At 43.2% G+C, this 143,551-nt stretch overlaps 4 protein-coding genes and 1 non-coding gene across 29 annotated transcripts in view; 3 read left to right on the top strand and 2 right to left on the bottom strand.

Annotated features, from left to right (window-relative positions):
- Vmp1 (vacuole membrane protein 1) overlaps positions 1-18,001 on the top strand; it is a 99,115-nt gene extending 81,114 nt beyond the window's left edge. For all 3 annotated transcript variants that reach the window (XM_006247079.5, NM_138839.2, XM_006247078.5), the window contains 3 exons: positions 186-247; positions 16,078-16,180; positions 17,214-18,001. In XM_006247079.5, coding sequence (XP_006247141.1) covers positions 186-247; positions 16,078-16,180; positions 17,214-17,357 — 309 coding nt within the window. In that variant the 3' untranslated portion in view covers positions 17,358-18,001. The remainder of the gene's footprint in view (positions 1-185; positions 248-16,077; positions 16,181-17,213) is intronic.
- Positions 18,002-18,532: 531 nt separating this feature from the next.
- Positions 18,533-18,624, top strand: Mir21 (microRNA 21). The gene has a single exon (NR_031823.1). It is a non-coding gene; the product is annotated as a microRNA 21 (primary transcript).
- Positions 18,625-32,492: 13,868 nt separating this feature from the next.
- On the bottom strand, positions 32,493-55,778 carry Tubd1 (tubulin, delta 1). 9 transcript variants are annotated; one of them, XM_039085560.2, is made up of 10 exons: positions 55,611-55,778; positions 52,263-52,482; positions 51,821-51,968; positions 48,897-49,113; positions 46,174-46,405; positions 44,794-44,883; positions 43,759-43,923; positions 38,970-39,110; positions 35,365-35,548; positions 32,493-34,267 (listed from the first exon to the last, which is right to left on the bottom strand). In XM_039085560.2, the coding sequence occupies exons 2-10, from the start codon at positions 52,432-52,434 to the stop codon at positions 34,165-34,167; spliced, it is 1,452 nt and encodes a 483-aa protein (XP_038941488.1). In that variant the 5' UTR covers positions 52,435-52,482; positions 55,611-55,778; the 3' UTR covers positions 32,493-34,164.
- A 234-nt stretch (positions 55,779-56,012) lies between these two features.
- Positions 56,013-103,430, top strand: Rps6kb1 (ribosomal protein S6 kinase B1). 12 transcript variants are annotated; one of them, NM_031985.1, is given in 15 exon segments: positions 56,013-56,174; positions 64,294-64,343; positions 65,586-65,706; positions 67,093-67,161; positions 79,440-79,587; positions 81,764-81,821; positions 83,210-83,310; positions 85,886-85,976; positions 86,132-86,222; positions 86,993-87,100; positions 87,921-87,983; positions 88,249-88,326; positions 92,014-92,121; positions 94,839-94,951; positions 96,154-97,075. In NM_031985.1, coding segments are annotated over 15 exon segments (1,578 nt in total). In that variant the 5' UTR covers positions 56,013-56,033; the 3' UTR covers positions 96,392-97,075.
- Positions 100,092-113,821, bottom strand: Rnft1 (ring finger protein, transmembrane 1). 4 transcript variants are annotated; one of them, XM_063269402.1, is made up of 10 exons: positions 113,642-113,818; positions 113,234-113,466; positions 111,709-112,159; positions 111,477-111,553; positions 109,698-109,798; positions 107,965-108,118; positions 106,988-107,146; positions 105,727-105,792; positions 103,897-103,998; positions 100,092-103,427 (listed from the first exon to the last, which is right to left on the bottom strand). In XM_063269402.1, the coding sequence occupies exons 3-10, from the start codon at positions 112,106-112,108 to the stop codon at positions 103,293-103,295; spliced, it is 1,194 nt and encodes a 397-aa protein (XP_063125472.1). In that variant the 5' UTR covers positions 112,109-112,159; positions 113,234-113,466; positions 113,642-113,818; the 3' UTR covers positions 100,092-103,292. The 4 variants fall into 4 exon arrangements, with proteins under 4 accessions (XP_063125472.1, XP_006247182.1, NP_001385733.1 ...); NM_001398804.1 differs by lacking the exon at positions 113,234-113,466 and having other exon boundaries at positions 102,684-103,427; positions 113,642-113,800; XM_006247120.5 differs by lacking the exons at positions 106,988-107,146; positions 113,234-113,466 and having other exon boundaries at positions 113,642-113,820.
- Between the last annotated feature and the right edge of the window lie 29,730 nt (positions 113,822-143,551).

Below are 143,551 nucleotides of genomic sequence, written 5' to 3'. Positions count from 1 at the left end.
TAAGGAAAAGCATCTTTAAAATACCAGCTACCATTTGAATTAAATGGTCTCTTATTTAAAAATATATATATAAATTAAAATTATAGTTAAGGGCAGTACATCACCTTCTTTTAGACAGTTATACTTTGGAATTTACATGTAGTCTTTTAAATGATTGATTATTTTAACTGGTGTTTTCTTTACAGAAAATCTTTGTTATAGTAACTTTCAGCAAACACATCGTGGAGCAGATGGTGGCTTTCATTGGGTAAGTAATTCCTTAAAGACTAATATTAATACTGTGTTTTGAATTGAATAAGTGTGTATGGAAGAATACATTGGGATAAAAAAAAAATCTAAAACAGCTGTCTTTGAGGAAAAAAGAGTTTGCCCTATTGTTATTAAAAAGACATTTTTATCCAACTAAAGGGGAAAATAAAGCTGACTTTTTCCATTTCTTTGGAAACTGAATGTATCAGTTCACATAATTCTTGATTGTAAAGAGCCTTGGGGTTAGAGTATGTGAACCCTGTTTGTAGGAAAGGCGTATGTGTGTCGTCATAGTTCAGCATAGCTTTAACTGCACAGCTGCATGTAAGTTAGGTATAGACTGTACATGATGTTTTAGCATTTTGTTAAAGGTTGTGCAGTGGTATATTAAAATATCCTCAAAATTTGTCAGATAGGAAGCTGTTGCTTTACTAGAGAAAAATCAAGCCAACTGAAAGGCTGAACTGTTGGTGCATTATTTATTTCTGCAGTTTTCAGAAGTAAGACCATTTGAACATACAATTCAAATGATAATGTCACAAAACAGTTTAAAAAAAAAAAGCCACCCATTTTGATTACCTGTCACCTGGAATATGAACAGAGTCAGATGGTAGGAATTAAATCGGGAGTTCTTGGGTTTTTACTTCATCTTTCATGTGGTTTGGTTTTTTCTTTGTTTGTTTGCTTTTTGTTTTTTACAAGAGAGAATTTTCTTTCATTTAGTAATAGAGTGGTGTATAATGGGAAAGGGTTAAATTGAAGTGCACTTTTCTTACTTTTAATGTAAATTTCCATCTTAAAAGTCACTGATGGGCTGGAGAGATGGCTCAGTGGTTAAGAGCACCGACTGCTCTTCCAGAGGTCCTGAGTTCAAATCCCAGCAACCACATGGTGGCTCACAACCATCTGTAATGGAATCCGATGCCCTCTTCTGGTGTGTCAGAAGACAGTGACTGTGTACTTATATATATAATAAATAAATAAATCTTTAAAAGTCACTGATACAACCAAATTATTTGTGAAAATTTGTTACTGTTTAAAATGAATTGCTACTTGGTGGTTATTTTGTGTTGGTTTACTACTCTTCAAACCATGCACTATATAGCATAGAATACTCTTGTATATGTTTTATAATAAAATAGATTTTATAATATTTACATCTCTAATGAAATAATTAAGGAAAAATACATTCTTGAGAAAATACTTAATAGAACCAAGTACTGATTTATTAATAACTAAACTTTTGATTATTTGTGTGGAATATAATTTATACATTAAAGGCTCATGCCTTTAACCCCATCCCAGCACTCTGGAGACAGTGTCTGGGGGAATCTCTATAAATTCAAAGTCAACCTGGTCTACAAATTCAGTTCCAGGAAGAAAGGAAGGGAGGGAGGGAGGGAGTGAGGGACAGAAACTAACTGCTCTGGTTTTTATGCTGCCTGAATTTGTATAAACAAAATGCTTTGTGTGTCATCATATATCACTTTCAAAGCAAAAAAAGGGAGGTGGGCCTGCTGCAGAAGCCTGTCATTTCAGCACTCGGGGAGGCGGAGGCAGGGTCCAGAGTTTGAGGCCATCCTGAGCTACGTGTTGCATGGGGATTTGGGAATTGGGTGTTTTTGTCTCCTATTTTTGAAGGAAATTTCCTCCTATTTATGAAGAAAATATTCATCAAACCTTAGAGACTACTCCACCTCCCTTGAGAAAATTCTGAAAGGACAAATACACTGTTACCTGTCATAGGTGCCCACTGGAGAGTGACGATGGGTCGTGTGGCGCCTTCTTTCTTCAGTTCCCTTTCCTCAGACTAAACGTTTGTAGCAGGAATAGTTTCAGCTACTTCACTCCCCACCATCATCTGTTTCTCCAGCCTCTGGAGTTTCTAGAAGCTCGTATGGCAGAGCTGCCTGTCTCACATATCCAGACTATTCCTGTCCTTTCAGATCTGTCACCACCATCAGAAACCTTTTAATCTGGCATGTTACCAACAATACACCTCAGTCCTCTGCTCTCTTCCTTTACTTACTTCTTTCTTCCCTTCCTTCCTTCCTTCCTTCCTTCCTTCCTTCCTTCCTTCCTTAAAATAAAACCAAAAGTTCTTAAGGTTTGTAGGAACTCTGAGTGTCCTTTTCCTGTTCAGTGTCACAGATACTTGGATCCTAGCATTCGTGTCTGAGCCTGCTGTTTCCTTTGCTACCTCAGGATATCTTGACCTTTACAGTGGTGATGTTTTGGGTAAATAGTCCTTCGCTATGAGGCTGTCCCATGTGTTCTTAAGATGCCTAGCCTTCTATACATTATATGCTCTTAGCAACTCCCAGTCTGTCAATCAAGTTATGTCAGGTGCTAACGCGATTGCTTAGCAGAGTATCATTTTGGCAGCATGCTTGAGGCCCTGAGTTCAACCTATGGCAGTGTGAATAACAATTATCATCTCATAACCACAGATAGCTTAGTTGTAGAGCATAGGCCTCTCATGTAGAATGTCCTAGGTATATTCCCCAGCACCACAAAAGTGTGTGTATTCCACATGGGCGCCAACTGTATGGAGGGCAAGTCCATCATCCACAGTCAGGATGTCCAGTAGATTTCAGCTTTTATCCTCAGAAAACTTCTTGTCAAATATTCCTGAGCCACGGACCTCTCTGCATAGCAACATACACTTACAGTTTTATTTTCATGTTTATGAATATATGATTACTTCTGTGGCCCCCCCTTTACTCCTATTTTTATTTTTCTGGTAGTCTTATGTAGCCCAAGCTGACTTCAAACATTCTTATGTAATTGAGGCTGGTCTTAAACTTCGTAAGTTTGCCTCCACCCCCTGAGCTGGAATTAGAGATGTGCCCCCACTAGGCTCAATTTGTGTGGCTTTGGGGATCGAATCCAAGACTTCATGCATGCTGGACCAACTCAGCTGCCTCCCTACCCCTGGTGACCATCTTGTTCCTACCCACCCAGAAAAGTTCACCTGCTTCTGCTGACCCATGCCCAGCGTCTGTGAGCTTCTTAATTTTAGTTACTATGTGAATTGTTTACTGTTCTGAGCACCTGACCGCCTGACTCACACAGAGCAGATACTCAGGAAATGACCACATGCTGGTCAAATAAAGGTCCACCCTATAAAATCAGCAGATCTTTTGTATGAGCCATAGTCTTCTGTTTGTATCCTTAGATTTTGGAGTTTCTAGGAAATTTTGCCATTTCTCTACACTATATAGAAGTTGAAGTGCCTGTAATAGTTGAACAGCTTAGTTAGTTTGTAGTATATTCTGTCCCCTATCCCTCTCTTTTAAATTGCACTGGCCTAGTCCCTGAAAGAATCCCAGGGAGGACTGGAGAGCGGGCTCTGGCTTAAACTCCCACACAGATGACTCATAACCACCTGCGACTCCAGCTCCAAGGGATTCTCTGGTCCTCTGACCTCCGAGGGCACCTTCCTAGTGCACATACCTACATGCTGGCACATATGCATATGCATTATTATATGTAAGCCCGCTGATAGTGGCATATACCATTAATCCTAGCACTTGGGAGGTAGTCAGGCAGGTCCTCCGTGAGTTCGAGGATAGCTTAGTCTCAGAGTGAGTTGTAGAACAGCCAGGGCTACATAGAGAAATGTTGTCTCAAATATACAAACAAATCTTTAAATATCTTTAATATAAGTTAATTAGATTTGGCTTCAGCATCAGATGCCAAAAGAATTTTTAGTATTTTGTCAGTAATTAAATTATAATCACAGTCTCATGACAAGAGTTGTTGTTCCACACTTTGAAACAGGACACTGTTGCTTTGTTTTGTCTTTTGAGACAGCATCTCTATACATAGCTCTGGATGTCTTCAAGGTCACAGATTAGCCTGCCTCGACATCTGCTAATATTAAAAGCATGTACCTCCATGCCTGGCTCAAGTAGGAGACATTCCTGGGTTTGTTTTTGTTTTGTTTTGTTTTGTTTTAATTTTTTGAGACAAGGTTTCTTTGTATAGCCTTGGCTGTCCTGAACCAGCTCCGTAGACCAGGTTGACCTCAAACTCACAGAGTTCTGCCTGCTTTTGCCTCCCAAGTGCTAGGATTAAAGAGGCCTGCCTAGATGTTTTGAAATATAAGTCTTCAAAATGAAAATTACCAATATGGCTAGAGCTGGAGCTCTGTGGTAGTGTTTACAGGGGATACTTAGCACTGTAGCAAAAATAATAACTGTAACACTGAGTATTTTTTTGTTATTTTCTCAACTATATATTGTGGCTGCTTAGAACTCACAATATACACCAGGCTGACCTCAATATTTCTACTTAGGTGTGTGTGTGTATCTTCGTGAGTAAACACTACATGTGTTCCAGTGGAGACTAGAAGGGGGTTTCAGAGTTCTTGGAGCTAGAGTTACTGGTGATCATTTGCCTGTGTGCTGGGAACGCATCTCAGATCCTCTGGAAGAATAGCCAGTCCTCCTAACCACTGAGCTGCCTCTCTAGCCCCTACGGACTGCTATTCTTAATATAAGTGTGGAGTAGCCTAGCTAAAAATGATACCCTGATTTAAATAATACCTATTCCCCATTCTAGAAAATAGTTGCCAGGATCAATAGGTTTAAGGGGAAATGTCCTTATTATCTAAGTCAATAGGTTGACCTAAGTTATACACTATAAATAATGAGATATACTGTACTGGATCAATTACATATTCTGAGACATGAGAATGTAAATAACAGCTTTCTAGTTTATGGTGTGTTTAGTAGGTGGGCAGGGACAGAATTCTGTTGTTTTTAAAGATGTTGCTTGTATATTGGTTTGCACTCTTTGAGTCAGAGGGAAAGTCAGAGCCAAAGCATCAGCAAACCTGAGAGCTTGGAGGGCATTGTTACATTTCTCGTTGCCGATTTCTGTGATGACATAAAACTGATTTTTATTTCATTGTGTACTTACATTGTAAGGAATACTTGAGACCTGAACATGTTTCTTAAAGTATAGAACCAAATGATAAAAAATTGTAATTATAAAATGACATGTTCCGGAATTCTCACCAAATAGATACTAAGAATTCCCAGAAAATAGCATTAAGCCTATGACTTGCAGTAAGCCATAAGCAGAACATTGGCTTGTTGTCAGCTTGCCAGGGTCTTATTGGAAGACAAAGTCCCCAGTTTTACCACACAAGAGAAGTTTCCATAGCTCAGTCATTGAACTCGAGGGCTGGGGACAGACTTGGCTGGGACAGGGACTTTTACCAGATACAGAATGTTCTATGCTCTTCTTTCTGTCTCCTATTTTTGAGTTAACTTGATGTTTGACCTCAGAGTCAGGCTTGCCTGTGGCAAGAGAGATCATTTGAACCAGTTAGTAATTAAGTTCTGAAATCAGAATGTTGTTTCTTGTTCTTCGCTCTATGGAAAGTAGTTAGAATGAGCTATGTCAGCCTGGACCACAGGAGGAAAACCCAACTCTTTCTTTTTGTTATTTTTCTGTTTGGGTTTTTTGTTTGTTTGTTTGTTTGTTTGTTTGTTTGTTGATGGCTTCTTCTGTTGTTGCTGCTGCTGAAAGAGGGTCTTACTCTGTAGCCCTGGCTGGCCTGCAACTCACTTTGAATGAACCCTGCTGGCCTTGAAGTCACAGAGATTAAAGGGATGAGCTACTTGCCTGGCTCTCTCTTTATTATAAAATGCAATCTAGCTCATGTCTCTGCTTCTGTTTTACATTGGTCATTATGAAAATAATTTTCTGAAAAGGTTATAGAAGTCTGGACCACAAACATTCATTTCTGTGATCTGGGAAAGGATCGCTCGATAGCTTAGGACCCAGCCGTGGTGACCCAGTTCCACACTCTGATTTTAACACTACCTCCCTCTGCAATAGATGAGAGCTTCTGGTCTTGTGTCTGTGGTAATCTATAGAAACTCTTCCATGTTCCTGTCATAGATGCTTGGATGCAGCATATTAGGCTGTGGATGAGAAATGGGTATTTTATTAGGAAGTTACTGGTGACCGTTATCAGACATTTCAGTGGAATAGTAAAGCTAAAAGCCAGTTACATTAGACGATGTAGAGTGACAGGGTAAAGGAAAGGCAGTCAGGCATTCCTGACACATTTTATTTACCCTATAATACTTCCTGGATACATAAGCCATTCTTTCATTAATAGAAGAAATGACTATGTAGTTTTGGAAATATTAACCAAAAAAAACCCAAAAAAAAACAAAAACTAGAGAAAAAATACAAACAAAGGGCTGGAGGGATGGCTCAGCAATTAACAGCACTTGCTACTTTTCGGGCAGACCCAGGTTTTGTTCCAGCACCTGTTTAGGAAGGACAGACCTGCCTCTATCTCCATGGGATCCAGCACCCTTTTCTGGTCTTCATAGGCACCTGTACCTACATATATTTATTTGGGCACGCACACGCTCACACGCACACTTCAAGGAAAAGAAAATACAAATTACTACTGAGCATGGTGCTGTGCACCATGTCCGAGTGTGGGGAGAGAAGAGGAAAGTAAAAGCGGGGTGGGGAGGGGGGCAGTAAAAATCTAAAGGTTAGCTAGGCATGATGTCATACAGGCCTTTAATTCCAATCATCTGTGAGTTAGAGGCCAGCCTGCTCTCCATAGCAGGTTCTAGGATAGCCAGAGCAACATAAAGAGAAAGTACCAATGGAAATCGATGAGAAGAATTCTTGCCTGGTAGCTCACTACTGTCATCTTCGCAGGTAGGAAGCTGAAGCAGGAGAATTACCATGATTTCCAGTCCAGTCTGTGAGCTACAGAGTATTTCTCTGTCTCAAACACAACATGGTGTGTTTATTAGCCTCTGTTCTTTACCACAGAAGGCAGTTTGTCCCTCAGTTTTGGAAGTTGGAGGTGTGCATTGGAGAGCCAGTCTCAGTCAGCTGTTTGAATAGAGCCAGCACGATCGTTTTTTTAATCCCATTACAACAGACCATTCCTTAACCTCCTGCTTTACCATTGACAGAAGTGCCTGTCTGTCCTTCGTGCTCAGGTCTGCATTCTGAAGAAACAATCCCAAACACTGAAAAGCAAGGGCGTTGCAAAACCTTGCATGCTTGACATCCTTGTGATGCGGTAGCACCCATATGCCTGAAGTTTCTGGAAAAAGCAATGTGGTCTGTCTCCCACCAAGCCTAAAAAAAAGGGATGCTATCATGTGTATAAATGATACCACTGGATTCACAGTGAGCTAAGTTGAATACAAAAGAATTTTTAACTATTTCAGAGGGGCACAGATGCAAATGAAATTCAAGATGTTCTCATCCCAAGCCCTGAGGTAGAATCACAGCAAATTTTAGAAGGTGCCAGAGACTATCAGTGCAAACAAGCCCATATAAGAGGCCTAGAGGGGGCTGGAGAGATGGCTCAGTGGTTAAGAGCACTGACTGTTCTTCCAGAGGTCCTGAGTTCAATTCCCAGCAACCACATGGTGGCTCACAACCATCTGTAATGAGAGCTGATGCCCTCTTCTGGTGTGTCTGAAGACAGCTACAGTGTACTTATATAATATAATAAATAAATAAATTTTTTTAAAAAAGCATTAAGTTTAAAAAAAAAATAAGAGGCCTAGGATTTGCAGTGCAGTAAAATTCTCACTTTGAATTCATTGTATGTTGGAATATTCTTCCAAAACCCTGGTGTATAAAATCCACATTTCCAATCTAAATTTTATCTTTTTTTTTTAAATATTTTATTTATTATATATTTGAGTACACTGTAGCTGTCTTCAGACACACCAGAAGAGGGCATCAGATCTCATTACAGATGGTTGTGAGCCACCATGTGGTTGCTGGGATTTGAACTCGGGACCTCGGGAAGAGCAGTCGGTGCTCTTAACCACTGAGCCATCTCTCCAGCCCCTCTAAATTTTATCTTAAAGATAAAATATTCAAGTCAGTTTGCCATATTTCCCTGGCAACATCGGCTTGGTAGATTGTGTTCTGTGTTCGGTGAAACGGTTACAATAGTAACACTTTCATCCCGGGTACCCAGAATTCCTAGATCTTACTTTCACCAAGTTAAAGATGCTGGTTTTCTGTAAGTGCCAGTCCACTCACTCTCTCCTGCTTTAGTGTCTTCTTGTTTCTCTGAGGGCAAGACAGGGTTAATTAATATAATGAAGGCCCTATGAGATGGCCTTTGCTTCTTCAGAAGATTTCTTGAAAAATTTCCCTGCCCTTTCTAAGGAGTCCACCTTAAGTGGAGGGTTTCGTGTAATCTGTCATTGTTGAATCAGGCTAGGAGTCTGAGGTCGGCTCTGAGTCACTGTGAATAGAGCTTTAGTATTGGTTGGTCCTCAGGGAAACTGGTGGTTAAACTCTGTGAGAATCTTTATCAGACAGGAAATGACAACTCATTAAAATACTAACCGTTAAGCCTGTTTAGATCACTCACTGTCTGGGGGTGGGGAGGAAATTTTAACCCTACAATGTTTAACTAGAGTCTTTCTTTCTTTCTTTCTTTTCTTTTCTTTCTTTCCTCCCTCCCTCCCTTTCTCTTGCACATATTTCTAAAAACAGAATTATTTATGTGTCTTACCAAGAAAGATAATTATCCCCTCTTTTTTTTTTTTTAAATAGAAGACAGGTCTGCATGTGACGGAAGTAGAATGGGAGAGGGCTTTTATTTTATCCCCAAAGTATATCTACCCCACTGTTTGTCCCACTGTTGCCCTAAGAGTCCAGTTCATTGTCTTCAGAGGACTCTGCTGGCTTCAGTCGAAAGATGAATGTTAGTGTGTGCTTGCTTGAGATGCCAGCACTCTGAGGACAGAGCCAGAACACTTCAGAGTCCCAGCCCAGCCTGGGCTCCATAAGGAGGCCCTTCCCACCACCCACCAGTCCTGTGAAAGAGGACGATAGTATTCCCCAGCACATGAGAAGCCCAGGCAGGAGGATGTGAGTTCAGAGCCACTGGATTTCACTTACTATCGAAATTTACTAATTTAAAAATAAAAGTTTTTTCTCTCAGCACAGGTTTTTAGTACAGGATTGGCTGTCCAGATTCATAAAAGATCCTTCATAGCCGTCCATTATAAAGTCAAGAGACTGCTGGGTACCACAGTGCACATCTATGACCCCAGCACTCTGGAGGCAGTGGCCAGTAGATCTCTGAATCCAACAGAACAGCCTGGGCTGTGTAGAAAGGAGAGGGGGGAGGAGGGGAGATTATTTTTATAGAAATAGCTTGCCTTCCTCCTTGACATTTAATTAGACTGCTAACCAAGCCTTAAGATGGGGTTTGAAAGGGTTGGGGATTTAGCTCAGCGGTAAAGCGCTTGCCTAGCAAGTGCAAGGCCCTGGGTTCGGTCCCCAGCTCTGAAAAAAAAAAAAAAAAAAAAAAAAAAAGATGGGGTTTGAAGGCAGATGTGCACATGCTTCTAGTTGTAGCACTAGATGTAGAAGCAGGAGGATCAGGAGTTCAAGATCATCCTTGGGTATATAAAAAGTTTCAGGCCAGCCTGGGCTCCATGAAACCATATCTCAATAAACAAAACAGGCCAGTAAGATGGCTCAGTGTGTGGAAGGGCACTTGCTGTCAAGTGTGATGCCCTGAGCCGGTTCCTAAGACCACATGGTGGGGTGAAAGAACCATCCTACATTTTGTCCTGCAGTGCTCCTATGTGTGTGCACACAGACAGGAATAAGTTAAGTGGGGTTTTGTGTGTGTATATATATAACCAAAGCAATAAAGTATGATTAGTAGTGTGATGATGACCTGACTCTTGTAAAAGCATTCTTCCCTTTGTGAGTTTTCAGTGGTCCCTGTGTTAGCCCCTGAGGTTAGTACTCTGATAATCACCAGAAGATGCAATAACTTAGCCTCGAAGTGTCACACAATGAAGTAAAGGGGAAAACTACCTCTGCCATAGCTTCCTTGTTTAGGGCCCACAGAAATATGTTTTTACATGTTCCTGTTAGTGCTGAGATCCTAGGGAAGTAGTCAAGAAAGAAGCATAGCTTGGATTAAGTTTAAAATGTACTTCAGTCATGCCCCTGCACTAGGCAGATGAGTTTCAACCACTTAACAAAACAGTACATTTTTATTGGTTTGGTTTGGGGTGATTTTTTTAGGGGGTGGGAGAGTCTCTGTTTGTAGCTCTGGCTGTCCTGGAGTACACTATATAGACTAGGCTGGCCTCTGCCTCCCAGGTGCCGAGATTAAAGGCATACACTACTATGCCTGGCATTGGGATGTGTGTGTGTGTGTGTGTGTGTGTGTGTGTCCGTCCCCTTAGGAGTACCCATCAAGCCTCACCCACTGAGCTGCCTGAATGATCTCGTTTTGACTTTCAGACAGTTTTCACTGCAAACTTGCTATCCTTCTGCCTCAGTTTACACACTTCAGGGATTATAGACATGACCTCCCATTTTTAGCAAAACAGTGAACTTTTTCAGATCACATTTCTGTTAAGTATAGTGCTATAACAGTACACTAACCAAAACCACATCTGACTAGAAAAATCCAAACAGAATCATAACAAGTACAAGGAAAAGTTAAGATATTTCATAGCAAGATCTAGTTAAGTTACTATCTCCATGATGGAAAAGTCATCCAGTTAATCAGATGTGGTTTATATGTGGTGAGCCAACCTGTTTGAGACACAGTTTGAAAGAATTCCCATGAAAAGTAGGAGTGGGGGAGGAAAAGGGGGGGGAGGAGGAGGAGGAGGGGGAAGAGGAGGAGGAGGAGGAGGAGGAGGAGGAGGAGGAGGAGGAGGAGGAGGAGGGGGAGGAGGGGGAGGAGGAGGAGGAGGAGGAGGGGGAGGAGGGGGAGGAGGAGGAGGAGGAGGAGGAGGAGGAGGGGGAGGAGGAGGGGGAGGAGGAGGAGGAGGAGGAGGAGGAGGAGGAGGAGGAGGTGATGGTGATGGTAGTTGTCGTGTACTTGGATTGGGTATGGGTTCTGTATTGGGCAATGAGTAAAAATGTGTGCATTGTGGAATATTTCTCCCACCCACTCTTCAACAAGCTCTGCCAGCTCTGCAGCTTCCTCGGGACAGATGGTTCCTGGCTTATCTGAGAAGAGAAAATAATGCAAGCCTTTATGAGTTAAGTTGAGGAGAGTTCAGACTGTACATTCTTGTTAGATACATGAGTTAGACGAAGAGAGTTAAATGTTTCTACAACTATTGCAAAAATAAAAGAGTTTACTTACAAAGTGGTCAGGACTCTTATTTTTCTCAAATGTTATTTTGAGTGTGTTTATTTGGGTGTTGCTTAGTGTGGTCTGTTTGCTTTGTCCCTGCTGGACTCCTCCCTGCACTGCTGTCCGGGCTGTAGCCCATTAGCATTCCTCCTGCTCCCTCATCTCGGCTACCGAGGTTGTAGGTGTGAGCCACTACGTGCTACAGCTGGAGTTTTCTCTTTCTTTCTTTCTTTCTTTCTTTCTTTCTTTCTTTCTTTCTTTTTTTTAAAACAGTAATTACTGTTTTGTCAAAAAGTCTGTCTTCTGTCTATGCTAACATATACTTAGGTTCAAAACCATGGGAAACAGTCAAACACATGAAATCAGTTTTGAGTTCTGAACTTTTGGGGTTTTTCTTTTAAGAATTCAGAATTGATTTTTGTTGTTTTGTCACACACACACACACACACACACACACACACACACACACACACACACACAGAGTCAGAAACAAAAAGCCTACTACCCACAAAATTTGTTTGTTTGGGGCTTAAGTATTTGTCTGCTTTCCAAAACAGGATTTTCCTGTGGAGCCCTGGCTATCTTGGAACTCACTCTGTAGTACAGGCTGGCCTCAAACTCAGATTTACCTGACTCTGCCTCCCAATTTATCTACAGAATTCTTTCTCCCTATTGTTTTAAAGGAAAAGGAAAATCAGACAACCTTCCCTCTTCAATCCTTTCTTACAGAAGCAAGTAGCTATTTATAAAGCTGGCTTGTGGGGACTGGAGAGATGGCTCAGCAGTTAAGAGCTCTGGCTGCCCTTCCAGAGGGCCTAAGTTCAATTCCCAGCAACCACATGGTTGCTCACAACCATCTGTAATGAGAGCTGATGGCCTCTTCTGGTGTCTTTGAAGACAATGACAGTGTACTACTATACATTAAATAAATAAATAAATCTTTTAAAAGAAATAAAAGATAAAGCTGGCTTGCATCCATTTTAGACTAATAAAGGTGCTACAAAAGATTTCAGTGCTAAGTCATAGCTCGTCTGCTCGCCCTTCCCTGGCATTGTGTGCTTCTGTGTCACAAAACCAGTTCCCTGAGCTCACTCAGCACTAGTGGTAGGGGAGGGCTGCACTATTGAGGGTTAGGTAAGAGTTAGCTGTGGGCACATGGTGGCTCTGAACTTAATGCTTTCAGAATGTCAGCTGTAAACCAACACTGAACTGTAATGTATGTATACATGCACACACTCTGTCCCTCCCCTCCCCCTCTCTCTCGCACGCGCACCAGCAAGCACACTGTTCCTAGTGTGTCAGAATAGACTCTTACCTCTGGTCTACTTCTCAAACATAGCTTGAGAGGTGAGTTTATGAGCTGTCGGTTTGTATGTTAAGAATGCCAGCTGTGGCTGAGGATGGCAGCGTGTTCTCTAGCAGTGTGATGACGCTATGGATGAACTGGGTATGATGGCACAGGCCTGTAATCCCAGCACTCTGGAGGGAGAGGCAGGAAGATCAGGAGTCTTGGCGAGTGTGGATTGTATAACAAGTTCTAGCCCAGCCTGAGCTGCTTGAGCCCCTGTCTGCGAAGTGGGGGTGGGCAGTGGACAGTAGAAAGCTGGCTCGGTGGTTAAAAGCACTTGTTGTAGTAACTTCCTTTTTTTTTTTTTTTTTTTCATTCAAAAATCTCTGTGGGGACCGTAAGGTGGCCCAGCAGGTAAAGACGCCTGACACCTGAGTTAGGGCCTAAGACCTGACAACCTGAGTTAGGGAAGTTGTTCTCTGGGCATGGTGGTGCGCACCTGTTTGATCCCAGCACCCAGAAGGCAGAAGCAGGCAGGTCTCTGCGTTCCAGGCTATCCATGCTACTTAGTGAAACCCCGTCTTAACAGGGGAGGGAGAAGGGGCAGTGAGACTGCCCAGGGGTTAGGAGCCCTGTTGGTCCTGCAGAGGACTCAGTTCCCGACATATACATGGTGGCTAGCGACCATCTGTAACCCCAGTTCTAGGGCATCCAACTCTCTCTTCCAGCCTCCTTGGGCACTGCACACACATGCACATATAGTCATGCAGATAAAACATTCATCTACAATAAATAAATCTAAAACAACAACACACTGGTGCACATACACAGTGGATAAATTCAATAAAAATGTTGAGAATGCTTTGTGTCACACACAGTGGTGCATGTCTATAGTCACTCAGAAGGTAGAAAGGGTTATAAATTTGAAGCCAGCCTGGGCTACATAGAAAGACCTGTCTGAAAAGAAAAGAAAAGAAAAGAAAAGAAAAGAAAAGGGGAGGAAAGGAAAGAAAAGAAAAGAAACAAAAGTTAAACACATAGGAAGAGGCCAGGCTGGAGTGGTGACCCATACATATAGTTCCTCCCTGGAGGTGGTGGAAGGATCTTTGAGTCCATGCTCAGTTCAAGACCAGCCTGAAGTGCTGTCTCCAAAGTAAGGGAGCTTAACAGGCTACAAGACTACAGCAAACAATTGGCTTTAGAACTATACCTAGATTTCAAATGTGTTATATTTTAGATTTATTCAGATCATTTATTTGTTCATCATAGTTTGGGTTACAATATTAATAATATATGAAACATTTATTTTCATCTTTGTCTGCATCTTTAATGGGAACTTGGAGGAAGATCCCCCACACCATACAGCTCTCTGGAGCCTAAATTAGAGAGCTGCTCAGCAAATTCATCCCCCCCAACCCCTCCACCCCCTCTCCCAAAATTACTCCTTGAAAATCTGCAGGTCGGCCGACCTTAAAGGACTTAAGATGAGTGGCAAATGTTCATCTTTTCACGCTGTTGTAAAGAGATTCTGGAATGGTTCTGACAGACACTTAAGCCCTTTACCGTTGTAACTCTCGCAGCCCTTGGTAGTTTGAGGTGACCGTGGGGAGGCTGGTGTCAAGGCTGTGTGAACTGACCAAGGAAGAGGGAAGCTCTTGTGCACCTGCTGCGTTCAAGGCCAGCGTATCTGTCCACACGTTTTGCTGGAATTGCTTTGACATAGATAATTTATTCCTCGGGTAACTGGAGAGACTATTTGCCTTCCTGCTCGTACCATAAGGAAGTCGCCTAAGCTGCTAAGGGGATGTGCATCCACTCAGAGAGAGTCCCACCTGGGACCACACTACCTCACTGTTTGCCATTGTAGGTCTGAGGTCAGTCGTCTGCACTGCCTCACCCTCAAGCTTGTCTGCTGAGGCTATAATTACTGTCCCTCAGTCATCTCTCCTTTCTCCTTCCAGTTCCCTTAGCATTTATTTTCTACACTGAGCATTTGGGACTGTACTTTCTCTAGTTTCTCTGTCCCAATGAAAGACCAGGCCTCTTAACTCTCAGGTCACTTGCCTCTGCCTCATGAGTGCTGGGCCTACTTGAGTGTGCTAATATGCCCGGCTGCATTTTGTTTGGGGGTGTCTTGTTTTTCTCTTTTTTATAGCATTGACACAAGGTAGAGACTCCTTTAAGTGTTAAGAGATTACTAGGTAAAAGATTGATAGGTAGTAATTGTAAAAAGAAAAGAATGGCCAACAATTGCGAAGTTGCTATGGCTGGAAAATATAGTAGCAAAAAAGAGTCTTCTCTTATTATTCTGCTTTTGTAAGCAACAATTTAATCGCCCCGGGGAAAAAAGATAGAGTTCACTGGCGAACTTTGCGCAGTAGCGCTGGGCACTGCACACATACGCCTGCTATACTTTCCCTGGCCCTAGAAAAAGTTCAGGCTTGTTTGCCTTATAGCACATGAGACAGATGAGAGAATAAGGGTACAGGAAGGAGGGAAGGGTGTTTACTTTTTCAGAGTTGCCCCACGGTTCCACTTTACACAACCTGTTAGCTATCAAAAGAAAAGGGGAGGGAAAACGGAGCCTGGTAGCTTCAGTTGCCGGACCGGTTTTACGGCCCTGGCTGTACAAACTGGGGAGCTTGGTTGGTCCAGAGCCTTATCAGTGATAGCTATCCAGACATCTTGGAACAAGCTGTTATAATGTACAGGAGTTTCTGTGCAAACATCCATCATAAGCCATGAAATGATTCAGGGTCCGTAGTTCTCTTTGTTCCTTTGTTAATCACTGACTCCTGGCTGGGGGAGGTGCCTCCCGAATGTGCTAATGCATTCTTTTTGGATAAGGATGACGCAGGGGTTGTCCTAATAAGGACTTAGATTGAGAAAGCACCTCCCACCCACCCCATCCCCCTGAGAAGACGGGACAGTCAGAAAGAGGGAGGGCAGTTTCTTTTTTAACTAGAGATGACACAAGCATAAGTCATTTCCTTATTAATCGGTTTAAACCAGTTCTTACAGGAACTAGTGGTGATAAATGTGGGACTTCTCAGAAGTCATTCATTTTCTTCTTTGTGCCACAGCAGTGTGCAGTCTCAGCTGCGCTGGCCTCACCCTCCTGAGATAGCAGTGGCTCTGGGCTCACTCTCCTACTTTCTCCCAAATGCATTAATGTTGGCGTTGCCTCTACTCTAAAGAGCTCAGGAGGGATTTTATCACTAACCAAGTGTCACAGGATTGCTGCATCTCTGATTGTTGAATTTTGCCCTTTTTATGCAGTCTTTGCTCCCCCCCCCCTTTTTTTTTAAATCTGAAGGGTAAGTAGATTTCCTTTAACGTTTATTTCTCTTGGTTTTCTTCCCAAATGTGTCTTTCCTTTGGTACCTGCTTCCAGGGCTGTACCCGGCATAGGTCCGTCTCTGCAGAAGCCTTTTCAGGAATACCTGGAGGCCCAGCGGCAGAAGCTCCACCATAGAAGCGAAGCAGGCACAGCGCAGGTGAGGATCCATCCCTCTGGCGTCTCCCCCATGGCAGGCAGTGGCAGGCAGTGGCAGGCAGCCGCAGGCTCAAATTAGATTTGGAGTTCTCCCGATTTCTAGATGGGGCGGCTGAGGTAGTTTACCAGTCTGTCTGTCTGTCTGGTAGAATCTCAGGATCAAGGATGGGGTAATAGAAGACAGGATTCTGTTATGTGCAGTGTGGTCTTGATCTCAGATGAGTTATATATACAATTCCAGACTGGGTTAAAAAGTTAAAACTTGGGTTGGGGATTTAGCTCAGTGGTAGAGCGCTTGCCTAGGAAGCGCAAGGCCCTGGGTTCGGTCCCCAGCTCCGGAAAAAAACTTACACCATCACCAAGTATTAGGTAACGTGGTTATCCTTTTTCATTTCTGCTGTTGGAAAGCAACTGCTTGCTTGCTTTTTCTTTTTCCTCGTTTTTAAATAAAGCAAGGCTCCTAGCACAGCTGAACTTTTAACTTGAATAAACGGCTTGGCGGTTTGCCTTCAGTTCCTGGGGCAGAGAGGAAAGAACCCGCAGATGTGTGGGCAGCACCCTGAACCAGCCTGGAGGAGAGTAGTTGTTTCCCCTTGGCTTTAGACTTCCAGTATCGCTTTACTTTACTGCTGTTGGCCTCCAAAGATGGCTCACATTTACATTCTAAAAGCAGCTCTAACACTAAAACAAAGTTTAAATTCTCTTCCCTTCTGAGCAAGATCTGCAAGGCAGCTGAGAGAGTAGCCGCTAACCAGACCACTTGAGCACAGTATAAAAGATCAGCCCTCCTCCATCCCTCCCTGATGATACAAGTTAGCTATCCACCCAGCAGCCTGAACTCCCACAGACAGCGGGGTGAAAAAGCTTGGCTTAAATGTAGATTTCAGGGTGCCGAGGGACCGGTTCTTAATTGTTTGGGTTTTATAGGCAAGCCTCAAGCTCTCAACATTTGTTTCCCTTGAGGTTGAAGTAATCTTCTTGGTGTTGCACTTAGGAAACCGTTTTCCTTGAATTGTTCTGCTTGTTCCCTCCAGGGAGAAAACTGGTTATCCTGGACGTTTGAGAAGCTGGTCGTTGCCATGGTGTGTTACTTTATCCTGTCTATCATTAACTCCATGGCACAAAGCTATGCCAAACGAATCCAGCAGCGCTTGAACTCAGAGGAGAAGACTAAATAAGCAGAGAGTTTTTATCTGCAGAAGTTAGCGTGGTGGAGCCTGCCTTACATCGGGAGGGCTCTCACCAGGAAGGAAGATCCCCATTTCCAACCTGTACTGATTTTTAAAACATTTCTCCCTGAAAGCAGTTTAGTCCACATTTTACACTGACATACTTTTGCTTTCTTTGTTAAGGTAAGGTCTCCACCCTCGATTCAATCCACATTGTATTCCTTAGGGTGGATATGATGTTCTGCTGCAAACTTAACAAAACTGGCCTTCTGACACTTTCACAGGGCCACATGGTCCAACTGGAGAACCTCGGCCACACAGAACCTTCTGACGTATGTTAAATATGCCAGGCTTTTCAGGCTTGTCACAAATGATTGGTTTTTCTAAGTCACCAAATGTATATAAGTTATATATGTTGGATAGCAGTCTTGCATGCCTATCATGGAACAATGTAATATGCCTTCCTTTCCCACCCTCAAAAAGGCCATTTTATGATGCATTGCACACCCTCTGGGGAAATTGATCTTTAAATTTTGAGACAGTATAAGGAAAATCTGGTTGGTGTCTCACAAATGAGTACGCCATTTTTTATTCTGTATATTTAGAATGAAGTCGTGAAAAACTTTATAAAGACATCTTTGATCATTCCAAAATTGTGTCCGTTTTCTTTAGTGCGATGGTTTTTTGTCTCTTTTTCACTTCTACAAAGTGAGGGGCAGCCTGGCCAATTAGACTTAAACCAGAGTTGGCTGGGCTTTTTATTTATGGCCTGAGAGAGCCAGCCCCGAGGTTTGTTATGTTGGACCTGGAGAGCTAAGCGAGCTGTGGTGTGAGGTTCACCTAGAACAGGACTCTCTTACTTCCTATAAACAGAAGTGATGATGTATAAATCAAAGGACACTAGCAAGAAAGGCTCTCGTGTGTGTTAGTTTTGCTGTTTGTACTCCGGCTTCATCAGGCGGAAGTTTACTTCTCTGTGTTTCTGTATTTTATTTCATTGTGATTTTCCTTTGACATTTTTCTGATTGACCCTGTTCATTTTGTTTTGCTTGGTAGGAAAATAAACCGCTTTCTTTCCTAGAATTGGCATTAAGCCCCGGCAAGCCAGAGACGTTTGCTTTGCTTTAAACCCCGCCTGAGCATCTCGTGCTTGCCCCCTGTCCTGGTCGTGACATCTGCATGGCTGTACCACCTTGTCGGGTAGCTTATCAGACTGATGTTGACTGTTGAATCTCATGGCAACAGCAGTCGATGGGCTGTCTGACATTTTGGTATCTTTCATCTGACCATCCATATCAAATGTTTTCATTCAAACATTACCCAGCATCATGGTTTGCAGTCAGAAATTGTGGTCCTTATGTCTCATGAGACTTGCAGCCCTTATACTGTGTTACATCAGCAACATCGAGAGGAAACTTCCTAGGAAGTTGGGGTAGTCGTCAGAGTCCTAACTGAATAAATAAAATGAAAAGTCACCTCGCCTTGTGAATTTTGGAAAGGTTGTCCTTCGTTGGTTTTTGGTTGGCTGGTTGGTTTATGTTTTTTTCTTTACAGGGACTAACATTTGTTACCTGACCATACTTGAAAAGCAATGCACAAATTAACTAATGGGATTTTTAATTTTTTTTTCTTGTTTAGTTATTTACTTATTTATTTTGAGATAAGGCTTCACTATGGAGACCAGGCTAGTCTCGAACTCATAGAGATCAACACACCCTTGCCTCTCAGGTGCTAGGATTAACTTCATATGCACCATGCTGCTAGCTTAGACCAGTATAATTCATACATTAGCTGATAGCAGAACTCCCACCCTGCTTTGCAATAGTTTCATCTCTTTGCTTCACCTATTTTTTGTGTTTATTTCAAGAAAGATGTTGTGTGAATTATATTTATGTATAAGCTTGCTTCAGTGTAGAATATTTAAGGAAATAAAAAAAAAAAAAGATTTCCTAAGCTAAAAGTCTAAGAGACTAAGCAAGTCCTAAACCCTGTTCATTTGTCCTGGAGCAGTGTGGTGACTCTTCTGTCAGTGGCTGCCTGGTTCCATTAAGCACTGACATAAGTACATGGTGACGCGTCTCCAAAGATACTACTACCTAAGTCCAGCTAGTAGGAGCCCAGAACATTTGCAAGTGGTTGCTTTTCTATTCCTGAAATGTGAGAGGGCTCTGGCGTCCCACCCCTGCCTCCTCATTAGTTCCTCTCCACTGAGCTGCACACCCCACCACCAGTTCATTCACTCTGGCACTGCTGTGAGAGTGAGAGCCTGCTTCCGGCGTCTTAAGTGTGCATAATCTGGATGGCAGGCTCTGAAGAGGGATGCTTCGTTATTTGGATAATGAGTATAGTTCTGTCCTCTATCAGACACCATCGACAGGGTTGTTTTATTTTTCATTATGTGTATTTGCGTGGGGAGTGTGCACATGTATTGCGGTGTCAGAACAGGGTATTGTTGCATGTGGAGCTGGAGTTACAGGTGGTTGTGAGCCACTCGATGTGAGTGTTAGGAGCTAAGCCATCTGAATTCAATCCCTGGGGTCCACAGGGTAGGAGGAGAGAATCCATAACCACAGATTGTCCTTGTTCCTCCACATACACACTACACACATACTTGTTAAATGTTTAAAAAAGTTTGAAAGGGGAAACAACAGCTTTCAGAACTTACACTGACTCCAGATGATCTAGTATAGGTGACTATGATTAAACCACTTTTTTAAAAAAGAGATTGATGGCATGCTCAATCTTTTTGGTTTGAGACAGGGTTTCTCTATGTCGCCCTGGTTCTGCAACTGTATCCCAAGCTGACCTCGAACTCAGAGACTCACCTGCCTCTGCCTGTGAATAAGAAGCCTGCGCCACTACACCCGGCCCAACCTTTTTTAATAGAAAAGCTGATGCATTTTCTTCATGAGTAGCTCAGTCTTGTGTGCGTGCACTAGTGACAGTGTAGCCTAGGAGGAGAGTGTCCTGCCTCGGTCTGCAGAGTGTTGGGATTATGGACAGGTAACTACCTCAGGCCTGACTTGCTACCTAAGAATTAATTAGTAAGGTTATTAAGATAATTACTGGGGTTGGGGATTTAGCTCAGTGGTAGAGCACTTGCCTAGGAAGCGCAAGGCCCTGGGTTCGGTCCCCAGCTCTGAAAAAAAAAGAACCAAAAAAAAAGATAATTACTTAGGAGTACTTTTACAAGACAACATCCTATCATACTAGCCAGCCTTCTCACAGTATGCCTTGCAGCCATCTTAGGAGTCCTCTGTGGTTGACAGGGGCTTGGGTTCCAGTGCCTTCCTTCCCCACAGGATCAAAAGTTCACCTGAGGTAATATGTTTGCCTTGAAGGTGAGGCCTTGCTTTGCAGGAAATAACTAACCTACCTGTATACATTTGCATATTTAGCCTGTTCCCGGAAGAGATCTTACAGAGCCCGAGATAGGCAGCTGCCTACTCAGGCCTTTAGAATTGCTTGGCGCCGTGATGGGCAGGTGCCAGCTGGTCTTGTTCTTTGTCCCACTGGCCCTGCACAGATCTGTGTGGGCGTTAAGTGAAAGCCAAAAGGAGATCAACTGTTTGGGATGGCCCCCACTCCCCGCCAGGATTCATTTCAGATCTGGGTTCGTGTAAATTCTCCCACCCAGTGAGAACGAGTCTACTGCAGGTGGCCGGCGGGGTCTGGGGACAGAAATGCAACTTTTGACGGTTTGTCAGCCAGATCCACCAGCCAGCGACGCCAGAAACGCATGTCCCTCCCAGGGGAGCCTTTTACACGCAGCCTCCTCCTGTCTGCAGCAGTTGCTCTAACTTAGCCAGTTTGGGACTTTGGAGTCATTAGGGTGCACTTCAGTCCTGGTCTGAATGGCTTCGGGAAAAAAGAGTTTTACATGGAAATTCCCTTCTCCCGTTTGGAGCCAGGTGTCCAACCTATTTGTTAACCATTTCCAAATGACTCAAAGGACAGACAGGAAGTGCTTGGACACACTCCAGCACAGTTCTACTAATTACCCTTTATTTGCATTGGAAAGCATGTTTCAGAATTCAGAAAGGACGACAGCCTCCTGGGTCCCCAGAGCCACCTATGCCATCTCTCCCTTTGGGGGACAGAAAATAAGCAGTCTTTTTCTTGGAGTCTCTTTGGACTGACCCAGCTGGACAACATTGCTTACTTGTGTTCTAGGCTGTTAAGATGAGAAAGAAAAAATGTTTTGGGGTAGTGAGCGTTTGTGAAAGGTGATGGCCGAGCCTTCCCCTGGAGTTTAGCACTGTTGCCTTCCTCCTGCTTCTCACTGAGTGCTGCAGACAACAGCACGGTTACTTCTCAAGCCTGAGCCTGGCTCACTGGCCATGGCCAAAAGGAATGGTGTGCTCAATGCAGCCACCTTCCAGGAAAGGAGGAAGCCTCTTTCTGCAGCCCATCCCCCACATGCCCGAGATCGGGTCCTGGGCCTCCGGTTAGTGCACCTAGGTCGCTTGTGGGAAGACTGCTCAACCCCACATGGGGCCAAGCCTCAGAGCCTGCACAGTTTGGCCATGCTCTCCAAGCACCTCTACTCTACCCATTGCACCTTCCCCTTCCCACAGGGATATGCCCTGAACCTGGAGGCACCATGGGTTTATCTTCAGGGTCAAGTGTATTGTACTTAACGTTTGATCCTTACTGCCACCCCAGGAGAGCATTAGGACTGGGAGGTTCAGCTGTTTTTGCATAGTGGGGCACAAACAAGGAAGTGAACTGAACGTCAAGGCCTTGGTGTTGCAGCTCTTATGAACTCTTGTGTGGAAATCAGTGCAAAAGTTCAAGTTGTGTCTTGTGACCAACTGAGTTGGCAGAGAGCGGAAGACAGCAGAAAACAAAGCACTGCCTGAGAAGTCGGGCAGCTTCCACCTTCCTCTGTCACGGGGCTGAAGAGCTGGTGCGTCTGTCTCATCCTCCCTCCCCCACCCAGCCATCCTGCCTGGCCAGGTTCCCAGAATCCCAGAGTGCTCTTGGTGGTAACAATGATTACTAAACAATTCATATTTGTATAGGCCTCTTTTCTTTTCAATTTTGGGCCAAGGTCTCACTTTGTAGTCCCGGCTGACCTGAAATTGGCCAAGATCTGCCTGCCTCTGCCTCTCAGGGATTAAAGACATGCACCGTTCTTCATTTTCGGAGTCCTTTCCCCTCTTGAGTTGAAATCATCAGTGTCAGGAATGGCATTAGGCACGCTTTAAAAAAAAAAAAGAAAAGAAAAGAAAAAAGCAGAATATGGTGATACTCCACGATCTCAGCGCTTACTTTGGAAGCAGAGGCAGGGGAATTTCAAATTTGAGGTCAATCTGAGTTATGTGACCTTGTCCAAAAAAAATTTTTTTAAGGTAAAGGAATTTAAAAGAAGAAACTTTGTAATGGAGAAGTAAAAGCTGTTTCCCTAGACTGGCATTAGAGCCAAAAGGCAGCTAAGAGTAAAGAGAAGGCATTGCTAATCGGAGGAAACCTGGCAGAAGATGACGAGCCAGGTGTGGTGGCTCAGGCTGTAATCCTAGCACTTGGGAGGAGAAGGCAGGAGGAAGAGCTGTTGAGGCCAGCCTAGGCTGTTGAGACCCCGCCTTGAGAGAGAACACTAGGGCTGAGCATGTGGTGTGTAGAAGAGGCCACGTCAGTGGATGCACCCGCTGGGTCAGTCTCTTCCTTGCTGTAGTCTGTTCGTTTTCTTGAGGAAGCTGTAGATTGGACCTCTGGCCCCACCGACATAAAGCAGAGTACTTAATTGACAACTCATTTGTCCTTTTCTCGTGTTTAATCTGTTTCACCACTAGAATATTATCTCTGTGAGGACTCACTGTGTGCACAGCCCACAGCACGTGCTGAATGAGAACTACAGCAGTTTGGTTAGGGGCTACTCAACATAGAGAGGCCAGGGGATGGGCCAAGGCAAGAGAGGTGAGGAGAGAGTCTGGGGAGACGGCTCAGTGTGTAAAATGCTTGCCACACAGGCATGAGGCCCTGAGTGGATTCCCCAGCATCCACATCTATACCCTACCACTAGGGGAGCAGAGGCCACAGGGTCCCCAGAGCTCAATGGCCAGCCTAAGTCAGTGAGTTCTATGAGAGACCTTAAAAAAATTAAAGTTGTCAATGGCAGACCATCCGACACCCACAGGCATGTGCCACTCAAAGATAGTAAGGAGAGAACGAATATGGCTAACCTCTAGAAAAGATTTGTAAAAGAAGTAGTGTGGAGAGGCACCCACTCAGGATTCTGGCTCCTAGAGACGTTATCCCCACACTGTTCTGCTGGCACAGACACTGGACTTTGCAGGATGCCGAGCAAATTATCCCCCCACCCCCAAGCCTTCACTTGTGTGATCATTTGCTGAAATGTGACTAGTGCTTTGAGTCACAGGAAACTCTAAAACTTCCTCTCTCCTGTTGTGTCCTGCTGGCTGAGACAGTGACTCCTCCTAGTCAGACTGCAGCGTGGTGATTCCTGCATAGATGGTCTTTCTATATAAGGAGAAAAGTTGGGTACTGGGTGTTGCTTGTTCCCTGGATGACAGAAGCAGCAGCTGTAGCCAGGAGCCCAGATGTGTATTCAAGACAGAATGAGGGCTTTTCCCAGCCACCCTTGCCAACAGAAAGGCAGCAGCAGGATTCTGCCACACTTTCCGGAGTATGTGTTGAAGACGGCCTTCCACTTGGCTGCTTTGGTGCTGAGGCCGTGTACATGTTACTTAGTGGAAGAGTTGTTGCTTATTGACGTTGACTGAATGGGTATCTAGAATAAATGGCGGGTGATCACAATGATACCACCCTGCAGGAGAGTTCAGCATGACAGGCTTAACTTGTATATACTCCTGTGGTGGAGAATGGGGAAAGCAAGTCCCACTTGTAGGTTCCCACATTTGTTTCAAAGACCACGAGGATGGATTGGGATGTCACTGTTCTAGGGTTCCCATGAAATCTGACATAATCAGATGCCCATCCTATAAAGATATAAACAGGAGTTTCAGGAAGAGGAATGCTGTCGGGCCCCTTAAGAGTGTAGCAGTCAGGGCTGGAGAGATGGCTCAGCGGTTAAGAGCACTGACTGCTCTTTCAGAGGTCCTGAGTTCAAATCCCAGCAACCTCATGGTGGCTCACAACCATCTGTAATGGAATCCAATGACCTGTTCTGGTGTATGTGAAGACAGCTACAGTGTAACTCATATACATAGAATAAAATAAAATAAAAAGTGTAGCAATCAATTCAATTCTCTGCGTTTGAGTGCTTCAAAGAGATGATGAGACGGCTCTGATGCTAAGAGTACCTGCTGTTCTTCCAAAGGACCCAATGCCCTCAGGCTTCTGCGGACACTGGGCACTTACGTGGCGCACATAGTACATACACGCAAGCAAAACACTTGTACAAAGAACCCATAGAGGGGATGTAGCTTACGTGGCAGAGAGCTTGCCTGACATGAAGCCCTGGGCCTGTTGCCCTGCACTGCATAAGCAGGGCATGGTGGTGCGAGCCAATGATCCCAACAGAGGAGATGATCACAGACTCCAGGCCACAACTAGGGAGGGGTGGCTCAGCAGTTACTTGCTGCTCTTTCAGAGCACCCAGATTTGGGGTGACAGCATCCCAGTTCCAGGGGATCCCATATACTCTTCTGGTCTCCACATGTGTCTGTGCACTTATCAGGTGCCTCAACACCCCTCACCTGGGTAAATAAGTTCAAGGTTGTCTTTAGCTGCATAGGAAGTCAAGGACGACCCTGGAATGCATGAGACCTTGTGTGTGTGTGGGAGCCAAGGGGAGGGATTTCCTAGTCCCTGCAGAAGGAAATAAAAAATTTCCCTATTAACTCCTTCTACCTTTTGTTACAGCGCCTGACTCACTAGACTTCAGTCCCCATTCTTTAGACTGTTTCCATGTGGGTGTTAACATCCTTAAGTAAATTATTTCCCTTAGCCACAGCCTTGAGTGTCTGAAGTCTCGGTCCCTTGAGAAGCTGAGACAGAAAAGGGCCTGTCTTGAGCTAGGAGTTCAAGGCCAGTCTGGGCAATAGAGCAGAAGATGTCAGGCATGGCGGTGGTACACACACGTCTCTGATTCCAGCACAAGGGGCAGAAGTAGGTGGATCATTGTGAGTTTGAAGCCAGCCTGGTTTACATAGCAGTTCAGAGCTACACAGTAGGACTTCGTCTCAAGAACAAACAAGGGGACGGGGTAGGGATAGAGCTCAATTGTTAAAGAGTGTTTGCCTAACAAGCAGGAAGCCCTGGTTTCCCTAACAGCACATAAACTAGACAGGGTAACAAACACTTGTGATCCCAGAGGGCTCAGTTGATAAAAGCGCTTTATGTTTGTCCCCACCTGTGTCATTGCACCATGTGTGTGCCTGATGCCAAGGAGGCCAGAAGACGGCATTAGATCCCCTGGCACTGGGGCTATAGAAGACTGAGCCTCCGTGTGGTTGCTGGGACTTCAACTCCAGTCCACTGGAAGGGCAGCCAGTGCTCTTAACTGCCGAGCCACCTCTGCAGCCAACACTCTGCCTTAAAAAAAAAAACAAAAAACAAAACAAAACAAAGCTGGGGGTAATGGTGCCCCTTTGTCTCCAAACAAAAGTCCAAGGGGAGGGAGAAGGGCTCAGTGAGGAAAGGCATTTGCTGTACAAGCCTGATGACCTGGGTTCAATCCCCAGAGCCTACCCTACATGCAGGACGGAAAGAACCAACTCTCTGGCTTCCACACACAAACAGCCGCATAAGTAAATAAATGAAATTAAAAAAAAAATAGATGTCTAAAAGTATCCAGTATTGATCTCTAGCCTGCACATACGCATGTACACACACACACACACACACACACACACACACACACACACACACACACACACACCTGAGAAACAAACCCAGGAGGACCTGGCACAGGCTAAGCAAGTCTGCACCTTCGACTTCTCCTCAGTCCTTGTATTATATTTTTCTGGAATTTGAGGCCTTGGGGGCTTTCTGTTTGCATGCGTGTGTGAGAGAGTAAAAGGTATAACAGTAATGGGCTCATGAAACCCAATGTCAGTGTTCGGATAGGACTGGGAGTGTTACTAGGTGGTGAATGCTTGCAAACTATGCATGACGTTCTGGGTTCGGTTCCCAACACACACACTCCTGACTCCCAGTTTCTTGCTCTTGGGGACCTGAGCAAAGGAAGGGGCAGGCTCTGTGTGACCTGTCTCGTCGTCTTCAGGAGTGTTCCTTCCTTGTGTCTGTCTTGTCTTTTTATTATTACTTTTGAGATGGCATCAGTATGTACCTTGGCTTGCCTGGGGCTCCCTGTGTAGAGAAGGCTGGCCACAAACTCAGATGTGCTTTTCTCTACTTTCAGAGTGCTGGGGTTAAAGGTGTGTGCTGCCACTCCTGGCTGAACTTCTCATGGTTTTAAACAGGTCTTCAATTGCATATATGTGTGTGTGTACATATGTCAATTGCATATGTGTGTATGGGTACATGCATACATGTGTGCATATATGCATAAAATGGCTCCAGAAACATCATTAATTTTTGTTTGAATTTTTTTTCTTTTCTTTTCTTTCTTTCTTTCTTTTTTTTTTTTTTTTTTTTGGAGCTGGGGACCAAACCCAGGGCCTTGCGCTTCCTAGGCAAGCACTCTCTACCACTGAGCCAAATCCCCAACCCCTGAATTTTTTTTTTTAATTTTTAAAAATTACATATGAGTGTTTTGCCTGCCTGTTGTCTGAGCCCTCAGAGGCCAGCGTCTCAGATGCCCTGGGACTAGAGTTACAGATGACTGAGCTGCTGTGTAAATGCTTAAGAATGTGACGAGGGCCCCTGGGAAGGGCCAGTGCTTTCAGCCGCTGACCTTTCTCTCCAGCCCTCCAGTTCTTAAATTACTTACTTATGCGTGGAGGTCAAGGGACAGTTCACAGGGTTCATTTCTTTTCTTCCACCATGTAGGTTGAGGGGACGGAACTCGGGTGTTAAGGCTTGGCAGCATGACCTTACCTGCTGAAATGCATTACTACTCTGTTTGGGTTTTCAGATATGATCTCATGTCCCAGCCTGGCCTGGAATTCTCTATGTAGCCAAGATGACCCTGAACTTCTGATCCTCCTGCATCTGCCTCCAGAGTGCTGGGACGCAGGTGTAAACTCCTGTGCCCGCTTTATGTGCTGTTTGGGTATTGAACCTAGGTTTTCAAGCATGGAAGGCACGCGCTCCACCATTTTATCCACATTTCAGCCACGGGGTTTTGTTTTGTTCTGATTTGTTATTAAGTATAGGAATTCACGTAGCACAGGCTGAACCTGATCTTGCTCTGTAGCTGAGGCTGGTCTTGAACTTCTGATCGCCCTGCCTTCACTTCCCGAGTGCTGGACTAGTGACGTGCAGCCCCAACTGAGAATGCTCTTTAGTTCTTCATGAGGCTGGAGAGAGCTCGGCAGTAGAGGCACTTGCTGCCAGTCCTGAGGACCGTAACAGGTTCCACCGTGTCCCAGTCACTTGACAACTGTACCTTTCTTCTGATGCTAGTGACCTAAGTCCATCTGTTTAGTAAACGTGGCGTCTCTTGTGGGCCAGGCACAAGCTTGGCAGCACAGAGTGTACCAAGTGGTGAACCTCTTCCTGGCAGGGGCCGGGTTAGACTCATTTCTGTAATACCCTCTCAGCACGCTGCCTTTCCTCACAGGTGCGCTGTGGGTTTCAGCTGGGTACAGCTCACATTCTGCCCTTTCATACGGATCTCCTAAGTCCAGTCGAAGTAATGGCCTTTTTCCCCCCAAAATGAAATTTCCATATATTGTCTTATGCCTTTTTTTAATTTTTAATTTTTTTTGAAACAGGGTTTCTCTGTGGGCTGGCTATCTGGAGCTTTTCTGTAGATGTGGGTGGCTTGCCTCTGCCTCCCGAGTGCTGTGGTTAAAGAGTGCGCCACCACAGCCCGTAACCTCTCACCTAGTAACGAAGGTTTGTTCACACGTAACAATTCCCAGGACTTTGCTCTAGAACAACTATTTCCCACGTATCTCGTGTAAAATCTAATTCAGAAGCGTATGTCTAATTTAAATTTTAAGGAGAAATAGACAAAGTTAATATTACTAGCCTACTATCTATATAGTCACAATAATTAAATGATTAATAATCGACCTTTAATTCCAGCACTTGGGAAGCAGAGGCAGATCTCTGAGTTTGAGGCCAGCTTGGTCTACAGAGTGGTTCTAGGACAGCCAGGGCTACATTTTATTCATGTAGTCCTTTTGCCTTGTACCACTGGGGATCAAGTCCTGGGCCTTGTAGACACTAGCCACTGAGCTACATTACCATTGCCATATTGTCTTGAAAGTCTGCTGTGCATTCTACGTTCATAGCACTAACCACCTATGGCCGATGGTCCTGTTTTTGGACGACATGGATACAGAATCTTTGAATTTTTGTGTACCACTTCAATACTTAAATCCAAGTAGAACAAGAAGCCATAGAAACATCAGCTACGATGACTTCACTGGAGGAGAGAAACTGTGACACAGCAGCATACACGCTAAGTGGATACGTCATCTGAATCTTTAAAATATTTTAAAGCCATTTCTTGGTTTCTGTTTTATTTTGTTTTAACATTTATTTTATGTATGTGAGTACACCGTAGCTGTCCTCAGACACACCAGAAGAGGTGATCGGGTCTCATTACAGATGGTTGTGAGCCACCTGGTGGTTGCTGGGATTTCACTTCAGGACCTGTGGAGGAGCAGCCTCTGCTGAGCCATCTCTCCAGCCCCCTCGCTCTGTTTTAGACTTGTTTAGAGTCTTGACTGTAGAGCCCAGGTGTCCTCTTCCTTCTCCATGTTCCTGTCCTCACTCTCCTGAGGCTCTTTTTTTTAAAACTATTCTTATAACCTAGTCATAGAATTTGCCATTAGGTTAAAGCCTAATTCAAAACCAGGCAGAGTGGTACACACTTTAGGTCCCAGCACTCGGGAAGCAGAGGCAGGTGGATGTTGGTAATTTTTTGAGGCCAGCCATGGCTACTTAGTAGGCCCCTGTCTGAAAAACAAAACAAAAAGCAAATTATTTTTGAAATGCTGAAGCCCTATGTTTGGTGTGGGGGCGGGGAGGGGCATTACCCCTCTCTCCTCTCTCTCTGTCTCTCTCTCTGTCTCTTTCCTCTCTCTGTCTCTCTCTGTGTCTCTCTCCTCTCTCTTTCTGTCTCTGTCTCTCTCTCTCTATCTCTGTGTCTCTCTCCTCTCTCTTCCTGTCTCTGTCTCTGTGTCTCTCCCTCTGTCTCTCTCTCTCTCTGTGTGTCTCTCTCTGTCTCTCTCTGTCTCTCTGTGTCTCTCTCTGTCTCTCTCTCTCTCTCTGTTTCCATAGCTTGAATTTTTCTTACGCGTTGAACTGCAGTTTCCCAGAAACTAGAACTTGTGCAAGCATTCCTGCTTGTGGAAGTGGAGTTATCTGTTATTAAAGCTAACCTCGCATCTTCCAAGACATTTCAGGGTTTTGGAGCAGGAAATTATTAAATAAAAATTTAAACTGGTTTTTTTTTTTTTTGCCATTCACATTCCTAAACACCACCCCCAAAAATTATTGATGGGGGATGAAGGTGCCTTTTAAGTTAGTCTTAAAAAACGACAAGACGGCTGATAAAACCATATTTGGTAAGAAGATGGCAGAAGAAGAGAGGGTGTATTGCCAAACGTGGACTCCTGGGGAGGAAGAGTGGGAGAGAGACATATGGAGCATGTTTTAAAACAAAACGCTGGACGAGAATCCTAGCGAGTGATAAACATGGTGGTCAGAAGAGGAATCGTTGGTATGCGTGCTGCAAAGCCGTCCCGGGCCAGAGCAGACATTGCAACATTCAAAGCCCAGACCAGCAATCCCTACTGTTCTTTCTGGAACGACATTCTTTCCCATTTAATGGGGGTGGGGGTGGGGGTGGGGTTGTGTATATAAACAGTCAAAGGCCGTAATTAGGAAGCCAGAATCATAGCTTCATACGACCAAGGAAACCCTGCATTGTAAGCATCCCCCTGCAGGACTGATCCAGCATCCATAACTCCTTGCTGGATGCCTAACAAGCATCAACACAGAATGAGTGAATGAACTGGCTGAGGGCAGGGAGTCTGAGTAGTGGGGGAAATGAAAGACTTTACAAATGATGGAACCGCCATGGCTGCGGGGACGGGGAGACCAAGGCTGGAAGGGGCAGGGTGCAGGGTGGGACGAGTTAAAGGAAAAGGCTCTCGGAAGAGGGCAAATAGAGAAAGGAAGTGAAAAGTCCTGCCGACCAATCTGCCCACACCACACCCCCTGCCCGTATCCGCAGCCGGAGTTAATGGGCGGTTTGTGCGGTCCAGGCTGGCCCACCGGCCCGCGCCTCCTGAAGGCTTGAGATTACAGGTGTGTGCCGCCACGCTTGGCTTCAAAATTGCATTTCAAATGTTTTCTGTGTCTACCCAGGAATTTAGGCCTCTTTTTTCTGCCTGGTTGGTACATTTCTCATCCTAAATTCCGAAGCTTTGAGTTGAGCTTCCTGTGTATCGTGTTGGTTTGGTTGATGAGGGCACCGGCGTCTCAGTGCATCTCAATATTGCCAGGGCTGACCTCAGTCCAGGGCTCAACTCATCTCCCACAGCCAAAGGTATAAGCACTTGGCTCCACCTCTGGCCTGCAGTGTTAATTTGTGTTAAAACTGCAACTCTAATTTTAAAAAAGTCATAAAAGTTCTTAAAACACTATTTTCCATGTAAATGTTTAAAACAAGCTTCAGATATTTTGGTCTCCACATATGTCAACTAAAGGAGTCCTTGGGGGAAAAAAGGTCACACACAGGGATGTGGCCTGAGTGCTTGTTGGAGTTTCAGATATTCACCTGCTGTTGATTACATGGCTTTCAAATAAAAATACCTTCACCCCATTTGTACCTCATGAATTCCTGTCTCAAATGTCAAGTGACTTCTGCCTCGTCTCCTGAGTCAGCTAAGCCACAGTGAGGTCATGCGGCCACGGGTCTACCGTGGTTTCATCTGTGAAGTTGAGGCCATGGATGTGTCCAGAGCTAAACAGCTTTGTCTTGTGAGAATTTAATGATTTCTCAAGTATACTTAAGGAACTGCAGCCAGTGGGCGTGCCTTCCAGCGGATGAAGAGACCACTGTCTACATTCTTTCGAAATAAGATATGGTCCAGTATTTTAAACCATGGCAACAGTTGATAAGAAAAACAGCAAAAAACGGTGATCATTTCCATATGGAGAGAAAGCAGTGAGGCTGGGAACTGCCATTCTCCACGGTAGGCTGGGCAGAAGTGGCCAGGGCTTCCATTTTGCCCTTGTTGTATTTGTCAATCACTGTTGCCCTCGAGTTACTGTCACGTTTTATGCAGCTGTGGTTTCTGTGTCTCCCTTTGTTAGTCCCGCTGTTTTGTTTTGTTTTTCGAGACAGGGTTTCTCTGTATCCCTGGCTGTTCTGGAACTCCCAGCAATCCTCCTGCCTCTGCCTCTCTGCCTCTGTGGTAAAGGTGCCTCCACTGCCTTATGAGCTGACTGTGAGCCTCTGGACACAGAACCAACCTTATGAGCTGTCCTCTGAACTCCTCCTAATCCACAGTGTAGCCCAAGCATGCCCAGAGGTGTACACACACTCACACAAGCAGGCACATAAATCAATATAATTCAGGTCGGCCATAAAGCACATAAACTTCCTTCTATAGCAGCTCAAAACCTAGTAGTCTTGCGGAGTGATGGTGGTGCACTCCTTCAATCCCAGCACTCAAGAGGCAGAGACTGGTAGATCTCTTAAGTTCTTAGTTTGAGGCTAGCCTGGTCTATAGACCATGTTCCTAAGACTACACAGAGAAACCCTATCTCAAAAAAACAAAACAAAACAAAAAAAAACAACCAAAAAACCAAACAAAACAGTCATGGTGACACACATCTTTGATCCCAACGCACAGGAGGCAGAGGTAGGTGGATCTCTGTGTTTTCGTGGGCAGCATGGTCTACAAAGTGAGTTCCAGGACAGTCAGGGCTTCACAGAGAAACCCAGTCTCAATAAATATATAAACAAATAAAAAACAAACAAATAAATAAAGCCCCCCCAAGGCAAACAATTATCACATTTACCTGTTTACTAAAAGAAAAAAAAAAGAAAAAGAAAAACCATCCAGGTACGGTAGCCAAGCCTTTAATCCCAACACTCAGGAGGCAGGGGCAGTTAGTCTCAGAGTTTGAGGTCAATCCGGTCCACAGAGAGAGTTCGAGGTCATCCAGGACTGCACAGTGAGGCCCTGCCTCACAATAAGTATTTCATTAACATGTGTGGGGCATGCGGATGCTATGGCACAAGTGTGGTCAGAGAAGCAGCTTCTCTTTTCTCTGGATTATGGAGGTCCAGGGATGAGTCTTAGATGCCAGGCTTGCCACCAGTGCCTTTACCTGATGAGCTGCATCTCCAACACCTGGCTTTGGTGTTTGAGAAGAGGTCTCTCGGTGTGCATACCCTATCTGACCTGGAGCTTGGTGTGTGCTCAAGGCTGCTCATTGCTCCTGGTCACCTTAACTTCCTGTGCCAAGGACTGGGATTACAGCCATCTGTCACACAATCTACAGTTTTTTCTTTTGACCAGAACTCCAAACTGAACAGATCCCCCTGTCCCAGCCACTGAGTGAGGGCACAGCTGCACCTGGCCCAGTGTTCTTTTTTAAATGGCTATAAAGAGTATCTCACTGTCTTTGGAACCGATGGTCACAGTGTAGCATTTGACAACATCTCCCCCTTGTGGTTCAAAGCAATCATTTTTAAAGGCAAATATATTGACAGAATTGTAATTCTCAGACCCAAGTTCGCTTTAGTGCTTAACACGTCAGAAGCTGAAGCTGAGGCTGGAGAGAGTCCCAGGCTATCCTGGGCTACAGAGGCCCTGTCTGAAAAGTGAAAACAATCAATCAAACAAACCACACTGGAGATGGCTCAGCATTGTACTGTAGAGGGTCAGAACTCACCTGCATCTCCATAGCATTTAACGTACCCTCTGGCCACCATGGGTAGCTTCATACATGCTCATGTGCACACATGCACACACATGTATATACACACACACAAATAAAAACAAATCTTTTTAAAAGCACACATGTACACTGAAAAGTCTATGTTGCTTTCATCTGAACCGTGGGAGCTTAGATCATGTTAAGTAACTCTTTTTCATTATAAATGGAAGATTAGAAACGTGGAGAGCGACAGATCATTTCCCTCTCCTTGGATTCTTACAGCCAAGTGTCTGCCGAGTTCCTTTAAACTGGACTCCAAGGTGCAGAGTCTACCCTGGAGGCTGAGTCAGGATCTTGAGCCCAACAGTTTGGGGTCCTATCTCAACAAAACGGTTCCTTACAGAAGGATTGCTTTTTTCTCTTACAAATAAAATACCAAATCCACGTTTCCCCTGAAAATATGCCACACTCTACTGGAAGTGTTTTCTCCGTGTCTGTGGACACATAAACTGGAATCAGCGTCCTAGTTGTTAACAGAATGAATTTGAAAGCAAGTATTTATATTTACGTATCTGGTCTGAGACAGGGTCTCATGTAGTCTTGTCCATCAACCTGTCCATCAGGTTGGCCTGATCCTCCTGCTTCTAATTCCAGAGTGCTGGGATCACAGGCAAGCACCACTGAGCACAGCTCAGTTTTGAAAATGTTTTAGTTCAAAGATCCTGGGGCTGGGGATTTAGCTCAGTGGTAGAGCGCTTACCTAGGAAGCGCAAGGCCCTGGGTTCGGTCCCCAGCTCCAAAAAAAAAAAAAAAAAAAAAGATCCTATAAAGGGCTTTTCCTCTTGGCTTAGGGTCAAAGACTACCATAGCTGGCAACAACTTGTTCCAACAATGTAAAGCTGTCCAAAAAGTCTTCCTCCTCCATTCCGAACTTGGTGTACTGATGGATATAGGCTCTGGGGAGAGAGCAGAAAACGTCGATCAACTATTCCAGGCAGATGAGAAACTTAAGTAGTAAACAGGCCCGTCGGCTCTGAAAGCTCACAAAGCCCCTTAGGGTCCTTGTTATGTGTGGGTCGCTGGTTTACTCTGAGTCAGTAACTAACATTAGCGAACTTGAGTTGTCACTGAGACGCCTCTACTTTTAGTGTCCCAGAGGGCACAGGAAAGCAGCATGTTGGACTCTGTAGTCCGGCTGGCAGGCTCAGTACACCACAGGAGGTGACTACCTCCAGATTGACTCTGAAAAGAGCTCAGAAGTTTCGTTTAAGGTTTGAAGTTAGAAACGAAGCCAGCTCCCCCACCACCCCCCAGCTCCCAGAAGAAGAGCAAGGGCAGACACAAAATAAATTACATCACAGTAAGAGTCAGGGGAGCTTGGACCAAGCGAGGACTTGGGATCCGGGTGAGGAGGAGACAGACTGGGGAACCCAGCCCTGTTCGGTCATCTGGGGAATTTTATTTTGACACCACATAACTGCCCGAGTCTTCGGTGCTACTACTGAAGAGGACTAGAGTCTCCTCCATGCCCCAGGACCATTTTCCTGCCTCATCCCAGTGCTAGGGACACAACGCAGCCTCACAAACGCTGACCAAGTGCTCTACTCCCAAGCAACAGCCTGATCCCAAAGATCTTCTTTGGAAAACCACCTTACTATGAAAACTTGAATTTTGCTTAGAAACTGTTCAGAGGACCAGGTTCTATTCCCAGCATCTACACAGAGACTCCAAACCATCTGTAGCTCTAGTCCCAGGGAGTCCTCTGAACTAAGAGCTCTGGCAATTCCTATGATACAAGCAGGGAAAAAACCCATGCACATAAAATAAAACAAAAGGAAAGACAATAAAACAGACACAGGGCAGTTGCTGAGTGCCAGCCGAGCGTGTACTAGGTGGTCTGCATGGCTACCTCACTGGATCCTTGCTGCACGGCTGAGGAACAGAGGCCTTTAAGTCATGTCGAAGGCTCCACGGCCGCATGGGGGCGGCCCCACAAACACCTCATGCTTTATCCGGTTATGGTGGGGAAGTCCAGAGACCTATTCTTACTCACTTGGATGAGAACATATTCCACGCCTTGCCCACAACCATGTCCAGCGGCTTCACTAGGAGCTGGCTATTGCTGACCAGGGCTGCAGATTTCTCATACTTGTCAAAGGGTCGTGGGGTTTTCCAGACACTGAAAGCATCTGCAGGCTCCAACCACGAAGTGTAGAGAGCTGCGTCTCTAAAACCCCCTAGAGTGAAAACACCATACATATGAGCAAAGTCCTTTCTACACACGTGTGAAAACGTAACGAGGGCTGGCAAGATGGCTTAGTGAGTCCATGTGCTAGCTGCCAAGCCTGATGACATGAGTTCAATTCCTGTGTCCCACATGATGGAAGGAGGGAACTGACCCTCCTGTAAGTTGTCCTCTGATCTCTACATGTGTCCTGTAGTACATGCACTGTGGCAACATGCCACCACAAGTACTCACGCACGCATTTAAGAGCGAAAAAGCAAAACAGCTAGCAAGTCTGTGGAAGGATAGAAAGTGGGAATTAAAGAAAGAGAAGGCAGACTGGAAAGATAGCTCAGCAGGTAAGAGCACAGACTGCTCTTCCAGAGGTCCTGAGTTCAATTCCCAGCAACTATATGGTGGCTCACAGCCATTTGTAATGGGATTTGATGCCTCTTGTGGTGTGTCTGAAGAGAGCAACAGTGTACTTAAATAAAATAAATAAATAAACATGTCTCAATATATATATATATAATATATATAAAGAGGAGGGTCTGGCAAGATGACCCAGTGCTTAAGGATTTAAGAGCACAGACTGCTCTTCCAGAGGACCCAGGTTTCAATTCCCTGCACCCACAGAGGCATTCAGAACTGTCTATAACTCCAGTCCCAGGGGATCTGACATCCTCTTCAGGCATCTGAGGGCACCAGGCACGCATGTAATACAAAATACATGCAAAGAAACATAAAAAAAAATAACTTGATGCTGGGCATGGTGCTCATACCTTTGATCCCAGCACTCGAGGCAGAGGTAGGGGGATCTCTTAGTTCCAGGACAGCCTGCTTTGCAGAGTGACAGCCAGGGTTATACAGAAACCTTGCCTTTAAAAAAAAATGCTGCAAAGATTGCCTGCAAAAAGCCAATTCAAATACAAACGCTAAAGTAGCAGTGAGGCGTGCTTGAGGCCTAAGGTCTCCGACCTCCCTTATCGCTTTCTCAGATGTGAACCTGATATCGGGAAATCAAGAACAGGATGATAAACCTGAGTGCAGTCAACGACGCCTCAACTCCCTGACGTAGCATTGTGTCAGCGGCTCAGACTGAGGTGACTCCTTGGTTTTCTGGGAGAAAACAATTTCAGAATGAGCCAGCAGGAGGCAGAGTCGGGCTTCATTCAACAACGTTTTTATATGGAACTTAAGGACAGAGATTCAGAGGCAGTCCTCAGGAGGAGAGTAAAGCCCTCCCCACCCTCACCCCCTGCCCCACAAGTGTAGAGTCATAGCGGAGTTGGACCCCATTGTCCTGTACAGCACTGTGGTGATTTTTGAACTTACTGTCTTCAAGGAGTTGCTAGGGGATTTTAATGAGGTCATAGGATGCTCCTGAAGGGTCCCAGACAGGACTGCAATGAGGAGGCAAACTCCAGACCCCAGGGATGCAGGAGGCTAGGCTGTCTTCACTGGGAACAAGGTGTTAATTTATGAGATTCTCAGAAAATGTCTGCAAGAGGAAAGAGGCCATGCCCAGAGTCCCACATTCAGGCTCAAGCCTGGGTCACTGTACGTTACATTCTTGCTTGAAGATACTTCTACATAAAACACTGTGTCTGCGCTGACACACACACACACACACACACACACACACACCATACACATACACATACACACATACACACACCATACACACACACACACCATACACATACACACACCACACACCATACACATACACACACCACACACCATACACACACACCATACACACACACACCATATACACACACACCATACACATACACACACACACCACACACCATACACACACACACACACCATACACATACACACACCACACACCATACACACACACACCACACACCATACACACACACCATACACCACACACCATACACACACACAGACACATAGACACACACACACCACCCACACCACATACACACCCTCACTACACACACACACACACACACACACCATACACACACACAGACACATAGACACACACACACCATACACATACACAGACACACATTCCCCCACATACCACACACACACACACACACACCATACACACACATAGACACATAGACACACACACACCACACACATACACAGACACACATCCCCCCACATACCACACACACACACCACACATACCACACACACCACAAAAAACAAACACACACACACAACACAACACACACATACCACACACACCACACACATACCACACAGACACCACACACACCACATACATACCATACACACACACACACATGTACCACACCCCCCCACACCACACATACACACACACACACACCACACACACCAAACACATACCACACACACACACACACCCCACACATACCATACACACACACACACCACATACAACACACACATACCATACACACACACACCACACACATACCACACACACACACACACACACACACACAGATATATGTACTAAGCTTCTCTTCCTAAGGGGAGAGGATGTGGCTCAGTCTGATCTCACCTCATCCCCAGAGCCCAAGTCAAGAGCTGGCGTGGGCACTGAGGAGTGTAGACTGGGGCTTACTGGCCAGCCAAACCTAAGTCCCTCAGCAGTACCAGGTTAGTAAGAGACTCTGCCTCAAAAATGAGATGAGTCAGGGATGGTGGCACACACCTGTAACCCTAGCCCTTGAAAAGTAGAGGCAGGAAGATTGGGAGTTCAAAGCCAGCCACTGCTACATAGCAAGTTTGGTGATACATGACAGACTCTGTCTAAAACAGCAAAGAAACAAGATCCCAGGGTAGGCGATGCCTGGGGAAGGACATACACTGTCCTCAGGCCTCTATGGCACACACATGCACACATGCATGCACATACTCATGAACTACTGAATTCCAAAGTTAAGAACACTGGCTTGGCTGGAGAGATGGCTCAGTGGGTTTGGACTTGTGTGTTTACTTTGTGTTGTTTTTGGGGTGGACGTATGTGGGGTTTTTTGTTTTGTTTTTGTTTGTTTAGATTTTTGTTTTGTTTTGTTTTGGTTTGGTTTGGTTAGGTTTTTGGGGTTTTCCAGACAGGGTTTCCCTGTGTAGTCCTGGCTGTCCTGGAACTCACTCTGTAGACCAGACTGTCCTCAAACTCACAGAGATCCTCCTGCCTCTGTCCCCCGATCTGGATTAGAGTGGTTTAATGCTCAGCTAAAAGCTACTGAATCTGTACTGTGTGTGGAGCTTGGCTAGCTCTGTGCAGTCAGTCCCTCCGCTCACCTTTGCATGGCTTCCAGGACCAAACTCAGGTTTGCCAGGTGTGAAATAAGTGCTTCTCCCAACGCACCACCTCGGCAGTCCCAGGTGTTGTTTTTAGAACACGCACACGCTCCAAAATATATGCCTCAATTTCCCCCTGAACTTATGCTTACCCACGTCGGCACTGTGCACTTCTCTCCCTCGGAGGATGACCAAGTTAGCGAGAGAAGTGTTAAAGTGAGGTTCCTTGTGGGCAGATGCCTTGCCAATCGGTGGAAGGCCGGACAGAGGAGGCCGCACCTGCCAGTCGATACCTAGCACAGAGGAAAAGTAAGAGAGCTTAGAAAGGGCACTGAACAACACGAGAAGGGTACAGACGTTTCTGGTCGGATGTGGAAGCATACACCTATGTCCCAGCACTTGTCAAGTAAATGCAGGAGAATCAGTGGTCAGGGCTTCAGGGCCCTTGGACAACCCAGCTGTACTGAGACAGTTTGTTTGCCTACTTTATTTTTTGAGTCAGGTTTTTTTTTTTTTAGTTTTTTTGTTTTTGGGGTTTTTGTTTGTTTGTTTGTTTGTTTGTTTGTTTGTTTTTTGCTCTGTAGCCTGGAACTCAAAATGTAGCAGACTGGCCTGAGACTTTTGTTTTGTTTGGCCTCTCAAGTGCCAGGGTTGTAGAGGTCAGGAGCTAGCCACCAAGTCTACTTGTTCGTTGTTGTTTTCTTTCTTTTTTTCCTTCTTTCTTTCTTTCCCTCTCTCTTTCTCTTTCTTTCTTTCTTTTCTTCCTTCCTTCCTTCTTTTCTCCCTCCCCCCTCCCTCTCTTTCTTTCTTTTCTCTTTTTTCCTAAGGGGGTCTTGCTATGTAGCCCTAGGGTCACCTCAATTTCACAATCCCCCTGCCTCAAAGTGCTGGGATTACAGGCATGCAGGAACATGCTCGGCTTTGAAGTATTCAATGACACTGTAACCTCCATGTCTGTCCTGGGCTCTGCCTGCCTCTCTCTCTTTCTATCTCTCCTTCTCCCTGGGGTCTATCTATTCAGTAGCCATGGCTATCCCAGAACTTGCTATGTAGACCAGACTGGCCTTGAACTCAGAGATCTGCCTGCCTCCCCCTCCTGAGTGCTGGGATTCGAGGTGTGTGCTATCAATCTGGTGATTTTATGCTCTTGCTTCAATCATTCATTCCCCATGGTTCTGTTGCTGGGATATGTGGGATACATGATGAAGGTGAAGGTGACAAAAATGGGGCCAATCTTCACACAGAGCAATCTGATAACATACGAACTATCATAAAACTAGATCCTTCACCATAAATGTGTTTACCCATATCCTTATCATATATTCAAAAACTAAAAACATTCAGGGCTGACTACATGGCTCAGTGGTAGTGCACTAGCCTAATATATGTGAAACTAAAAAAAAAATTCAATCCCTGTACTACAAAAATTGCTTAAATTCTATAACTAACTATAAAAAAGACCATCGATATCCTACAGTTAGTTCTGTATGGGAAAGTGACTGAACAAACTGCTCTTTATTGACCTGACAGAGCTCGGTGCAGAGTGCCTCAGCCTCTTTGAAGAACACCTTGCTCCATGAGCTATTAGCAGGTATTGCTAGAAAAACAAGGACTGCCACCTTCCCCCCAAAAAATGGAAAGCATTATTTTAAGATGTAGTTTCGGGGGATGGAAAGAAGGCTCGGCAGTTAAGAGTACTGACTGCGGGGTTGGGGATTTAGCTCAGTGGTAGAGCACTTGCCTAGCAAGCGCAAGGCCCTGAGTTTGGTCCCCATCTCCGAAAAAAAGAAAAAAGAAAAAAAAAAAAAAAAAAAAAGAGAGTACTGACTGCTCTTCCAGAGGTCCTGAGTTCAATTCCCAGCAATCACATGGTGACTCACAACCATCTGTAATGGGATCTGATGCCCTCTTCTGGTGTGTCTGAAGACAGTGACAGTGCACTCGTATACATAAAATAAATAAGTAGATTTTTTTCTTAAAAAAAGATGTAGACTCTACTTTGGCACTGCCATCCGTCCAGCAGAGGGAGGGAGTCGACCTGTTATTTTATATTTTCCTATAATACCTACTACTAGAGAACATCCAGTGATTTCTAGTTAAAGGCAAAGAACCACACACACACCAGTGTACTGTCCTAACATAGGAAAGCCAGCAGCAAACATGAAGATAGCATCAGTAAAACTCCTGAGCACACAGAACAGTGGAAACTCTGCTCACCCATTGGCAAATCCTGAGAGCAAGATAGACTTTTCTAACAGCAGAGGGAACAGGGAGATTTCTGCTCTGAAAAAGCTAAACCAGCAAGGCCAGCCCCAGTGACTGCAGGCCCCGCTGGGCAGGGAGCTTTGTGGGAAACTGTGTCACTGTGTGGATGCTTTACCTACTCCTGGCTCTAAGAAGGCCAGTTCTGGGACAGTGATTTGAACCCAGGGACTTGTGGCTGCTTTGTAAATGGTCCACCCCAACCTACAGCCCGAGCCCTCATGAGAAGGTGCCACCTTCTTCCACCTGAAAGCCTTGAGACTCCTCTCTGTTCCTCTTGTAAGGATTCTCATCAACATAGTGGACACGCTACAAAGGCAGGGAAGTTTGGGACTGCCCTGGAACTCGCTCTATGGCCTCAAACTCAGAGACCCTCCTGTCCCTGCCTTCCAAGTGCTGAGATTAAAGGAGAGTGCCACCGCCACCTGGCTATGGTGCTCACTTACAGCCTTGTAATCCTAAGGAGGAGCAGGAATTCGAGACCAGACATAACAAGTTTGAGGCTGTATTACATGAGACCATGTCTCAAGTGTAAGAACCAGAATACAGATCCCAGCACTCATATAAAAGCTAGGTAAGTATGGTGGGCTTCCAGGATGCCAGCACTGGGGAGACAGAGACAAGAGGTCCCTGGGCAAGCTGGCTACTATAGCAGAACTGAGTTGTGGGTTCAGCATGAGATCCTCTCTCAATAAATAAAGTGGAGAAAGACTGCGGAGGATACCCGATGTCAACCACATGAACTGGCAACTGCATGCAGGGACACACATGCACACATATCCTCCCCCGCCTATGTGAATACATACACATATGCACACCACACATACATACACATGCAGAAATATTTTAAAAAATAAAACTAAAAAAAAAAAAAGGTGAGGAAAAGGAGGAAGGAAAGTGGTAATAATTAAAGCTGGGAATAGAATAAAAATCTGAGCCAAACATTCAGAAGTAAGGAAATACATTTCAGAAGGAACAACTGAAAACATGGAAGGTGGTGGTTGTACCTGAATGACAGGGAGTGAGGGCCAGCACTGCCGTGTTCTCTGTACTAACATGTGCCACACCACTGCTCTGCCCACTACACTGCTGACTTACAACGTGCCCTCAGTGTGATGCCAGGGATCAAATCCAGGGCCTCTCACATGCAGAGGCTGCTGGAGGCTGGAGAGGTGGCTCACTGGCTGCTCTTCCACAGGCCCAGGGTCTGTTCCCAGCATCCATATGGTGACTAACAACTGTCTGTAACTCTGGTCCCAAGACAAACGCTTGGTCTCCACAGTACCAAGCATGCATGTAGTACACAGACATACATGTGGGCAAAACACCCATACACAGAAAATAAAGAAAACATTTTCAAAATCGTGTACACTACCACTGGGCTACAGACCTAGTCCTTAAGTGATTTTTTTTTTTTTTTTGGTTCTTTTTTTCGGAGCTGGGGACCGAACCCAGGGCCTTGTGCTTCCTAGGCAAGCGCTCTACCACTGAGCTAAATCTCCAACCCCCCCTTAAGTGATTTTTTAAAATTCATTTTTTAATATTTATTTATTTATTTATTTTTGTATACATGAATACACTGTAGCTGTCTGCAGATTCACCAGAAGAGGGCATCAGATCCCATTACAGATGGTTGTGAGCCACCATGTGGTTGCTGGGAATTGAAATCAGGACCTCGGGATGAGCAGTCAGTGCTCTTAACCACCGAGCCATCTCTCCAGCCCAAGTGAATTTTAACTACCTGATTATTTGATTTATAAAAAATTGACAGGGGTTGGGGATTTGGCTCAGTGGTAGAGCGCTTACCTAGGAAGCACAAGGTCCTGGGTTCGGTCCCCAGTCCCGGAAAAAAAAAAAAGAATTGACAAGTCAGTGGTGGCTCGTGCCTTTATTTCCAGCACTTAGGAGGCAGAGGCAGGGGGATCTCTGTGAGTTTGAGGCCAGCCTGGTCTACACAGTGAGTTTTAGGACAGCCAGGGCCACACAGAGAAACCCTCTCTTGAAAAGAAAATTGATTTATTTATTTGCATGTGGTGTGTGTCCATGTATACAGACATGTTCTCCTGTGTACCACAGTACATGTGTGGAAGTAGGGGACAGTGTACAGGAGTTGGCTTTCCTTCCACCTTGTGGGTCTGAGGGATCAAACTCAGGCCATCGGCTTGGACACAGCACCTTTACCCACAGAGTCATCTCACTGGTGCATGGTTTATTTTTTTCTGAGGCAGGGTCTAATGTACCCTAGGCTGACCTGAAACTTGCCATGTTCTAGGTCAGGCTCTATTGCTGGTCTTCCTGCTTCTATATCTGCAATGTTGGGGTCACAGACATGCATGCACTCTCACCCTTGGTTTTTTGGGGGCTTAGGGCTCAACATAGGGCCTTACATAGGTTAGGTAAGCTAAATACCTGATTTTTTAAAAACTACATTCATACTTTACGTTGAAAAATTAAATAAAGATTTGAAATAACATGGCACTTGTCTAAAATGTCCTTTCCAGATGAAACTGTAAAGCCATCAAGAAGCCCTTAGCAATATCCTGGGGAGTTTCTGTAGGAGGCTCCTAGGCCAGAAGAAAAGGCCTTTATTTCAACCAGCCTGAACCGGTTTATACCCAGGGCTCCAGGACAGGCGCTTCTCTGGTATGTGGGTTGTCTATTTTTAAAATATCCCTTTACCTTCTTCCATTTTTGCCCTGGAAATAAGCATCTGTCTTAAATGCTTGAGGAGGCCAGCCCAGGTAAACGTGCTGTACGCCAGAGACTCCGCAGACATCTGAGGAATGTTACGGACACCCAGCATCTTAAATTCAGGGTGAGGAACTAAATGCTCCATTAAGTCTCCTGTAAGGAAAAAAAAATAATGCAATGTGAACTCAATTGACTTCACCCACAATGGTGCCATTGACTTTTAAACAACTGTGACTTAGTAAAGTTTAGAGTCAAACGTGTTTTCTCCATACTAGAATTGCTTAAACATTAAAATAGTGATTCTTCAGACACAGTGTGCACTACAGACTACATTTTTGCTTCATTTCATTCATTTTGTATTTATGATTTTTAACACAGGGCCTTACTGTGTAGCTCTGGCAGACCTGGAATTCCTTTTGTATACCAAGCTGTTCTTGAACTCACAGAGATCCATCTACCTGTGCTTTCAGAATGCTGGAATTAAAGCATGCATCATCAAGCCTAGATCTTCACTTTGTTTTAGCATGGCTAAGAGAGCATACTTATGATGGGCATGGCGTCTCATGCTTGAGCAGTCAGAGGCAAGAAGAGACTGCCCACAGGTTCCAGGTCAACTCAAGGGATTACATAGTAAGACCCTGTCCCAAAAAAGAAACAGATGTCCAGGCACAGTAGTGCACACCTTTAATCACAGCACTTGGGATGTAGAGGCAGGCAGATTTCTGTGAGTTCAAGGCCAGCCTTGTCCAGAACGAGTTCCAGGACAGCCAGAGCTACCATAATGAGACCCTGTCTCAGAAGAAGATAGAAGGGAGGAGGGGAGAAAAACAGACAAAAACAAAATAAAACCATACATTTTGCCAAAGGAATTATCAGTAGAAATATGGGTGACTAATTTACTAAACTCCAGGAAAACCAATTACAAAAGATAATTAAGATACCTTTCTTTAATTCTTTAGTCACTAAATGACCCTTAGTAAGTGTTCCAGATCTTCTACTTATCTTGCTAAATGACAACTAAACCGTTTGTAGACAGAAACATAGGTCTACGGTAGAGAGCCACCAGACAAACATTCGTGGCATGAGGCAGGCCTGGTCCCACAATTCCAGAAACTGAGGTAGAGAACAAGAGGATCTTGTTAGCCTAGGAGTTCAAGACCAACCTAGGCAACAGAGCAAGACCCAGAATAAAATAAATATGTAAAAAGCCAGAAGCGAGGACAGGTTGTAGCAACCTGTAATTCAGCCTCTAGGGGTCATCTCCACCTCAGGGACTTAGGTGCTCAGTCACGCTCGCTATTAAATCATGTCCTAGGCTGATCTGCCATCCTCTTGCTCTGATTCGACCTAGCAATTCGAGGACCTAACTGAGACCCTTCTCTACTGATTTCTTCCTTCGAAGACGGTCTGTCTTCCTCTTTCTAGGAATCTTGGACCACCCTACTCCTCACCTTTCCTATCAGAGCACAACTATAGGACACAATACCACAAGGCAGCCTGGAGTCTCTGAGTTTTCTGTCTTTTCTTCTCTTTTTCGTGTTCTTGTGGCTATCCCCATCTTCCCTCTCTTTCCATTACTGAAGAGCAGCAAGGAAACTTTATCCAAAGCAAAATGACAGTGTAGGTCAGAGAATTCTCTGTCGAGAGTGGCAGCAGGTCACATGACTGACAGCAAACATTCTCCTGAGTTTTCAATCCTTAAACACTCCAGTCTAATTAGAAGCCCACACCATCACCCACCACCTCTACCACCTCCTCTCTTTCCTCCAACTCCTCCTCCTCTTCAAAGACTTACTTTATGTGCATGGATGTTCTGCCTGCATGTACGTATGTGCACCGTGTGCGTGCCTGGGACCCCGAGGTCAGAGGAGGGAGTCAGATCTCCATGACCTGGAGTTGCTTGTTAATCACTAGAGGAGCCAAGACTGTCCTCTGCAAGAACAAGTGCTCTTAACCACGAAGCCATCTTTCCAGCCCCACCCCATCATTTCTGTGGACTCCACTCTATCTACCTTTTATCTTTGGTTGTGGTTCAGTGGTTATCACTGCTTAGAGTGTGTAAGACCCCAGCCTCTGTCCCCAACAGTACAAAACACATGCACTTTCTACCCAGTGAATGTTCTATCAAGTGCTTGCCATTTGCTGTGCGCTGATTTAGGTCCTAGGAGAACATTGGCTCCATGAGTGGCGTAGTCAGGGAGGAGCATTTAGATCCCCACATAGATGCTTCTGAGAAATGTCGTAACTTCTTGAGCCTTTGGGTAAGACAGTTCAGGAATGAAGGCAGGGTTTGGGTTATATTTCTTGGATGTATCTTCAGGCAGAGGGGAGGAGACAATGAGAAATGACTTTGGGGCTTTCAGAACATATGGTTTTTCTACAAATAACAGAGGGGTCAAGTACCGAGTGGATTTCTGCAGTAGTGAAACGAGCTGTCCTCAGAGTGCGTAGGCTGGAACACACTCCCCAGCTGGTGGGCAAGAACTCGATTTAAATCTCGGAAGGAGATCTGCTTGATGTTCATCCGTTTGGCGCAGATCTTATGGACAACGTCATTCTCATGAATGAGAAGGGCATCTGAAGACCGGTACAAGTGAGAGAGAGTCAAGATGGAGTTGTAGTTCTGAACAATAACCTGGAGAGAAAAAGGATCAAAGACAGGAAGAGAGGCTGAGATCGCGTCTTCAATCTCAGCACTCGGGAGGCAGAGGCCGGTGATCTCTGTGAGTTTGGGAATAGCCTGTACTACAGAGTGAGTTCCAGGACAGTCAGGGTTACACAGACAAACCCAGTCTCAAAAAAACAAACAAACAAACAAAAAAAAAAACCCAAAAAACCAACAACAAGAAAGAAAAAAAAAAAGAATAAGATCAATGAATTAAAAAATGACTTTGTGTCTCTGTGTCTCTCAGGAGCCCATTTCTGGGTTGGTCCTTCTAATACTGCAAAGGGACCTTGCATTAGGGTCAATGGCATTGTGGCTAGTCTTCAAATGATCTTAATTTCTATTTATTGAGGAGAAATTTATAGGCATACTAATTTCCTGTTGATCTTCCTAATGGGAAAACCAAATGTAGGAAATGATTCAGGAAAGAAGTATGGTGGCAGTAACTTTGTTTTTAGATTTAGACTGTTTAGCCCTGGCCAGCCCAGAACTTCCTGTGTAGGCAGAGATTAACCTGCCTGTCTCTGCCTCTGCCTCCAGAGTGCTGGGACGCAAGGCTGTGCCACCACGATCCGCCTTACTGCTTCCTTTACCGTATTACATTCCTCACCTTACGGAGGCGATTATTTCTGTTCCCATTTTACCCAGAGGAAAGCAATGAATAGAGAAACTAAATAACCTCAGTGACGGAGCTGGAGAGTGACAGAGCCAGGGCTTGAAGCCAGGCAGGATGACTTGAGAATCTTTTTGGTTTTTTGGGGTTTTTTTTTTTTTTTTTTTTTTTTTGCATTTAAAGACATGTGCCACCATGACAGGCTTAATTTTTTGTTTGTTTTATTTTGTTTTTAAAGACGCCTCAGCCACGCAGTGGGCAGACAGATCTTGAGGTGGAGGCGAGCCCAGACTGCATAAGTAAGACTGTCTCAAGAAACCTAAAACCAAAATGAAACAAGAGATTTAAAAAACAAAGGATACGGCTGGGGATTTAGCTCAGTGGTAGAGCGTTTACCTAGGAAGCGCAAGGCCCTGGGTTCGGTCCCCAGCTCCGAAAAAAAGAACCAAAAAACAAAAAAAACAAACAAACAAACAAACAAAGGATACTTCACATGTGCGGGAAATGCAACCAAAATTAAATCAACTGTTCACGTAAATCTCACAGTCAGTCCTGAAGCTGGACCTCGGCATTCTCAAGGAGTGTGATCTCTTTGTTCATATTTACTTCACAAACACAGACTAGAGGGGCTAGAGAGAGAGTTCAGTGGTTAAAGCACTAGATTCTCTTCCAGAGGACCAGGGTTTGATTCCAGCACCCACGTGACAGCTCACAGCTGTCTAACTCCAGTCCCAGGGGAATCTGACACCACCCGATGCATAGACATACACTCAGACATACATAAACACAAACATAAAATAAATAAAATTTAAAAAGAAAAATAAATAAACATTAAAAGGAAAGAACATATACTGTGATCTAATTACCCCCTAGTGAGTTTATCAAGGAGAAATAGCATGTGATCATGCCAGATTCCTATTTCTGGCTAAATTGATAGAAGAGAGAGAGCAAAGAACATACAACATAAGACTTTTGTTCAGGGGCCGCAGAGATGCTCGCTCAGTGGTTAAGAACATTTGTTGTCTTCCAGAAGGCCTGGGTCTGGTTCCCAGAACTTACATGATGACCCACAACCTTATGACTGTAGTATCAGAAATCTGCCCTCGGGGGCTGGAGAGATGGCTCAGTGGTTAAGAGCGCTGACTGCTCTTCCAGAGGTCCTGAGTTCAATTCCCAGCAACCACATGGTGGCTCACAACCATCTGGAATGGGATCTGATGCCCTCTTCTGGTGTGTCTGAAACAGCTATATTGTATTCATATACAATAAATAAAAATTAAAAAAAAAAAAGAAATCTGCCCTCTTCTAGCTCACTCGGGCACTAGGCATGTATATTGGGTGGTTTTGTGTCAATCTGACACAAGCTGGAGTTATCACAGAGAAAGGAGCCTCAGTTGAGGAAATGCCTCCATGAGACCCAGCTGTAAGTCATTTCCTCAACTAGTGATCAAGGAGGCAGGACCCAGCCCATTGTGGGTGGTGCCGTCCCTGGGCTGGTGGTCTTGTGTTCTATAAGAGAGCAAGCTGAGCAAGCCAGGGGAAGCAAGCCCATAAGTAACATCCCTCCATGGCCTCTGCATCAGCTCCTGCTTCCTGCTCTGCTTGAGTTCCAGTCCTGACTTCCTTTGGTGATGAGCAGCAATGTGGAAGTGTAAGCTGAATAAACCCTTTCCTCCCCAACTTGCTTCTTGGTCATGGTGTTTGTGCAGGAATAGGAACCCTGACTAAGACAGCATATGTGTGCACATACAATAGAAACCCTGACTAAGACAGCATATGTGTGCACATACATACAAGCAAGCAAAACACTCATATAATAAACGCAACTTTTAATTAACATGTTCATACCTCGCCCGTTCCGTAAGGCCATATAATCTGGTTCATTTTCAAGGAACTGGAGTACTGATCTTGTAGCTTCTGTGTAATGAAGGCTCCCAGTCCTGATCCTGTTCCCCCAGCCATGCTCATTATGATGAAAAATCCACTCAAAGAGTCACATTTCTCCACTTCTGTTTGGATTAAGTTCATTATAGATTCTTCATGCTTCGGTCCATGCACAGAGTAACTATGCCATGGCAAAAGGAACAAATACAGCGCCCGTCAGTTTACCCTGAGGGAGATGGTACAGAGGAAGGGTGTTTAGGAGACAGCCCTTTCCAAAGCTAAGGCAGCGGGTAGGTATCTTGTACAGCTGAGGTACCCTGATGACAGCATTTAATAGACAAAGGTGAATAGTATGGCTAGAAGAATACATTTACAGGATTTAGGAAGCTCCTTTTAACTGAGCACAATGGGATTATTTTATTTGTTATTATTTTATTATTACATCGCATGTATGGTGGGTGTGTGTCAATGTAGGCCATTGTGCATGTGTCGTGGCCAGAAGACAAGTCCTAGGGACTGAACTCAGGTCCTTGGGCTTTGAATTGCCTTTATCTGCTGAATCATCTCGTTGGCCTCATATTTTGTGGGAGTGGCCCAGGAACTCACTGTCCTGCCTCAGCCTCCCAAGTGCTGGGATTACCTAGCTGCCTTCTTGAAATCCTATGGCTCAGCAAAACTTGGGAACTGCTGGGCAGGAGCTCTGTTGCTGGGACCCTCAGCCCCTATGTTTATATACTTTGGATTTTGAGACAGGAGCTTGCTAAAATGCCCAGGCTGACTTTGAACTTGCTCTATAGCTCAGGCAGACACTGAATCAGAGATCTTCTTTCGGAGTAGCTGGGACTATAGGCTTGCATCGGGCCTGACACATTATAAATTTTATTTATTTATTTAATTGCATATTTTTGCGGGAGGGCATGCATGTGCCATGGCACCTGTATGGCTGTCAGAAAATAATTTGGGGAGTCAGTTCCCTCTTTCTACTATGTGGGTTTTGGGAACTGAACTAAGTTCTTCAAGTTGGAGGGGATGCCTTTACCCCCTGAACCATCTCACTAACCCAAATTGTTTTTTAAATTTATTTATCTTTGGTTTGTCAAGACAGGGTCTTTTTGCATAGATGTCCTGGCTATCCTGGAGCTCACTCTATAGATCAGGCTGTCCTTGAACTCACAGAGATCTATCTGCCTCTACCTCCAAAGTGCCGGGATTAAGGCATGTACTATACTGCCCAGCTCCAGATTCTTAATTTTATTTTAGTTTTGGTTTGAGACAAGATTTGACTAGGTAGCCTGAGTGGCCTATGTGGTGGCCTGAATAAGAATGGACCGCAGAGGTCCATATATTTGAATTAGTTCAGGAAGTAGAACCACTTGTGAAGGATTAGAAGGTGTGGCCTCATTGGAAGTAGTTGTGACTTTTTTTTTTTTTTAAAGAAGCATTTATTTATTTTATGTACATGAATACACTGTAGCTGTCTTCAGAAACACCAGAAGGGGGCATCAGATCCCACTACAAGTGATTGTGAGCCATCATGTGGTTGCTGGGAATTGAACTCAGGACCTCTGGAAGAGCAGTCAGTGCTCTTAACCGCTGAGCCATCTCTCCAGCTCAGTAGTTGTGACCTTGTGGAGGGAAGTGCATCACTGGGGGTGGCTTTGACACTTTAAAAGCCCAAGTGAGGCCCAGTGTCTCTCTTCCTGCCGCCTGTGGATCCGGATGTAGAACTCTCAGCTCTCTCTCCAGCACCATGTCTGCCTGCACATCCCAACGCTCCCCTCCATGAGAATAATGGACTAAACCTCTGAAACCGTAAGCAAAGCCCAGTTAAATGCTTTATGTTATAGGAGTTGCTTTGGTCATGGTGCCTCTTCACAGCAATACAACAATGAAAAAGATAGCCTGGAACTTACTATGAAGACCAGGCTGGGCTGAGTTCACAGAGATCGGCCTGCTCTGTCTCCTGAGTGCTGGAATGAAAGGCCTGGGCCACCGCACCTGACTCTAAATTCTAAGTTTTAACATAAGGCTTCCAGGATTTTGAGCTTGCTGCATCCACTGTGCAGTGATCATAGTGTGAGTGCCTAACTGTATTGCTGTGACTTCACTAAAAATCAAGTGGTAGTGTTACAGGATATTTGATCATACTGTGTACTCCAAGATCGTGTTATTTACTGAAAAATCATATGGCTGAGCCCTTAGTGTGCACTGTTAATCCCTCAGGATGGGACAGAGAGGCCCTTAGTGCCCATCTTTCATCTCAAACAACGAAGGTAAAGTTAGTTTGTAGAAGGAAGCACCCATATTTGAAAGTGATGCCTAATTGAGTGGCAGACAAAGTGATGAATCAGAGAAAGATCTGACAGGATACACCTAACTCTCACGAGAATTGAGAGGAAAGTAAGCTACTTGAGGGGCAGTGCCGGGGGTGGGGTGGGGCGGTGGGGTGGGGTGAGGTGGAGGGCAGTCTTACTGGGACAGTTATAGAGAGACAGGTTGCAGAGAGAGAACAAGTTATATGTAGATGAAGACAAATGAACCAGAGAATGAGAAGGAGCCAGAAGATTAGAACAGATTGCCAAAGTTAGTGTGAGGCCAAGCAGAACAATTCAGTCAGAGGCCGAGAAGCCAGACTGAATCAGTCAATTTGGAGAGGAGTTTGAACCAGAACAACTGAGTTGAACCAGTCAGAGTTCAGAAAGAACTAGAAAGAGTGAGCTTATTCAGCAGTAAGTCTCAGAGGCTGAAAACATTCTAGGTCTACATTAGATTGTAAAGAGGCTGGAAGCTTCCAGGTCTAGGCCTAGGCTAGCAGATGGGGGCAGTGAGCCTCGGAGAGCAGAGTTACATCAGGAGAATGAAAGGTATGGTTACAGAGTTGTTCTTACCCATATGCCCAGTTGTTCCCAGATCCTTGTTTCTGACAAAAGCTTGTGTGCTGACCGTATTTCCATCGGCCAGACTGGGCAGCTTTTGATAGTGTTTGATTGATAACTTTAGGTTCCATGTCAATAAGAACAGCCCGGGCAACTGGAACTAGAGAGAGGGTAAAATTACATATTTTATGTGGGAACCACAGAGTGTAAACTTCTAAGTCACTGAACAGTATTGCCAGCCCTACATTCGGTTTTTTTGGTTTTTCTTTTGTTTGTTTGTTTAATTCAGGGGTTGGAGGTAGAGTAGTGTCATAGCCTGCTGAGGCCTTCAAACCCCAGCATAGGGTAGGGGGGAGACAAGCAAAGCCTTCCCTATTGAGGTGGAAGGGGTGGGGTTTAAATACTTGTTGAAGATACTGATGTCCAGTGAGGGAGGACTCTTGACCATACCTACCTCCATTTTCTTCCTCTCTGAAAAATCTTTCTTTGCAGGATGCTTGATATGCCTCGTTTTCTCTCTTGGAACAGAGTCCCTGGGAGCAGTGTGAGTCTCTAAATAAAGTATCAAACACTTCGAAGCCAATCTGGTTGCCACATTGCCCCAACTGTACTGTCACTATCGACATGCCAAGCCACAAACGAGGCCTAGCCTAAAACACAAGGGGGTGGGTCACCTATAAAGGAAAAAGACACAGGTATAAGAAACCACCACATTGCTTACAAGGGCAAACAACGTGCCACGTACTCATACTCCAGCAGTAAGCGGTGGTAGGACAGCCCGGTGGCTAAAGCACTTGCTCCTCTTGCAGAAGACCCGGGATGTGTCTCAGCACCTACACTGCCGCCTGAAACTTTAGCTCCAGGGGATCCAGTTACCCTCTTATGGCCTTCCCAGGCACTGCATGCATATTGTGTACATACAGTCATGCAGGTATTCTCATACAACATAAAATGACATTTTTAGAAAATTTTATATATGTGACTACACTGTAGCTGTCTTCAGACACACCAGAAGAGGGCAGCAGATCCCATTACAGATGGTTGCGTGTCACCATGTGGTTGCTGGGAATTGAATTCAGGACCTCTGGGAGAGCAGTCAGTGCTCTGAACCACTGAGCCATCTCTCCAGCCCTATTGCCTTCGTTTTAAAAGTACATAATTAATCTTTTTTTTTTCCTTGTTTTTGAGACAGGGCCTCACTGTGTGGCTCTGGCTGTCCTGGAACCCACTATATAGATCAGGCTGACCTCAAACTCACAGAGATCACCTTGCCTCTGCCTCCTGAGTGCTGTGAAATTTATCCCTATGTTATGTGCACGTATGTCTGTCGACTACATGCATCAGTGCCCTCGGGGGCCAGAAGAGGGTGTCACAACATATCATCTGGGACCACTATCACAATTGCCTTGTAGATGCCTGGGACTGAACCTGGATCTCTGCAAGAGCAGCAAACTCTCTTAACTGCTGAGCCCTCTCTAGCCTGATTTTACTGTCTTGACATTATACTGTTCAAAGACTTTCCAAGAGATCTGTTTTTCTTCCCCTCGTGTGTGTGTGTGTGTGTGTGTGTGTGTGTGTGTGTGTGTGTGTGTGTATGATTACTAAGTGTTTCCTAGAATGTATTGGTGAGGTCAACAGGCTGACAAGTAAAACCAAAGGACACGAAGGTTGTAACAAGGGAGTTACAACATATTTCTCTGTAAATGGAGCTCATGGCCTTGTTCAAGAGAGAAAACTGCAAGCTTACATCTGGAAACAGTATATGGTAAGAAATCATATACTCTTAGGCCATAAGCATGGCTCATTACCACCTTAACGTTCTTATTTGAAATAGCCCTATAGAAAGAAACGTTCCTATATAGTCAACTTTCACAGAAAATTTTATTAATCATATATACATATGTGTAGTCCTTGCTTTCTACCAGGTCTGAGGATGGGCCTCTCTTTTGTTGTTTGCAGCTGTGTATCAGGCTAGCTAGCCCATGATTCTATGGGATCTCCTGTCCCCACCCTCCATCTCTCCATTGGAGTACTGGGATTACTCCACCCATCTGGTTAGCACACATCTGGTTTAACATGGATTCTGGAAATTCATACTCAGATTCTCATGCTTGTATAGTGAGTAATTTGCCCCTGAGCCATCTTCCCCAGTTCTCTGAGCTGGAATCCTGATTCTCGGATGGTGAGACCTCAACTAAATTTTGGAATAAAGCATCCTTTTCCTGATCTCCCCATGTTCCTCAGTCTTTCCTGTCTCTATCTAAGAATCTAGTCATTAAAAGAAATTTCCTCACTCTATAACTTGGGGGATTTAGTATTTACTGTCCCCAAATTCATTCACACACAATTCAATAGTTCCCAAAATATGATTCACATTCACTGTTTTTCCAACTATGCTTTTAAAAGAACACAAACAAACCACAACAAAAGCATTGGTGGTGGGGGCTGTGTAATCATGAGGAGCAGAGTTTAGCTGCCAGCACCCAGGTAACAAGCCAGGTGTCCTGTGCAGGCCTGTAGTTACAGATGCAAGTCCAATCCTTCTGTCTAGAAGGATCACTGTGGGTGGCTTCCAGCTTGGTTGAGAAAACTCAGCCCCAAGTTGAGAGAGAGAGAGGGAGAGGGAGAGGGAGAGGGAGAGGGAGAGGGAGAGGGAGAGGGAGAGAGACTGTGCCTCAAAGTGATAACTGGATGCCCTCATCTCCTGTGCATTTGCATAAGTGATCACATTCACACACACATGTGCATATACACTCACACACATAAATTATCTAAAGGAAATATAGTGATGAAGAAATTCTTTGTATACATTTCACACTACATGGACACCAGAAGTTAGCTCAATAGAACAGTCAATAACATTAATTTTCTGTCTTCCAAAAATATGACTTATTTATTCTTCTCTCACCAACCATCTTCTGGCCTGGTAAGCACAATTAAAATCAGTAAGGCCGGTTGTGGTGGCTACACCTTTAATCCCAGCACTTGAGAGACAGAGGTAGGCAGATCTCTGAGTTTGAGGACACAGTTAGTTCTAGGACAGCCAGGGCCACACAGAGAAATCTTGTCTCAGAAAACCAAAAACCAAACAAACTAACAAGTTGGATCTAGGCATAGCGCGGAAGTCTTTCATCCTAGCACTTGGGAGGCAGAGGCAGAGCGATCTCTGTGAGTTTGCATCTACACTGTGAATTTTACAACAGCCAGAGTTACCTAGTAAGACAATGTCTCCATAAGAAAAGAAGGAAAAACAAAGTTGGAACTTAGAGAAAGACCAGATAAAGTATGGAAGTAAAGCTTTATTATTTTTAAACAACAAAAGAGAACTGTTTGTTTTGAGACAGGGTCTCCCTAAGTAGCCCAGTCAGGCCTGAAACTAATTAGTCTGGGCTGACTTCAAATACATAATCCTTCTGCCTCAGCCTCTCCGATAACAGGGACTATAAAAATAGAGTATTTTTGACGAATGCTTCACATCAAGTCTCGATAGCCCCGGAAATGAGCAGAGCCTTGCGAACCAGACTTTCAACTTAACGTCTAAGCCTGCATCGTAGGTAATACTATTCTCATTTTACGGTTAAGGAAATTGAGTTACCGAAGGGTTATGTAACTTTTCCAAGCCACCAAATTAGCAAATAGCAAAGCCAAGTGTCTTTCTTTGCCTTTCTTCCCTATCAGCTCCCAGTTAACCCCACACTCACTGACAGCTCTGCGACCGGCAGTTTCAGTTCGGTTCAAACTTCAGGAGACCAACCCTCTTACTATGCGCATGCTCACTTTCAATACTTTAAAAAAAAATTACCTAGCACAAATAAATGCGCTTGCTCCTTATGCGAAGAGCTCTGCTGAGGGTTAGTCTTTTTTCAACCCCCGTTTCCCTTCTTCTATTTAGAAAGGCTAACCACGCGTGTTCAATTTCAATTTATCAACTTCAGATATGGTACGCATGCTCCACATCCGGCAAACGCCTTAGACAAGTAACGCGCATGCTGTTACTTTCCTGGCTTGGCTTCGGTTGGTGTTCTGCGCATGTTCCTGCCAGTACCTGGCACCGGGAGATAATGCTACGCATGTCCGCTGCCCACTGAATGGCTTCACAAGACCTTTTACGCATGCTCCGGGGCTGAACTTGAGGAGCCAGTCTGGGGCCTAGGCGCAGACGCATTGAGCTTAAGCAGCCGGTGATGGCGGCGGCAGCAGTGGAGTCTGCGGCGGGTCCGGGCCCATGAGGCGACGACGGAGGCGGGACGGCTTTTACCCAGCGCCTGACTTCCGACACAGGGAAGCTGAGGACATGGCAGGAGTGTTTGACATAGACCTGGACCAGCCAGAGGATGCAGGCTCTGAGGATGAGCTGGAGGAGGGGGTGAGGCCCGGGGTCCCCGGGGAAGGGGGGGTGGTGGCGGCGAGGTGACAGGGCCGGGGTGGCGGCGTGGGCCCGGGAAGCTTGGTGTGTCCTAGGGCGCGGAGACTCGGGGGGACGCGAGCGGTCTCCGGTAGGAGCTGAGGCGCCGCGCGGCCGAGCGGGGGAGCGGGCGGGCGGACCTGGCCCTAGGTGTGAGGCCTCTGCGGGGCGCGCAGGTGCAGGTCTCGCCCTGATCCCTAGCTGAGCGCTGCCCCGAGCGATGTGTTTCAGGAGCGCAGAGGAGAAAAGGCGCGCGGTCGGCTTCTGGAGCTGTGGGGCTTGAGTGTGGCCCGGGTGGTGTGAGCGTGTGCTGGGGGTGGGGAGGGCTGATCTTGCTGGGTGTCCCCCTTAGTGCAGGTGAGGCGCGGAAGGGTTTCCCTTTGGAGTGTAAGATTGCAAGTCTTAAATCTTCAGACTCCCCACAACCACCTCTCTTCTCGGCCTGTCGCTTCTCTCCTAGGAAGCGCTCAGCTGTTAGAAGTGACAGCTGAAAACTTCTGTCGGGAGTAGCACTGCTGTGACAGCCACCAGGAGTTTTATTTCGGGAGCAAGGGGGCTCTGCTGCATCTTCCAGGGTTTGTTTGTTTGCCTTTTATTTTTAACCCCCCATTCCGTGTGACTTTTTAAAGGAAAAAAAAACCATTCATAATGACACACGGCATTTGTAAGTTAATTCTCTTCAAGTTGAAGATGTCTATATTTTTTTTCGGAATAATTTATGTAATTGTAGGGTGGGGAAAAAAAAAAGCGTTGACAGCTGTGATTCGTCTAGCCAAAAATAAATTGCTTGAACCGAGACTTGTGAATAGTGGTGTGAGGGTTTTCCTTGCTGAAGTTTAAATTTAGAATCGCTTTTCTAGTGCACATCTTGGTTTTACCTTTGCTGTCCTAGTAGTTTGTTATTTATGGTATATCACTTCTTCTACAGTAATATTTATTGAAGCATACTTATTTTACACCAAAGGTAAACCAAACGTCAAACTAAAGAACCAATCCTGGACAAATGTCATCTGTAATAAACTCATAGTGACTTAGGTTTTAAATGCCATCATCTATATAAGAATATGGATTTATGGCTGATTTATGGATTTATTTGCTTTATTTATATAAGGCTCCCTCATCCCTGGTTTTCCTTTAGTGAGTAAGTTATGCCCTTCTGGCAAAATACTAAAATGCTATGTATAAAGGACTTTGAACAGTTTATGAAATTAAGTGGACCCACATAAGTATTATTCTTTTCATAATCAAGTGACTCTCAGTCGGAATTTCAGAGTTCCAAATGTGGGTATTACACGCACTTTTTAAAGTCATGTTTTCATGTGGAATTCCACTTAGCCTTTTAATCAAACGTGGTGAGTTCTAAATTTGAAACACACACAGGATTACTTTAATTATAAATATGATACACTGTTCAGTTATATTGGTTCCATATGGCAGTGGTTTTGGAGTAGGGCCAGAGAGAAAACTGGTAAGGAGAGTTGCTTTCTGTGAGTGCTGCGATTAGTTGCTGGTGGAAGTCTCAGTCTGTGGGCTTATCATCCTTTCAGACTACAGCAGACTACTGCAACTTGGTATGAATGGAGCCTTGCTTTCTCTTCTCTTTCTTGATGTGCTTCAGGAGCGGTAGGTGTTTGAGTGTTGGTCTACTCTGGGGCTTTTGTTCTGCAGGAAGGATTCTGAAAGGGTGTCAGAGGGGGACAAGAGAAGGGGATCAGAGAAGGAAATGTGACCACAACCTTAGGGAAAAGGTCATTGAAGAGGATTTTGAAGAAGATGGTTTAGAGAGTTTCTCTTGAGTGTGTCCTTAAAAAAATCAAAAGAAACAAAACCCCAAAAAACATGGTGTCACTGTGTAGCCAGGTGGCTTCAAATTCAAATGTGTTTTTGAGTTTGCAAATTCCCCTGCATCAGGTTTCTGAGTGCCAAGAATATATAGGTGGTGTGTACTGCCAGGCCTTGAGTGTATTACTAAGAGATGTCTTAATGTCAAGGTGAATAAAGGAAGACTTGAGATGGGTCAGCTACCTGAAGAGAGTCTGCATTAATCTGGAAAAAAAAAAAAGCTTTAAAAATCTAAAGCATGGGAGAGCAATTTAGGTTCTTAGAAAATCTTATGTTTTCTTTTTTTTCTTTTTTTTTTTTTTCCTTTTTCTTTTTTTCGGAGCTGGGGGAAAATCTTATGTTTTCTATGGTGAGTGTACAACTTTTAGTTTGTTAGGTAATCCTTGCTTTCACATTGGTACATGCCAGAGTTGCCTCAGCTCTTTCTTTTATAGGAACTGAGGCATGAGCCAGAGAAATGATTACCCACAATCAGTGTCCTCTGACTGAGTGCAGCAGACTATATTGTGTAGATTTAAATGTCTTGAACTAGAGAGATAGCCCAGGGGGCAAAAGAAACTTAGCTACTGGGCACTCTGGGCCTAAAGACTTGAGTTGGACAGATTTGACTAGGATGGGCCCACTGTGTTGATCATCTGATCATCCTAGCCTTCACCAGCCTTCACCTGGTGATTCTCCTTGATCCTCCTGCCTCTGTCTCCTGAGTGATAATAGGTTTACAGCCCAATTCCAGCTTGCACATGCATATTTTTCTTTCATATTTATTTTGATGGGAGAGGTGTGCAATAGCACATGTGTGAGGGTCAGAGAACAGCTTGGGAGAGAGGAATCTAAGGATAAAATTAGGTCCTCAGACTTGCCAGCAAGGGCCTTTCCCAGCTGAGCCATTTTGTTGGCTTTTGCACAGATTCTTTTTCAAATTAGTACTGCATTTATTTATTCATTTACTTATTTGTGTGGGTGTGAGTACATGGGTGTGTGTGCGTGTGTGTTTGCATGTCATAGTACAGCGTTCTGGGTAAGGAGACAACTTCAGTCGTTGGTTTTCTCTTTCCACCAGAAGAGTGAACTCAGCACATCAGAATTGGTGGCAAGGTCCATTACAGAGCCACCTCACAGCACTGCATAGATTCTTAGTGCATTTACCAGCTTCATTCAAGTGTCCCTTTTTGTAAGTCAAATTGAATTTGGTAAAAAGACAAATAGGAAATGCAGATAGATCTCTTGGGCCATTTCTTTAACTATGGAATCTAGAGTAAGCTGATATTTTTTTCTTCTTTGTAAAGTGAGGGTTAAATAAATTTAAAGATTTCTCGAAATACCCTGGCTTATTGGACATTTTGCTGGTTCGTGGACTGTGCCTTGTCAGAACCAGCACTGCTGCCCGAGTCACTTTACCATCAGCTGTGCACGGCCACTCCATAACAAGTCCGAGCATCCAGAGCTCCTCCTGTGTTTTTAGAGTCATTGCATTTTGTTCGTTTGTTTTTAATCATTGGTCACACAGGTAACACTTTTGTGAGTATTTTATACTGGAATCTATACTAGTAAGTATAGGCATTTAAGTAGTCAGTTCTTTAGACAGTAAATGGCAAAACTAAATTGATAATTTATACATAAAGCTGAGTGTCTGTTATCTGAGTTTAAAAGCCAGAATAAAAACCATAGAGGAATACAGTATAATGAGTAAGAGGATTTTGATGAAGAGGGGTTTTTTTCTTCCTGTGTCTGTCTTTATTTCTGTGGTAGTAAGTTGAAACTAAGGGAAAGTTTTTCTCTGGAGTATTTTGTTTTTTTCTGCCAGTTAAACATCTGAAATAATTGGAGAGATGTATTAAACAAGTTTTAGGATGAGATAGCAGATTTTCGTTTGAAAGAAGTTAGGGCCTACTGCCAGGTATGGTGGGACATGCATTTAATCCCAGTAGTTCTGCAGGTCTTTGAGTTCAAGGCCAGCCTGATCTGTACAGCAAGTTACAGCTGGGACTACATAGAATGACCCTGTCTCAAAAAAAAAAAAAAAAAAAAAAAGGTTTATTATTTAAGGCTCAGCCAGATGGTTCAGTGGGTAAAGGACCTTGCTGCCCAAGCTGACAACTGATTTTCATTTCACAAATTGTCCCCTGACCTCCACATGTATACCATGACATGAGCTTGAGATGGTGTGTGCGCGCACACACACACACACACACACACACACACACTATTTATTCTTTTTTTTTTTTTTTTTTGGTTCTTTTTTTTCGGAGCTGGGGACCGAACCCAGGGCCTTGCGCTTCCTAGGTAAGCGCTCTACCACTGAGCTAAATCCCCAGCCCCTATTTATTCTTTTTTTTTGGTTCTTTTTTTCGGAGCTGGGGACTGAACCCAGGGCCTTGCGCTTCCTAGGTAAGCGCTCTACCACTGAGCTAAATCCCCAGCCCCTATTTATTCTTTTTTTTTGGTTCTTTTTTTCGGAGCTGGGGACTGAACCCAGGGCCTTGCGCTTCCTAGGTAAGCGCTCTACCACTGAGCTAAGTCCCCAGCCCCCTGTTTATTCTTTAGATTAAAAAAAATTTTTTTTAAAGACGGGGTCTCATTATGTAGCACTGATAGCCTGGAACTCACAGAGAGATCCATGTGCTTCTGCTCCCAGAGTGTGAGCCACAACGCTTAGCTTATTTATTACTTTTGAGACAGGGTAGCATGTAGCCTAGACTGCCCTTCTTTCACCTCCCAAATGCTAGGAATACAAGTGTATCCTGCTATGCCCGTAATGTGCAACCCCAGCCCCTGCTTTGTGTTGTGAAATATGGTCTCATTGTGTAGTTCAGCTTGGTGGTCAGACTTGGAGCCTATCACCCTAACATCCCAAGAGGAGCAGTTGCATGTGCCACTTTAGTATATATCTGGATTAAGGATAATTTTTCCCACTGGGGAACAACTCATTTTAATTTTTATGAAGTGCTCAATCTTTAAGATTTCATGCTTATTAATTAGAGTTTAGATCGTTTGTTTGTTTTGGTTTTGGTTTTTTGAGACAAGGTTTCTCTGTGTAGCCCTGGCTGTCCTAGAACTCACTCTGTAGACCAGACTGGTTTCATATTCAGAGATGTACCTGTTTCTGCCTCCCAAGGGTTAAAGGTGTTCACCACCTCCTGGCTACATAGAATTTTTAAAAACTACTTTTCCCTTCCCTTTCCTCCTTCCTAACCTCCCCACTTCCCCCTCTCTGTTGTCTTTCTAACTCATGGCGTCTTCTTTATTAATTGTTACTGCATGCATGTATGTATAGACATATATTTCTTTACATGTATTTTTAATGTGAAACTTTACAAATACTATGGTCAGCTAGTTTGCACAGCCTATCTTGTGTACTACTTTGCTTTAGCAGGACTTGGCTTCACACAGGTGAAACTTGAAGAGAGAGCTATTGTAAAGGTGTAGTGAATGGCTGGAGAGAACTGTGCCTCAGGCATCCCTGTTCTGTAAAGTAAGGGTAAGAAATTTGTAGTGCAGATGGTGGGACAGGCTCAGGAAATGACCCACAGCCCGAGGGCATGTCTGCTGAGGTGGCTTCAAAGGAGGTTCCCTGTTAACTACTCTGTGGTCTTTAATTTAAAATTAAGTAAAGCCAACATTAAAGAAACAAACAATTATGTAACACCACTTTTTATCACATCTGATGGAAGTTAGTCTTTTGTCTTTAAAGCATAGCTGTGATTGTATGGAGGACAGAAACTTATGAAGCTGGTTCATTAGTAGGATTTTTTTTGTTTTTGGATATGCGGTCTCACTGTGTAGCTCATATTAGGCTGGCCTGGAACTCTATATAGACCAGTTTAACATGAAACTCACAAAGATCTGCCTGACTCTGCCTTCCAAGTTTTGGGGTTAAAGACATTCTATTTATTTTTATGTATATTTGCATTTTGTCTGCACACCATGTGTATATAGGATCTTAGAGGCCAGAAAAATTCCTTGTATTCCCTGGGACTGGAATTATTGACGCTTATGAACCCATCATGTGGGTGCTGGGAATTGAACCCTAGTCCTTTGGAAGAGCAGCCAGTGTTCTTAGTCACTGAACCATCTCTCCAGCCCTGCCTGGTTATGTTTAACCTGTTTGTTTGTTTGTTTGTTTGTTTGTTTGTAATAGAGTCTCCCTATGTAGCACTGGCTGTCCTGGTACTCCCTGTATAGATCAGGCTGCCTTGAACTCACAGATATTCTCCTGCCTCTGCCTCCAGAGTGCTAGGATTAAAGGAGTGCTGTCGTGCACAGACTATGCTTTTTAAAAAATATTTTATGTGTAGGTATGTTTTGCTTTCATGTATGTCTATGTGCTACTTGCATGTTGTTTGTTGCTCTCTGAGGCCAGAAGATGTCAGATTTCCTGAACCAGAGTTAAAGACACTTGTGAGTCAGTGTGCAGATACTAGAAATTTAATCTGGGACCTCTGGAAGAGCAGCCAGTGCTCTTAACTGCTGAGCCATCTGTCCAATCAGGCTATGTTGAACTATAAGAGATCTCTAAACTGTTTTCTGAAGTACTTGTAGATTTTAAATCCAAACTAGCAGAGGATGATGGTTTCTTTTCTCTCCCTACTGTTCCTCCTTCTCCCCTCTCTCTTTTCCTCTCCCTCCACCCCTCCTTCCACTCTCTGCAGGTCTAGTGAATGGGAAGATGCCATTTAATCTGTTTCTATTACTCTATGTCTTCTAGTATTAATGTTGAATATTTTTCTGATTATTTTTCCTTTTATGTCTTTGGAGAAACACCAATTAAGATCCTAACTTGTTTTTCAAAATTATCTTTTTATTTTATATTTTTCCGCACTTTATTAGAGGGGCTAGACCTGCTGAGGATCAAACCCAGGACTTTGCACATATCAACCCAGCATACCATACCAGCTCTAACGCTGAGATATATATCAAGACCCTTTGTTTTTGATATGAGTTCTTGTCAAGTTCAAGGTGACTATAAACATACTCTATGTAGGTCTTGAATCTATGATCTCAGTTTTTTAATCAAGTAGTTAGAACTGATTACAGGACTATTCTACCAGGCCTTTTTTTTTTCCCCATATTTTAAAAAAATTTATTTATTTATTTATTTATTTAGTAGAGTCTGACTGTTTTCATGGTTGCCCTGGAACTCACTGTTTAGACTAGGCTAGCCTCAAACCTTCAGCATTTCTTCTGCCTTGGTCCTTAAAGTGCTGGAGTTACAGGGATTCAGTTCCATGGCCAACAACTAAGCTATACTTAAAAAAGATACATTTTATTTTAAATTATGTACTTGTGCTTGTGTCTGTACACAGGACTGGAGATGCCTTAGGAAGACAGAAAAGGGTTTCAAAGTCTTCCCAAATCCTTCCCAGTCTGCAGTTAGAAGCTGTTGGGAGCTGTTGGTTATGGGTCCTAGGAACTGACATTAGACCTCCTAGAAGAGCACGTTCTCTTAACCCTGAGTCATCTCTCCAGCCCCACTATAAGCTATTGAGTTTTTTGTTTTGTTTTGTTTTTGAGACTCTTATGTTTGTTTTAGTCTCACTATTTAGACCAGGTTGGTTTCAAATTCAAAAGAAATCTGCCTGCCTCTGCCACTCAAATATTGGTATTAAAGGCATATGTAATCACACCAGACTTTCTTAGCTATTTTTACTGATTCTGTGCTAAATAGCATTTTCTCGATTTAATTTTGGGGTTCTTCATTGCCAGTGCCTAATAGGTTAATTCAAATTTTCATTTATCTATGCTAGAATAAATGTTTGGTCAGTATGATGCTTAACCATTATTGGTTAGTTATTTTACCTCAATTAGCCACATTGTACACTGTATATCTTGGGTTAGATGTGCTTGTCTTAGGCATGTTCATGTTCATGACATGTTAGTCTACATAACAGAAGTATAAATTTGATTTAGTGTCTCATAATGTAATGCCTTTAGCTTCATCAAAAATAATATTTAATAGATACAAGTATGATTGCTGAAGGAAAATTCGCTTTGTTTTGTTTTAGGCTCTGAGTGAATAGCTGCTGTAGCTGGTTGTATAAAATGGAAAACCTTGGCAGCGCAGTCCCCACAGTGTTGTTTGTGTGCTTCATTTTGTTCATCATGTTTACCTGATAGTGAAGTACAAACTTTAAACTGCTTTATTTCATTCATTCTCTCTGAATTATAAGATAAAGCATTGAACTTCTTAAAATTTGAGTTTCTGGTGTTATTTATTTCTAAAACTTAAAATATTTTTCAGGGTCAGTTAAATGAAAGCATGGACCATGGGGGAGTTGGACCATATGAACTGTAAGTGTATATGGAAAGACTTCTGTTGTGCTGTTTCTTTCAAGTAGGTGTACCTGCTCATGGCCTCAAGGCTTTAACCGTCTGTTTGTAAGCACCACTCGTGTTGATAAAATCACCTATTGAGCTGCTAATAGGACATGAGGATGAGTATTCTGTATGTAGAAAAAGATGAAATAGGAGTATGAGTTTAAGTTATTAGGTAGGAAGTTTCATTTGTTTAATACAGAAAACTGTGTTTATAACATTTTCTTATTGAAAATTATTGCTAGTATTCCCAAAATTCTTGAATATATCGTTCAGACAGAGATTAGTGCAATTTTAAGTCCTGTTGAGTGGGTTCTGTTAGGTATCATTAATCTGCTCCTTACTCCACCCTCCAGGAGAAGGCATGGCAAGAGATGGAGAGGAGCAGCTACTTACATAAGGAGCATGCATATGACAGACACACTCCATTCCTCTTTTGGAGTCTTTAAGCTAGAAACTTGGAAAAGTCAGACGTGGGAAGAAATGCACGTGTATTTTATTATCAAGAAGTTTTAAACAAAACAGCCTGGGTGTGGTGGTGTGTGCCTTGAATCCTTGCACTCAGGAGGCTGAGGCAGGAGGATGACTTCGAGGCCAGCCTGGGTTTCCTAATCAGTCTGAGATAGGCCCAGGCTGTTTAACCACTAATTGAGTCATTTCTGAAAGATCCTAGATCTTCTGCCAAGGCTGCCAAATGTTGGGTAATAACTAATCTCATGGACATTTTGAATGAGTGAGGTTTGAGTAAGTAGAAGGCTTGTTTACTGTGTCAGCTTGGTAAACATATTCTAATTTCCTTAGTTTGGGGGTGAGTACACTGTAGCTGTCGTACACACACCAGAAGAGGGCATCAGCTCCCATTATAGATGGCTGAGAGCCACTATGTGGTTGTCGAGAATTAATCTCAGGACCTCTGGAAGAGCAGTCAGTGCTTTTAACCGCTGAGCCATCTCTCTTGCCTGATGCTTGACTTGTAAGAAAATAAGTAATAATCAAGTTCTGTGAGCAAGCAGGTAAAGTTCCCAGTCTGCCCTGATCTTGACCCAGATATGTCATTGTGTAAATCAGCAGGTGATTTAGACCAAGGATACCACGTGTATTGTTGTGTACTTTCTCTTCTTTTACCTAACTGCTTCCATTTCTCTTTCCTTTCTAACAATGTGCTGGATATAATTGAACATTTTGCAAATTCACTTTTGGTTTTGCTTCTCTTCCCAGTGGCATGGAACATTGTGAGAAATTTGAAATCTCAGAAACTAGTGTGAACAGAGGGCCAGAAAAAATCAGACCAGAATGTTTTGAGCTACTTCGGGTACTTGGTAAAGGGGGCTATGGAAAGGTAGGACATGTTTTGAAATAGTTGTCTTTGACTGGGGTGGCTGGTTTTTACACACTGGTCCCATTTATCAGTGTAGGAGCTGACCATGACTCATATGATTTGAGGGGTAGAAGTTCAGTTCCCCTTCCTTCCCTACTACTACTGTAGGCATAATGGAAGCCCTCAGTATTTATTGAATAAGTAAACAGGCAGTGTACCAGGTCAGCTCTGCTATTAGAGGACTGTTTCTTTTCTTTAACCCAGTGGAACCTTATACAGGATTCCCCTTTAAACACGGGTATGCCATGCCTCACTTCATGTATGTTAATTATGTATTACTGAGGCTTGGATCTGAATGTGTTTTCTTTTTTTTTTTTTTTTTTTTTTTTTTTTAAGGTTTATTTATTATATACATTATAGCTGTCTCCAGACACACCAGAAGAGGGCATCAGATCTCATTACAGATGGTTGTGAGCCACCATGTGGTTGCTGGGATTTGAACTCAGGACCTTTGGAAGAGCAGTCGATGCTCTTAACCACTGAGCCATCTCTCCAGCCCCTGAATGTGTTTTCTTTAACTTGCATTATCTAAGAAATAGGAAAGCTAAAAGACTTTAAAAAAGGGGTTTCACGGGGTTGGAGATTTAGCTCAGTGGTAGAGCGCTTGCCTAGGAAGCGCAAGGCCCTGGGTTCGGTCCCCAGCTCCAAAAAAAAGAACCAAAAAAAAAAAAAAAAAAAAAAAAAAAGAAAGGGGTTTCACAGTTTTGCTCTAGGGTTTATAATTTAAGATCTTAATTTTATGTATTCTACCCAAGATAACTCATACCACAGATACTCACTTCTAAGAGGCAGTTTAACAACTTGATTAGAGCAAGAACTGTCTATGCTGTTCTCATGTCGGTTAGGAAGTGTGACATTTGTAGCTTACTCCTAAGGGTGAGGGCACTGGAATGTGCTGTAATCATACTGAATATGTGAGGTGGAACCTTACATGTGTTAGTTGTTAATTATAATTGTTGGGTAAGAAGCCGTCTCAACGGAGGGAATAAAAAAATCTGTCAGTTATTGTCACTGTTATGTGAAACAATAGCAGTTTATCCCTGGAATCAATTTATATAGAAAACTAGGAATTTGTTTTTCAAGGTTGGGAGCACTGTTTGTGCTAAGTGAACTAGGATTTTGAGGGCTGTTGGGTATTTCCAAACACTGCCATCAGGTGGCAGCAAACCATAGAAAGGCCCATCCTACAATGTGGTTTCTAATAGATCATTTTTGTGCACAGTCCTTTGTGATGCACTTTTTATAGTATAAACAACAGTATCACGTGTTTCTTATAAATGGGATTATAGAAGATGACCTGCGTGGTTTGGTTTTTGATAACATGCAAACACTCATTTCTTTGTCCAGGTTTTTCAAGTACGAAAAGTAACAGGAGCAAATACTGGGAAGATATTTGCCATGAAGGTGCTTAAAAAGGTGACTTCTTTCCCCTTTTCATTCTCTGTACTGTATCTTAATTGCTATAAAATACGTCTGTAGGTGCTATGGTCTTAACCCAGGCTTTAATCTGCAGCATCCCTTCTCCCGAGAAAAGGAAAAGTATTTATAACGCTTCTCCTTATACAATGGGAATTATGTTGTGAGGTGTATTTTGTTTTCTATGTGTTTTTGTATTTCTGTGAGGGTAGAAAGGAGAACACTTTCTGTCGTGAACACTCTGAACTCTCAGCTTCTGGTCTCCACATTCTAACAGTAAGCATATTATTACTGCTTCTAATACAGCAGTTCTAGTAACTCTTTAGCTAGTTAAGAATTTAATTTTCTTCCACTCCTAACTCACCTTTTTTTTATCTTGCCCTTTTGGTTCTTTTTCATTGACTCTACTATTGTGTTCAGTAGGGTTTTTTGTTTGTTTGTTTTTTGAGACAGGGTCTCATATAACCAAGACTGGCCTTGAACTGGCCCGCCTGTCTTCATCTCCTGAGATTACAGGTGTGCACTACTGTGCATGGCTTCCTTCAGAGCCTTTTATTTTCTGTTCCTCTAGACATGTCTGTCATTAAGAGACTCCCTTTGCCACAGTCCTTGAATCTTGGCTCCTTCAGTATCCATCCTGTTTTCAGCAGTTCATGACTTCGTGTTTCTTTATACCCTGTTGTCTTGTTGTAGTGGCCATCTCGCCTTGAGAAAGAGTTCTTAAAGATGTTTGTTTATAATTACTTTTTGTTGTTGTTGGTACTGAGACAGGGTCACTATGTAGTCCAGGCTGGCCTTGAACTCATGATTCTGTTGCCTTACCCTTCCAAGTTCAGGTATAATTTACAAGCACGCACTAACAGTCACGATCTGTTACTTGATAGCTGAGTTCATATAGGTGATAGCCTAGCAAATATCAGCAGATGGGTGAATAGAGAGTGGAGCTGCGCTAAGGGAGCACCCAGGAAAGGCTGTTTAGGAGCTGGTGACAGCTCTGTGGCTCGAAGAAGAGGCCTGGTCCTCACCGACTTCCCTGTTTCTTAGTACTGCGCTAAGGACATTAGAAGAAATTTGATTCATATTTAAAATTTTTATGTATTTTCAATTTCCATATGCATACATGTCTGTCTTGGGTGTGTGTAAGTATGGTGTTCATGTGCCATGGTATGCATATGGACGTCAGAGGATGATGGGTGTAGGTCCTCAACTTTTCACCTTGCTTGAAGTAAGTTCTTTTGTTGTTCTCCACCAGAACTTGTATACCAGACTAACTGATCCATCAAGCTTCTGAGCGTCTCCTGTCTTCTGCCTCCTGTCTTTGCTGCAGAAGTGCTGGGATTATAGACTAACAGTACCATATCTGGTTTTTATGTGGGTTCTGGGAATCAAACTCAAGTCCTCATAGGTGCAAGGCAAGGATTTTACCCAATGAGCTTCATTCTCCCCAGCACGACTCTTACTGTTTAACTGTTTTAGGTGAGCACTATGCCATTGAGACATACCCCAGCCTCTGACTTTTGGAGTGGAGGGGGAGACAGGGACTCATTATAGCCTGGAAACTCATTGTGTGTACCAGACTGGCCTCAGACTCGAAAAGTTACTTGTCTCTGCTACCAGAGTGTCAAAGGTATATACCAGTATGGCTTTTAGATTCATTTTTTTTTTAAGATTTATTTATTTGTTTTATGTATGTGAGTACACACCAGAAGAGGGCATCAAATCCTATTACAGATGGTTGTGAGCCACCATGTGGTTGCTGGGAATTGAACTCAGAACCTGTGGAAGAACAGTCGGTGCTCTTAACCACTGAGCCATCTCCCCAGCCCCTAGATTCATATTTTTTAAATTGTACTTTTGAGGCAGTCTTAACAATATAAACTAGCCTGGCCTCAAATTTCCAATTTCCCTTCATATCCCTTCCCTCTCAGCCTCTTGATTATGGGTATGTGTTGGCTCACCTGGTTAGGAATCTCTTTATTATACTTTATACTTCTTTGATTTTTTAGGTCTCCTCTCTTCTCTCTCTCTCTCTCTCTCTCTCTCTCTCTCTCTGTGTGTGTGTGTGTGTGTGTGTGTGTGTGTGGCTGGGACTTAAACCTAGGCCCTCATACATGCTAACCAAGCCAACTATTACTGTGTTGCTCTCCCCACCCAATCTCTGGGAATATTTTTGGTGTCACTTAGAACTTTGCCTCACTCCTCTATATGAGAGTTTCTTGTTAGTCTAATTCCCAATCCTTTCATCCATTGATGATTTCTCTAAAAAATACTTGATAATTTCTTCTTTCCTTCTCTCCCTCTCCTTTCTTCCTTCCTCCCTCATTCTCTCTCTGTCTTCTCTTACTCCTTTCTTCTAAAATTTTATGTGATGAGTGTTTTTAATTCACTGTGTTTGTGCACATGAGCATGCTTGGTACCTACAGAGTCCAGAAGAGTGCATCAGAACCCTTGGATCTGGAGTTTTAGTTTGTGAGCCACTGTGTGGGTCTAGGAATCAAACCTAGGTCCTCGGTAAGAGCAACAAGTGCTCTTACCTCCCACATTTCCAGCTCTCTTCTAATGTTTTTGTTTGAACATTGTATAATGTTCTGTCTTTTTGACTTTTACTACTAGTTTTAACTTTTTGTTATTTTGAGAAAAGATCTATGTAACTCTGCTTCCCTCTGCCTCCTGGGTGAGGATTTTTTTGTCTTTCTAAAATGTTTTTTAATTAAAAGGGAAAGAGACAGTGGTACTCTCTCCCCACCCCCACCCCCTTTCTTTTTACTTCTTTTTTTTTTTTTTTTTAATTTATTGAGATAAGGCTTATATTGAATAGCATTTGGTAGCTTGGTACTCTATGCAGACCAGGGTGACCTTAAACTCAGAGATCTGTTTGCCTCTGTCTCCTGAGTGCTGGGATTAAAGGTGCGTGGCCACTGTGCCTGGCCCTTTTTTGTTTTGGAGACAGGTCTTACTCTGTAGTTGTTGGCCTAGACCTAGAAAGCTTGAACGAATGCCTAGCTGTTACCCTGTAAGTTATTCCATGTGACCTTTTAGCTACACTTGGACTGACCACGCTAGGGATAATGTCAGTTTTCCTGAGATCTTGGCATCTGATTTCTTCAGGCACTTTATTCCAGATTACTTTTAGGGTGGATGGATCTTCCTGGCTCTCAGTTATCCACTTTCTCTTTATATGAGAGAATTCAGAATTTAGATCAGATTCATCTAAAATGCCACACTCAGGAATGCAATGGGTTTGTGGTGTATACTAATAAAGTAAAAGAGAATAGTGAGTCTTTCACATTTAATTTTTGTTAGTTTTTGTTTTGTTTTCTGAGCCAGGATTTCTCTATATAACCTTTCTGACTATTGTGGAACTCAAGTTTGTAGACCAGGCTGATTGAAACCCACCTGCCTCTGCCTCCTGAGTGCTAGGATTACAGGACCACTACAGGACCACTTACGACAGTCAGTTCTCTACCTTTAACAGGAAGATCCCAGGGCTCAGAGTCAGGTCATTGGCTTGGCAGCAGATGCTTCTGCATGTCGAGCAATCTTTCTAGCTAAGACCTTTCATATTTCATTTCATTCTAACAGGAGAAATAGTCCAATGAGTGAGATAGAATCGCAGTCATAGTCTGAGATGTCCAACCAGTAAGGCTTTTCTGTGGGAAAAGCCTTATTCTTATTACTTAACTAATAACTGATTTTTAAAAGAGTAACCAATAACTTACTCTTAACTAGCACTTCAGTCCTTTATAGGCATTTTCTTGTGTGAGTTCTTTGACAGTTCCCTCTCCTCTTCCCTGTCCTTCTTTAATTGGCAGTTGGTTGATGTTGGATCCTAGGCTGATGATCTGATTTTCTTAGCTTCCATTAGCTGTAACTTTTAATGTTTGTTTGCTTCCTTTTACTGGTGTTTTTACAAATGACTTTAAAAAAAATTTTAAATAGCTGTGTGTGATGGTGCAGGCCTTTAATCCCAGCACTTAGGAGGCAGATGCAGACATCTCTTTCAATTTTGAGGCTAAAGTAGTCTGTATAGTGAGCTTCAGGATAGATAGGGCTACATAGAGAGACCTGTCTCAAAAAAAAAAAAAAAAAAAAATATCCAAAAAGCCCAAAACCAACAAAACAGACAAAACCCCTGAAATTTATATATCTTAATGAGTATCGAGTTATCTTTAAAAATTTTTTTATTATATTTTAAAAATTTTGTCTTGTTTGTTTGTGTGGGCCAAAGTATAACTTTTGGGAGTTAGTTTCCTCCTACCATGTAGGTCCTGGGATCAAACTCAGGTTGTCAGACTTGGTGGCAGTCTCCTTTACCTGCTGAGCCATCTCACCTACCCTCCTTGTCCTAGTGTGCTCTTTCAGTGCATGGATGTATTGTATGATATGATAATTCAAATCATATTAAATATACTTCTTCAAACAGCTCAGGCTTTAATTCTAACTCTAAATGAGATGGTAATAGCCTTCTTTAAAGTGTTTTTGTTTTGATTTTTCTTACATTATGGAGGCAGATGACCCATCTACCGGACCTTTCTGTCGGATTTATCAGATTTTATTCTTTTTTTTTTTTTAAGATTTATTTATTTATTATATATAAGTACACTGTAGCTGTCTTCAGAAACACCAGAAGAGGGCATCGGATCTTTTTACAGATGGTTGTGAGCCACCATGTAGTTGCTGGGAATTGAACTCATGACCTCTGGAAGAGCAGTCGGGTGCTCTTAACCACCGAGCCATCTCTCCAGCTCCCAGATTTTATTCTTTATGGGAATGGTCCTATTTGGTTATTTACTCAGAATATTGAGGAAAAGACTCTTAGTAACCATCTTTGGAAGCAAGCTGCTCTAATCTTGTTCAAGGCATTCACTCACCTACATTATAAATTCTGGAGCCTTTGGCCAAAGTTTTGTGTCTCACAAGATTGCCTGTGCCCATGTCCCACCTTGTATTAAACAAGCTGTTTACCTTGTGTTGTACACTGTTTTAATACATAGTGTGCAGATCACATGCTGGATGCTCATGTTCTTCAGTTAGATGGAAGACATTCTCTGTTTCTAATACTTGCTCTGACATTCAAGGGAACAGTGAATAAGCTTATTTCTAAAATTACTTAGCCACCCTCTATCAAAACCCTTTTTCCATTAAAGTTTAAACTGATAGATAGATAGACAGACAGACAGACAGACAGACAGGCAGGCAGTCAGGCAATGTGTATATCTACACACACACACACACACACACACACACACACACACACACACACCTATAGTCTCTCTGGTTTCTTCTTCAAATTCACTAGTATTAAGTCTTCTCGTGTCCAGGTTTCCTTATTCTGGGTACTGTCATTGCCTTTGTGTTACCTAACTAATCACCAGTCTTAGCCTTTACTTCAGCTCTGTTGGTTTCTACTGCTAAGCCAAGGTCTTTGTGTCCTTTTTTTTTTTTTTTTTTTTCCCCCGGAGCTGGGGACTGAACCCAGGACCTGACCACTGAGCTAAATCCCCAACCCCCCTTTGTGTCCTTATTTTATTTTGAGGCCATTCTAATTAATGTAGTCTGTAATTGATTTACGCGTTAACCCACTGAGCTTTTTTTTTTTTTTTAAGTTTCTTCCTAAATTTCTAAAAAAGATTTATTTATTTTATTATATATACAGCATTCTGCCTGCATGCACACCTGCAGGGGAGAAGAGGTCACCAGATCCCATTACAGATGGTTGTGAGCCACCATGTGGTTGCTAGGGATTGAACTTAGGACCTCTGGAAGAGCAGTCAGTGCTCTTAACCACTGAGCCATCTCTTCAGCTCTCCCACTGAGCTTATATTTAGTGAAATGCTAGTCTGAATCAGCTTGTTTCTCTATGTTCCTATATTACCCACTGAGCATTTTCTGGCAGAAATTGCACAAATCTGTAGATTGCTTTTGGGAAGAATTAAAAAACTCAAACTCCATTTTATTACTTGTTTGGACCCCAAGTGTCCCAACTAGCTTGCACAAATCCTTCTATTCTCTTTGCTGTCCCCTCTGCTGCTCTTTTTTTTTTTTTTTTTTTTTTTTTTTTTTTTTTTTTTTTTTTTTTTCTTTTTTTCGGAGCTGGGGACCGAACCCAGGGCCTTGCGCTCGCTAGGCAAGCGCTCTACCGCTGAGCTAAATCCCCAACCTCTGCCGCTCTTCTTGCTTAGCTAGTACCATCCCCTCTGGTCTACCTTGTGAGACAGTCATCCATGATTTCTTTCAGTTGCCATCTCAGTCCCTATTCCAGTACTGTCTTACCTGCATTTTTTACTTAGCAAAATGTGTGTTTTCTGGACTTGACTGCCCTGTTTTGGATCCTGTTTGGGAACTTTACTCTTATCTAATGGCTCTTGTCTGTCCTCTCTCGTGGCTTTCTTCCATAAACAGCTGTATTATTTGTGCACATGCATCGCACCTCAGCGTGAGTGAACGTCAGAGGACAGTATTTGGGAGTTGGTTCTCTCCTTTCATCTTGTTCCTTCCACAGTGTATAGTCTAGGCTGACTCCCTGCAGGCTTCCAGACAGCTTTTACCATCCTGTTTACCATTTCCAGCTCCTTAGTTCTGGGATTACAGATATATGTCAACATGTGCAGCTTCTTGTCACTTCTTTCTTTAAAGAAATTCATGTCTGTTACATGTTTAAGGAAAACTTTTCTTCACTCAAAATCTCCTTTTGTGGGGCTGGAGAGGTGGCTCAGTGGTTAAGAGCACTGGCTTTTCTTCCCGAGGTCCTGAGTTCAATGCCCAGCAACCACATGGTGGCTCACAACCATCTGTAATGAGATCTAATGCCCTCTTCTGGTGTGTCAAAGACGGTGTGGGCATATACATAAGATAAATAAATCTTAAAACAAAACAGAAACTTTTAAAAAAATCTTTTGCATTTTCAGAACTCGGCTTGAGAAGTAAGGTCCACATTACCTACTACCTCTGCTCTTTTACTTTCTTTTTCTCATTTGTTTGGGGGGTGTGTACATTTCATGGTGTGTTTGTGTGTGGAGCTCAGAGGAAAATTTGCAGGAATTGGTTCTCTCTTTCCACCATTTTAGGTCTTCAGGCTTGACAGTAGGTGCTCTTAACTGCTGAGCCTCCCCCAACTCCACCTGGGCCTTTTCAGGCTGTGCTTTGGTTTCACTCTAGTATTTGCCTTATGACTGTTTCAGTGAAGCTCTCATCCCTGGGTCAGCACTGACTTTCCAGTAGCCTTTACTTAGTGACTTGACTTCCATCGCTCTGCTCTGAAGCTGTTGACCACAGATCTTAATTATTTTCTAAGATTTATTTGTATTTTAAGTGTATGAATGTTTGCCTGTATGTAATATGTTTGTTTGTGCACAACATTCATGCCTGCTGCTTGTTGAAGCCAGAAGAGAACATTGACTCCCACGGAATTCCAAATGGCTGTGAGCTGCATTTGGGAGTGTTGGGAGCCCAACCTGGATCTTCTGCAACAGTAGCAAGCAGATGCTTTTAAGCACTCAGCCATCTTTCTAGCCGCCTGACCACAGCAGTGTGTGTGTGTGTGTGTGTGTGTGTGTGTGTGTGTGTGTGTGTCTGTCTGTCTGTCTGTCTGTCTGTCTGTCTGTCTTTAAGACAGTGTCTCACTATGTAGCTCTGGCTGGCCTGGAACTCTCTATATAGATCTGGCTGATCTCATACTGGAAGATATCCATCCACCTGCCTCTACCTCCTGGGTACTGGGAATAAGGTCTATGCCATCAGGCCCGGGGATGTAGGGCCATACTGTCCTAAGGAGTTGCCCGTTTCTCAGCAGGCCTGGCCATTAAGCTCTTGAGATCTACTTGTCTCTGCTTCTCAGTGCTAAAGTTAAAAACACACAGCCATGTGCAGCTCTTCATGTGAGTGTGGGGAATGTGAACTCACCTCCTCAGGTTCTCATGCTTACAGAGCTGTTGCTAGGACAGTCACCTCCCCACAACCACACTGTGACACTTTGCTGTAGTTTGTCTGTCCACCATCTCTGCTGACACATGTGTAATTTGCCCCTAAATTCTGATGTCTATTCAGTTTTTAAGAGGAATCGTGTTCCACTTTTTAAAGAAAACATTTTATTGTTTTATGTATGTGAGTATTTTGCCTACATATATGTCTGTGTGTTTCTGGTACCTATAGAGGCCAGAAGATTGTGTCAAATCCTGTGGAACTGGAGTTATGGACAATTCTGAGCCACTATGTAGGTGCTAGGAATTGAACCTGCGTCCTCTGGAAAAGCAGCTGGTACTCTTACCTGCTGAGCCATCTTTCCAGCCCTGAATTGTTCATCTTTTGAGTTGGTCTATTTTTAACTTCTATTTAAAAGTGAGTTTTTTAGTGTATATGGGTATTGGATGTTATGTCTGTGCACCCCTGCTCAACATCTCTATTTTGCTGAACATTCAATTTTTTTTTTTTTTTTTTTTTTGGTTTTTTTTTTTTTCGGAGCTGGGGACCAAACCCAGGGCCTTGTGCTTCCTAGGTAAGCGCTCTACCACTGAGCTAAATCCCCAGCCCCTGAACATTCAAATTTTTAATTTCAGCTTTTGCTGTATACTTTGAGGGTTACTTGTGGACGCTATAATTTTTTTTACCCCTAAATTCTATTAAGAATATGGGTGTTTTCGGGGTTGGGGATTTAGCTCAGTGGTAGAGCGCTTGCCTAGGAAGCGCAAGGCCCTGGGTTCGGTCCCCAGCTCCAAAAAAAGAACCAAAAAAAAAAAAAGAATATGGGTGTTTTCATACTCCAATATTAAATTGTAATATAATTATTATACTTGAAAATGTTAACATTAATGTTCAATACTGTTTCTTAATTTATAGTCTTTGTTCAAACGTTCCCAGTAGTCCTTACTTTGGAAAACAGGGTCTCATAGCCAAGCTGGCTCTGACTTACTGCATAACTGGGGCTGACCCGACCCTTCATTTCCCCCTTGCTGAGTGCTGATGTGGGCATCATGAATGGCCTTGTGCCGTTAGTTTACTGTAGAGCCATTTCTTACTCTTTAAAGAGATTGTCTTTTATGGAATTGATTGTCTTTGAAGAGTCCAAATCAGTTATTTAGCTCATAACCACCTGCAGTTCCCACCTCCAAGGGGATTTGATGCTTCTGGCCTCTGAGACACCTGCACTTATTTGCACGTACCCCCACACACATACACACACTTAGAGTTTTGTTTTGTTTTTTGATTTTTTGAAATGTAGTCCTGGCTGACCTGGATCCCACTCTGTAGACCAGGCTGGCCTTGAACTCACAGAAATCTGCCTGCCTCTATCCCTCAAATTCTGAGATTAAAGGCATGCACCATCATGACTTACAAGAAAAATTTTCAAAAAAGAAAAAAGAATCAAAGCAAGAAGTTGAGCATAGTGGTACAAATTCCAGCATTTAGGAAGCTAGTACAGGATTTTAAGTTGAAGCCAATGGGCTGTGTAGTAAAACCATTTCTCAAAGGCCTGAGGATGTGGCTTAGATGATAGAATGCTTATCTAGCATCCAAAAGCCCTAGATTTGATTCGAAACTCTGGGGTGTGTTGTGGCACATGCTTGCACTAACTTAGCTTGGAAGGTGCAGAGAAGAGGAGCAGAAGTTCAGAATCATTCTTGTCTACACAGTGAGTTTGAAGCCAGTCCAGAATACATGGGACCCAATTAAAAGAAAAGTCTAGAAAAACAAAAATAGATTTGGTACAAGGGGCAGAAGTTTACAGAGCTGGTGAGGTCAGGAAGACCACTTGGCTCAGGAATTCAAGATCAGTCTGGGCAATAAAAAAGGACCTCTTCTCAAAAAGAGTTAACTAAGGAGTCAGTCTGAGCTGGCCATGGTGGTTCATGCTTGTAACCCACCACTTGAGATGTAGCAGTATAAGGCCTGCCAGGGCTTCAGAGTGAGAGTCCATCTCAAAAGCCCCAGACAAGAAAGAACCAGTCTAGACTTGTCTTTCTCTGTGTTATCTATTTCTATTATAATTTACTGTGGTTTTCAAATAATGCTGATGAGAATTCTGTTTTGTTTTTTACATTAGTTTTTTTTTTTTATTTGTTTTGTTTTAGAAATGGCATCTCCTACTTGTTGCTTAGGGTTGTCTAGGACTCACTGTATGTAGTCAGACTAGACTCAAACTTCTGGGAGTTCTGCCTTAGCCTCTTGCATGCTGGGATTCTAAGCTTGTGCCACCACTGTGGTGCTGGGGATTAAACTCAGGACTTGATGTGCCTTCGACAAGATCTGCTCCTGTTGAGCCACATCCCCAGCCCAACAGTACACAGTCTAAAGATACGTAGTGTCTGTCCTCCTGCTTCCGTAACAAGTTATCAGCAGAGCACTCTGTTCTAGGTTTGTTTGTTTTGTTTACTTGTCTTTATGTAGTCCTGCCCATCTTGGAGCTTACTGTGAAGACCAGGCCGGCTTTAAACCCTTAGAGATCCACCTGCTTCTGCTGGGACTAAAGGTGTGCCCACGGGCTGGTCAATTTGTATATTTCTGTAATGCTTACTTTTATTTTACATTTCTGTCCTTGATTATATTTTATTCTTAGAGTATGTAAAGTTATTAACAGTCAGAAATAGAAATTATTATAATTGCAATAACTAAACAAGATGATGGATGGCAAATCATTGAGATTTAACTCCTCAAATATATTTAAAAGTCTAATTCTTTACCATTCTTTTTTTTTTTTTTTTTTTTTGACTGTTACCTTTGAGGCCTTCTTAGTTGTGTTTAATTTTATAGATGGAAACCTGATGTATGTTTGGTTAGACTTTTTCAGTCAGGGTCTTATGGTGGTGTTCTGGTTGGCTTGGCATAAGCTTACCTCAAATTTAGGGTCATCCTGCCTCTGCTTTCAAGTACTGGAATTCTAGGTCTTCGCCATCATGCCCAGCTTAGGTTTGCACTCTTTCCTCATTCTTCCATGAAACGGAGCATATACTGTATGGACTGTAAGTGTTCTTTTAGAACACATAAACCTTCATAGAAATGATTATGTTTCTTAGTCTTTTTATGGCTGTGCATCATATGTAGATTCTGTTGACTTTCAGCCAATATACTACGTATGGACATCCAGTTTGTCTCTAGTCTTTTCACCTTTGTAGATATTGTTACAACTGATCATATGTGTAAGTGTCCCATAACACTGGGGGCTTACCACTGGGATAATTCCCTGGGACTTCTGCTCCATGTGTCCAAAGCTACATCATCTCAAAATTATTATTATTATTTCTTCTTCTTCTTCTCTTCCTCCTCCTCTTCCTCCTCTTCTTCTTCTTCCTCCTCTTCTTCTTCTTCCTCCTCTTCTTCCTCCTCCTCCTCTTCCTCCTTCATTATTAATTATTGACAAGACTTCCTTAAACTTACTAATCACCATAGCTGTCCCTGAACTCCTGACCTCCCTTCCCGCTTCTGGCTCTCTCAAGTGCTGAAATTACAGGACTGTACCTTCACACCAGTCTTTCATTATTTTGTAAAACTAATCAGGCTACAAGCCTTTGTCCTTTCTAATTTTTATTTATTTTCATTTTCTTAGTTATAAGGCAATTTCCCTAGGTTCTTGTCCTGGCCACCCGCTTTGTCGCATTTCTTCCCTAAATGTCGCAGTTCCACTACCAGCCGAGGGTTCGTCATTACACTCATCTCTGTATTCTTCTTTGCCTCTGAGCCTTCAGCACTTGTGCTTGGATGTACAGCCCTCCATTTCTTGGCCTTTGTCTCCTCCTCCAGCTGAATCTAACCACTCATTTGCATAGTGATCTTGTGGGTTCCCTGGACACTTCCGGTTCTGCCCTGCCACTCTTCCATGGAGTGCTTTTTAGACTTCCACATTGCACCCTAACATTCCAGTTTTGTTGCCGTGGCGTCAGGAAAGCATCTTGCCAGGTTGAGTGCAGCTGCTCTGCTTGCCCTTAGGTTCTGTTCTTGCTTTCATTGACATCTTTCCTCTTGATACTCTGGGCTCCAGGGACAGGATTTCTTATGTTTTCTGTTTTTTTGGCCTAAAGTTGGGAGCACACTAAGGCCTCCCCTGTTAGTGAATACATGCATAAACTTGATGTTTAGAGATGCCTAGAGAAACCCATCTAGGTTTTCATTTACATGTTTACTACAAAACCCCAGGATATTTAGATCTGTATAAACAGTGAGGAGCCTCTGTTTCTGGTAGGAATTATTCTGTATTAGCCAGAAAAGGATAAAATAGATTTTATCCAGTTACCATAGGATAAAAATGTTCACGATTTTGTTCTTATAGATCATCTCTTTTCCTTTAGGCAATGATAGTAAGAAATGCTAAAGATACAGCTCATACAAAAGCAGAGCGGAATATTCTGGAGGAAGTAAAGCATCCCTTCATTGTGGATTTAATTTATGCCTTTCAGACCGGTGGAAAACTCTACCTCATCCTTGAGTATCTCAGTGGTTAGTACATAGTTCCTGTAATTATTTACGTTTGCTCCAGAAACTGGGTTCAAACATTTCTTTCCAGTGAAAAATGTTTTTTTCTCATTGTGAAAAAGGCTAAAAATTAATGAATAAGAAAGAAATTCACATGTGAACAGATGTTTCTATTTACAGACAAATATGAAAGAAACTTGGAAGGTTTTCCTGTCTGTAATTTTATTTAAAATCACATGTTAACACAATAATAAGCTGGGGTATCTACTATAATCCACATACCCTATTAAATGTTCCTTTCTAAACTGATACTGGAAGCTTACTTGAAAGTATTATAAGACGCTGAGTGTTTTTGAATTACATCTTTCAGTAACATTTTCAAGGACCTGCTCCCTGGTGGGAACTTACAACTCCCTTTTCTTTTTCTCTTTGGTTTGTTTGCTTGCTTGTTTGAGACAAGGTCTCATTCTGCAAACCAGGCTGGCCTGGCGTTCACTGTGTAGCTTATGCTGCCTTTGAGTTCCTGGCAGTCCTGCTCCTGCTCCAGCCGCCTGTATGTTGGGGTTACTACAAGTCTGAACTACTACATGTGGTTCCTGAATCATATCTACAGCACAGATGTGCACACACACTTGGTATTTTCTGTTTTTTTTTTTTTTTTTCTTTTTCTGTTTTGAGACAAGATCTCTATACAGTTCTAGCTGTCCTGGAACTCAACTATGTAGGCAAGGCTAGTTTCGAACTGAGAGATTGCCTGTGCTAACATTAAAGGCTTGTGCCACCAGGCCTGGAATGCCCATGGGTCTGAGAGCTTCACAGTTTCACTCCTTTTGTTAATGCTGCTTATCTTGTGACTTATTATGAGTAGTACAGGGTTCCTCACCCAGATCCTCCAGACAGTGCGGAATTCCTACCCCTCACCTAGATCCTCTACACTCCATCATCTCACTGTATTTGCTTATCTTCCTTCATGCATATGCGTGTGTGTACATACATATGCACACATACACAGTCAACATTTTTTGTACTATTCAAAGATTTATATAAATAAAACTCTAGCATTTACTTTCTAAGTTCAAGGACATTTTTTATGTAACTAGTTATTACAATAATAACTTAGTTTTCTTTAATATTGAACAGTTCCTTAGTCTGTCTTTGTCACATTGACATTTTTTAAAATGTGTATAGCCCAGTTTCTGTAGGATGCCATCAATTTGAGTTTGTCTGATGTTTCTTTAGGAATAGATCCAGGTTATGCGTTTTGACAGAACTGTCCAAGTGACACCGTGTTCCTTCTCAGCGTTCAGAACAGGGGTGCATGGTGTTTAGATCTTTTTGTCCCACTGCCGTTAATGTTCATTGTGGTCACATGATGTCTGCAGGTGTCTCCGGAGGAGACATTTTGGGATTACCTCAGAGTCTCCTCTCATCAGGCTTCCCGGTCCAGTGTTGGTGTTCCTAACTGTAACAGCTAACGTGTTTGCCAAGCAGTTTCTTCCTCCAGTCTGCCACCTTCCTTTATCACTGTGCCTGGTGCTCTCCTGCAGTGCAGAGTTCTGTTTGCCATTGAAAGCCATATCTATTCATCTATTTACATCATCATGGGAGTCTCAATGTTACAGTATAACCCTTTATACTATCTGATACTCAAATTATGTCGATGTTAAGTTCATTTTGTTTATGTAAGGGTTCTGAAAAAAAGGAACATCATATTCAGTAAAATTTAGGTGACTTAATTGTGTACTAACTTTTTTACATATGGAAAAAGTACTAAAGAGGCTTTAATAAAGACTTTTTCAGCTTCAGGCTAGAAATCTATATATTTTGAAGTTTGCAGGTGCAAAAGTTGTAATTTCAAGCCAGTTTTAGTTCCTAAACTTAGATGTTTTATAGAATAACAATGCTGCTAAAAATTGCTTCCTGGAGACTTGAAACCTCAGTTTTTAGCAGTTTTTTGTTTTTGTTTTTGTTTTTTTTTTTTTTTTTTTTGGTTCTTTTTTTTTTTTTTTTTTTTCGGAGCTGGGGACCGAACCCAGGGCCTTGTGCTTCCTAGGTAAGCGCTCTACCACTGAGCTAAATCCCCAGCCCCTGTTTTTTAGTTTTTAAGGAGTCAGTCTTATAAATAGAAGAAAGTAAAAATTTATTAGAAAAGGTCTGGAAGTAAAGATATTTATTCCTAATACCTTTCCTTTCTTTATAGGAGGAGAACTATTTATGCAGTTAGAAAGAGAGGGGATATTCATGGAAGATACAGCTTGGTAAGTAGAGTTTTGTGGTTGTATGGACTCAGGTAATAACTCATGTAATTAAAGCAAACCTACCTTCCCGTTGTGGGCAGCCACACGGTTCAGTAAGTTGATCTGGAGGCAGTCAGTCACTCAGAACATCAAGGGGGACCTTTGGGACTGGGCAGCTGTTGGAGGTCACGTGATTCCTTTGCCCCCAGGCCTTGGGTGGACCGCTCTTCACTGCAGAATTTCCTTGAATTGGTAAGCTGCCTGCCTTGGTTGTGGGTGAGTGTGGTTTTCCAGTGAAATTTTGTATGTGGAGCAATGGAAAGTATCAGAAATCATCTCCTCTTTTTTTTAGACTTTCCAGTTCCCCAGGTGCAGTCTTAGGGAGGTGGTAACCCTGAGCATACATCTGTGGATTGATTTTATAGCCAGGATGGGATCTGCCCTCCTATTCGTAAGATGGCATCTGCTTCAAATTAAAAATATACACATCCTTTTGTGAAGTGACTGTATTGGGTAACAGTAAAACAGTTTGACCTACACATTAATTGACTAGAAAACACTTAAATGTTTTTTCTATCTTAATTACCGAACTGCATTCCATTGTTTAATTTCAGGCCTTTTCTAACACAGAAGCTGCATTTAAGAAAGAGCCTTAGGGATGAAGTGCCCCTTTTTGGAGGAGGCTCTCTGAGCCCTGTGGAGGCTGTGGTCCTGCTAGCTGTGAAACTGCCTCAGCCCTCTAGGACACACCCTCTCCATCCTGGAGTACTCTGCAGGATTGCAGCCTTGTTACACAGCCAGTATTGCAGTGCTTTGTGCTTTTCGAATCCACACAGGGTTGACTCAGCCCTTTGTTCTTTTGAGGTAGATAAATTTGAGTGTCACACAGTTTATAGTTGTGGGCTGGCTGGCAAGAGGGTGGGTAGATACTGTGGGCATTGCTGTCTTTAATACACGGCCGTGTTATGTAAGGGATGAGTGGGCTTCTACAGGTCAGGCCATAAGGACCAAGACTTGATCTCTTAGAATAATAAAGTCCCTATTTCCTATGGAATCTTAAATATGGGGGAGGGTGGGAGGAATTTGTTTGATTGAATGACTGTTGGCCTAATTCCTACATAGAGAGATTAGAACCTAATCAATAATAGACTAGACTGGACATCTTTGCACTTTTAGCACTATGTTCTAATGGAAAAATTAAAACATGGTATAGCTTGACTAAAATGAGTGACAAATGTCTCCCTCATTGTGGCATCATCCTGTGCCATCTCTTTTCCCAGTACATTCTTTTGCCCCTGCTAATTTGGTCTTTGGTGCATGTCTGTTTCTTTCAAGGAATTTTGTTCCATACATAAACTGCTTTGGATAGATTACTTTTTAAATTTTTATTAAATCACTTCTGTTTCCAGCTTTTACTTGGCTGAAATCTCCATGGCTTTGGGGCATTTACATCAAAAAGGGATCATCTACAGAGACCTGAAGCCGGAGAACATCATGCTTAATCACCAAGGTGGAGATTTACAATTCTGTAGTAAATAGTCAGCGTACAGTCCTTCCACACAGATGATGGCCATTTTCAAGGCTCCCACGTTTATCTCTGTCTTGTTAAATATATTTCCCCTTAGAATATATAGCATCACAGTACTTTCTCCAGTACTTTAAGTATTTAGTGTTTCATGATTGAGCTTAATAGTTAAACACATTAGCCATTCTTTACAACTTAAAAAAAAGAAGTTATATAAAATGTTTTAACTCCAAAGCCCATTCAGATGTTGATATTGATTTATGCCATTGTGTTTTAATGACAAAGACGCAGAAACAGTAGAAGCAAAACCTGTTTGTTTTCTTAGACCTGGTCTTTTGTGCAGGCAGCTGGCACTGAACTTAGAGTCTTCCCCTCCGCCTCTCAAGTGTAGGGCTTACATACGCACACTACCACCATGTAGCTGAAAACAACTTTTTATAATAAATTTTAACTGATGCTTGAAGAAGAAAAAGACGGAAATTGAACCACATTATTTATACAGCCCCCGTAATAAAATATTCAGAGAAACACACATTCTGTACAGCTATTGATTAGCAAAGCAGGCATTGGCTAGAGCTCCCTGCCCTGCAGCTCAGTTTCTACTGCTGTAGTCTGACTGGGAAGACTTTGCAGTTTACTCAAGGAACAAACTAAGAGACTAAGGCATCTACACGGTTGTGAGCATTCGCTGATCCTTAGGTCTCCATAGGATGATTTAAGAGGTAGGTAACCAATGTAAACTCTTAGACAAAAAGTGGTGAGGCCTATATAAATGTTACAAATGGTGCTTTTAAAAAATTTGTTTGTGAGGGGCTGGAGAGATGGCTCAGGTTTAAGTACATCTCCTGTTCATGCAGAGGACCTGGGTTTAATTCCAGGTGTCTTACAACATTTATAACTTTAGTTCCTGGGAATCTGAAACTAGGATTTGCTGCCACCAGGCACACGTGTGGTGTGTGTGTGTGTGTGTGTGTGTGTGTGTGTGTGTGTGTGTGTGTGTGTGTGTGTGTGTGTGTGTATACACACATACCCATAGGCAAAACCCTCATACATATGAAATAAAAGAAAAGAAAATAACACAACCCTTTTTTTTTTTCTTTTCTTTTTTCAAACCCAGGGCCTTGCGCTTGCTAGGCAAGCGCTCTACCACTCAGCTAAGTCCCCAATCCCCACAACCCTTTTTTTAATGGAAAAAAAAATTATAGAATTGACAAGCTGCATTTTTGGAACTCTGTCTGTGTCTGTATTCTTCCCTTCCCTGCCCCAAGCCTGAATTCTTTGTTGTTGATTTTGATTTTAAGGTATTCCGTTAAAGTTTTGGTTTTTTTTTTCCTGTTCTGAGAACTGAACCCTGTTCTTTGTTCATGCTACCACCAAGCTATCACCTCCAACCCTTCTGAGTCTCAGTTCTAAGGCAGAGGATAGAACAAGAAAATGGTGGACTAGCAAAATTAAATCCATAACTTTGGATATATCACTTAGTTCTATGAGAATAAAAGCTATGGCCTGGTATAGTGGCACACAACCTGTAGTCCTAGCACTGTAGAGTCTAAATAAAGAGTCAAATTCAAGGGTAGCCTGAGTGGGTAACTGAGTTCCAGGCCGGATTCTGTCTCCTGCCCAGATCAGTCTCCAAAAGGGTTCTGAGAGGCTGGAGAGATGGCTGGGTAGCTGACCATATTGCCTCACAGCCATTGGGAACTATAGTTTCAGGGGTCCTGAGCCCTCTTATGGCTTACTTAGGCATCAGTACACAAGCTGCTCTTATATTCATGCAGGCAAAATTACTCATACACATAAAATAAATTTCTTAAAAATGAGAAAATAAAAAATACATATAGCCCAGTTTCCTTTTTTGTGTCAGAATGTAGTCAATGTTCACAGTGAACAAGTGTGAGTAAGTGAGCCGTTGCCTTTTGTCTGAAAGGAACCTTCAGCAACAGGGCCCTTGCTGTTAGCAAGCCACTGACAGCTGAGAGAAACTTATCTGAAATCATCTTTGTATGAGGTGGAATTCCACCTTCTGGAACAGAAATGGTTATCCTCTCCAAATTTTAATTCTTTTCCTTCACTGGCAGCTTTTGGCAGTAAATAATTCAATTTGTTTCCGCTAACTGATAGCATTTGGCATGGTAAGCCATATGGTAACATTCTGAGACTACTGTAAGAACTCTTGAGTTCACTGTGAAAAAACAGTACAGTTAAAATATGCTGTAAGTTTTGTTTGAGTGCAGAATGTTCACTAAAGGTATATATTACTTAAGCCAGATTTCAAAGATGCTTTTTCAGGACAGAACAGAATTCTGCATATAGGTAAAGCCAGAGCTCTAGACAGTTGCATTAGTTTCTATAGTTTCTCCCACTGCACTGATCGTATCACTGGCAGTACCCTGTTTTTATGTTGTTGTAACCCACAGTAGATATGGCATCTAGTATCAGCATCTTCCAGAGAAGTTTTAGAAAGGAAAAGCTAAATGGAAAGTATACTATCTGTGTGTTCTGTTCAAATACTGCATGTACTTGAATCTCAGAATAATCATGCTCTACTCTTTGATTGTAGGTCACGTGAAGCTGACAGACTTTGGACTATGCAAAGAATCTATTCATGATGGAACAGTCACGCACACATTTTGTGGAACAATAGAATACATGTGAGAGCTGCATGTTCAAAGAAATATAACTGGTTTGGGGGTAATATCTAACTTTTACCTGGTTTAAATTACTCTTAGTTTTCTTAGTTTAATAACTTTATTCAGATGATATGAATGTGAGTAAATTGCAAGAAATGTTACTTTTCTCACTGCAGGGCCCCTGAAATCTTGATGAGAAGCGGCCACAACCGTGCTGTGGATTGGTGGAGTTTGGGAGCATTAATGTATGACATGCTGACTGGAGCAGTAGGTGCACGTTAAACCTGCATGGTTACGCTCTGTGCCGGATAGTTACCAAGCCGTTAGTGAGAGCACGTGCTGTGCTCCCCCCCCCCCCCCCCCCCCGGAGCTGGGGACCGAACCCAGGGCCTTGCGCTTGCTAGGCAAGCGCTCTACCACTGAGCTAAATCCCAACCCCTGTGCTGTGCTTTTAGAACATACTCCTGGCGGAGTGTTTTCAAAGCTGAAACATTTGTTATTATTAGTTTAGCATTAATGGTAGCTTCTGATTTTGAGGGATTCTATACTTTTAGAGATATTTTTATTAAAGTGACCTTTGTAGGGGCTGCAGAGATTGCTCAGTGGTTGAAGAGTGAAGTCTGCCCTGTTAGTTCCCAACATCTTAACAAGTTGTGCACAGCCTTCTCTAACTGTAGTTCCAGGGGATCCGATGCCTCCGGTCTTCGTGGGCACCCACACACATGGGCTAAAACCCACAGTGCCATGTGTACATATAATTAAAAATTAAAAAAAATTAGACTGACCTATGTCCTGGCACTCTAATGAAATACAGAGAGAGAAATGGAAGCATAGATGAGCTGCTTCACCGACCACGCAAGACTTCTGGGGTTTGTTCCTTAGGCCTCACTGTTCAAGCCAGAGGTCTGAGTTAACTATTTCTAAACATGCTTTCTTATCTTAATGTTATATCAGCCAATTCAGGAACTAGATAATATGTTTAATTAAAATTTGGTTTTATATGCTAATTTTTGTTGTTGTTTTTTTCCCTACCCCAGCCTCCATTCACTGGGGAGAATAGAAAGAAAACAATTGACAAAATCCTCAAATGTAAACTTAATTTGCCTCCCTACCTCACACAAGAAGCTCGAGATCTGCTTAAAAAGGTAGGGCTCTTAAATGACAACCTCATCAGCAAGGCTTAATGAGATTGCATTTGGTACACACACACACTCTCACCCTCCCTCTTTCTCTTTCTGTCTCTCTCAGACACATATATATACTCTCTCTTTTTCTCTCCGTCACACACACACACACACACACACACACACACACACACACACACACACACAAACACACCCTGGTTGTTTGTTTTGTTTATGACTCCCTATTGGACTCAAACTCATAAAGATCTGCCTGTTTGTGCCTCCTGAGTCCTGGGGTTAAAGGTGTGCAGCGCTGCACCCGGCTCATGTGCTTTTATATAATTCTTTGAGAGCTTCGTGTGTGTGCATAGTTCCATCCCCACCCTTTTGCTTCAGTGTCCTCTAATGTCTCCAACAGCTCCCCATCCCAACTTGGTGCTTCTCTTCTTCTTTCTAATCACGTACACAGTTCAGTTAGCGCTGCCTGCATGGCTTTGGGTGTGGTGTTAGCTACTTGAGCATGGGTGATACACCAGTGGCCATGCCCCAGAGAAAATCCTGTTCTTTCCAATAGGCAATAGCTCCTTCACTAAAGATGGGGGAGGAGGGGGTTAATAAGCCCTTCCCTATCTAAGAATTTAATTCACATTTTGTTTAGAGTCATATAGAGATACTAAACAGAAAAGACAATTTTTTAAAGCAAAGTACATATTTAAACATTTTTCTTTTGTTCTCAAACATTATCTGGTATTAGTAAATTATATTACTTGAGCACAAATAGGGACAACATTGAATTTGATTAGTTACAGATTTTCATCAGTGCTTCTTTTCCTTCCTAAAGCTGCTGAAAAGAAATGCTGCTTCTCGTCTTGGAGCTGGCCCTGGGGATGCTGGAGAAGTCCAAGTAGGAACTGAGATGTTTGGTGTTTGGGGGAACATAATGTTAATTTTGCATATTTGTTACATTGGGTACTCGTATACATTTAGCTTATTCTGTCATTTTTGACCTTAGAAAGGTGGTTTACCGGGGCTGGGGATTTAGCTCAGTGGTAGAGCGCTTACCTAGGAAGCGCAAGGCCCTGGGTTCGGTCCCTAGCTCCGAAAAAAGAACCAAAAAAAATAAAAGAAAGGTGGTTTATCATTTCATTCATCCCCTTGACTTTTTCTAGGCGCATCCATTTTTTAGACACATTAACTGGGAAGAGCTTTTGGCTCGGAAGGTGGAGCCCCCCTTTAAGCCTCTGTTGGTATGTATATATGTATATATGTATATGTGGGAGCATGTGACATGGGGGTCTATAGCTGCCATTTCCTCTGTTGGTATGTATATATGGGAGCATGTGACATGGGGGTCTGTAACTGCCATTTCCTCTGCTGGTATGTATATATGGGAGCATGTGACATGGGGATCTATAGCTGCCATTTCCTCTGTTGGTATGTTTATATGGAAGCGTGTGACATGGGGATCTATAGCTGCCATTTCCAGTACTGAGGGCTGAGCCTGGGGCCTCACACATGCCAGTCAGGTGCTCTGTCTGTACTGACACTTCAGACCTGGTAATTTTTTGAAAAATCAGAGAAACCAGGTATAGTGGTGTACTCCTGTATAATAGTCTGTGACATCTGCTGTGACCCTTGCCAAGTAAGATCACTTTCTGAGGAACCAGGAGTTTGAATGTCAACATGAATGTGAGGTCAAGAGAACATAGTTCAGTCTATAAAAATGCTTATGGTTAAAATAATGCTTATTTAACTTATGTCTTTTACCTCAGGACCTCAGAAAATATGTTCTCTTTATTTGGGGAGATATAGGTGAAGGAAGAGGAGAATGGGGCTAAAACTTTAGTCAGGGTTTCCATTGCTTTGAAGAGAAATCATAACCAAAGCAACACTTATAAAGGACATAAAGGACAGCATTTAGTTGGGGCTGGCTCATAGTTTCCGAGGTTTAGGTCATTGTCGTCAGGATGGAAGCGGCCTACAGGCAGACACAGTACTGGAGGAGAAGCTGAGAGTTCTACATTTTGATCCACAGGCAGTCAGAAGGAGATGTCTTCTAGGAAGCTAGAAGGAGAATCTCATTTCCCAACCCCACAGGGACACATTTCCTCTAACAGGGCCACGTCTCCTAGTAGTGCCACTCCCTGGACCAAGCATATTCCAACCACCATAGGCTGATTATTATTTGATTACAGAGCACATGATGTCAACATACATAGGGCTGGAGAGATGGTTCAGTGCTTAAGGGCATTTGTTCTTGCAGAGGACCCATGTTTTATCCCCTGTACCCACATAGTAGCTCACAGTGGTCCATAACTACATGTCCAGGGGATCCAACACCAACACCTTCTGACCTCCAGTGGTACTAGGACATGCACATAGTACACAGAAAATACTCAAGAAGTTTATGTAACCTTAAGATGTCTGCCTATAGGTATGGCACGGATAATTAACTAAATACCTACTTCTGAACTTCAGAGATGATCAGGTCATCTTTTTTAAACACAAGTGTAACATATCACAGTTTGTAAGGTTGACCAATTGTTTGATTTCCCTTTTTCCCCATTATTTTCAATAAGGAGTCATACTCTATACACAGTTAGGTGCTCTCTTTCTTACAATATACAAATATCCCCTCATATCTTCTGGTCCATCTGCTCTGTAGAATTTCTCAGATTTAAGAACAGTGTGTTTCTTTTTTTTTAGATTTTATTTTATGTGTACGAGTATTTTACTGCATATTGATATGCAGTAGGTGTGTGAGTGTGTATGTGTGAGTGTGTATGCGCGCGTGCCTGATACTGTGAAGGTCAGAAGAGGGCATCAGAGCCCCTGGAATTAGAGTTATGAATGGTTGTAAACCACTATGTGAATGCTGGGAACTTAATCCAAGTCTTTTGGAAGAGCAGCAAGTGTTCTTAATGACTGATTCATTTTTCCATCCCTGCATTCCTTACGTTTTAATTTTGCTCATTTTATCCCCATTGTGTCCACTTATTATGTTAATCTGTTTCCAAATTATGGAACTCGGGATACAGATGGAACTCCTGGTGCTGTATACTCTGACAAGGAAGCTTATCTTACAGTATAGTTTTACTTCTTTTAGAGAGCCCATCAGTTAATCATTCTTTTTTTTTTTTTTTTTTTTTTTTTTTGGTTCTTTTTTTCTGAGCTGGGGACCGAACCCAGGGCCTTGTGCTTCCTAGGCAAGCGCTCTACCACTAAGCTAAATCCCCAACCCCCAGTTAATCATTCTTAACTAGGGACTGAAGTCTAGAAGCATTTTCGTTTTGTTGCCGGAGGGCCCTGCTCCTTGAACCTACAGCTTGAGGGCCAGCACATGGCAGTTCTCTACCCTGAAGAATTATCAAGCCCAGGGGCTGGAGAGATGGCTCTGCAGTAAAAACTAGCACACTTGCTGCTCTTTCAGAGAATCTAAACTCAATTCCCAGCACTAACATGGTGTCTTACAGTTGTCTATAGCTCCAGTTCCAGGGGATCCTACACATTCTGACTTCTGTGGGCAGCAGGTTTGCATGTAGTGCAAGCAAACACATAGACATATAAAGTAAAAGAATTAAAACAATTAAAGTTATCAAGGTTCATAATGTCAGCAGTGCTGAGGTGAGAAACTCTAGTTCTGTGTTCTCATCATGTTCACGCTTTATTAACCAGAAGTTTTCCATAAAGCGACATTAGTTGTTCGGTTACCCACGGTGTAGTTGATACCGGGAATGTAGGCTAAATGTTTGATTCTTTTTTTTTAATATTCTTTAAAATAATGAAATAGTTCCCTTTTTTCCCCCATCCTCCATACTTTTTCTCTCTTCCTCTTTTTCCTCTCTGTCTCTCATACATACATACACACACACACACACACAGAGAGAGAGAGAGAGAGAGAGAGAGAGAGAGAGAGAGAGAGAAACACAGAGCACAGGCTGGCCTTAGCCTCACAGTTTACCTCTACCTCCTAAGTGCTGGGATTAGAGCATGTATCATCATGTTCAGCATAAGTCATAATTTTTAATTGATATTTATTTCCTCTGTTTGGTTCATGAGTCAGACTAGATACATACGAAAGAAATTAAAGGAATCTGGTAGGTAGAGCTTAGATGATACTATTCCTTAGTAAGAAAATGTACTCAGAACAAACCACTACTTTAAAACTGTAAGACAGGAAGTAACCCATAGTAACCATAAGAACACTCTCAGGACAGGGAGAGTTTGGTATTGTGTGTTTGTAGCAGGTGACTGCACATGCCCAGCAAGTGCTTTACACAGAGTGTAAACAATGCTTATACCCTGGGTGGCTAGCCCATCGTCTTATCTCTTCTGAACTTGTCTTCCATAGTTATCCTTATCTAGACTTATCTCTAGGAACTTAGTGAGTGACTGGATATACTAAGGTTATGATACTCAGTTTAGATAAGGATAATAATTATCTACTAAAATCTATGTTAATTCATATATAAAATATGAAGATGTAGGCTTTGTCTCACTGGTAGAGCATTTTCTTGCCTAGCAAGTGTGAAGCTCTGGGTTTGAACTCAAGTTCATAAATAGACAAAAGGACGATGCCAAGGGGCTGGAGAGGTTCCCAGCACCCACATGTTGGCTCACAACCGTCTGTAACTGCAGTTCTAGGGGATCCAGCATCTTCTGGCCTCTGTGAGTACCAGGCGCATATACATGGTGCATGGAAATACATGCAATCAAAACACCTGCACATAAAATAGACGTTAAAAATTATAAAGACAATGATGTAAATGTACCACGACACTCTACCTGCATTTTTTTTTTCATTGTCTATGGCTGCTAAAATTATTGTTTTATTACAGTCAAATCCTGTGCAAAGAATCTAGGGCTTGTGGCATCTTTGATTGATAGGAATAATATAGACTGTTCACCATTTTCTAACCATTGTTCTTATGAAGCAATCTGAAGAGGATGTGAGTCAGTTTGATTCAAAGTTTACTCGTCAGACACCTGTTGACAGCCCCGATGACTCAACTCTCAGTGAAAGTGCCAACCAGGTCTTTCTGGTAAGTGAGAGAATTTAAGTCTCCATGCAGCCATAGGAAACTTCAGTATGATGCAGTGAGAAGTTTATGTGGGTAGCCTGAATGACTTTGCTTTTAAGCCATTTCCTTGATAACTACTTACTGGTACCTACACATTTATTTTCATAATCTTAACATTCTGTTTTAGAAATTGCAGGGATTCATGTTTAGCTGAGTGGTAGTGACTTAGTGACTTAGTGTGGCTCAGCATAACAAACAAAACCCAGCCAGAACAGAACTGTTTTATTCCCAGATAGTCATCATAAAGTATGGATATTATGACCAGGCAGGGGTGATACACACCTTTGATTCCAGTACTCGGGAGGCAGAGGCAGTCAGATCTCTTAAGTTTGAGACCAGACTGCTCTACAGAGTAAGATCCAGGATAATAATAATAAATTATGGTTTGTTGTCATATTTGTGTAGCTTTTATTTGGTTCTTTTTTTTTTTTTTTTTTTTTTTTTGGTTCTTTTTTTCAGAGCTGGGGACCAAACCCAGGGCCTTGAGCTTCCTAGGCAAGCGCTCTACCACTGAGCTAAATCCCCAACCCCTTTTATTTGGTTCTTATACCTCTACCTCCCTTCCAACTCCCCTAACAGTAGGTAGGAGAGAAATAAGGCTAGAGGGAAGACGGAGCACAGACATAGACCTCTTTAGGCTACTACTTCCTGGTGATTAGGGGTGTCAGGTTCCTAGGCACAAGTCCAGTCTCTCCAAACAGCAATCCAGCAAACCAGCAATAGCAAACAAGTGATTCAGCAAATGCAACAGCAGTGGCAGCAGCTGCATCTGGCCCTCTCAAGGTTCTCAATTTATACCCTCTACAGACTCACCAGAATCAAACCATCTACAGCTGGCAAAAATCATGCCCCTCTTAGAGCATGAGACAATCATAGTTAATGGCTTTAGATGAACTGAAGCAGGCCCATATCCCACACCTGGGATTAAAACAAAAACATTCACAAAACATAATTGGGTTTTTAAAGAAACTAAAACTCTGACTACAGTGGTTACTATCAACCTAATTATGCAGGACATTTATAATGTTAATATTTGATAACAGAAATAGTGATTCATCTTTGAATAATAAATGCATTAGTTTTCATTGAATAAGTGTCTGTGTGCTGTATCTCTAGTCCAAAGTCTCTTTAGAAATTAATCTAAAAATAGCGAGGGGCATAGCTCAGTTGAGAGCATAATGTAAGTGTGGCCTAAAATTTGGTCTCCAGAAGAGCCAAAAATAACTAAAGAAACCACTAAGATCCCACTTACCTATATAGTCTGATATTACCTGTCGCTGTCTTCAGACACACCAGAAGAGGGCATCAGATCCCATTACAGATGGCTGTGAACCACCAAGTGGTTGCAGGGATTTGAACTCAGGACCTCTGGAAGAGCAGTCAGTGCTCTTAACCATCTCTCCAGCCCATCTCCATTAATTTTTAATGAGATATTACATAGGAGATTAAATATTTGTTCAACTTGAGATTATGAAAACTGATATAGGGCTGGAGATTTGTCCTTAGCCACCAGAACACAAACCGCAGCGCACAATGCAGACTCTCCTTTCTTTTGGGTCCCCAGAACTGTGATGCTCTGTGGCTCTCAGTGCTCACTCATCTGCTACTGTGCAGGGAAAGCATGTAGGCAATAGGACTTATGGCCGAGCCAACAAACGCGCAAGGACAGGAGAGGCGGGAGCCTAATAAAGACAACTGAAACTAACACAATGGTGCTTGTGCGCTGCACAGCGGCATGTTCATAACGGTGGCTCTTGGTAACCAAAAACAAAACAAAACAAAAGTATGTGGCTCAGTGGTTAATATCGTGCTGCACTTTTGTAGAGGAACCTGGGTTTCTCTCCCAGCAACTATGTTAGGTAGCTCAAAATTACATGCAACACAGCTTCAAAGGGTCTCATTCTCAGGCACCTGCACTCATATGCACATACCTACATACAGACATGCATGCATATACAAAATTAAGAAATTAGTTTATCCTGTTATTGGTGTGAAAGTGGGAAAGTCACACAGAATTCTAGTTTGGGCTTAGTTATGAGCAACTGTTTTGGAATATTTTTTTTTTCTCTCTTTTTTTTTTTTCGGAGCTGGGGACCGAACCCAGGGCCTTGCGCACTTGCTAGGCAAGTGCTCTACCACTGAGCTAAATCCCCAACCCCTGGAATATTAATCCTAACTAACTTTATAAATACATGTGTATGCGTATAAATATGTGAGTGTGTGCATAACATGTAACAGTGTGTAGCTGGCAATGTACCAATTTATGTTTATCTTTATAGTCAACATTTTAATGTTCAAGCTATATTTCCTGCAGTTTTCTTCCCTACTTCTACAAACCATGGGGTAAATTTTTGTTAATTAGCATATCAGGTTCTTTTGTTTAAAAAAGTATAAAAATGCCAAATGTGGTGGTGCTCACCTTTAATCCCAGCACTTGGGGCAGAAGCAGGCCGATCTCTGTGAGTTCAAGGCCAGCCTGGTCTACAGAGTAAGTTCTAGGATAGCCAAAGCTATCCATGGAGAAATCCTATCTCAGAAAAAAAGAAAAAGAATATGGAGGAATATATACATTGGTGATTTTAGTTGTACATCATAGTATTGATGTCGCAGACTAAAAAGCCATTTTCTTGATGTGTGTGACCAAACATCATCCTGTAGTGTACTGTGTTGTTTTTCAGGGTTTTACATATGTGGCTCCATCTGTACTTGAAAGTGTGAAAGAAAAGTTTTCTTTTGAACCAAAAATCCGATCGCCTCGAAGATTTATTGGTAGCCCACGAACGCCTGTCAGGTATTTCAGACTCCTTTATTCTTTTTTCCTGTTCATGCTCTTGTATGCATGTCCGTGTGTATGCAGATGCATACAGAGAAAACAGCCTTGGGTGTTGCTCCTCACGCAGTCTCTGTCTCTCTCATTGGCTGGAACTTGGCTAGTATGCTGGGCTGGCTGGCTAGGGTGGGTCAAGATACCTGTCTGTCTCCTCCTCAGTACTCGGATTACACCCATGTGCCACAGTATCTACTTCTTTTCTCTTACATGGGTTGTGGGTATCAAGCTCAGGTGCTTGTGCTTGCAAGGAAAACGTTTTTAAGCCTAGAAGAATATTGCTTAAGAAATGCTTGCAAGTTACACAGATAAAAGGTCTGTCATATTTTGCCTAATATAGGCATAACATCTATCTTCTCATACCAAGTGTCCTCTTTATGCAATATCAATATTTTATATATGCTGCATATTATATATGTAATACATATAATACAGAATTGTTCCTTCTGGTAGATATATACACAAATCTATGTGCCTACCACGTTATGCCAAGTGTACCTGCACACATTACACACATTTTTTTTTCTTTTTTTTTCGGAGCTGGGGACAGAACCCAGGGCCTTGCGCTTGCTAGGCAAGCGCTCTACCACTGAGCTAAGTCCCCAACCCCTATACACATTTTTTTAAAAAGGCAGTAGAAAGCAGAGAAAAAAAGAAGAGGCTTCCATTACCTATGGGCAACATGGCCTCCCCGGTGAAGTAACTTCTAAAAATAAGGAAAAAGCTATCTATGAAAAAAAAAAAGCAAAAGCACAGAGTATTGAAGGCAGAACAGTAGCCAGGACAAAGCCTCTGGAGAAGGGAACATGCTTTTGGAAATAAGAAGTCAGAGTTCCTGGACTGTGGTAAATAAGAAAAATGGCCCCCAATTTGGAAAGTATTTTGTTTTAAGTGCAATGGCAAGTCGTTTTTAAGTGGGAGAGTAAAATGACTTAACAGTATGCCATTAAGGGCTTTAAGGCTCGAGTGTAGAGGTAAAGAGGCTGGTTTGGACACACTAGCGATTAGTCTAGGAGAAAGATGGCTCAACCTTTGTCTTTGGGATGGTCCACATGAAAATAATATTAGATAAAGTCACATCACCCTTCCCTTTAAGCATGAGGGGAATCTTTGTTGTCAAGATGGTCCTTGAGACAAATGAATGATAGCTCTTCCTTGTCTTAAAGCCCAGTCAAATTCTCTCCTGGGGATTTCTGGGGACGAGGTGCTTCAGCCAGCACAGCAAATCCTCAGACACCTGTGGAATACCCAATGGAAACAAGTGGAATAGAGCAGATGGATGTGACAACGAGCGGGGAAGCTTCAGCGCCACTTCCAATCCGACAGCCCAACTCTGGGCCATACAAAAAACAAGCTTTTCCTATGATCTCCAAACGGCCAGAGCACCTGCGTATGAATCTATGATGAAACAATGCTTTTATTAATGCAAATGCAAAAAGGAAACAAATCCTGGAAGGGGATGTGTGAGGATCCTGCAAGATAAAAATGAGAAAATGGCAGTCTCAAAGAGTCAGTGTCATTACCTGGAATGCTTTCGATGGAGGAAAAAATAAACATGGATTTTTAAAAAAATCAATCAATGGTGCAAAAAATAAACCCACAAAAAACTCAAACAAAATAGTATTGTGGAACCCACAGACACATCAACTGACTGGTTCCTACCCTAGCAACATCTCAGCGTTCGTAAGGATTCTCATGCTGATGGCTGTAAACTGACAGTATTAAGGGTAGGATGTTGCTTCTGAATCACTGGTAAAGTCTGATGATGTCACATAAGGGTTATCCTAATAGGCAAAGTACAAGATTGCCTGTAATACTTGCAACTAAGGACAAATTAGCATGCAAGCTTTGTCAAACTTTTTCCAGCAACACAGAATCAAAGACAAAAGAAACTTATCGATTGATGTTTTACGTGCAAACAACCTGAATCTTTTTTTTATATAAATATATATTTTTCAAATAGATTTTTGATTCAGCTCATTATGAAAAACATCCCAAACTTTAAAATGCGAAGTTATTGGTTGGTGTGAAGAAAGCCAGCTTCTGTTCTTCTCTTGATGAAATAAAATGCAAATGAATCATTGTTAACCACAGCTGTGGCTTGCTTGAGGGCTTCGGGTGGACCTGGGGTGTTTTTATTCTTTTTTTGTTTTATAACCTAGCTGCAATACTTGTCTGTAATACTAGGGGAAAAGTATGTTTAATCATTTTTACTTGCAGTACTGCTGTGTGTTAGGCGTAACTGCAAGCCTGGGGACAGGCAGAAGGTGGATAGTCTGCATTGCATCCTTGTCCTGGGCCTGCACTACACTGGAAAAAAATACCACCACCTGTTCTTAATACCAGTATTTGAGTCTGGCCCATGGCAGGGGAGGGACAGAGGAGTCAGGCTAAAGTGCGTAATAGAGCAGTGGGCAGGGGAGATGCACCTGCAGGGAAGAGGGTGTTGCCGTGGGCCATCCTCTTTCTATCTCTTTACAGCATATTGGTAAGGCTTTAGTTTTACTTTGTACTGTTTTGCTGTTTACCTTCCTTAACAATTTTTTTTCCTTGAGAGTCTAAAACAGAAAATATGGTGTTTTTTCCCTCCTGTTCTGGGGCTACATTTTTTAATTGTAAAAATATTTGATGGCCTTTGATGAATGTCTTCCATAGTGAATAAGAAAACCTAGTGGCTTAATCTAGGAAACATGTTAACAAGACACTGTTTTTGAAATTGTAACAAAATCTACATAAATGATTTACAGGTACAAAGAATAAAAATAAAGGTAACTTTACCTTTCTTAAATACTTCCTGCCTTAAGGAGCATTTCCATGACTAGCTGGTGAAAGGGTTTAATATCTGCAGAGCTTTATAACATAGACTTCAGCGCATACTGGTCTAGGTAGATGGTCACACAGTGAGTCCTGTCACACCACTTTGTTGGTCCTCTATGTCTTCAGTCCGAACAACTCACTTGGTAATAGTTGCAGCCCTCGGGTTTCTTTACGCAGATGCTCTTGCTGTGTTCCTCATAGGATCCAAGCCATAAAATTCTTTATGCATGTCAGAATTAGTCAGGATTGACCCAGACCTTGCTTATTTAAATTGTAATTGAAGTGAGATGGGAAGAAATTTTAACAGTGAGCGAAAATAGAACCCTCTTGAGGGGCTGGAGATATGACTCAGCAGTTAAGAACACTAGCTACTTTTCCAGAGGTTCTGAGTTCAATTCCCAGCCACCCCCATGGTAGCTCACATCTATAAACGGTAGTCTCATTAGATCAGATGCTCTCTTGTATGCATATGTGCAGACAAATCATCAACATACATAATAAAAATCTTAGAACAAATAAAAAAAAACACAGCCATGACAGATGATGGGAAATACTGCCTTTCAGTTGTGGCATAAAGTCCATCTTGGACAGAGAAGTTTTTTATCATTTAAGTGATCACTCCTGATTCTCTGACTGTAGCAGCATCTTGAGAACTTCATTATTGTAGCAGTAAATTAGGAGCTGCAGTAATGATTAAGAATGTTCTTCATTCTTTGAGAGTTTGTGGTATTTAAAAAAATAGAACCTCCCCAAAAAACCTATGGAAATGCATATAGGAATCATTTCAGATTGCAAATGGCTTGAGCTACTCTGATATTTGTTTCCAAATGTGTTTACTAACTATAGCATTGACTGCCTGGCCAAATTCCAATAAAACTTTTACACTAAATGATTCCTTCTTAGCCCTAGTTGCTAGTAATATGTGCACTGTGACCACCCCATAAACTGTTAAACTGTTTCATGTAATTACTGCCAGCAATAGTGGCAAATATTGCAATGTTTTTGTGTAGAATGTATTAACTGTACACTTCCATCTGCACAAATATATAGCTTTTCTATCACAACATTGATTAAGTGAAATTGATCATGGTGTGGCAAGTTTATTAATAGAAACTTTCATAAATGGATATCCCTACTATGACTGTGAAAACATGTCAGGTGTCACATGAGTGTCACAGACAGAAAGCACATGCCTATGCAATATGGCCTACTCTGTATTTATTTGTAAAAACTGAAGCATAATTTAAAGTGTATGTCAATACTGGTTTGAGTTTCTAAGAGAGTTGTTCATGCTTGTACCAGGTAAGTATGTAAAAAAAAAGATTAAGTGCTTTTTCTTTCATTACTTGATTATTTTCTTTAAAATCAGCTATTACGGGATATTTTTTATTTTCTACATGCTGTTTTTTAATTAATATGTACTCACTGAACTGAAGTTTACTAAATTTGTTTTATAAGGTTTGTAGTGTTACAGAATAACTGGGATTTATAAACCAGCTGTGATTAACAATGTATTAATTACTGAACTTGAACCAGACCATTAGAAAAATTATGTTATTTCTTCCCCTTATATGCTCTTAAAATTTTTTTCCTCCATACTGTTTTTGAGATAGTTTGAGATTTGAGGATAGGATGCATGTATGAGACTCCATAAATTCAACATTCTGTACTATAGGTGACAACTATAAACAAAATGTATCTTAGCATTAATATCTTGAGCCTTGAACATATTTAATACAGGACCATTTTAGAAATATTCGGTTAGTTATATATATTCCTAGCTTACAAGGGCTAGATCTAAGATTATTCTCAAGAGAAATGTTGAATTTATGAAGAATGGATTTTGAGGCTTTGAAAATGAAAATGGTTAGTATCTCAAAATATGTCAGTATCCAAACATCTGTAGTTTTGTCCCAGGAGCAGACATTAGCTAGCTGGACAAACAGCAGTGATATTTGTCACACAGGGCCTATGGTTTGTTGCTGAACAATATAATACTTTTCTCGTGTGACTCAACACTATAGCACAAGTATTATTTTCCTGGATTCTCTGGAGGAGCATCTAAAAGACGGGTTTCTGACAGTGTTTGCTCTTTAAACTATGTCTTCTTCTACCCCAAGTTGGCTTTGCATCTTTCACATAAGTTCTTTAGCTGCCTTATTAGGAGTTCTATGAGGGCAACACCTTTTCTGCTTTTCATCTTGTATTTAGTTTACTGTGTTAAAATATTTGATTTCAGATTGAATGAATGTAAATAGAAAGAAATTAAATGAAATTTGAATGAACATAAAATAGAAGTGATTTTTTTATTACCTGAGAGAAAAAAATTTAGTATACATATTTACTATAGTATACATAACCAATGTACAATTTTTCATTAACATGTTAGATATGTTCATGTTATCATATTTAATAAACTACTTTTGTATGAGAAATGACAGTTATAAAACTTTCTCCCAAGATATTAGAGCTATTTAAATATATAACAAATTTTAGTGGTCACTTTATGTATTAAAATTACAGATTCTTGTTAATTTTAAATATACTTGAATTGTTTGCTTTTAAAAATCTTCATGCAACAAGCTATATGGAATCTAGCGTCACATAAAAATAGCGGGAATACTTTCTTGTATTAATAATCAACAGCTAGCTTTGATAATGTAACATTCATGTGCAAAATAATTGTAAAAAAAATTTAGCAAATATGTCAGATGGCTCCACAGTTAAGAGCAACGCTGTGCCTTGCAGGGGCATTACAAAATAAATTTGAAAAACAAAAAAAAATCACCCATCTCGCCACATTTAGTGGTGTCTGCCTTTAATCCCAGCACTCAAGAGGCAGAGGTAAGCAGATTTCTGTGTTTAAAGCTAGGCTGGTCTACAAAGCTGATCTACAGGACAGTGAGGGCTGTACAGAAACCCAACCTTGAAAAAACTGAAAAGCAAAAACTAAAAGTGTCTCTAGCAAGGCGTTATAATCTCAGTCCCTGGTGGTTGGTAGCATCTCTCCCTTCCCTTCCCTCCCCTCTCTCTTGGGACATTTATTTTTATGTGTATAGGTATTTGCCTGCATGTGTCTGTATCATGTGTGCAGGGCTCAAAGAAGCCAGAAGAGGGCATCAGATCTGGAACTGGAGTTAAGATGGCTGTTAGCTGCTATGTGGGTAGTGGAGTTCAACGCCAGGCCTCTGGAGCAGTGCTCTTAACTGCTGAGCCATTGCTCTGCTCCCAGCAGCACTTCCTAATGTGGGTACAGTGATTGTTTTAGAGAGTATGACCTGAATTCACAAAATTAGCCCTCTCCTCTGAGGTGAAAGCAAAGAGGACAGAAGCAAGAGAAATGCTTCAGTTCATTACTGATAATGAATACCACAACATTCTTACATTTTCTGTTTTTTTTTGTTTTGAGACAAGATCTCTTTATGTAGCTCTACGTGGTCTGGAACTTACTATGTAGACCAGGCTATCCTTGAACTCAAGAGATCGGTCTGCCTTTATTTCTCAAGGCCTGTGATCAAAGGTATGCACCACCACATCTGGTGTCAATTTTAACATTTTTTCAATTTAAAATAGTCTGTCATGTGTGTACATTCATTCCTACATGTGAGGTCAAAGAACGACTTTCAGGAGTTGGCTCACTTCTTTCATTAGTTCTAGAGACCAAATTTAAGTCGTCCAGTGTGGCAGCAAGTGCCTGTACACACTGCACTAGCCCCATCACATTCCCCTGCCCTCTATCCCTGCAAGACAGGGTTTTTCTCTATAGCCTGTCCTGTCCTATCCTGTAACTTGCTCTGTAGACCAGGTGGGTATCAAACTCTGGCCCACCTGCTTCTGTCTTTTAAGTGCTGGGATTAAAGTATTTGCTACTACTTACTGCCCTTTTCGATTTTTGACTAATACCCTTCTGAAAAAAGCCCATCATAGTCTTCTACAGACTTACTTTATTATTTAATCATATTAAAAAGCCAAGGTGCCTGAACAGCTATTAGGTAAGAAGCTGTGATAAGTGGTGTAAGACGGCTGAGTGTATTAGTTTTGAATAGGAAGTAATTTGATTTTCACAGCCAAATTTTAACCACAAATTGCTTTCTCTCCTTTATCCCTTGTACGTTTAAAACAACAAAGCCAGGAAGATGATTTAACGTATTTAGCAGTAATTCTCAATAGGTAAGGAGTGTGTATGTTTGTGTATAATAGATTATATTTGTGTGTACAGATATACACACACACACACATACAATATACACATATATAGAGTGACTGAATACCCGTGTGCTGATTTAGTCTCTCTTTAAATTTTAATTTTAGTCAGGTGGTGGTGGCACATGCTTTTAATCCCAGCATTCAGCATAAACTTTGGTCCTGGAAGAGCAGTACATGTTCTAATGTGCTGAGCCATCTTTAGCCTGTCTTACACTGCAAGTTTGTTTTCGCTTCAACTTCTCCTTCCCACTTTCATTTCCTTGTTGCTGATGATAAATGAGGAGACGCCTTAGTAGCAGCCCTTTAGACATGGGAAAGACTTCAGCTGCTCAGAGGAAACGTGAGGAAAGATAAAGTGCTCCATTACTTTCCTTCATGCAGAAATCAGCTGGAGATGACCAGCACCAATGCTCTGGCTCCCCCCAGTGAAAGTTGCTGTTTTCCCAATTTCTCCTCCATATAGAACTCAGCCAGGACACAGTGCACACTAAGCAGGCTCCACCACAGCCTTGAGTGCAAGCTTTCCCATCTTTACCGATGGTGATGGTAAAACTTGTGAGCTACATCCCCAGCCCACATTCAAATCACTTTGTCATTTCAAGCTATTACGTGGTATTACACAAAACACAAGGCAGCTAATGGCAAGGAGCACTTAACAGGTCCACCAGGTGAATGGATCTAAGTCATTTATTCTCACTGATTACTAGTCATAGAGCATAATACAGTATTAAAATATATCATCCTCAGTAAATCTTCACTTAGAAAATGTGTTATAGGTAAAATATAGCATTTAGAACTTTCATTTAAAAATACAATTTTATGAAAAATTTAAGCATTTTTAGAATGGGAATTATAAAAGTCTGAAAATTGTTTCAGATACATTTTAAAATACTATGCAGAATCTTTATTCTGAGAACCATGTCAGGAAACAGTACCCGAACCCCTTTAAAATGGCTAGTTCTAGTTTCTAATTGCTGTTTTGGTATTATTAATAAGAAACCACATTTCCAATATAACACTGCAATTATCTGTCAAATAAGTGGAATAAATGTTGCATATTCTTAAGGTGAATATATAGTTTAAAAATGCAGGGCTCTTGCACTTAATCTTTTGAGAAACTGAACTACAAACATGTCTTGTGATACCCTAAAACCATTTTTCTACTCCTGGGAAGACAATTTGTTTTCTACTGCTGGAGACAAATTACCTTTATCAATGCCTTTATCAATAGTTACCAAACCAGATAAAATTAGTGTCTTGAGGCCTTAACAGTTTGTACAACTCAGTACATCTGAAGGTGAGATGAAGTGGCCCCATCTTTCCATTTGTTTATACGTTCTGAAATCACAGTTCTGCACAGGGGACATGTTTTCTCTCTGTTAAACCATAAGGTAATACATTCTTCACAGAATATATGCTGTAAGGGAATGAAGAAGCAGATCTTACACAATGACACTCTGGTACAAGTGTTCTGACTCTACCTACCTATTTCCCGGGTACTGCCTTTTCCGTGGGATCCCTTACCTGCTTAATGGTAACTCACTAGCAGTAACTGAGATACGGCCAGGAGCTTACACAGTGATTGACAACTGCTGCTGTTGAGCAAGACCAGCATCTACTTAGAAGTGCAGCCGCTCTGCCAACTGCTTTGGTATCTAGGTTGTTGACCAAACTACCCCTCTCTTTTCCATGCTCCTCTGCACAAAAATCATCAGAACCTAAGGGGCATAACTTAGTCTACCAGATCCCTTCCATCCTGAACAAGTTAACAACTTTTACCTGGAATGCAACCTTCCATTAAATATTACTCTCACTGCCGTATAACAAACATAAATGTGATTTTAATAAGTCTGAAAAATGTTAAATATAATGTTTAGAAATCTTACCTGACAAAAGAGAAGAACTGGCTTCTGAAATTCAGCTTGACATATTGGACAAATACCATCCATATCCGAACACTGTCTCTTGCTGGCAGGCACTCCATAACTCTATCAAGACAAATTCTTGTTAAAAGTAGTCCCTGTGGAGAGTTTGGCTTTGAAATATATATCTGGTCTGGGATATGGCTCAGTGGTAGCACATGTTTGAGGCCCAGGGCTCAATCCCTAGAACTATCTCAACAAACAAACAAGGTTGCATTCCACATTGGAGATTGACTTAGTAGCCCAGATAGTAGACATTCTAAGATGGGATTCATTCTAAAATCCTAAAAATAGTTTGAGCCCTAAGATCTTGATCTTTTTACTAAAGTCAACAGGATTTAATCACTATCCATTTACAACAGTTATGAACAATCAAAGCTTTCTGTTGCCATGAAGGGGAGAAGGTGGGGGCTTTGTGGGCTTTGTGGAAACACATCAAGGTAAGTCCTAGTTAGGATGGGCTAACAAAAGCTAAAATCAACGTCCTTTAAGTGAGACTTCCATCTTGTACATAAGGTTGATGAACGTATGTATATGCACTCAGGGTGCTTATTTTAATACTTTGTTTTTCTTCTGTGTTAGGTATTGAACCCAGGGCCTCACACACATGCTAGGCAAGTACTCTCAAGTTAAACCAACAGCCTGTAGGGCATTGTTTTGAGGCTATTTCAGCCCTTACCTTACTAGATTCAACCAAGTAAAATGCTTACAACTGCAACTAAACTAACTTAAAGCTAAACTCTGAATTTTATTGTATTTTTTTAATGTTCTCTTTGTTTTAACAGGGTTTCTTTTTGTAGCCCTGGCTCTCCTGGATCTCACTTTGTAGATCAGGCTGGCCTCAACTCCTTCTGCCTCTGCCTCCCAAGTGCTGGGATCAAAGTCAGACGCCACAGCCCCCACCTACCACTTGCTTTTCTATCATTAATTACCTGGAAAAAAAAAAAAAGGAAGTCCCCATTCTTGCTCTCTTTTCTCTGTTCCTCTTGCTTCTTCCCCTCTTCCCCTTTCTCCCCATTCCCTTCCCCCTCTCCATGTGCTCATAGTCAGACTCTATTCCTCTACTCTCTCTGTCTGCCGTTCTCTGTCTCTACTACCCTACCCCTCAACTCCCCTCCCCATGCCCTAAATAAACTCTATTCTATACTTCAAAAAAAAAAAAAGTCCCCCAGATAGTTAGTTCAAGTATTCTATAATTTTTTTCTTTTTTGGGGGCGGGGAGTGGGGGTCTAGACCTTGTTGCCTAGAAAACTTAATTTTCAAATATAGAATTGAGTAAGAGGAAATTTCTTTTAGCATGAAAATTGTAAGGAACATGATTTTTACTGAGTTGTCCTCAAACTAAAGTCATACTTCAGGGTTTTCATAAAAGTGAAATAGGAAATGTTGATAAAAATATACAAAGCAAACATTAGTGGATTAAAAAAGGAAAAGAAACAAAAGTCCATGACAAGGTTTTTTTAAGGTGTCTTTGTAAATCCTAAAAGATATCCAGTGGATTTGCTTTTGTGCTTCCTTTTACAGGATATCTAAGTCTACCACTGAGCCCCAGATCCAAAATGACAAAGGTTTGCAAGGGCAAGAGCCACTGACTGCAGTGCACAGCACTGAAGCAACTGTGGGGAGTGACGTGAGAGACCGCTCATGGGAGTCAGACTTCTAAGTCAGTACAGCCCCAGAGCATTAGAGAATAATCTCAAAGCAGAAGCACTTCCATTTGTCACACTAATAAACTAAAGAAAATAAGGGTGAAACTAGGTAGAGGTATTTCCCTTAACTGATAAAAGTACTTACTGGTCGTGTAAAAAATATTCGTAAGACCTGTCTGAAAGTTCTCAAATGTCCAAAAAAGTCCAAAAGCTAAAAGAGAAAGGCAGCTTATTAATTCAGAACTTCTAAATCTAAAGACCAAAATTCAATTTCCACCCAATCTAACGTTCATTATGTCACATGAGTCATCCGTTATGAATTTACTTCAAGCTTAATAAAGTGCATATATCTGAACCACCTTTCAACCTACAGCTACAATTTAATTAAGACAAATAAACCCTACGTCAAAGACACTGCAGCAGGCTAGCAGATAAGAGCACTGGTGCTGTTCCATTCCACCCCTGGCATCCATGTGGCACCTAGACAGAGGCTCAACCAGCCATCTGTAACTCCATTCCCAGAGGATGCCATCCTTTCTGGCTTTCGTGGGCACTGCACTCATGTGATATACAAATACAGGGAAAACATTCATATATACAAAGTTGCAATAAAGAGAGTGGGGAGGGGAAGACATCAGCTTCATTTGATTTAATTACCCAGACATTTAGATTTGAAAGTATTGTGGGTGGTGATGGTGTACACCTTTGATCCTGGCACTCCCAACAGCAAAGGCAAAAAGATCTCTGAGTTGGAGACCAGCACGGACTACAGAGTGAGAAACCTTGTCTCAGAAAACAAGTTTCATTGGTCTATTTAACAAGTTCCAGGACAGCCAGAGCTACCTCATGAGATCCTGTCTTAATACCACCACCACCTCCTGTGCTCACTCTCGTGTCCCCCCCCCCCCTCACTCTTAAAAAAATAACAAGTTGAAGGGATTAGGCATAAAGTAAAGAGAAGAAGATATTCATCTGGTTTGAGGACTGTGTATTAGAGCTGGTTCTGTGAGGGTCAGTGTCTTTTCTACTTAATCTCCCTTAGATATCACATGCATGTTAATCTTCTCTGATATTCCTCAACAAAAACTGGTCTTAGAATGGTGGCAGGTACACAAGAAGCAGTGTAGTTCCCCACTCCCCCAAACCATTAGTTTCCTTCTACTCTTTCTTGATCACTGTCTTTATTGAGGTGAGGTCTTCCTGGTTGCCAATGCTGGCACACTGATGATTTTCTTGCCTCTCTAACGGGATGACAGGTGTATGTCAGCTCTACATTTCTAAATAGGTAAGAGTCTGCCATTAGTTTCAGTTGGTGATATGAAGATAAATTTTGAGGCAGCTTAGTAGTAATGTAAAGCCAGGAATTAGTATAGGAGTCACTTTGCCAAAGTTTTAATGTTACTTACTTTTAGTATGAGGTAGAGTAAAGCTAGCAATATCCCAAGACTCCATGTAGTTACATTACCAAACTCCCCATAGCTTATAAGGTACCGAAACCAAACTGGTATGGGAACAAAAATTCGGTAATACTGACACAATTCTTCTAAAAGCATGTACCAATATCCCTAAAACAGGAAGGAAAAAGAAATTTAGCTATGTAAGGTATTAAACACATAGCATTGACACTATTGGAAGGATAGCATAAGTATATAATGCATTAATCACAATAATTGAAATTATATTTCAGAATTATGATGAATACAAATTCAACTTGCCATCATATACTATTGTCCTTACATGGCTTGGCTCAGTGTTAGGCCAGTGAGATGACTCAGTGGGTATGGGTAATGACCTTAGTTCACTTTATAGAACCCATATGATGGAGAGGTACACACAAATGTGAAAGAAATGTCTTAATTTATAAGCTGAGTATGGTGACTTCCATTTGTAGCCAGCATTCGAGAGGACATGGTTGTGGGCTCAGGTCATAGAGTGAAACCATGCCTCGCTAAGCCACTGACTGACTGACTGTGTATGTAGTCATTTGATTGGTAATGCCTCAGAGAAAAACAAGTACAAATCTACAATTTTCTGTATATGATGTGAAGACTGAGTTTTCAATTATTTTGAAGGAAATATAATTCAGATTTTAGTCAACTAGGTTAGTATTTTCAGTTGAAGTACTTGAGCAAGTGGTTGCCACGCAGAAGTAATAAAAATTAGGTTATTTAGGTATGGGAGAGATGGCTCTGCAGTTAAGAGTACTTCTTGCTTTCCAGAGGACCTTAGTTAGGTTCCCAACAGCCATAGCAGGCAGCTTATAAACTCCAAACCCAGGGTATCTGCTGCCCTTTTCTGGCCTCTAAACTAAGAGACATGTAAGTGAAGACCAGCTAGCACTCAGCGTTTGCTAACATCATCCCAGTAAGCATTAGTTTCTTACCTTTGATTTGAAAGGCACGATGAAAGAAGGCACCAGCAAAACCAAGCATTTTAAACCCATGAAAAAGAATTTTAGAATGAAGTCTGTAATCCCAACGATCCAAAGAACTTCCCAGAAGCTCAACTGTTCGAGTGTAGGATTTAAGAAAATCAAGCTACCGAGAGAAAAGCATAAGCATTTATGAAAGCAACACACAAACAAGACATTGGTGAAAGCTTTAAGCTTGCTGCAGTATCTTATATGTTCATGAGACAGCTCAGAGCTCTGCATTGAACTGTACCCTAACCTGTGCTTTCCAGGCATCTAACATACACTCCTACAGCAGCTCCACTAAATCAGAGATGCCCCTCCTTTCATGGCCAGGCTGCCCACCTTCTCCCTCTAAACTTCCTTCCCTGGATGGTTTTGTAAAGTACCATGAGCCCTGTTTGTTTCATGTGTTCTTTCACCTAGGCTGACCTCACTGGATTTACAGGCTATGCCCAGCTAGTCTTGCGACAAACATAATATCAAACACTTATTCTGTTAAGGCAAAATTTAAAATGCTGTGCCTCTGTGGTGAGGGCCAGTATCTGCACGTCTTAGTCCAGATGCCTGTGGAGTCAGCAGAGGGCTTCAGACCCCTGGAACTGGAGTCTCCTCTGGAAAGTAGCAGGTGCTCTTGACCATGGCATTGTCTTCCTGGCCACAGGTCATTCCTGTGTCACACTCATTCTGCCACTCATTACAGCCCAGATTTGTCCATATCAGTGCTGCTGAGCCCAGGCCGTCTAACTATCTGATTAAAGCTAAAAATTCAGAAAATCTGGCATGGAAATGCATGTTTACATGTGTTTTATGGATTCATTTTTAGAAACAAAAGTTTGGCAATAACCACCTAATGGCACTAAATAAATACTGATTAAAACTGGTTAGTGGCACATTACCTATATTTCTATCAAGAGGCTGAGGCAGGAGGAATACAAGTTGGCACTGGACTACACAGTGAGATCCTATCTCAAAAACAAAAAACAAACAACTGATTCAACAGAAATCTACTTATCAAAAAGTACTTACTGAGCACATGTTATGTGCCATGGTATTGGGGATACAAGTCGTAAGTCACACATGTCAATCATGAAAGGAGACAACTGGGGGCTGGAGAGATGGCTCAGTGGTTAAGAGCACTGACTGCTCTTCCAGAGTCCCTAAGTTCAAATCCCAGCAACCACATGGTGGTTCACAACCATCAGTAATGCGATCTGATGCCCTCTTCTGGTGCGTCTGAAGACAGCTACAGTGTACTTATATATAATAAATAAATAATTTTAAAAAAAAAAAAAAAGGTTGGGGATTTAGCTCAGTGGTAGAGCACTTGCCTAGGAAGCGCAAAGCCCTGGGTTTGGTCCCCAGCTCCGAAAAAAAGAACCAAAAAAAAAAAAAAAGAGAGAGAGAGACAACTGGGCTAGAGAGATGACTCAGTGGTTAAGAGCACTGACTGCTCTTCCAGAGGTCCTGAGTTCAATTCCCAGCAACCACATGGTGGCTCACAACCATCTGTAATGGGATCTGATACCTCTTCTGGTGTGTCTGAAGACAGCTACAGTGTACTTTATATAATAAATACATAAATCTTTTTAAAAAGGAGTCAATTGAAAATTGAACTATAGTAAGCATTACATGCAAATAGGATATACACAAAGTGCCACAGAATAAATGATATACAGTAGATGTCCACTAGGATCTCTGATTACCTGTAATGAAGCGACTGAGAATGGAAGGTGTAATATAAGAGGACGGAAGAACCTGCCAGGAACACCAATAGCCAAGCACACCGAAGCTTTGATGACCGTTCCTAAAAAAGACACAATTCTGTGATTTATTGTGTTGTATTAGGCTGGAATTTTAAGAAATATTATTTTTATTTGATGATGTATTAACTTAGCAAGTACTCTGCATTTTATTAAGAATAAGAAACATTCTAAGTTGTTCATTACCACAAGCACAGTTTTTGTTAATACTTAATTAAAATAACTCTGAACACCCTGGGTTCGGTCCCCAGCTCCGAAAAAAAGAAAAGAAAAAAAAATAACTCTGAACAAAATTTTAAAATGCAAGCTGGGCATGGTGACACACACCTTTAATTAATTCCATCACTGAGGAAGCAGAGCCGGGCAGATCTCTGTGAATTTGAGGCCAGCCTGGTCTACATAGAGTTCCAAGACAGGCAGGGCTATGTAGAGACCCTGTTTCAAACCATCACCCCCATAAAAAATTTAAAAAATGTAAGACCTCTGAGTCCAAGAGACCAATCTCCACACTGACATAAAGGACCCACCCAAATCAATCTTTACCTCTACAGCTTTTTTTTTCTCTTTCACAAAACAGAAAATTTAAGTAAATCAGTTCATAAATATGCAATAATTTTGGTTTTTAAAATTCAAGTTTTATTACTAGTTTAATTGAAAATTTTACAGTTAGGCATCCTAATGAACTGAATGACTTTTTGAGCATTAACATGATACCAGAAAGTGGAAACTTCCACACGTGACTTCACTGCAAGTCAAACACCAGCACAGTAAAAATACTATATAAGACTGCCTCTGAGCTACATGGATAAGGGAGTCAGAAAACAACTAGAGACACCTCATTACATGTGGGCAGGATTTCCAGTGTTAAAGAAATCAACCCGGTACTAATATTTTGTTGTTTTGTAAAGAGACGATCTCACTCTGTAGCACAAGATGGCCTGGTACTCAGAATATCCCAGACTGTCTCTTGAGTTCATGACCTTCCTGCCCCAGTGCTGGGGCTGTAAGCACATGCCACCATGCCCAGCGTTATCCTGTGCTACTTTTGAACTATACACTAAAATTTTTGTTAATATACTATAAATTCCTAGATATGACCCCTCTTGAGGTGAAATTTCATAGATTCTTGGAACTTTTATAATGATTCAGATGATTAAAACTTTCACACTACTAGAAAAACTTCTTAAATAAAAAACATATGCCATTCATGATAGGCTTGCCTTTAATTCTAGCACTCCGGAGGCAGGTAAAGCTCTAGAGTTTGAGGCCAGCCTACTCTACAAGCCAACCAGAAAGTCATAGTGAAATCTTATGTCCCACATACACCTAAAACACCAATGCCCATTTATTCAATGCTCTTATTTACTGCCAACCTCCATCAACTAACTTTTTAAAATGATATCATACTATTCTGTATAATTGACTCATAAAGTACAAAGGTCCTTAAAGGCCAAAACTAGATCACACAGTGTGGTCTAAGTCTCTTAATCCTCTTGTTTTTTTAGGAACCAAACAACTAAGTAAGGTGAGGTGACGAAGCATTAGGACAGGGAACTTATGTCTTTTCCAAGTCATTTAGCAAACAGAACAGAGCATGTGGTGGACATCACAACGCATCCTGTTGCTCCCCCTAGTCCTCTGGAAAGTGACTTCTATTTCTCTCAGTTATTTCTAATTCTGTAGACACAAACAGTTAATAATTTAGTTGCTTGTTATACTTACTCTTAGAAAAACCTGATTTACAATGCTTTTGTTTGCATACATAAAAGTTGTTAGCAGCCCAATTCCAAGAGAAATTCCTGTTAGAAAATAAGTTCTAGTTAATTGAAAGAAAAGGAAAAAAAAAAACCAAGATTATATATGCTAATAATACAACTTTTTAAAAGCAAGCAACCAAAATATGTTAAAATTATCAATAAAATGAGAAACTGAATTCAGCAGTTTTATTTCCTACCTGTTATATGCTGCATAACAAGTTTAATGCCTAAAATCAAAATATAAGGAAGACTTTTTTGCAACCACTTGAAGAGATATCGGAATTCTGAGAAGGAGCCACTTCCATGTTCCCCAGACTCTGTGGCAAAATCATCAGGTGGCCTTGCTTCACTGTGGGAGTAACTCCGGAAACGACTATGCACACATCCATGGGCACAGGTACAGACACCCGACCGTGTGTTTCTAGAGCTTGGACTTTCAGAGTATTCTTTAGGTCCTGAGTTTATTTGGATGTGTACGTCTCCAGGGTGAAGAGAACCTTCTGTCGACCTTGATGGGTGAACACACTGGGAGGCTGCAGCGCCCTCATCATGTGCACTGCCTGGAGGATCATGGAGTTGGTTACAGCTGGTCTGCATGGCCCTTGAATATTTTTTCTCTAAAATGTCTTTGCTTCAGGACTCTTTCTCCTTAAAAGCAAAATCAAAGAGCAGAAAGCATTCGAAGTTAATCACAAGCAGTCCATTAGATGTCCTTTGTTCACTAAAGGAGCAGTTGATGGTCACAGAGTTTCAGGTCCTCTAAAACTCCTTCAATCCTTGCTACTGCCAAAGCTCTGCTGCCCTGCCCACCCTAACCCCAAAGTCCAACTTGGCAAACCAGTGAGTTTTGAACCTTAGGGGCTACTTAAAAATACAAAGCATTTTGGTGAACATTTGCTTTTGAACTGCAGATGTCTTGAATTCTCTAATGCCAAGACATCAGCAAACAGTCAAAGGAGGGGGATCCAGCAGATACCACAATGAGTATCAGGACTCATACTGAATAAGCAGACACATGTACTCTGAGGCAAAGTCCACATTAAGAAGTTTGCTAAGAGGCTGGAGAGATGGCTCAGTGGTTAAGAGCACTGACTGCTGTTCCAGAGGTCCTGAGTTCAATTCCCAGCAACCACATGGTGGCTCACAACCATCTGGGATCTGATGTCCTCTTCTGGTGTGTCCGACAGCTACAGTGTACTTATATATAATAAATAAATCTTAAAAAAAAAAGAAAAAGAAGTTTGCTAAGGATAGGTGAGATGGCTGGGTAAGTCAAGACTATTAATTTGAGTTAAATCGCCTAAATCCATATGGTGCAAGGAATGAAGTGACCCCAGAAGTCTTCTGACACGACATTAAATAATATAATAGGTTTTTTTTTTTTTTTACAGATTCGTTAATGTTTGGAAGGAAAAAAAAATCAGTGCCTTAATTAAGCATCAATAAAGATAAACATTTCGTTTTATGTTGAAACAGCTTCCACAAAGCTAATAAGGTTTTCAGTAATTAATGGTGCTACTGAGAATATTGCTTCTCCTCCCAAAAGAATGTTAGTCAAATACCTTTGAAAGGGGGCCCTTAGGGGGAGTCATCATGTAATTGCTAAGTGATGCTTTAGTCTAAATAAGGAGTTAGCCTCCCGAATAAAAATGCCACCACCGGCAGTGTGTGGGGAGGGTAGGGATGTCAGAAGAGAGGCTGTGGGCAGGGCAAGATCCCTACGTGATCCAGTGTAGATCTCGGGCCAGGGTGCCAGAGTCGCGCTATCGCCCGACGAAACGCAGAGCCCACACCGCCGGGCCTCTCCCGTTTCCCCCGCGAGGGAGCTAGCTGCGGCGGAGACTGGCTGAAACCGTGCAGTTACTGTGTGACGTTTCGAAGAGGCTCGGAAGGCACGGCGGCTCTGTCCGCTTCTCTCTGAAGAGCGACTTGGGACAGGACAGTTTGTGTCTCTGCTATTAAAAAAGGAATACAAAACCTGCCCTCCTTCATACATAAACAAGGGGAAAGAGAAAGAAAAGTGAACGCCAACTCTTCCGGAATCCGCGAGGACAGAGTTCTCCACCCACGTCCGAGCTTCGGCTCTTCTCCCCGGAAACCCTCCGCCTCACCCCCTTCCCCAGGCCTGACCTCTCATGACCAGGAGCGGGTAGCCTCGGCAGCCACAATACCGACAGCCCCACACGCGGCCGCAAGCCCTTCTCGCCAAGCCTTCAGCCTCGGACGCCACCAGCACCAGCAGCGCTCGGCCTGGCCCCGCGGCGGCGCGCGCGTTCCCTAGACGTCGTCACGCGCGGCCCGCCTTCGCCGGGCCACGCCCTCGCCTGGTGGAGGAGGGCGCCTCTAGGCCCCGCCCCACGCTCATCCCGGCCCCGCCCTCTCCCTGCGGAAAAGGGGCTCCTTAGGCCCCGCCTCGAGTGCCTAGCCCCGCCTTCACCCGGAGCAGGAGGAGGAGGGCTTCGCTAGGCCCCGCCCTGAGCATCGGAGCCCCGCCTTGTGGCCCTGTTGCTGATGTTAGCCGAGTGGTGTGTAGTGGCTGACGTGTACGCTAATTAAGTCTGCAGGGCTGTCACGTTTTGCATTAGTAACCAGTCATACGCTTCGGAGTTCTCCAGGCTGAGAATGTGTAGGTCCAGGAACCTGCTTGGCGGCGGACTGCGTACCGGGAGCTGCGATCCGAACGAGAACATTGGGGCTTCCGGCTGCGTGTTGGTATCTATTGCAGACCTGCTGGGCCCCTGGGCCGAGAGGTTGCGTGACCTGGATTCGGGTTCCAAGCCTGAAGTTGAACAGCGCGCCCTAGTTCGTGCCAGAACCAGGTGCCAGAACTGGTTATCCGAAGCGCTGGGAAGTTTGTGAGACCGTGAAAGTACATTTAGAAAACCCCGTGTTGGCGAACAGGGAACTAAAATAAAGGCTACTAGAGGGGGGGAAAAAGATAGAACGGGGGGGGGGTCAGTTCTGGAAAATCTAGGACATCAAATGAATAACAGGGTTCTTATGATTCTTGAAATTTATTTCATCGGACATTGAAGGTACCAGACAAAAAGATCTGGCTTTTACCACACACTTATGAGTTAAGTGTCCAGTAATTGGTTAAAATTTTGTCTTTCTACCTAACTTAAACCTTTCAAATACCTTGTCAGAGTATGGTGTGGTTCCTTAGCCAGAAAACTTTGTCTTTCTTTCATAGTAGTATAACTGAATCCACTGTTTTTAGCCTCAGCCATTCATCTTGAGATTGTAGTTCTCTCAAGTCAAAAAGCACTTTAAAAAATCCGAACCTTCTGTTGAATCTGTTTCTCATTGTGACCGGCACATTAGTTTTCTTTTTTTAAAGACTTTTTCTTATGTAGCCCAGGCTGGCCTAAAAACTGACTTTATAATGGAGGGTAGCTTTGAACTCCTGATGATCCTACCCTCATCTTCTTCAGTGCTGGGATTACAGGGGTGTGCTCCCATCCCTGGTTCTTTTCATTTTTGAATAGGAGGCTTTGAGCTTCAAGCTTTTTCACAAATTACATTCCTGGTTACGTACAACTAAGGGCCACACTCCAGACTGTCAGTGACTCTTCTGAGACATTTGCATATATTCCTCCATTCCAGTACATGAATGTTTTTTTATTATTTTTAAGTGTTATCTGTGCCTATGCATGATGCTGACGGGTAGCGCTTGGACTGGTCTGACAGTCAGAGGATACTTAGTGGGTAGATTACTCGGGTTCCAGGGATCCAACTGAGATTGCCAGTTTTGTGTGGAGCAGAGACCCTACGAGGATGGCTTTATTTTAAACTGAAATGAATGCATGGTAAGCATTAGTGGCTCATGACTGTAATCTCAGAATTGTGGAGTCTAAGGCAGGAAAATGGCGGTGAGTTCCAAGCCAATCTGTGATACAGAGTGAGACTCTTGATCCCCAAAAATAACATAAATGCAAATTTACAAAACAGAAAAATCATGAATCTTCACATAACCAAGCCCCAACTACAGCATAGCAACAGTTTGTTTTAGTATGTTTGTAAATTTAATATACCTAGTGTTCAAATTCCCATTTTATTTACTTATTTTAGATTTATTTACTTATTTACATATACAATGTTCTCCCTGCATATATGCCCGCACACCAGAAGGCGGCACCAGATGTCATTATAGATGGTTGTGAGCCACCAAGTGGTTGCTTGGAATTGAACTCAGGACCTCTGGAAGAGCAGTCAGTGCTCTTAACCACTGAGGTGTCTCTCCAGCCCCAAACTCCCATTTTAACAATATAACACATTGAAAGCATATCAGCACATCCTGGGAATTTATTAGCACGTCTTATTCAAATAGCTTGAGTAGTCACAGACTTGAAGGAGAGCACTTGAGATGAGATTTGATTTCTGAGATAAGATTTCTTTTCCCTCGAATCAGAATATTAGGAAGAGCATTTTCATTTTAATCAATCAGTTAAGAAAGCAAGGCTTGGTGCAATAGTGGTGCAAACAGCCCAAGGAGAACCAACCACTCTGGAACTGGATCTGAGGACCTCACCACAGCAGGGAGCTCAGACCTGCCACTGTCAACCTGGTCAAAAGCCCATGGCTCAGGAGGTCACGAGCACTAAGGAGAAATCTGCTGCTGTTATTCTGTTAAGGGACAAGTCAAACTGCCTTCTGAATATGCTTGTATCCATAAATCAGTGCTGTCCTCAGTTTGGGCCGGAAGCACTTCTCTCAGCAGTAGTCAGCAGTTAATGCTGAGTGTTGAGTTCTCCGTGGTAGGGGCCGACTGTATCAATGCTCCCCTTCCAGGCTAAGGACACCTCTGGGATGGAGGGTGCGGGGAAGCCGGGGAAGAGTACTGAGATTCTGTTTCAGGGACTAGGCGTGGTTGTTGAACCCATGAACTTACAGAAGTTCTGACCAAGATCAACTTAACAGGATTAGTTAACATTCTAGTAAGCAGCACTAATTGAACTCAGTGGGTTACTGACAAAAACAAAAAGAGAGAGGACATGAGGAGGGAAGGCAAGCCTGCTGGGGAGGCCTGGGGAGGGGAAGGAGCAGGAAGGGGCCTCGGGAGGGATATGTATATTGAACAAGATGCACTGTTTACATGTATGACATTGTCAGACAATAAAAGTTAATCTGCCAAAAGCGACAACAGAAACAGTAAATTCAAGTCAGTAATCCCAGCACTTTGAGGTGGAGGCAGGAGAATCTGGAGTTCAAGGCCATTCTCGCCTACTTGAAAGCCCTGTCTCAAAACCAACCAACCAACCATCAGGAAAACAAGCAAAAAAAACAAAACAAAACAAAACAAAACAAAAACAAAAGCATTTACTAACTATTTACTGCCAAGACTTGTCCTAGATACTAGAGAGAGAATGAAAAACAACACAGTCAAATCCCACAGGGAAGTCTGTGGTTAGATAGGCCTTAAAACAAATAATTTCAGTAGCTTGGCACAGACGTTGTAATTGAGGGTTGTTGGCATTGCTGTGGAAGAGGTAGGAGCGTTTAACTTTGTCAAGCAAGAAACACTTCATCACGGCTGTGCCGTTTACGGTGGAGGCTGAAGAGCAAGACCTGCATATAGAAACATTTGGTGGAAGAGCGTGCTAATGAAATACCATGGCCCTTTAAGGACTTTGGTTTTTCGGAACAGCAGTAAGCATAGCAGAGAAAAGGAAGAGAAGTCACAGGGTACAGAGGCGGGGTTACAAAACAGCTAGGATCCTCACGTAGGAGTCTGTACTTTATTCTTTGTTTTTATTTTGTTGGCATTGTTGTTTTGCATGCATGAGCGTCTGTGTGAGGCTTAGGATCCCCTGGAACTGGAGTCACAGACAGTTGTGAGCTGCCATGTGGGTGCATGTTCTCTGCAAGAGCAGCCACTGCTCTTCACCGCTGAGCCATCTCTCCAGCCTCCTGTAGTTTATTCTAATGGTCCAGGAGGAGCTTCTGAGTTTTAAGCATCAGTTCTGTGACCAGAGTGTGTTTCCAGAAAGTTCACGTGCTAGTAGCACCCAATACAGGGTGAATTAAACGACTCTCAGTGCTCCGGGTAAGAGGAGATAAGAAGGTCTTGAACTTGTTAGTGTAGTGGCATTCGGGGGAAGATGAGAGTAGAGAGATTATAAGAGAGAATTTCTAGTTTTCAGGTGGCAGCCATCATCCCCCTACTCCCTCTCATATTGCACCCAAAGTTAATTTTAAAGATTTACTTGTTTATTCTATGTATGCGAGTACACTGTAGCTGTCTTCAGACATCACAAGAGGGCATCTCAGAGGACCCAATCAGGTGCTGAAAACATGGAGGATTCTTAGAGAGCTGCTGTCTTCCGTCTTTGGGCTTCTTTTAGTTGGAACCCCAAAGAAGTTGGTTCTAATATCAACAAGGGAATGCTACAGCAATGGGACAGATGAATTTGCCAGCAAGGGTGAAAGTAAGCAGGCAAAAGTGAAGTTCCCCTTTTTCCTGGGCTGACATCAGAATGTGCCCCCGACATTTAAGATAGGTCTTCCTATTTGAAACGATAAGGAATGGCTAAGCAGCTGTGCTTCTGTTGATTATATGTACAGCCAAGTTGACAACCAAGGTGAACTGGCCATTGGTATAATAGCAGTTATGTAATGGATTCTGGAAAGTTTGCTGGACATTGAGACAAAAACTTACTGCTGGCAAACTTTGGCAACCATGAGGTACAATGAAGGCTGGATTCTTACACAGGGGCCCACTTGGAGAGAGGCCTAATTATCCTACCTCTCTTAGCTTCCTACAAGGGGCCCTAAACATGTATAAAGCCACCCTTGACTTAGCCCCTAACTGAGGTCATTCAGACCAAAAAAGTCAATCAGTCAACATACCACATAAGAAGGAAAAAAAAAAAAAACCTATCATTTATTTAAAGCCTCCAGTTTGGAGAGCTCCAGATTTGTTTCATAACAGTCATTAACTGATACCTAAGTGACTGATTCGATGTGGGGTGGGAAAGGAAGAGTCTTTGCTTGGGAGGCTAGACAAATTAACGTCAGCAAACTCTGCACACTAGAGTAAATGACTAACTGCTGCTACCAAGTAGAGCGGGGAGCCAGTGTCTGCAGAGGCCAGAAGGTGTCAGGTCCCCTGCAGCTAGTCACAAGCAGTTATGAACTGTTCGGCATCAGTGCTGGGAACAAGCTCAGATCCAATGGAAGAGCAGCAAGTGCTCTCAACTGCTGAGCCGTTTCCCCAGCTCCATCCATCCATCCATCCATCTCTCTGTCTGTATGTCTGTCTATCCATCTATTCATCCATCCACCTATCTATCTATCTATCTATCTATCTATCTATCTATCTATCTATCTATCTATTATCTGTCTATATCTATTATCTATCTATCTATCATATTTATCTATCTATCTATCTATCTATCTATCTATCTATCTATCTATCTACCTATCACCTACCTATTTGTGTGTATGTGTGTAGACATACAGATGAAAGTTAGAGGACAACTTGTGGGATTCAGTGTTCTCCTTTCACCTTGTCCTGGGTGTGCCAGTGAGTTTTGTTGTTTGTTTGTTTGCTTATTGTCTTTGTGACATAACCGAGAGTCTCCTGGGAAGAGAAGCTCAGATGAAGAATTGCCCAAATCACACTGGCCTGTGGCCATGTCTCTGATAGGGTGCCTTAACTGATGCTTGAGAGGCACCAGCCCACGTGATAGCATCATCCCTGGGCAGCTGGGGCCTGGGTTGTTTAAGAACCCAGAGGTGCTGGAGAGAGGACTCGGCGGTTGAGAGCACAGGCCTGCTCTTCCAGAGGACCCAGGTTTGATTCCCAGCACCCACATGGCAGTTCACACCTGTCTGTAACTTTAGTTCCAGGGCTTCTAACATCCCCACACAGACATGCATGCAAAACACTAATGAAGATAAAATAAGGATAAATTGGGCTGGAGAGATGGCTCAGTGGTTAAAAGCACTGGCTGCTTGTCCAGAGGTCCTGAGTTCAATTCCCAGCAACCACGTGGTGGCTCACAACCATCCACCCGGGGTGGGATCTGATGCCCTCTTCTGTTGTGCAGGCATACATGCAGATAGAGTGCTCATATACAGAAATAAATCTTTTTACTTTTTTTTTTCTTTTCTTTTTTTCGGAGCTGGGGACCGAACCCAGGGCCTTGCGCTTGCTGGGCAAGCACTCTACCACTGAGCTAAATCCCCAACCCCAGAAATAAATCTTTTTAAAAATAAAAGTAAGTTATATCACAAAAGAGGAAACGGGGCAGCTGAGCGTGAGCCAAAGTGTGAGCCCATGATGTCTGGTCCAGTCCCCGCTCTGCCTTCTCTCAGTGATGGACTTTGACCTAGAAGTGAAGCCAAGTAAGTCCTTTCCTCTCTAATGTCGCTTCGGTTAGAGTGTTTTCTCCCAGAAACAGAAAAGCAAACCAGAGCAGGGATAAGAATCAGGTCATTTGCCTCAGTGGCAGACGCTTCTCCCCACTGAGCCATCTCACTGGCCCCATTTAAAATGGCATTTAGTGTGTACCATGCCCATCTCTCTCACGTGTCACATGTGAGAATGCAGCATGGGGGTGTGCGGATGTGAAAGGGCAACTTGAGGGAGTCTGTTCTTTCCTTCTATTAGTCCTGGGGACGGGCCGCAGGCTGTCAGGCTTGGTGGCAGTTGCCATTACTTGTGCTGAGCCATTCCACTGACCCTTGCTGTTTTTAAGATGGAGTCTCGCTCACTATGCAGCTCTGACTAGCCTGAAACTGAATAGAAGCTACATCGGACTTCAATTTGTAGCAGTTCACCTGCCTTGGTCTCCTGAGTACTGGGTGGCAGTCATGTGCCACAGTGTCTGGCCAGGACCTGTTTCTGTGGGTATGAAATGGGGAATACCTGTAATGTGAGCTCCAGGAAGCCAGATTTGAGTTTGAGGCCAGGCTGGGTTACGTAGTGAGACCTTGTCTTTAAAAAGAAAAAACAAAACAAACAAACAAACAAAAAAAACAAAACCAGCAAACCCACAACCCAACCAAACACACACACACAAGCCGGGCATGGTGGCTCATGCCTGTCATCGCAGCACTTGCAAGATGGAGACAGGAGGATCACCATCGATTCAAGTGCAAGTCTGGGCTGCTACACATTCAATTCCAGGGCAGCCTGGGCTGCAAAGTGAGGCTGTGACTCCACACCCCAGTGAAAGAGCAACCATGGTGGAGGGGGGTCGGAGGGATCTTAAATCCGACTCTAGAAATAAGGCTGGGGAGGCTGAAGAGACAGCTCAGTGTGATAATGCTTGCTGAGTTCACATCCCCAGCACCCAAGGAGAAGCTGGGTAAAGAACCTGTAATCCCAGTGTTGGGGAACACAGTACCTCCCCTCCCCAAGTTCATGGAGAGATTCAGACTCAAAACATAAGCAGGAGACACAAGGGCTCCCTCTGTGGCTCTCCAAATTGCAAGAGCAGCTGAGCAGACCAGGGGCTGGGACACAACAGTAAATGGAGGTGCGTCATAACCATGGAAGCCTGCACCCAGACAGAGAAAACGGGAGAAGGTACTTCCAGTTTTGTATAAGGTGGCCACATGTGGAGAGGTGGCCATGCAGAAGTCAGACTTGAAAGTGTAGGGCTGGGTACCTGGTACTGCATTCAGGACATTTACTAAAAGAACAGCATCACCCAAATACATACAGCTGTCAGGCTGGGCTTGCATGGGACTTCAGGTTATAGTTTGTTCGGATTTCTTTCCATGGGCCTCGAGAAGAACCGAGGTTCTAGCCCAGCTGTCAGGTCACAAATCCCTCTTGCCCAAAACCTTCAGGGGACTGTGTTTTGTCACTCTAGAAAAATTTTATATATATGATTTATTTATTTCATGTTTGAGTACACTGTAACTGTTTTCAGACACACCAGAAGAGGGCATCAGATCCCATTACAGATGGTTGTGAGCCACCATGTGGGTGCTGGGAATTGAACTCAGGACCTCTGGAAGAGCAGTCAGTGCTCTTAGCCTCTGAGCCATCTCTTCAGCCTGGAAATTTCTTTACAGAGACTTAAAACCTCACTATCTATTGATTGATGACAATAAACCAGTCAGACTCTCTGCTGGGGGCCCTAGAAGAGGACATAGTTGATAAGATCACCCGGGAATAGATCTCCAGAACCTGCTCCACTCCAGGGGACGTTTGGGGGACAGACAGCACATCCACAGCACTGGTAGCTGAGAAGCCACTCTCTATGAAGAATCAGGACTTCACCAGCTCTTTGGCGTTTTCAGAGCTCTGAGCACTCCTAACAGCTAAGTGTGGCCAGAAACAGAGTCTCCACAGGTCTAAGAGTCCCTTTCCTGCTGGAAACCAGGAAGCCTCCACCCCAGCTAACATTTGGACGAAAACGGTTTTGTCTGCCCTCAAGATTGCTAGTTGCTAGTCTGGTCCTGCTTGGCTTATTAAATATGCTCAATACATGCCTTGGAACTCATAATCCTCCTGCCTCACCTTCAGAATCCTGAGATTGCAGGCAAGCAACATCCTGACAAGCTGAACAGCCATTCGTTCGTTCATTCATTCATTCATTCATCCATTCATTCATTCAATCAACCAATCATCCATCCATCCATCCATCCATCCATCCATCCATCCATCCATCCGTCCTTCCATTCATGGAGACTGAGTTTCTCTACATAGCCTTGGCCGTCCTCCAACTCACTATATAAACCAGGCTGGCCTTGAAATCACTGATATCCACCTGCCTCTGCCTCCCAGTTTCCTGGCCTTTGAACACATCTTTTTAATGTATTTGCATGTGATCCTAAACTCATCTACTGAGGACTGAAGGAAGAGTTAGGATGTTAAAATTAGTCACTAGCGGGTAAAGAGATGGCTCAATGGTTAAGAGCACTGACTGCCCACAGGGCCCGGGTTCAATTCCCAGCAGCTCACAATTGTCTGTAACTCTTGTTGTAGAGAATCTGACATCCACACACAGACATATATACAGACCAATGTATATAAAATTAAAAAATCATAAATTAAAAAATAAAATTAGTCATTACATTTGGAGAGTTTTATTACAAATCAGGAGAATTCAAAACAGAAATTAGTTATATTTTATAGGTTGTTCATCTGTGTGTCTGTGTGTTCATGTGTGTGTATGTATGCCTGTGTATCCATGTGCACGTCTGTGAGTGTATGTCTGTGTGTGTGTCTGAGTGTGTGCATGTGACTGTGTGTGTATCTAAGTGTGTGACTGTGTGTATGTGTGTGTATGTGTGTGTCTGAGTGTGTGCATGTGACTGTGTGTATGTGTGTGTCTGAGTGTGTGCATGTGACTGTGAGTGTGTCTGTGTGTGTGTCTGTGTGTGTGCATGTGACTGTGAATGTGTCTGTGTGTCTGAGTGTGTGCATGTGACTGTGAATGTGTCTGTGTGTGTGTCTGAGTGTGTGCATGTGACTGTGTGTGTGACTGTGTGTGTCTGTGTGTGTCTGTGTGTGTGTCTGAGTGTGCATGTGACTGTGACTGTGTGTGTCTGAGTGTGTGCATGTGTCTGTGTGTGTGACTGTGTGTGTGTCTGAGTGTGTGCATGTGTCTGTGTGTGTGACTGTGTGTGTGTCTGAGTGTGTGCATGTGACTGTGTGTGTGACTGTGTGTGTGTGTCTGAGTGTGCATGTGACTGTGACTGTGTGTGTCTGAGTGTGTGCATGTGTCTGTGTGTGTGACTGTGTGTGTGTCTGAGTGTGTGCATGTGTCTGTGTGTGTGACTGTGTGTGTGTCTGTGTGTGTGTCTGAGTGTGTGCATGTGACTGTGTGTGTGTGTCTGAGTGTGTGCATGTGACTGTGACTGTGTGTGTCTGTGTGTGTGCATGTGACTCTGTGTGTGACTGTGTGTGTGACTGTGTGTGTGCATGTGACTCTGTGTGTGACTGTGTGTGTGTCTGAGTGTGTGCATGTGAGTGTGAGTGTGTCTGTGTGTGTGTCTGAGTGTGTGCATGTGACTCTGTGTGTGACTGTGTGTCTGAGTGTGTCCCTGTGTGTGTGTGTGTCTGAGTGTGTCCCTGTGACTGTGTGTGTGTATTAGCATATGTTGGTGCTGAGCTCCTGTAGGTTGAGCTGCGGAAGTGATTTGATGCCACGTCTCAGTCTCTGAATGTTCAGAGGATGAACTTTGACTGATTAGATAATTGTGGGGTGCACACGTTTGCACACACCCTCCTTCAGAGCACGTAGGCTGGCTAGGGAGGGGTAAGCACGCTTTATTAATGTTTACAAAGCAACTATAATGCCATCCCTCAAACGCTTGCGGGCTCCATCTTTCCCCATGAGAGAATATTCAAATGCATTTTAAATATTCCTATCATAGTTCAGTAAAAAAAATCTTTTTTCTTGTGAAATCAGTTTCTTGACCTTAAAATGAGCTTTTCTGCTCAAGAAAAGAAACACCCCGTTTGTTCAGATCCAAGAAAGATAGGACACTATCCTTGAAGACTCTTTAAATATTATAACTATGCAGACCACAGTGTTTGCTAAAAAGAGCTGCAGGAGGCAGGGCTAGTCAGAGAAATGAATTGATTAATGCAGCCACTGCATTTTTTTCCACCCTCAATTTGATTTAAATTTAATATCCTCCCACAATGGAAAATGATTTACAATGAGAAGATGAGCTGGGAGGAATATGAAAATGGAAACAAGATGTCATCTCGCTTTACCATCCCGCAGATTTGCCATGCCTCTCAAAACAGTGTTTGCCATTTACTGTAAATGAAACAGAATGCTCTCTAAAATAACAAAACCCCACCGTACTAGTGGCCGCTCCCTCCTCTGCAAACACATTCATCCCACTGAGCTCCGCCTTACATCCAGGCTGTTTTTAGCTCATTTCCCTTTGTAAAAAAGCAATTGGTGAGTTGATTTCCCAGTTTAGCCGTTGTAATAAAAACATAAAAGGCATTTCTGTTTGGCCAGCTCGGAGAGTGAGTCAAAAGCTCCAAAAAGCAACAAATATAGGACAGTGTAAAATTAGAAACTGCTGGCGTTTCTTGAGCAGCAGTTGCTGGGCTGGCTGCACACCCCCCCCCCCCCCCCCCGCCACCAGCATGAGTCTGAAGGTCACCTCTATGTACCAGGCGACAGAAGCCCATGTGCGTGTGCCTTTAAATAAGTTTATAATTCTCATAGCATAACATTCATCTGCAAAGTGCCCAGCTCAGTGGGTTTTATTATTTTCACAGATGTCTGCAGTGACCATCATTACAAAGATGAACATTTTTCCTTTCATATAAACTCCCTGTTCATCCTTCCTCTCCTCAGCCGCTGGTGCTGGCAGCCGCCGCCTTGCTGTGTGTGACTTGCCCATCCTAAACATTTGACATAAACAGAGTCATCAATAACCAGCTCGCATCACCGGCTTCTTTCAGTTGGCATAACGCTCTCAGGTTTTCTAATGTTGACCCGTGCACCAGTCTCTCATTTTTAATGTACAGCGATAGCCCATTGTCTAAGTGTGCCACTGTCCATAGCGGCAGACGATGGGAGCTTGGGTGGTTTCTTTTCTCGGATTTGTTAGGTATACTATTGACACACATGTATAAGAGTTTTTGCCTTTTGTTTTGTTTTTATTTTGAGGCAGAGTTTTACTGGGTAGCTCAGGCTGGCTCAGAGCTCATGAGATCCTCCTGCCTCAAGCTTTCCAGATACCAGAATTGCATGCATGCATCAGACAGCCGTGTGGACAGCTTTCTGTGAGGATTCTAGTCTTCTCACATTCTTGACAACATTTATATCCTGCCCTGCCCTAATTATAATGTGCGTGTGCTACCTCGGCCCTAGATCACCAGCCCAGAGAAATGTTTCTGTTGCCACATCGCTAAGGGATTGGTTGATAGGATCTCTTGGAACGGCAGTAAAGGATTTGCCGAAAGGCTTTTCAGCAAGTCAGAAAAGGAGAGACTTGACAAACACAATAAATGTTCAGGGGAACCGGAGATGTGGGCTTAGAAAACTGAGCAAGTGGGGTCAGCAGTGGGAAACAGCAGGGGCACGTCACCTGCACAGAGTGGAAAGATTCTGCTGCCTCAGCAGGTAGACCCTGGCTACCAGAATCAAAACTGGGTTCTGAGGCCAAGTGTGGAGGCGCTCGTCTCTAAGCCCAGCATTCGAGAAGCTAAAGCAGGAGGAGCATGCATTTGAAGCCAGCTGAACTACAGCTACAGAGTGAGACCCTCATCTCCCAGGGATAAATACAGTAAACAGAGGGGTGCCTTTGGGGACCCCATTCGAGCTTTCAAGAGTCTCACGAGGAGTCCAACCAGACAAGCCCAGATCAGACCCTGTGTGCTTGCTTCCTGGGTTAGAAGGATGCTGACATATATCTACTGATGGGTTTTTCTGGAAGACAGAATTTTGTAGTTGAGGATCACTTTAAATTCTTGATCCTCTTGTTCCCATTTTCCAAGTGCTGTTATTACAGATGTGCCGGTCACTGTCGTCCAGTAGTGTAGATGTTCGTACTAGGGAGCAGGAACTCAGCTCTCCGCAATGGGTGATCCCAAAGAGAAAGAGTGGTTCAGGACAGCAGAAGAGCAACACCAGACCACACCACACCAACCACACCACACAACACCAGCCACACGACATCACCCACAGCACATACACCATAATGCTTGAATGACACTGTAATCACCACAGTAACTGCGTCACACCGCCAACTGAGTGTATGCTAGGTTCTGATTATTCAAAGCCAAGATAAACTTACTTGGAGTAATCCAAATATTCTGTACTGCTGGTCAAGATTATTAGTAAGACGCAAATGAGCCCAAACCTATAGTTAAATCTGCTTTTCCACTTTTTCTCTAAGTGCATAATTCATATAATTACAAACAACATAGTAACAAAAAGACAAAACACTCATGTAAAATAATTTTAAAGTCACCACATGGAACTTCTATTTTATTACATAAAAAACTTGTCATTTTCTGCGTATTCTTTAATTCCAAATTCTAAAACATTTAAAGATATTTATTTTATCATAGATCTTTATGGAAAGGTCTTTCTTGTGTGTGTGGTTTTACCCAGGGCCTTGCTCATGCTGGGCAAGTGTGTTCTCACGGAGCTGTACCCAATTCATGATCCCTGTCCCTCTCCCTTCCTCCTCCCCTCCCTTCTTCTTTCCTGAGACAGGGCTTCAAAGTCACGGTCAGCACTGCCTACCCCCTCACTCCCCCTTGCCCAGTCTCCTAGGTGCTGGGATTTCCAGGCTCCTTCATGTCCGGCGCTCCTGCAGCTTGGAGAGGCCTGACCTGCTAATCTGAACTGAATTGTGCTGTGAGTGAAAGGAGTCGAGAAGAGAGAGAATGTAAAATACCTCAGGATTTTGTTGACTACATGTTGCAATGATATTTTAGGCAAATTAAATAAAATAAAGTAACAGTGTTAAAATTAACATGCTTTTAATTCGACCACTCCAAAACAAACAAACAAACAGACAGACAAACACACCTGAAGCAAGTCTAACTAGAGCTGGAGGCTGAAGACCTGGAATTTGCTAAGAGCTGCATCAGAGGCTGGCTAGAGTAAAACCATTTGCCTGTTCATTACATTGAATTTTTTTTTTCTGCAGATTTATTTCCGTTTTATTGACTTATCAAGGATCTTGTGAATCAAATTCTATTAATACAGTGTCTTAAAACATCAAAGCTTCATTATCTCTCAGAATCCTTAGTGCTCCTTGGTGAATGAATGAGTTACTTGCCTTGTTGCACTTGACATGATAGTTGACAGAAGAAACTAAGGAAGGGCAGGAGGAGGGTTCCTCTAGGTTTATAAGGTCAGAACCTGAGCCAGCACAGCGGGCAAGACATGGCGGCTGCAAGAGGGTGGCATGCTAGCATTGTGTCCACAGTCAGGAAACAGAGGGAGGTAAGAGCTCTGCTCTCAGCTGAATTTGACATTTTAAAAATTCATCCGGGGCCCCCAGCCCATGAAATGGTACTTCCCACACTTAGGGAGGGCCCTCAGGCTTCATTTAATCTAATCTAGAAACACCCTCACAGACAAGCCCAGAGATCAGCCAAAATCTCACTAAGAAGTTGGCAATCAAGATTAGACACCCCAAGGCTGGGGAGGTGGGTCAGTACATAGAGCACTTGCCAGTGTAAGTGTTAGAAGCTAAGTTTGGGTCCTAGTAACCAAGCGTATACTGGGCAGGGGGCAGCAGGCAGCAGGTGTGGCCGAGAAGCCTTACCCCCCACCCCCTAGAGGGAGATAGTTCATCTCCACAAGCCAAATCAGAGAACTCAGTTCAATGAGAAACTTGCCTTAACACATAAGAGTGATAAAGGAAGACGCCTGATATCAACCTCTGATACCCACACGCACATGCACACACACGCATACATACCTACACACACATATACAAACATTCGTGTTGGGCTGTGAGCCCAAGGAAGCCACATGTTCAAGAGCCAGTGGATACAGACGTCATGGCTTCTTTTGAGTAGCAGCAAATCCCATCCCAAAAGCGGGGCGCGCTGGAGGTGGAGGCATAAGTGTACAGTGAGGGTGTGTCCACAACGTTTTTACCTTGAGTATCAGTACATTTCTCCCCCGAGGGAAGGTTTCCCAAAATAAGACCTGTAGTTCAAATAGCTTCCGGGTTGGCTGTAGCAATGAGGCCTGTTTCTACCAGCAGGCAGCATTTCCCACACGCCCTTCCCAGCCCTACCCTTTACGGTCTGCCTGTGATCTGTGCGTGTCTGTGAGAAGGAGTGTGCCCTTCTGCGTGTTTCCTGCCGAGTGAGCTCAGCATCTTGCACTAGTGTTGCACCAGGGCCTTACACATGCTAGGCGAGTGCTCTACCGCTGTCTTATAACCCACGTGCTAAAGCCAGTGGTGACATAGGAAGCTTATGTTCTAGGCCAGGCTGCCCGTGAGCTCATCAGGTAGCCATGGGGATGACTAGGCAGGGGTATGTGACCCAAGTGCCAGATTAAAGGCATGGCCACTACACCCAGGTTACACAAGGCCAGAGGTAAAAGCCAGGAATTTATGCTAGGCAAGCACCCCTCCACCTGAGCTGCCTCTCCATCCCCTTACCTACCTTTGACATCATCTTACCATGATCAACCTTATCATGATAAGGTTCCAGGACTCAGGAGGCAGAGGCAGACTTAGCTCTGAGTTCAAGGCCAGCCTGGTCTACTTAGGGAGTTTCAGGCCAGCCAGGGCTAAATAGGGTGACCCAGTGAAAAGAAGAAGGGGGGGAAAGAGGAGGAGGGGAAGAAGAGGAAGAAAAAGGGAAAGGAGGAAGGGAAGAGAAGAAGGAGGAAGAGAAGCAGCGGCAAATAGTTTAAAATCAGGAGGGGACATCGTTAAACTGGTAAAGGTTGATGACAATGGCTATAAGGGAACAAGGGGATTGAACCTGGGTCATGGGGAATTGTGGAGGGTGGAACTTTCCTTGGGAACAGTAGGGGTTCTGAATGGGTAAAGGAAAGCAGGAAGGGAAGCTTGGGTGTTCAGGAGACGGGAAAGAATAGCAGAAGGCATGAGACTGGTTCTGTGGGGGACACCAAGAACAGTATTCAGGCCGGTGGGATGGCTCAGCAGGCAGCAGCCAGGCCTGAGCACACTGGTTGGATTCCCTGACCCATATGGTGACTGGGAGAGAGCCAGTTCCCACAGACTGTTCTCTGACTTCCATACAGCAGTGTGGCATTTCTAAGTAAGACACACACACACACACACACACACGCACACACACACACAATAACACAAGCACACACACGTGCACACACACGTGTGCACACATACACAATAACACACACAATAACACAAGCACACACATAAACACACGCACACACACACAATAACACAAGCACACACACGCACACACGTGTGTGCACACATACACAATAACACACAATAACACAGGCACACACACATGCACACACACACAAACACGCACACACACACAATAACACAGGCGCATACACACACATGCACACATACACAATAACACGGGCACACATACACAGAATAACACACACAATAACACAGGCACACACATATGCACACACACAGACACACGCACACAATAACACACATTTAAAACAGCTTTAGTTTTCCTTAGGGCACTAGGATCCGAGAGCCACTGAAACTCTTCTCTTCTTGCTGACTTCTTTTGAGCCTCAAGGGTTGCTGGTGTCTAGTTTCAGGAATTTTGAAAGGTGAAAAGGCCGGCTTCCTCCAGGGGAGACTTGTTACTGCGTTCTGGTTCATCTAGCACAGCCTGTCTGGCCTCTCAGCTGAACTGGTACCTCACCTTATCCATTCTGGTTTTACCAAGTTCAGACTTCTCTTCAGCAGTGATGATCTTGTCTTCAGACTTCATTTCTTGTCAAGAAAATTTTAAATTAAAAAAAAATTAATAAAACCTCAGATTTAGAGATTTTCTACATACAAAGCTATCCATAAAATATATGCTGGGAGTTGACAAGGCTTCCCTCGTAAACATTAATGACAAGGCATTCCTCAGAGCCTGTGCTTTTATGACCATTCTCATGAGGCAGTCATTACCGGTTTATAGAAGGAAAAAGAAAATGGGTCGGTTGGTTTGCTTTTTTTTTCCTTAGCAACTTGAGCCCACCCAATTTGGCATTTTGATCTTGAGACGGGGTGGGAAGGGGGTGGGGACGTGGGAGGGTGGCGAGGTGGGGTGGGGGCTTCAATCAGTGTTGGGTGAATTCCTTTATATATAAGTGGAGTTTAAAACCATGATTTCTAACACAGTTAGAAAGACAGTGAGGGCTGCAGTGGTGGTGCAGGCCTTTAATTCCAGCATTCATGAGGCAGAAGCTAGCAGATCTCTCTGACTTCTAGGCCAACCTGGTCTGCAGAGCGAGTTCCAGGATACCCAGGGTTACGCAGAGAAACCCTGTCTCGACAAACAAATGAACAAACAAACAAAACAAATTCACAAAAAGAAAACGAGTCTCTTCTGTTTATATCTACTGTGGCCTTTGTGAGGAGGTGTCCTAGAAGTGTCTTTAAAGTGATTTAAATAAATACATATTTATTTGATAAAGTTGAATTGGAATTAGCCCCTAAGCTGTTACCAACCTCTAAAGAGGTTACTTCCAGTGCTATTATAAGTAATGAGTCTATTGACTGCTTTTTCTTCTAGGGTGATTAGAATAAAAGGTGTATCCTAAGTTCTTACAAAGTTTACCAAGTACAACGTTTAACTGCTAGTAATGATGGCACACACTTGGGGAATTGAGGCAGGAGGATTGTGAGTTTGATACCAGTTTGGGCTATCAAGTAACATACATCCTCTCCCCCAACAAACAAACAAACAAACAAACAAAACAAAACAAACAACCTTTCAGGGTACTGGAGAGATGGTTCAGTGGTTAAGGGCACATACTGCTCTTGCAGAGGTCCTGAGCTCAATTCCCAGCTCCCATGTTGGTGGCTCACAACTGTTGAGGTCTGCTCATCCCACACCCACCCAGTCATCGATGCAGAAAAATGACTTGACTCAGAGCAGGGTCCTGCTGACCACACATCCCGTTATGTTCTGTATGAGGTCTGTTAATCTTAAGAAATTCCATAAAGCTTTATGTAGGACCCATCAAATTAAAAGTCAATATGAACTGTTATGTCCAAAACAGCTTGAGTCAGAGCCAACCACTGAGAGCGCTTCCTTCACCTGTGTATGAGCTCACTGTGGCTTTTGTGGATTTTTTCCCTTTACAAGCTGGCCCTGAGAAATGTTCGTGGATGTGGATTGGCCCCAGAATTCTACGCTGTGTCCCTAATCGATCAGTATTATGATGTGTATTCAATAAACCATCCCCGTCTGACTGAGATCAGTATTTGTATGGTTTGTGTGGTGACTCCTGGACCCCAACCCAACCACCTGTAACTCCAGCTCCTAGGGATTCTGACACCCCTGGTTGTCACAGGCATCTGCACTAACACGCATGTATACACACACACACACACACACACACACACACACACACACACACACTCATAATTAAGAAATGATTTTAAAATCTCGTAAAATAACCTGGGAGGGATATAAGTCAGTTGGTAGAGTTCCTACCATGCCTGAAGCCCTGGGGTAGATCTTACCGTTGCGTAGGTAGGCATGATGGCACAGGTCTGTAATCCCAGCAGAGGAGAAGTGGAGGCAGGAGGTCATCTTCAGGCTATATAGGGAGCTACAGGCCAGCCTGGGATATGCTGTCCCTCCCCTCCCACTAGGAAAAAACAAAACACAGACAAAAACGAAACGTACCCAGAAATCGGATGCAAGTCTGAGGGTTCACGTATGGGAGTAGTCACATTCTTTAGTGTTTACTTGAAATAGTTACAAATCGGAAAACAGAGAACTCCCGACAGCACTGCTCCTGAGATAGTAAAATGTTACAACAAAGGCACACACGGGGGCGCCATAATCTGCCAGAAACCACATGTGAGAGCCCGGAGCTGTTTGTGAGAAGTCAAAAGCTGAACTTCTATGGACAGCCAGGTTTCAAAGGTTCGTGAGTCGACATTCTCCGTTCTTAGAGAGTCAGCTGGGCTCTCGGACTCCACAAGAGTCTGTGCAGTCCCTGCTTAATGCTGGAGAATTTGACTGTGTTCTGGCAAATCTGTATTCGAAATACTGTTGGCCTGGAATAATATATTTAAATCGCGAATGAGTTTGTTAATAACATTTATGAGCGGCAAGAAGCAGCTGGCTGGAGACTCCGTGCTTGGAATGGGTGAGACCCTGGGTTCGAGTCCTAACACTGAAAACAATGCTTACTTTTATGACGTTTACGATGTGATATGTGGTCAACTCTGACCCCAAACTGCTTTCTCTGGGATCTGCAGTCTTTTGCTTACCTCTGGCACATGGCTAACCTATTCCTTGATTCTCAGGCAAATATGAAGCTACCTCGTTACCTGTGGATTTGCTAGAAGCCTGTAAACGCTCGCAAAGACAGGCCGTGATGAGACTTTTATAGAAGACACATCACTTTTTCCACCAATATGCAAGTGACAGCATTGGCTTTACAGGCAAAATGTCTTCATGCCATCATGAGAGAGCCGCTTCCTCATACCAGTGAGCGTCTGGTCCCACAGTTCCCCCTCTTCCTCCCCCTCCAAAGGTCCATTTTATGATTCTTAGTTACGTGTCTCTGTGTGGGTCTGTGCACATGAGTGTCAGTGAAGGCCAGAGGTGGCTGGATCCACACGTGACTGTGAGCCGTGAGCCACATGGGTCCTTTTCGAGAGTAGCATGTGCTCTTAACCGCCGAGCCATTTCCCCAGCCTCCTTCACCCCTCCCTTTTTTGTTTTTGAGACATAGTCTTACTGTGTAGCCCTGGCTGGCCTGGAACTGGATAGATAGGCCAGGCTGGCCTCGAACTCACAGAGATCCAGCAGCCTCTGTCACAAGAGTGTGCTATCACTCTCAGTCCATTTCTGCCTTTTCTTTTTAAAAAAAATGTTTATTTTAACTGTATGGTTATGAGTGTTTCGCCTGCATGTATGTCTGTGCGCCACAGTACATGAGGTGCCCACTGACACCCGAAGAGGAAGTTGGGTCCCCTGGAGCTGCCATGTGGGTGCTGGAAACCAAATCCGGATCCTCAGCAGACACTGGAGAGAAGCCCGTTTCTACTTTTTCAAAGACTTCTTTTTCCTTGGGGAAAAAAAAAGTGTTTTAAAATGGAGGAGCCGGAGAGATGGCTGTACGGTTAAGAGCACTGACCGCTCCTCCAGAAAAACCACATTTAATTCGCAGCACCCACGTGACAGCTCACAACCTTCTGTAGCTCCAGTCCCAGAGATTCCAAGGTCTTCTAGCTTCTGTGGGCACCAGGTTCACACATGAAGAATACATACGTGTGGTCAAAATGCCCACACATATAAAATACTTATAAAATAAACTTTAAAAAAATGACTTTTAGGCTGTTTGGAAAAGTCATAAGGGGTTATATTATTGTCCTATTTACCCCAAATTATATCTAATACATCTACATATATATGTATTCTTGTACACATATAGTTTAAATGAAGTCTTTCTGACTCAGGCTGACAATACTCCTTTTGAGAGCCATAGACTATCTAGTAAAAACCCTAAAGCCAAGAATGACAAACCTCCCTTTGAGCTGCTGGTCAGGGGAGTCCAAAAGATGCCCAAAATAATATAGGCTCTTTCTGCTTCCTTTGGTTGCCTCCCAGAGGTTGAAGGTAAGGCCCTGTTGCTGAAGACACCAGGCACTTAGGACACAGGACTCGGAGGATCTGGGTTGGATCTGACCTTAAAGCCTCCTCCCTGAGGACTAACCCTCACAGTTCCAGAAGGCGCTCATCCAAGCTGCCAAGGGAGGGAAACCACCAAAGGTCTACACAACGTGAAGCCTATGAACAGGGATCCCTAAAGGTGCAGTGGTGAACGCACATCTTGGCAGTAGCCAGCTGCTGGGTCAGGGGACTTAAGCCTGCTCAGCAGGAAGGAAATTATGCCTGGTACTAGAAATCCAGCCAAATAACTAGACGTAGTGAAATCATGGATCTTAAAGGAGAGCCTACAAGTGCCTCTTTCCTAAAGCAGCACGGTTCCTACTGCCTTCTAAGTACTTATCCTAATGCCTGTAGTGCCAAGGAAGTGTTTGATCCCCTACAAAACAGACAGGAGCCGATCTGAGGCAACACACAGCAGGGTCTTTATTCTATTCAAGCTATTGGACATCCCCCCACCCCAACACACTGATGTTACGCAGGATGGTTGTGGAGGTAGGGGCGCCCCTAATGTCTATGGGGTAAGGCTTTATAGTAAGCAGGAAGCCGGGAGTATGTGTGCAAGCATCTAATTGGAGAGCTACTGTGACCTTTAACGTAATTGGCTGGTGCTGGGAGTCATATCATAAACTTAATTTCTCCTCTCCTCTGCATTGGTAGTCGTTAGGTAGGGGGTGGGGCTTGTAACCTGAGGGTGCAGCTTTGTTGGGGGAATAACCTGGAGACGCTAGTCTTGTTGAGGTTGTAACCTGGTGACCCCAACCTAGAGACTAGAGCTAGGCTCGGGTTTTGTTGGGGGGCCACTTGGAAACTAATGCTAGGTACCAGCCTGATAGTTTACCTGAGTTCAGACTTAGGTCAAGTTCTCTCAAATGGAGTCTGAACTGAGGTAAGTATAGCTCCCTATCCTCACCGAAGAAGCTTCTCTTGGCAAGGGACAGAGATCATTACAAGACCACAGTTGTGAATGCAGAGAGCTGACCCTGGGCACCTAGCTCTAGTAGATCCATCTACAACACAGCTCCTGAACCAAGACTCAGGGAGCATTAAGGAAGAAGGGGTGGAAAGAACCAGGGGACCAGTAAATAGACTGTGAGGTTGGATCTCCTAGAAATGGCAGGGACACTTCCTTCACGAGACCTCAACAATGTGGCTTCAAGACCCGAACAAGGACCCCTCCAACAGACAAGCTGTGAGGAAGGGGACATCGCAAAGACAAAGAACTATAGGCAACTAAGAGATGCCGAGTGGCGCTGGGATAGTCTTCTTGTGCACTGTCCAAATGCTGTCTTTGTGTTGTTTCAAATGTTGGTTTCTGTGCCAGCAGAGAGCTGAGTTCTAGACTTAGGTGTTATTTTTATGAAGCAGCACATGTCTCAGTGTAGCATAAACATTCTTCTCCATCACCTTCTGATTGGTTCAATAGAGAGCTGACGGCCTATAGGAGGGCAGGAGAGGAAAGGCGGGACATCCTGGCAGAGATAGGAACTCTGGGAAAGAATCAGGTGTAGGAAGATTCGCCAGCCAGTCCTGGAGGAAGGAACCGGTGTCAGTACAGAAAAAGAGGTAACTAACGAGCCATGGGGCAGAACTCAAATTACAATAAATGGGTTAATTAAGTGGTGGGGCTGAAGAGATGGCTCAGTAGTTAAGAGCACTGACTGTTCCTCCACAGGTCTTGAGTTCAAATCCCAGAAACCACATGGTGGCTCACAACCATCTGTAATGAGATCCGATGCCCTCTTCTGGCATGCAGGTACACATGCAGATAGAGCGCTCATACATAAAATAAATACATTTTTAAAAAGAGATAGAAGCTAGTTGGGAGATAGCCTAAGCTATACACCCCAAGCTTTCATAAATAAATACGTTTCTATGTCAATATTCAGGAGCTGGTGGCTCAGACTCGATCCTACAGTGGAGGGGGAGCAGTCTTCACCCCCCCATGAGCCCCATAATTTACCCAATACCAGGAGATGAGCCACGAAACCATGGACACACAAGCAACACTAAATGGACCTAGCAAATAACAATTAAGTAGAGATCAGGAGTTTGAGAGGGAGTGCGTGGGTGTGAACAGGGCATGAGAGGAGTTAGCAGGAAGAAGGGAATGGTGGGAAATGATGTAATTATATCATCATAATTAAAAAAAGAGACAAAAGTAACTTAGGAAACTGAACAGACGCCAGCACTGGATGCAGTGCCTTTCTTTGGGGGCCCAGTTACAGAAGCAGTAGTACATTATGAACCTCCAGTCCCCATTTATCCTTGCTGGTGTTTACACATATAAAAGTTTCAGTTTAAACACAGAAACTCTTTTGGCTGTGTGACCGAATTTACATTTCATGAGTCAGAAATTAAGTCTTTTTCTATCCTGAAAGTATCTGGACAGTCTTACAATTAAAAGCTCAGAGCGGGATGTCGTAACACACACACACCTTTAGTCCCAACGCTCAGGCAGCCGAGGCAGGTGGATCTCTGTGAGGTCCAAGCCAGTCTCCATATGGAGTCCTAGGACAGCCTGGGTTACATAGAGAGAGACCCTGTCTCAAACAAACAAACAAACAAACAAACAGACAGACAGACAAGGTATATTGCTTTAAACAGAGTCATTTTGGAACGGCTTTGGAATGTGAAGAAAAACTGCGTTTCAGAGTCTCCTGTGGGTAGGAGTTTTTCCATGTATGGATAGATGCTAAGTAGTCTAGACTGGCTCTATGAAGATGGGCGCCCTCGAGCGCCACTCTGGCAGAGTTTCCAGCCTTCAGCACAGCAGTGAAAACTTCACACTTGAAGTCTGGCTGCATCAGAGATAGACACTGACATGTTAGCTCCAACCTCCCGGGCTGCATGGCTTCTCCATATGCTATATCCAAACGCTGTATGGCTTCTCACTCGAAGCTGCTATGCAAGGGTGTTAGCCGATTTTATACCTTCAGCTTGCTTAATGTTGCCATTTGTATACAATGGAGTTTTACACCACCTCAGTCCAATGATCTATTGTGAAACATTTATGGTAAAAGTCAGAATAAATTCATACAGAGTATTGATTTAGCATTAATTTCCAAACTCTGAAAGACAACAAGCTGTCAATCTGTAAATAAATTTGGGCAACAAAAGACATACATCACACACACACACACACACACACACACACACACACACACTCTGTACTTTGTGCTATCTCGATGGCTACATGGAGATAATATATGGGAGGAAGCTTCGTCAGATAGCACAATGCACAGAGAAACACACCATATCCTCAAATTGTATAGCAACTTATCGAGACTCTGAGTCACAATCCCAAAGCCTGGCATCGGGCTTGGGTTGAATGGTGCCCCTCCCACGAACACTTCTTCCCAGTCTTGCAGTTCCCAAAGATACTGGAGGCAAAGCCCCAGCGCAGTCCATGTAGAGCTTGGAATACAGTTTTCTGTTTGGGTGCATTTGCTTGAATATCTTCACTCTTACAACATCCCACATGGAATGCATTGCTAAGGCTCATGACTGTCCAAGCCCCCAGTGAGGAATTGAGTCCTTTTCGATCCAGACTTTATAAGGAACTGTCAGGCTCAGGGGCACAGCCTCGCTTGATCCCTGGGGAGGTGGAGATGGGGGCTCACCACCTCCCAGTGCATAGCTGTCTGTCCTGCTCTTCCTCTGGCTCATTACTGTGAGACTATGGCAGTCTCCATTCAGTCAGGGAACTCTCAATATCTCGGTTTCTCTGTCTCTCTTTCTCTCTGTGTCTGCCCGCCCCCCTGTGTGTTTCTGTTTGTCTGTGTGTCTTTGTCTCTCTCCCCCTCTTTCTCTCTCTCTTTTTCTGTTTGTGTGTGTCTGTCTGTCTGTCTGTCACTCTTCACTTTGTTGCTGGGATAGAATCCAGGGTCAATAGAATCCATGGTAAGCAGGTGCTTTAATACCAAGCTCTACCCTAATACAAGAAAGCTTTTTTTTCCCCCCTTCCTTCCTTTCTTCCTTCCTTCCTTCCTTCCTTCCTTCCTTCCTTCCTTCCTTCCTTCCTTCCTTCCTTCCTTCCTTTTTAAGACAGGGTCTCTGTAGCCTTCCCTATCCTAAAAGTCAGTTTGTAGACTAACCCTAACCCTAACCCTAACCCTAACCCTAACCCTAACCCTAACCCTAACCCTAACCCTAGGTTAGCCTCCAACTCACAAAGCTCTGCCTGCCCTCTGAGTGCTTGGGTTAAAGGCAAGGAAACCTTCTTTACATGGCCACGTTTAGTAGACCGTCTCAGCTCCAGTTCAATTGTGTCTCATGAGCCCAAGCCAGGCCATGTGAGACAGTCGTGATGGCTAGTCTTGGTTGTCAACTTGACTATGTCTGGAATTAATTAAAACCCTGAGCTCACCTGTGAGGGATTTTTTTCTTTTTTTCTTTTTTTTTTAATTTTTTTTTATTTATTCATTTATTATATATAAGTACACTGTAGCTGTCTTCAGATACACCAGAAGAGGGCATCAGATCTCTTTACAGATGGTTGTGAGCCACCATGTGGTTGCTGGGAATTGAACTCAGGACCTCTGGAAGAGCAGTCGGGTGCTCTTAACCGCTGAGCCATCTCTCCAGCCCGAGGGATTTTTTTCTTAATTAAATAATTTGAAGTGGGAGGACCTACCTCTCTCTAATCCAGATCTTTGAGGTAAGAAGAAACACCTTTAATCTGGGCCACATCTGCTGGCAGCCTATAGAAAGACATGGGAGAAGAAGCTCGCTCTCTGTCTGCTTGCTCTCTCTAGAAGTCCATCCCTTTACTGGCGTTTTGCCCTACCTCTTCAGGATTCTGTCACACTGGCCTGGTTATGTGCTTTAACTGCAGGGCTGGGGATGAGGGAATCAGTCTGCATTGGCTATGGGTGGTCAGCAGGACATCACAGAGGGACACTGGCTGTTAAGTTTTCTGTGCCAGCTGTGCAGAGTGCACTGAACGACTCCAGGGGTCACCAGCACTCAGTCTGCAATGTGATCGGTACCCCTTGGGTGTGTGAAGTGTACAACTCATGCATCTGCACGTGGTTACACTAAACCGAACCATCTGGTTCACCTGGATCTCAGATTTTAGCCACACAGGACAAGAGTATGTCCTAAACATTGGGAAAAAGTTATATCAAACTAACATCTAGCAAAGTATTTAATAGTAAATCATTAAAAACATTTCCTAATAGGGCTAGTGTAATGACTCAGAGCAAAGACACCAAGCCGAGGGCCCTGAGTGCGAGCCCCAGAACCCACGTGTTAGAGGACGGGACCAGCCCTGCCAAGTTGTCCTCTGGACACCACATATGCACCATGGCCTGTGCATCCTCCATAAACAAACAAACACACACAACTAACTAACTAACTAACTAACTAACTAACTAACTAACTAAATGCTAGGCATAGTGGTGCACACCTTTAATCCCAGCATTCAGAAGTCAGAGCCAGGTGGATCCCTGTGAGTTCAAACCCAGCCTGGTCTACAGAGTGAGTTCCACTGGATCCATGAGTTGGAGACCAACTTAAGATACATCCAAACCTCATCTCAAACAAACAAAAGCAGCCCGGAGAGGCAGCTCAGTTTGGTTTCCAGCACCTATGTGATAATTCGCACCTCTCCCTCTAATTCCAGTTTCAGGGGACCTGATGCCCTCTTCTGACCTCCAAGATTACCCGACATGCCCATGGTGCACAGACACACACATGCAGGCAAATAAAACACAACAAAACAAAACAAAAAAAAACCCTATACACATGAAATAAAATAATCTACAACTTTTAAAAAGAAAAGAAAACAAAACCAGCCGGGCATGGAGGCAAACGCCTCTCCCAGTACCCACTCTACAGAGGAAGCAGGCGGCTCTCTGAGCTGGAGGCCAGCAGAGCTACTTGTGCCGATCAAATTAGGAAAACAAGTAGAAAGACTAAACGACTAAGACATAACCAAGTTCAGAGTATGAGGCAGCCTTTCTCAGTGATGCCCACTCAAGGCCAGATCACAGCAGCCAAGTGCTAGCATGCAGGCTTGTAACTACGTCACGAGAAGCAGAGGCAGGGGGACCAGCAAATTATTAATAGCACTTTGGTTACTGCACACACATACACAAAACCAAATCTTTAGAAAGGGGTGGGCGGGGGGCTGGGGATTTAGCTCAGTGATTAGAGTGCTTACCTAGGAAGCGCAAGGCCCTGGGTTCGGTCCCCAGCTCCGAAAAAAAGAACCAAAAAGAAAAAAAAAAAAAAAAAGAAAGGGGTGGGCGGAAAGGCAGGAAGGAGGGAGGAAAGCCTGGTGCAGGCTGAGGCATGGGGATAACGGCACGTTTGAGGCTAGCCTGGGCTAAACAAGGGCACCCTGTCTCAGGAAAACAGAGAGAGAGACAGACAGACAGACAGACAGACAGACAGACAGATAGCCATAGAGAGTTTTGAATGATTTTTCAATATGTTCTTTCTATGAATCATATTTATAATTTTTGTGCATATATATGTATATATATGCATATATATGTTTTTATGCTCTCTCTTTGTGTATGTGTACACACCTGAATGCACGCCATGTATCTACCTCTGTCATTTTCTACCCTCTTTTTTTTTTGTTTGTTTTCATTTGAGACAGGGTCTCACTTTATAGCCCTGGCTGGCTTGGCACTCGATATGTAGACCAGGCTGGACCCAACCAAACCCACAGACATCTGCATCCAGAATGCTGGAGTTAAAGGTGTGTGCAACTGCGACCTACTGACCTGCCATGCCTGGTTCTGCCTTATTTTATTTTGCTTGAGACAGGCTCTGTCACTGAACTTGGAGGTCACCATTTGTCTAGACTGGCTGGTCAAAGAACCACAAGGGTCTTCTGGTCTCTGCCTCCCAACCAGGATCACAGGCATAGGTTACAAAGCCTGACTCTTTCCTGGGTGCCAGGGATGGTAACTCCGTGTCTTCAGTTGCATAGCCAGTGCTTTGCCTACTCAGATGTCTCCCCCGTCCCATGTTTATGATTCTTAAGCAGGGTTTGCTTGTGTCACCTCTTAAATGCACATAAGTAAAATGGACTCTCCTTTTATTTTTCCTTTTCACCTCTTCAATTTCCTGGGATATCCTATCCAGAGCCTCCCACAGCAAATGCTCCTCCCCTGAGCACCAACACCCATTTGCACTTCGCCATTTTCTTTCTTTGTGGAGAAAGGTCTCACCAAGTAGCCCTGGCCTGGAACTTTGTAGACCAAACTGGCCTTGAACTCACAGAGATCCACCTGGCTCTGCCTCCTGAGTGCTGGGACTGAAGGCACCATGAAAGGTCTTTTGTTTTTGAGACAGGATCTCTTATATCTCATGCTGGAATAGAATTTACTGTGTAGCTAAAGACGACTTTGAACTCTCAGCCCTCTAGCTTTTGCCTCTGAATGTCAGCACCACGGACTTATGCCACCAAACACATTGTGCGTGGCGCTGGATGGAACTCTGGACCTCTCTATGCTCACCCACTACTCTCCCAACACCCCTGGCTCCATGGTGAATTCTTTTCTCTCACACGAATCTGACGTACAAATGATTACCCTCATCAAATGACCGTCTAAAGAGAATGGAGGATGAGGAATTCTGATCGCACACCACTCACGCCCATAGCCTTAATGGAAACGCTAGGTTTATAGATGATTAATTTCATATTTGAGCATAAGAGAGGAACTTAAATAAATATCATATTAATCCAGTGTAGTATACCTTTAAGCAAAGGCAAGTACTAGGTTGCCAAGAACTATCAAATTTATGATTCCTTTTATATCAGACTTTTTACAAGGAAGCGTTCTATAGAGCTTGTGTAGACCTTGGATGCCACAGAATCCAGGTTATAGATTTTCTGTCTGTAAATCAACAATTTGATCTTTATATGGATGCATTTGACTATAAGCCTTGCAATAAATTTGAATTTAAAACTATGTGGGTTTTATATTCTTTTCAATAGAACTATAAAATCTAAGTGCAGAAGTCATCAATTCAGCCCCATGCCTCTAGGCAGCTCCATAATTAAGTCATCCTAGACAGGTAATTGTCCCTGCCAAGGAAAGTCCATCCGTGCTCAGTAATCCATTCTTGTAATGATCTCCCACCCGAAACTTCTGTATTGTGCCTAATTCTAGAGTTTTCCTTTCACTCCGTCTGACTTGGGTTGGAGTTCATCACATGGAAAAGCTTCTGCCATAAACATCCTCAGGCCACCATTTCATTCACCCTCCTCCGGATGAGAAGACATTCACTTCATAGTCATCATTAGCGCTATTTGCACATGATAACGGTCTTCTTTCTTCTGTTTCATCAGAGTATAATGATTTGCCATTGCATTGGACATTTAATTGATATCTGTATATGGTACAGAATATTGACAAAGCAAAAAAATGACCTCCCAGTATGGATCCATAATTTCTGTCTATACCAGGCTATCGTAGTTTGAATTCATACAGGGAGCTGGCAACATTGCTCAGTAGCTAAGAGAAACAAGGTTAAGAATGATTGCTGCTGGGACAGGCAGGGTGGTACCTGCCTTTAATCCCATCCCTGCAGAGACAGAGGCAGGCAGATCTCTGTGAGTCCAAGGCCGGCCTTGGTCTACACATAGTAAGTTCCAGGACAGCCAGAGATACATAGGAACCCTGTTAAAACAGAAACAAGAAACCAGAGAACAAAGAAGCGCTTGCTGCTCTTGGGCCCTGGGGCATCCTGTGACCTGTGCTTCTCAGCAGCCATGTCACGTGATTCACCTGAGGCCCCAGGGGATCTGCTGCCTCTGGCTGCTACTGGTGGACACACACACCCACCTACTTACCCACCCACGCCCACACACTTAAAGATAAAGTAAAAAAAAAAATTAAACAATGAACACATAAATGATTTACATTGAGTTGAATCATGTTTGATAATGTTTATCAAAGAATGTTGTCAACCATTGTTTATATCCTTTCTAGTGACAACTATTTTAAAGATACCGATTTGTTGCTGGAATCTGGTACAATATTTAGATGGTAGGTGGCTCAAATAATGAACACAAACAACAATCCTGTCGTTATACTGCATCTCCCATTCGTAAAATACTTCCTAAGACAGTTCGTTTATTTTTGTGAAACAGGGTCTCACTTATGTAGACCAGGCTGGCCTCAAACTCACGGAGCTCCTCTGCCTGCCTCTGCTTCAAGAGCGCTGCTGGCACTCAAGGTGTGCGCCACCACACCCAACCTTAATTTCTTGTCTAGAGAGCACGAAGTTGCTCATTGTCTTTCCCTGCCAAGCTGACTCACCTGCTGTCCCTGGTTACTTGAATACTACAGGCAAGCAAGAATATGGGCTCGGAGATAAGAAAGACGTCCAAAGTACAGGCATATGGGAAACAGGCAGTGGAGAAAAGACAAGAGTACAGGGATATGGTGAGGGCCCTTGAAAGTCTCCGTCTGTCTGTCTGTCTCTGTATTTCTCTCTCTCTCTGTATGTCTGTCTGTCTTTCTTCCTCTCTCTCTCTCTCTCTCTCTCTCTCTCTCACACACACACACACACACACACACACACACACACACACACATCAGCCTTATCTTTAAGAAGAATTAGTTAATTGTAGAAATCAAGGAAGCATTGCTTAAGTTAGACTTCCAAGAGTGCCCCTCTACAACAGTAGGATTAACTGGGCGGTTGGAGGAGTTGGAGTTGGAGAAGCAGGAAGTGGAAGGAAGGTGGCCAGGGCTTGGTCCATGGCAGTGATGCAGAAAAGAGGGAAATGGGTA

This window comes from Rattus norvegicus, chromosome 10, assembly GCF_036323735.1.
Source record: "Rattus norvegicus strain BN/NHsdMcwi chromosome 10, GRCr8, whole genome shotgun sequence".
In the NCBI taxonomy this organism is placed as follows: Eukaryota; Metazoa; Chordata; class Mammalia; order Rodentia; family Muridae; genus Rattus; species Rattus norvegicus.
The sequence above is the reverse complement of the archived record's forward strand: the minus strand, read 5'-3'. Positions and strand labels throughout refer to the sequence as shown.

Bases quoted from the DNA above. Each gene is read 5' to 3' on its own strand.
- Tubd1 (XM_039085560.2), bottom strand. From the start codon at position 52,434: ATGTCGATAGTGACAGTACAGTTGGGGCAATGTGGCAACCAGATTGGC. The intron at 51,969-52,262 runs GTAGGTATGGTC...CCCTCTCTCTAG, and splicing joins CAGAGAGGAAGAAAATGGAG to TTCCAGTTGCCCGGGCTGTT. The intron at 34,268-35,364 runs GTGAGTAAGAAT...CTCTCTCCCCAG, and splicing joins TGGAATATGTTCTCATCCAA to AGCCTATATCCATCAGTACA.
- Rnft1 (XM_063269402.1), bottom strand. From the start codon at position 112,108: ATGCAGACCAGCTGTAACCAACTCCATGATCCTCCAGGCAGTGCACAT. The intron at 109,799-111,476 runs GTAAGTATAACA...TGTCTTTTTTAG, and splicing joins TAAATCAGGTTTTTCTAAGA to GAACGGTCATCAAAGCTTCG. The intron at 103,999-105,726 runs GTAAGTACTTTT...TTGTCTTGATAG, and splicing joins GAATATTTTTTACACGACCA to AGTTATGGAGTGCCTGCCAG.
- Rps6kb1 (XM_063269979.1), top strand. From the start codon at position 56,034: ATGAGGCGACGACGGAGGCGGGACGGCTTTTACCCAGCGCCTGACTTC. The intron at 85,977-86,131 runs GTGAGAGCTGCA...TTCTCACTGCAG, and splicing joins TGTGGAACAATAGAATACAT to GGCCCCTGAAATCTTGATGA. The intron at 87,101-87,920 runs GTAGGGCTCTTA...TCCTTCCTAAAG, and splicing joins CTCGAGATCTGCTTAAAAAG to CTGCTGAAAAGAAATGCTGC.